The sequence below is a fragment of the Lissotriton vulgaris genome, chromosome 1_1, assembly GCF_964263255.1.
Source record: "Lissotriton vulgaris chromosome 1_1, aLisVul1.2, whole genome shotgun sequence".
Taxonomy (NCBI): Eukaryota; Metazoa; Chordata; class Amphibia; order Caudata; family Salamandridae; genus Lissotriton; species Lissotriton vulgaris.
Window position 1 is genome coordinate 1,566,550,279 of NC_141685.1, and position 144,179 is coordinate 1,566,694,457.

A 144,179-nucleotide genomic window follows, 5' to 3' on the forward strand; every position below is an offset into this window, starting at 1 on the left:
CCCTGGAACTGGTTCTGACCGGCCTATGCGTAGTGAGCACCGGGGTGCCACTCAGCAGTCACCTTCCTGAAAAGCCCTGCCTACCCAGGATACACAAAACCATGTCTGGGACGGTGCTAGCACCGCCCCTGACAGGAAACCCTTTGTCCAGGCTCCCCTCGCTGGAAGGACTCCCAGCTGCAGGGGGTCAGACTCGTGTCTGTGGTGGCAGCATCCATTTTGTGGAGCTGAGGCTTTAGTTAACTTTAACCGGGGTTCACAGTTACATACATGTCGTGTCCCTCTAGAAGGGTGGAATGCTAACCCCGTCGCCAGAATTGGCGAGGGGTTAGTATTCCAATTCGTATGACACCTTACTGGACATGTTTTGATAAAGCAATACCAAAGTTAGCATTTAACCGCGAGGATTATAATGCACTTAAGAGTATATGGTATGCGATATCATGGAACAGCTATTAGGACTTGGTTCCGCAAGCTGTAGACAGGCTCAGCTCATGCCAGAGCACCATCTCACACGATTCCAAGCACTCTGCCTTCAGGATTGTCAAGGCCTGCCATAGGAGTGACTGATAGGAATCTGTGTGTCCAAGGAGCAAGGATGGTTTATGCTTGCCATACTTAATCCATTATTAAAGGACGACCCATTATATAAATAGTGAGGGAATGAACACAGAAGTGATTTTACAAACAGTGGGCCACGTGGAAGTGGCAGGTATGTCCCTGTGGTATTCTTAAACTCTCCTCCAGTGACATCACTAGTACAGTGCTTAATGGCTGGCATGTTTCAGTGATATGGAAGTCTCTGACCTCATTCCACATCTCCTATTAGATACATTTAAACCTACAATTTACACCTGCCATGAAAAAGGTTATCTATGAAGCATGGAGAGTGCAGTGTCAGTCCGTAATGTGTAGCAGTGGTGGAGCACACACACACAAATGCACACTTTTTTTCCACACATGCGTATACATAACTCAAACCCAACACACACATGCACCCAACCATTCACAGCATGCATGCACACACACACACACACACACACACACACACACACACACATATGCTCATACATGTACCCAACATTTAAAAAAAGAGAACGTTACCAGGCCGAGGAGACAATTTGGGTGTCGAGAGATAAGCCTATGTTGTGTCATATACACTTTGGGTAATAAACGGACGGAATGAAGATCCTGCCACCTTCTCTTAGTCTCTGATCTTGTCAAAGATCAGAGACTGAGAAGAAGACATTCCTTACCTTGTCACAGAGTGAAATATGGTCAGTGAGTGTCGCTGACCTCAGCCCACTCTGTGATGAACTTAACTCATGGACACTTGGCCCTGGGCAGTTGATGGCTTAAACCTGAAGCAACTGAGAAGCGGGGGGAGGGGGGACAAGGAGCTGGATATAGGTCCAGTGGTGCGTGCTCCCGAATAGTAGTTGTCACTAAGGAGAGTCACTGTTCCTGAGAGAAGAATTAGAAGAAGGGGGAGTCATTTTGGAAAAGTGGAATGGAGTTGGAGAGACTTTTACTTGATGCCCTCCCCTAAGCTGATGAGAGGTCGGGTAGGTACAAGATTGTGGCGGCGGTGTGGGACAGGCCGGTGCCCCTACTGATGTGTGTGTGAGGGGCTCCTTCAGCATTTCTTGCAGGGTGGCCTCCTCCTGTTTTGTTACGCCACTGGTCACATGGATGATTAAACAAGGAAATATTCACTTCCTAAAAGTGTTATTTTGCAAAAACACAATACAAAAATCATCTTTACTAAACGAGGCATTTTGTAAATGCAGTTCAGGCATACCAAACTCCAGTTTTCTATCACCTTCCCCTGGCAAGCTACATTTGTAAAAGTGTTACAAAGCAGCTTCCATGCTAACCTATAGAAAAGATTGCCTTTCAACAGTGTAAGTGTAAAGCACAATATTTCACCATCAGGACATGTAGCAAACACCACTACATATCCTACCTTTCCCTCACACTGCACCCTGCCCACAGGGGTACCTTGGGCCTACCTTAGGGGTGTCATATGTGATAAAAGGGAAGGTTAGGGCCTTGCAAGTGGGCATAATTGCCAGGTCGACATGGCAGTAGAAACTGTGCGCAGACACTACAGTGGCAGGTCTGAGAACCCTTTAAAAGGCAGCTGGTGTGGGTGGTACAATCAGTGCTGCAGGCCCACTAGCAGCATTTGCTTTACATGCCCTGAGCACACACAGTGCACTGTACTAGGGACTAAAGAGTTAACCCCTTGACCGCGGCCGGAATTTCCTTGCGGTGCGGGGAAATTCCAAGCGTGCGCAGATCGGACGATGCACACACCCACCGTGACGTCGGACGGCCAGGGGCTATCCAACGCAGGCAATGGGTTAATCAAATAAGCCAATCATGGAATCACCAATACGTAAACACAATATACAGTAGGAGCACTTGAACTTTAGTACTGATTAGCAGTATTGAAGTGTGCAGAAACAATAAACCAGAAAAAACAAGATCCAGAGTAACACAAAAACCAGGAGGTCAGAAGCAAAAAGACAGGAGAAACATGGCAAAAGATGCCAGTCACTCTGGTCTATAACAATTCACTCTTGCTCAAGGAGACTGAAGACTCATCCTACAACTCATTCAAATATCTTATATCCAAGGTAGGCAGTCAACCATGCCAACTTTCTTGTATGTGCCGTCAACTACCACCTACCTAAGAAATCCCATGTATCCTTCCATTCTGATCTCCTTGATCTTGCCCAGCATACTCCCATTATGATGTGATCTGACCATCAGAACAGACAAACCATCAGATACAAAACATTATTGACAACATGGATTCCCTCAGCTTCATCCATTTGGTCAATGAGCCACTTAGGGGGAGGCAAGCCTACACCTACTGTTCTTCACGATACCTGAGCTCATGCAGTTTCCCTGGTCTGATCACTGTCTAATCAAATTCTACATTTATTGTAAGCTTGAGGCAATCTAAGACCACATACAACATTGTTCATCCCATCTTACCTGAAACCTGAACAAAATATAACCTTAAACCTTCACCCATCTCCTCCTTGAATTACCTGAGCCTCATCTAGAATCGCCATGCGGACATCTGGAATCACCTGAAATCTAAATTAACCAAGGTTCTGGATAATATGGCTCCTATCTCCTCCCACAAATTAATCTCCTGATAACTTTCGCCAACTAAAACGAAAAATGAGTGAGATGGAAAGATGTTTGTAAGGAAGTGCCCTCTTTTTACATTGTTCCCCCCACTTTTTGCTACACTGCTGATGTACTTTGACTGAGTGTGCCCCAGGTTCCTGCCAAACAGGTACCCAGGGCCTATGTTCTTTACCTAACCTGCATTAAAAAACAAAACCCAATTGGCACTCTTTGGCTACAGGTCAGTTCCTTGTAAATGGTACCAAGGGCACTGTGGCCAGGGATGGCCGCTAAGAGCTGCAGCACTTATTGTGCCACCTGTAGAGGCCCTGTACTTTTACACACACACACACACACACTGCCTTTGCAGGCTGCGTGATTCAGTGAAGAACAAAGTGAAGAGTTGACATAGCACACATCCTTGTGTCCCATGCCTGCAACCCACTGCCCTGGTATAGCTGGGTGTACTATACCAGTGGTGAGTGTACAGGTGCATGAGCCCTGTAACCCCACAGTGTCCAAGTCAATTCTTAGACATTATAAGTGCAGTAATCCCTTTAAGAGTATATGGTGCTGGGAGTTTGTCATTACGAACTCCAAAGCATCGTATTGGCTTTACTGAAAACTGGGAAGTTTTGTACCAAACTTCTCAGCACATTAAACCTATACTGATGCTAGTGTGGCATTTAATGAAAAATGCACTCAGAGGGCATCTCAGAGATGCCCCCTGAAAAACGACCTAACACTAGTGTCCAGGCTGAGTGACTGCTCGCCACCTTCCACCACCAGACATGTTTCTGGACCCCTGGGTCAAGAGCCTGCTGCTCTCAGGATGAGTAGGGTTCACGAAGGAGAAGCTTCAAAGGCTTGCCACAGTTGTGAGCTATACCAGCCCTTTGATGCTTCCAGCAACTAGCTCCCACCGGTTCTGACCCCCACTTTGGCCCGGAGAATCTGAGGAAAAAACTAGCGAGGAAGGGAGGTGTGCCCACCTTTTCCAACCCCACCCCTCAGGTGGGGGAGGTGAGGTGAAGCATAACTCTTAGTCCCGGCCATCTTGAAGATGGTGGGACCCAGCCAACTAGAGTGAGGCATACGCCTCCCTCCCACTGGAGGGTGGCATAAAAGGGGGTGTACTCACCACAAGAAGGGGACCCATTGGTCCCAACCTCTACTTACCTGCAACACTCCTAAATTTAGTGTTTAGGAGCAACCTTAAACCTTGCCTCCTCAGAAAAGAACCAACCAGAAGAAAAGAAGAAGGACCGAAGACGCTGTGCTAGAACTAAGAAGAGGAGGACGCCTGCTGTCTTGCACCCAGCCCTACCGGCCTGTCCGCACCTCGAACCTGCTCCAGCGAAATCCCAGTGTGTCCTGCAGCCAGCAGCCTCAAGAACCCGAAGGACCTGCTCTGCCTTCCAAACCAAAGACTGTCTCGTGAGCACCGGATTTGCTCACCAACAGACTCAGACTCCAGCCAAAACCGTGAGTCTGCACCTAACTTCCATGGCCCGAGTTTGAGTGGCCCAACACCACAAGGCGGTCTCCCTGGCAATCCTAACCTGAGATCTGGTAATCTCTGACCTGCCTCGAATCTCCAAGCAAAGCCTTTGTCTCTTTCTGGAGGATCCCCCCGACTGCGGTTGGAGCTAGTAAGAAAACCAGATGCCTAAAGACACCCCTGTCGGCGGTGTCCCAGCATCCCCAGACATCCAAACTTACCTCTCCAACCTGTGGTCACCTCCAGAAGATCTTCTTCCCCGAGCCTGCAGTCTTTTTTGCAACCGGAGAATCCCCATTGAAATCAACAGGGCACCCGACGCCAGACCAGCACTTACACCCAGCTGCCCCTGCGCCGCTGCAGATGTACTTTGAGTGCTAACTCAGATCCTCCTTTGCCCTGAGCCCAACACCAGGAGCTTTGCTCCCACATCCCTGTGACCTGCTCGTGAGTAGCCACCAATCAGAGGCCCACTATCCCCCATTGGATAACATTGAGCCTCAGCAATCTGCACACAGCCGCCCTAGTGCCACTGAGGGTGTTTCAAGAGTGCATCCTTGACCCTGGGGGAACCCTGGTTCTAACCCTAGAATGTCAACTCCCACAACCAGGTACTTACTTGTTAACCGATAACCACATTTTTCCCATAGGAATACATTGACTGCTTTTCCTTGAAAATTGTGGAGTTGGTTTTGTACGAGAACTTGAAAAACTGCAAATAACTAAAAACTGCTTTACTTATCTTTTCTCTAGGAAATGTCCCAGTGTGATATCTAGGCATATCACACCGAGTAGAAAAAGTAATCCATAAAGTAATCTGTAAAATAATCAAAAGTAATCTGACAGTAACTTCCACTGTATTGAAACGATTTACAAACCTGTAACAAAGATATTTTCATTCAGCTTGCTTGTATTGTTCAATCTGCCTTGAAAAGTATCATTTACACTAACCTGTACCAGGCTTGCTTGGTTCTAGAAAATAAATACAACAACAAAATATTTTTTATACAAACAAATTGGTCTGAGTTTATTCTTTGAGTGTGTGATATCATTTGCTGACTGAGTGTGTACAACAAATGTTTAACACTACACTCTGATAAAGCCTAACTGCTCGACCACACTACTACAAATAGAGAGTAAGGTGCTATCTACTTTTACCTCTGCCTACCTTTGGGGTTCCACTGGACTCTGTGCACATTATACCTCATTTTGGTATAGTATATGCAGAGCCAGCTTCCTACAATTTTGGCTTAAAACAGAATTACTTTTTGATTGTATAGCCTGCCATGCTCATTCTAAAGGCTACAAAAATTAGCATGTGCTAGAACAAAGGAGGATTACTCTCAATCAAGCCCTGATGATTCATCCAAACCGTCCAGAGAACTGTCAGCATCTGTACGGCAGTGACAAGTGCGGGTCTCTGTGGGACAGAAAATGTCTTAATGCTTTTAGCATCTAGGGAGAACCTGAGACTCTCATCTTCACCCCTTGGGTCCAGGATTTGTTTATTGGTATTCAGGCAGGTAGAAATGAACAAACTACAGTAGCAGGAAAAAAACGTGGAGGCAGGCGAGCCAGAGCTGGCAAAACGGGTGCAGGAAAGCTGCTTCATGTTTGGAGGAGGATGCCTGTACCGTGAGGGACTGCAAGTCCCAGGGAGCCTGCTGTTGATTGCCCACACCTGAGCCTGACAGCAGGACACTATTTCACTGCTCGCTGCTCCCGCTTCGCGAGCCCATTTGAGCCCGTTAGAGACCAGACGAAGCCGGGACCACTCTCTGAGCTCGATATCATCGCAAGGATACCGGACTAACTGTGCTGCTTACCGCGTTGCCAGAGGTAAAGGATTACAAAGCTCTTCGTGTTCCGTTTGGTTGCCTCCCCGGGGACTCGCTGGTGTGAGCGAGAGCTGCTGTCTGCTGCTCTGACCGTCGCTCCCAGCTTGAGTCTCCAGGGTTGAGGCAAGGGCGTCATCAAGAACTACATCTAGCCCGGGGGACTGCGAGGACCAGCAACCCCTGCCTGGAGCAGCTGCTGCCTCTTCCCCCAGGCGACACGCCCACGGACACGCCCACCGGCGAAATCAGTATTTTACTTCGTGACACCCGCTTCGCGGGCGCCACTCACTTGACTGTTGCTCTCATTGTGCATTTCCAGGATACCGGACTAACTGTGCTGCTTACCGCGTTGCCAGAGGTAAAGGATTACAAAGCTCTTCGTGTTCCGTTTGGTTGCCTCCCCGGGGACTCGCTGGTGTGAGCGAGAGCTGCTGTCTGCTGCTCTGACCGTCGCTCCCAGCTTGAGTCTCCAGGGTTGAGGCAAGGGCGTCATCAAGAACTACATCTAGCCCGGGGGACTGCGAGGACCAGCAACCCCTGCCTGGAGCAGCTGCTGCCTCTTCCCCCAGGCGACACGCCCACGGACACGCCCACCGGCGAAATCAGTATTTTACTTCGTGACACCCGCTTCGCGGGCGCCACTCACTTGACTGTTGCTCTCATTGTGCATTTCCAGGATACCGGACTAACTGTGCTGCTTACCGCGTTGCCAGAGGTAAAGGATTACAAAGCTCTTCGTGTTCCGTTTGGTTGCCTCCCCGGGGACTCGCTGGTGTGAGCGAGAGCTGCTGTCTGCTGCTCTGACCGTCGCTCCCAGCTTGAGTCTCCAGGGTTGAGGCAAGGGCGTCATCAAGAACTACATCTAGCCCGGGGGACTGCGAGGACCAGCAACCCCTGCCTGGAGCAGCTGCTGCCTCTTCCCCCAGGCGACACGCCCACGGACACGCCCACTGGCTACGCGCATAAAGCAACTTGTAGACTCACGCGACGCGGGACGCGCGCGGGACCAAGCGCGGGACTAAGCCCGGACAAAGGGCGGGCCGTCTGTGGCCGTCCGGGGACGACCAAGGACGGGACGGGTCACCCCTCTTACATCGACTTCAGGAGATCGAGCCCACCTGTTTACTTGACCATAATACTCCTCAATGATGGCTCTGAAAAAATTGCGCTCAAGAACAATTTACATGAAACGCATGGGTACCGATGCAGCCATTAGAAAATCTGTCGATAAATCTATGAAACCTGGCCAAATTTCTAACACACCTGCAATAACCAAATACTTTTCTACTCTTTCCGAGAAAATCCACTCATCTCCTCGAATATCGGTAGAAGAAAATAAACATATTTCTATTACTATTGAAAGTGAACGCCAGTCAGAATTATTTGCTGCACTAAGCAATCATAATCCAGAATCATCCAATCCAGAGATAAATCAGCCAAATAATCCGCCCTCGGAAGAGTATTCTCAACTGATTCTAGAGATGTCGCAAATAACACCAATTAGACAACAGGAGAACAAATCAGCTAATGAGGCCTCCGTGAATATCATTACGAAGACCGAAGAACAGAAATTAACGTCTCCATTAAGAAATAACCAACCATTCACTAGTTCCCCAGATAAATCACCTAAACTGTTCTCTAATCAATCCAATCTTACAAATCTTTATTTTCCTAACACAACCCTTCCAGCTGCCTTTCCACCCCTGTCCAAAGTGCTCTTCTCCCTTCAAGACATTCTGGAATCAGTTCTCACACATCTCGGCCAAATCTTAGCCAACTCAGATGACACATTGGACGTCCAAATAGGTATTCTCAAACATCTGGTGGAAGAAAAAAAGAAAAAAGAGTCACCCAAAGCCTCATCCGAAGAATTAGAAACGGTCAACCAGGTACCATCTGAAGCTGGTTGTAAAAAAAGTTCAAGATCTCAAAAAATGCAAAGTGTAAGTACGCAAACATCTGATGCGAAAATAAAGGAGAGTGAATTTAAGAAATTGCAATCTAAGGAAAACCCACCCATAATCTTCTCTCTGAAAAAGCTTTTCAGTGAAGAAAAGGAATACACTACTGAAAATAGTCTCAAAAATTATCCCATTTTTTCCAACAAAGAAACTGAGATTGGTTATGGTATGGAATCCATCGAAAATAACATACATTTGTCGAAGGATAGCAAAGAAAATGAAACCAAACAGACAGGAAAAATTGAAAAAATCACTGAAGTGAAAGAAAATATGGGCAAGAAAAAGCGAGGACGTCCCCTGAGAAGAATCCATAAGAAAAAAGGGAACAAACTCAAATTTCAAAAACATACTTATGCTAATTTGGAGATCACTCCACCGACTAAAATAACTACGCCGGCGAAGCCTTTGAACCCTAATGCAGATGAATATTGCCAGTCAATAGTAAGAAAACCATTAGAGCAAAATATCGTCAATCCAAAAAATCTACAAGAAAATATAACTAGGCAGTGGGACAGAACACTATCAAATCACTTAACTATCGAGGAACTCTTTCCAACTGATAATATCCCGCTCAATCGAGGAAGAATAGTCCAGCTATTGCAAGAAATTCCTTCCTTGATCTCTCTGACAAGTAGAGAAATAGACCTAGTACGCTTTCCAAAAATAGAAAATTCTCAATTCGCACAAGTGTCATTCTTCTCTCCAGTTCTCCCAGGTCTAATCATGAGAGAAAAAGAAATTCTACAAAAACACGGATATGATGTAATCTCAATTTCTGACATCAAAACCAATTTGCAAAATTCCGTAGTAACTAAACAACATCTTACTGATAAAATACCTCACATAGAAAGGGATGAACGTACATCAAACAACATGAGGAAAGACAAATTAAAAATACAAGTAAGGCAAGGCGAAAGGTCGGTGTGGTCAAGGAACATTAATCCAATAGAAGATGAAGATTACCAACAATCTTGGACGTGGTTACCAGAAGTATTAAACGGCAACAAAATGGACAATTTACATCAACGTCAGGTTTAACAAAGGTCTGAAAATATCGCTATGGAATATGGCCGGGAAAACTCACAATAAAATGAAAGGTGTAACAAAAGATAATCCAGACATTCTAGCGTTGCAGGAAACATGGTCAACCACCTCCTTTACGCAAAAAGGGTATTACGTCTACGAAAACCCAGCAAAAAAATCTAAAAGGGGTCACGCGAAAGGAGGTATGGCAATCCTACTGAAAGAAGACTATTGCTGGTCACAAGAAAGTATTGATACATATTCGCAAAACCTACAATGTATCAAAATTCAACTCAGATTACAGCCTACTGACACTTATAAGAAAATATTACTTTTCAACATCTATGCTCCACCAAGTAAAAAACATGACTCTTTATTCGATCATCTATTAGAAACCATATCCAACATCCTCGAAGATCAACATCATCTACCATATATTTTGATGGGTGACCTAAACGCCAAAATATCAAATAGCGAGATAAAGAAATGGTCAACGTTATTTAAGGAGGAATCACTGGAAATAGCACTCCCGCAACTTCCAAAAGGAGTGAAGTCGGATAAAAGAGGAAGCCTGTTACTATCGTTCCTCCCAACTATAAATGGGATAATCCTAAATGGAAATATTAATGGAGACAAGCCAGCTTCATTCACAAGACAAGGAAATGGAGTCTCCTCCATCTTAGACTACTTTATATGTGGGAATGAGCTAAGAGAACAAATTTCTGACTTGTCTGTCAAATTTAATGATGAAAGTGATCATGCCATTCTCTGCTTAACAACACTCTGGATGCCACCAATCTCTTACCAGACCGACCCAATATTCAGTAATCCCATAATAGAAGTAAATCCAGTCCAGCGTCGGATTTATTGGGAGGTGGAAAACTTGGACTATGTGAAAGTATTAATCACACAATCCCAATTGTTAACCAATATTTACTCTGAAGATCCTATCAAAAACTATGAAATTGTACTAAATGAACTCAAAAATGCAATACAAAGCAAATTAAAACAGGACAGACCTGCACAAAGAAAGTGCGTCAGCAAGCACAAAAACTGCAATCAGCCAACGGTAAAAATGCTAAACAGGATGATTCGGGTTCAGTATTTGTGTAAAACACCATTATATAAAGCTGAAATAAACAAATTAAAGAACCAAATCCGTAGGCAACGTGCTAGACAGGAAAGGTTGATACAGGACCGTAACTGGATGGACATTCAAATTGCAGCAAGTCAATGCAACCAACGAAAATATTAGTCCTTGATAGCTAAGATGACGGGAACTAAAAAGAAGCTCGAAGCAATCCCCGTCTCAGAAGAAGACTGGGACACATTTTTAAATGATCTGTATAAATCCAACATGAAGGGTAGGGCGAGAAAGGCATTTGAACAGAAAAAGGTAAACAATGATATAAAACTCTCCAGGGCCTCGGCAGAGTCAATTGCCTTGAACATCAAAAAGGCACGAAGTACGGGTGCATCCGGTCCTGACCAGATCCCGATAAAGGTTTATCAAGCTGACCATAAAGCTTGGGGTCAGATGTTAGCGCCACTATTTAATTACATATTCGACTCTGGGAACATTCCAAACTCGTGGAAAGGCAGCACAATAATTCCTATTTATAAAAAAGGAAAAAGGACTATTGCTGGCAATTATAGACAAATTGCCTTAATGGATTCTGGCGGAAAGATCTTTGCGGCTGAAATTCTTGACCGGTTAAAACTTTGGGCTTTTTCAACTGGACTAATTCCCATGTTTCAAGCCGGGTTCCGATCGAACCATTCGGTTACGGATAATATAGCTATCTTTCAATTTCTACTAGATAAATACGTAACCGGGAAATCGCAAACAATATATGCTGCCTTCATCGACTACTCAACAGCGTTCGACAGGGTCGATAGGCCGACATTATGGTCGAAACTGAGAAAAATGGGTATCTCAGAGCCTTTATTGCAACTAATCGTGAACCTACATAGCAATACCTGGTGCCGTGTCCAAATGGGGGGCGAGAGGGGCATGTCAAAAATAATACATACATCTAATGGCTTAAAGCAAGGGTGTCTGTTGGCCCCGATTTTATTCTCTCTTTACCTGAGCGACCTGCCGTCGCACCTACAACAAGGGCAAAGCACCCCACCGAAAATGGCATCTCATCCGATACATTGTTTACTTTATGCGGACGATATTGTCTTGTTTGATCTGACACCCTTTGGTCTCCAAAATCTCTTGGACACTTTATACAATTACTCGAAAGATCATTTTCTAACTCCAAATATAAATAAAACTAAAGTAGTTGCATTTACAAAAAAGAATAAAGAAGTGAGGTTCCAATGGAAACTGGGAAGCGAGATCTTGGAACAGACAAAGGAATATACTTATCTTGGAAGAATCTTTTCGCATAATTTGAGTAACAAGAAGCAAATCACCCACCTAAAAAGGAAATGTGACCTACACGCAGGTGCAATATCTCGCCTGTATAGTAAGACTGGAAGTAGGCATTTCTCAGCACTGATAAAAATTTATAGAGCCAAAATATCTCCGGTTCTATCTTACGCCTCAGAACATATTCCCCTAAAACAATGGAGTTATATGGATACAAATGAAGGGAAAACACTAAAAAAGCTATTGAAAGTTTCTAACTCTACACCTGTACAGGCCCTAAGGCTTGAATGTACGATCACCAGTGCATTTGCAATATCAATAGCAAGCCTCATAAGGTGGGCCTATAACCTTCTGCATTCTAATGCGGGTACCCTACGACATCTGCTAAAAATTGAGATCTTTAGAGAGGATGCCATCAACTCTACTTTTGTGAAAAACTTGGGAGAGGCGTTCTGTTTAGCAAAAATTAGTGCAGAAATGTTATCCTCTTGGACACCCGCTCAACTCAAACTATTTTTAAAAACATTTTCCCCAAAATTAAGTTATGAGTTAGATCATTTACATTGTACCAAACTATCTATGTACAAACTTTATGCCGACTCCCAAGAATATAAGTTAAAATTGCCATATTTGGAATACACTCTTACCCATGGCGTAAGGCGTACGATCATGATGCTACGTCTGGGTATTCTCCCTTTGTTATCTTTTACCTCCACCTGGAAACCAAACAGTTCCTCTCAATGTAACTTATGTTTGGGGGGTAAACAGAACTTAGAACACATGCTCTTTGTATGTCCAAATAAAGTTGTTGTTACTGCTAGGGTAACATGCTTAGAACCAATATATCGGTCCTGCAGGATCACGAAAGCAAGGGATTTCATCTCTATGTGTGCTAATCCACCTAACGAATATGTTTGTAATAAGATTTATAAATTTTTTAAAATAACATTGAAAATGTATTAAATTGTATGTTAATGTAATATGTATTTTCCTTTTTAATGATTTTGTGGTCCTCGAAAGAGTACCGAAACAAAATAAAAAACTTTGAACTTTGAACTTTGGGTGCAGGAAAGCTTCCAGAGTGACAAAAAAGCAGCCTAAACAGGAACCACATTATCAATGAAGGATACAATGTTGAGACATACCAGATCCATACTTCAGTCTTGCTTATTTAGGCAGAAGTCACATACTACTCCGGAATGTGTTATCACCGTATTCAATTGGGCTTTCCATATCTAAAAGAAAATAAAAAATGACTTTGCTACCCCTACCCAACAGATATACTGGCCTGGACTGATTTAGGTTTGAACCACAGTCTCAGAGGAGGCACAATACAAACATTGAGGCATGCAGCACCTGAAACATTTACGGCAACGCCAATACTCAGCAGGTCTTTCTCCCTTCAACACACAGCCGGAACTTCTCTGAGGACATCTACTAGGAAAAAATGTGGTCAGAGGAACTACTTAAAACAAGTGGTGAGTGCACAGAACCTGTTGCCTCCACTTTAGAAAGGACCTAGTCTAGTAGGATAAAGATGATGGAACTACTTCACCACTGGGTTGTAGGTCGGGCCCCCTGGTCCCACAGTACAGTCGCTCTTTCAGCTTCTACTGTGCCCTCGGTGAGTGGTTAGAGACGGGACAGGGGAGCTCCAGGTTACGACTCTCTGTTGGTAACACTGCCTACAGAAAAAAACATGATTCCCATATTCTCCCAACTTACTATTGCAGTGTCTAGAAGGGTTACCCCATGGGGTGACTGACTGGGTCTGGCGGAATGGGTGGCCTATGGTATCACCCGGGTGGGAGACTCGTATCAAACGAATGAGATGCTCCCATTTGAGAACTTACAATTGGAGCACGACCAGTTGGTTGGGGGCACTTCCTGCTGCATGGAGCTGTGACGGCAGCGACCAGGGAGCACTGGAGGGGTGGGGCGGCTGAGCCTCCCACGCACCAAGGCTGTCATACTATATGCACCACAAATGGCACATACAAAGCAGTGACATGTTTTTACAGGGCACTCCTGTCAGACATGCGAACACCCTTGACAGATCTTCCGGAAAGGTGGGAGGGAGGTTTGGGGACCTTGATTCCGGAAGGGGGTTGGGTAAAAAGCCTGGCCCAGGTCCCTAAAGTATCCAGGAATGCCTGTTTTAAATTGATAAGTTTCTACTTCCTCCAAAGGGCATATCTCACACCTGGAAGAGTGAAGAGGTTCTACCAAACAGCTGGGGCTGCATGCCCTAGATGTGTGTTTGGGGGGCGGGGGGGGGGGGGGGGGGAGTGAAATGTTTCATGTAGTTTGGGAGCGCCCTTTCCTTTTTCAGCTTTTGGGAGGAAGTGGTGGCTTGAGTTAACAATGTCACTCACCGGAGCATCCCTTGTTTCCCAGGTCCCTCTTTGGTAGGTTTATTGCCAAGCATAAAGTTACATGTGGATTTGCTGACTTGGCTTTGATTCCTGCAAAATCACAATGAACCCGAAAGCCGCAGGGGCCCGTAGAGTACTTAAATGGTGTGGGGATATTCCTAAATGGGCAAGACTTGAAAGTGGGGTTCTGCTCCGAGAAGCAAAACAGGGATGTGTCTCCTTTGAGGTGGTGCAAGCTTGGGATGCTCTGGTTGACTGTTTATGTGACTTGGACCTGAGGAAACCAATAGGATCAACGGGGAAGCACGTCTGATGGGAGACTTGGGTACATAACAGCCAGGCGGTCACCCTGGACTGTGGAGGTGGGCAGATGAATTCCCTTTGGGCCCAGAGGAGTCATAAAATACTGGGTGGTGGTGATCCCTCCCGCTCTTAGTCTTGGGACGGTCAACAAAACTGATATGGTTAGAGGCATAGCACTGCTGGAGAAGTTTGTGTATTGATTGCTTAGATGAGAGGGTGGCTTAACGGAGGGTGGAGAGAGAATCCCTAGGGTAACAATCTGAGACAATAGGTGGGAGGAGTGTGGGGGGGATGAACAGACCTGAGTATGGGTAAGTTGGTGACCGGCTACTTTTTTTTTATTGAATATACCCATCTACGCAGCTATAGAGGTGCGGATCCTGTCTGAGGACAAGACACAGTAACTTTACTGATGTGAAGTGATTGTCATGTTTGTAGTGCAATAACAATAGAAACTTTTTATTAAACAAAAAATGAACAAAATTAGCTGGTTCTCATGATCTTTCAAAAGGTAGCTAACCTTCCCAGTCAACCAGATACTGACGTTTATTTCTATAGTAAACGAAGAAACTCAACAGCTGCTATCAGGGCCACCCCTGCACTCAAATTCTGTTAAATCTCTAAACACAATTGATCCATCAGCAGGTAATCAATAGAATGTTTAGCTCAGCCTACATCAGAGTAACAGTGTTCAGATGGTTTGAGTCTTTCCTACGTAATAGTTTGGACCAGGTCAAACCCAGTCTGTTCATCTCTCGAATACCCAACCTCAAATGTGGCATCCACCAGGGCTCTGCCTTATCACTAAATCAAATCAACATTTAAAGAGACCCCCTCAATGTCATCTTAGACTCATAAAGGATAGGTTTTCACATGTACACAGATGCCACACTGATGAACCTAGCAATAGCCAGAACCTGAATCACTGTCTTACATGCAGAAATACTGCCTCTGCCTCAAAGGCGATAAAGCAGAAATCCATCTCCTGTACCACATCATCCCTACCCCTTACCATTTACCTGGCTTGAGGATAATTCTTTCCACCTATCCCGAAAGAGAACACTAGAAGCCAAGGAGGTTTCCAAAATGGCTTTCTCCTGAACCTTGCTAACAAAGCGGAATCTACCATTGCTCCACTGCTGTAACATAATCTTTCTAAAGCCTGCAGTAGTCATTCTCGTCCTTCAATACTACCACACCAGGTAACAAGTGGTCCTACCTAAAGCAATTCTATCGAAACTCCAAAGAGTTAAAATCTAAACACCCGCCTGGTGTTCAATCTGAAAACAACAGGATCATAACATTCATGCACTGTGATTACTTCATTGCCTTCCAGTAAAGTTAGGGCGTCACTCAAAACTGTATGCTTAGTACATATGCCGCGTCACAGATAATCAACACCCTGACTGACTTGATATAAAAGAATTGGTGGCCGAGTCTTCCAAGTTCTCAGCTCCTCTCCATTGAAAGCTCTACTTCTGTATCTGAGACTTCAAAACTGCTTTGACAAAATGCACACATCCTTGAGGACTTGCCTTGTCTTTGCAGCATTTGGATAATTCATTCCTCTCTGAGATATTTCTTGACTGCTGGGGACAGAATCCTATGCAAAAACAACAATTGATGGACAGAATTCAGAACAATGTCATACATTCACCCCAGTACAGAGATCTGGGCCTAAATCCATCGTTTTTTTGTACTCCACACCACCCCAGTTCAGACATGGCCATATGCAAATCAGCCTTGACCCTGTGCCTCATGGGAACAGTCCAGCCCGAACTGCCACGCCATGTTTTTCCTGGACCGGAATCAAGCATCCTAGGACCGGTTTCTGGCTATCAGCCGTCTTCAGCCAGGATAGCTTGATTCCAGTGGTGTGGAGAGCATGGGACTCACGTCTGAGCATACCCAACCCACTCAGGGTGACAAATGCAAAAACAATTGATGGACAGAATGCAGAACAATGTCATACATTCACCCCAGTACAGAGATCTGGGCCTAAATCCATCGCTTTTGCACTCCACACCACCCTAGTTCAGACATGGCCATATGCAGAATCCTAGGCAGGCCAGATGCCTAAGACCAGCGTCCTCTTTCTCTTGACTGGAAGAACTCTGTTCTTTTAATGCTTTGTCATTTGGGATACATTTAATGATGGCCTCTGCAGTAAGCTGAATCATTATCTGAAGGACTACCCAGCAAAGCCAAACTGCCCATTCCACGAAGTTGGTGTTTCCCCAGTAGGTTGGAGGCTAGAGGGCTAGTTTCAGAGCTCGGTGGGTTGTCATGACTCAACCATACTTCTATTCTTCCATTTTAGGTGCAGCCTTCTGCAGTGAGGAGCAGGGGTCAACTTTTTTGCCTGGGCTGATTTTTTTCTTCCAGTCTGTCTCTGCTATCTGGCTCAACATTATAAGGTTCTGCAAAGTACTATCATACTACCCGACAATCGTTGTGTGTACCCACACTCTAAAGTGCACGGAGGCCCTGTAAAATGGCCGCTGGCACTTTACACAAACAAATGTAAATGGTAAAATTAATTGTAGTTAGGAATTGCATTGGTCTCAGTTTAATACGCTATAGGCATACAGGAGAATGCTACAATTGCACCCTTTTGCCTTTTGGGGATGCTGTACATTAACAGCTGCAGACCAGAAACCATCAAGGAAACTTGCTCAAAACCCCAATAAGACTACTTCCTACAGATCATTCTAGTATTGGACACACTGGAAAATCTACATTTGTTTTCAAGGACTACAAGTCGCAGAATGCACTTAACATCTTCACAAAAACCTGGCAAACTCTGAGCAATAGCACACGTCTTAAGATTCTTCAACACTCTTTTACCGGCCTTATGAGGAAATAGGCATACAAATACCTGTGACTTGTTTTGACTAGCACAGTTATGCGACTGTCCCAGGGCTTACAGGACGCCCTCAATGCCTAGACATCCTTATTCCTGCATTGTTCGATAAACCTCAGTGTGCTGGAACTCTTGTTGCCGGTTTGGTGCACCATTCCCAACTTGCTTCCATCAAAGACTGCGCCATGTTCCTGTCCAACTTGCTGCAGATTTGTCACAGTATGTGTGTCCTGCCTCGCTCCTTCTGCGGCTTTACCTTGATATACTGCTCGTGCGAGCTTGCTACAGTCGTAGGCTCCTTGTTTTTGACTTGCTCTCTTCTGTCTCCCATTCTGCCCTTTTGTCTTGCGCATCCCATGCTTGTGCTCCTGTTTCTTCTGTCTTACCTGTGATGCACACCTTGTATCTGTATCCCTTTAGGCTTTTAAGTTATATATACTATTTTGCCCCCACTTGCGTGTGTTTTTAGGAATCCAGGGGGCACACTCTGCCATATCCGTTGTCTTGTCTTTCATTTAGTCTAAAGTGCCTTGACAATGTGATGTTACTCTTTTTTTTAGGACTCTCCATCGTGTTTCCACCTGGACCCATTGGGTTCTCTCGTGTATAGAAAGATGATCATTGTTTGTGCCCTGGAGTCCAGATACAGAATAGCTTCCGCTGCCCTCTTTCCACAGGGCTCGTGGAGTGATATATATTTACGACATTGAGTTGTATTGTGTGAGAATTTTTGAGTCCTACCTGCATACGCCCCTAATGGTGACCGCGTGTGTTTCCCCAGTCATTGGTTCCTTTTTGTGCTTGTACTCTTTGGGTCTGCCTTGCCTTCCCTGTCTTGCTCCCTTTCTGCACCGGTTTCTTTGACACATCGTTACCAGCTCCTCTCCATCTGTACAATCATCCCTTGCTCTTCAGTCCAACATCGTGTGTCCTTATGGGGTTCCTTCCCACTGAACCCCAGAGCAGAAACACCCCACACAGTGCATTCCAGGAGCCTGAACTAAATCGCAAATTCATCCTGGTCTGAGGGCTGCTTGTGCTGCTCCTGCAAATGTGGCGTAGAGCGGAGCCTTGTCTCTGCTCTGACGTACTTCAAAAATAATACGCAAACAGTCCATAGCATTACATTACAAATTATTATCCTTATATAATACACTGTAAACATAAGTCTGGGTTTAGTACTAGGAGTAAGGATATTTTAAGTCTTGCAGGCTAGAGGGCTTTTACTCAGCACTGCCCATCAGAACAAGTTATAGGAGCTGCAATACTGCTGGCTGCCACGGAAGACCATGCCAATGGTCCCTGCCATCTGTCAACTGCTCTTATGTGGCCTCAGGTGGTATTTTGGCATTGTAGAATATAGATAGGTAGGTAACTAATGCCCTGGTATCCTGTACCCTAGGGTGCTGGGCAATGACATTCCTAGGTAGGCGCTGCCGTTATTGAGACAATGGGCTCTTTAAAAATGTGCAAGAACTGAAAGCAAGTTCGCACATATAGACACAGGACCAAGACATACGTATTTTAAGACTGCAGAAGGCCTCCAGGGTTGGTCGAAAGAAAAACAAATTATGGACTCGGAAGCAGTAAAACTGGAAGCACAAACTGTAACTTCACCAGCATGAGAAGCAGACATTAAGGACCAATATAAACTTGGATGGGATTAGTCAATGGCGGCGAGGGTCGGCGACAGCGTTCTTGCAGTCTTACCATGCTCAGAATGCATACAGTATTCGACAGAAACAGGTCAGGAGATGAGTGAGAGTATAAAGGAACCTGGTCGGAAATGAATTTGCACTTAATACCACATTTGTCAGAACTTTGATTCCTGAATACAGGCAGCCTGGGGTGGAGGCTCCTGCGACCCCTGGCGACACAAAGTTTGCAAGAGACCTGCAGGTCACAGTTTAAAGGTTAGATTTGAGTGATATGTGAAAAACTTCAAATTCTGGACTGTGGATTATGTTTGTATGATATTGTGTCATGTAAGTTGTTGATATCCCTCTGCAAAAAAATCACATCCACAGCATTATCAAGGAAAGTATACAATTACTATTGCTAACGCCACGTCTACTCACTAAGACTTACCTTGCGAAGTAGAGGTTAGGTTGATGTGATATTTTTTCTCATATGATAGAACACATGCAATATAATGGGTACAATGCAATACAATTGATTATCTATGAGACTATGCCTTTTATGCAATCATATTTTGTAAATGTGTATTCTTTATTTTAACATCCTTATCTCTTAAAGAAAATGCGTCGTCCCAAGTAAGTTAGAAATCCATTTTCAATGCTATTGAGCTTATTTTGCCAAGAGATGCTCATGGATAAATTGATATTCCCAATGGTATTAAAAACCTTGTACAGCATAAAGAAAATAAAAGTAGGTGTTTTTTTTACCGGCCAGTAAACATATATTTAAAACAGAAAGAGATTTAATTTTGCCACTGTTGTGTGCATACAACACTGAGAATTGTTATGCACCTGTACATGAAGCAAGAGCTGGAAACCCAAGGAAGGCTGCAATGTGTATGGAACAAAGCAATTACGACTTTCCAATTCATAGTTCAGATTCACTATCATCTATATTTTGAGGCTCTTTCTTAATGGCAATCACTGATTCAACTGTCACCAGGCTCGCAACGCAATGGAGCACAGACGCCAGCAGCTGGTATTTACAGCAGACAGACTCCAAGCCTTTCTGATTCACAAGCACTGGCTTGCTCAAACGCACGGCATTGATTGTCGCAGTGTAGGTTTGCAGAAATTGTGCATTTCCTTTGGGGATCCGGTGAAGGCTTCTTGGAATACCTAACAGTGCGTTTGCAAATAATGTGGTGACCTGTGCAAGCTCGGAATGTTTGCTTTGTGCTGCATATTGATTTAGGTAATAATGTAATAGGATCTCAAATGTTCCTCCAACTGGCATGACTGACCCGGCTGGTATGAATGACTCATGAGCTCTGTAACACCCACTGTAACAGGCATCACTTTGCAAAGACTTTGCTTGACATTGGGTTGATTCCCGGCAGGCCCTGTTGCTGCTCAACTGTTGAGTAAGGTGCAATGTGATATTGTCTTCTTCTGAGTTTTCTCCTTGCCCAATATTTCCCTGCATACCCTGTTCAGCCTGGAATTCAGTGCATGGGTTGCCGGCACAGTTGTTGCTGGAGCCTGTGTGCAGCGCTTTGGGAAGTGTTTCCTTGCTTTCAGATTCAACATTCAAAGTAACTTTCTCTCTGGATATGTTTTGCAAATTTGTTCCATTTTCAACATGATCAACATCCTTCCCTGTAGAAGAGTCTATGTATTGTCTTTCTTTCTGTTTGTTGTGGCATTTCAGCTGCATGTCAAAATGAGAGAAAACATCTCCATGTCTGAAGCATTGGTCACTTGTCTGCTTTTCCTCATCTGGATCTTCGTTACAGATGGCATCAAGCTCTTTGAACAGCTGCCGTACCACCTTAACTGCTCCATGGACAGCTGAGACATGTTGCTCGGTGAGGCCCTTCACTGGTCCACAGAGGACCACACAGTGTGGCTCAAAGGCACCAGTGCTGACCACACCCAGATGCACATACCTGCGGGAGCCGAGAAGAATTGGACGACAGAATGATGCTTTGAGTGTTTCCGTGACCTCGCCTTCTGACCTCTCCCAGGAGGTTTTGTATTCAGGAGATACCCCGGTGACTCTACAGAGGAGAGAGATTTCTTCTGCTGAAAGGCAGTCTACAAGCGAGATCCCATATACTCTGCAATAGTAAAGAGCGGTTTCCGACTGCTTGACACTGGACAAAATAAGGTTCACACCATTATTCTGAAGATGTTTAATGAAACCTTCTGTTCTTTTGGTCAGCCCGTCCTTAAAGCGAAGAAACTGTGCTCCAGAGTTGACTGCCAAGTCAAAACCGGTGGTGGAAAGGCCAGGCTGGACCGGTTCTGTTACAACGAGTCCCCTAAGGTCTCCCTCCGCTTGGCAGAACACGGAAAAGTCTCTGTGGAGCACGATCCCAGAAAGAACCCTTGACCTTGCCACAGGAAGGCCAAAAACAGGGGTGTGAAGTTCAAAGAAGAACTCATCCAATAATCTCACCGCGTCTTCCATGTCATGGCCACTGGCAACACACTTGATGAAAAAGTCAGTAGCCATTTCGGTAATGAATTTCTGATTAATTGTTCCAATTTTTCCAGAGAAGTAGGCTCCCAAAGTTAACGTCAGAGAATCTTTGGACAATTCAGCTTTTTTGGTGGATGGGGAAAACACAGACAGGAACTGCTTACGGAGGTGGCGCCCAATGATCTTCTCCAGCACATCAATCTGAAACCTTAGCAGGGAGCGACATATTTTTTTGAGGGTATGGCTGTGTTTTCGATGCTTTGTCCCTTTTACTGTTGGCCCACAAAACAGTCCACCTTCATTTTTATGAACAAGGCTTTCGAGTCCTCTCATTACATCGCAGAGCAGTAGGATGAATGACTTGCTGCCGTCTCCAGTTGCACTACAGTGCTTCAAAGCACACCCCACTATCATTCTGCAAGGAGAAGAAAAACAACAAAACTGAGAAAATAACCTGTAAAAGTGTTTCTTATCACACTATACGAGTTCACAATTAGTTAAAAGACAGTTTGTCAGAGGTGAACATGCCTTTTTAAGCTGCTCTTTCAGCTTGCAAATATGAGATTTGTATTGCACGTTTGGCTATTGTTATTAAACACATTGCAGATCTTTCATAACCCATAATTTACATGAATGATATCACACCTGCTAACTATTATCATTCATTTACAGGATTTATGATCCCAACAAAAGTGAAGCCCAGAAAAAAGGTTCCCCATTTCCTGCTGATCAGCGTTTTCTCCCTATACAAAATAATACTATCGAATAATTTACCTTTGTTCATTTGAATTTCCTAAACTAAAAAACATGCTTTCTATTTGTTAATTATTCAAAGAGAAATTATCGATCCCATTCGCCAGCAGACAAAAATGCTTCTTAACAGCAACAGGCTTCAAAGGTTAATGGTGATTGCTGGAGGCAAGGCGGTGATAATGTAACAACTAAGCTCATTTGATAAGAAACTATACTTAAATTAAAGGGGCAGAAGGGGTCCCTGTTCCGGCAGCAGATGTTTAGTTTGCATAATGAAAGCGGTGAATAGTGGAGACTGAAATATCAACTTTTGTAGCCTGTGGAAGATCCAGGAATTGAAACAGGCGGTCGGGATTCTCTGTGGAGATGAGATTTTTGGACCTTGCGAGACACAATGTCGATGGAAAGACTTACAAAACACTTGAACAAAGAGATAGGCAATTTCTGGATTGTGTTTTACTATCCGCTATTGTACACAGATTGAGATAATAGGGATCTGTGGTAAATTGCCCCCAGGTTGAGGGCCTTACATCTCTTTCAGTACAGTGACTTTCAATGGTGTCTTGCTCTATGGTGAATTTTTCTGTGCTATTTTCATAATGAATGTCTTTGTAGGATAAAGAAATAATGGAGTTCATGTCAGAGTGTTTGGGGATGTGAGTGTGATTTGTTGGGGACAGTTTGGGGGTAATTTGAGAGGGGGGGTTGGGAAAGGGACCACATTGTTCTAACAGCATCAGTTGGTTTGTAACTGTTCCTCAGAATTTATTAAATGGATGTTTTTAAAAAGACTGCTTCATCCAAGTCCATCGACTGGCTAACTTAACAATGTTTAAGAATCTTACTGCAACCAGTGAATGTTCGACTAGAGCAGCCAGTAACATGTAAATGTTTGGCAAACAATATCTTGTTATGGTCATAACAAACATAACTTGACCATGTAATATAAGGGATTACATGACTGGCCCATACCATACTGTACATTACAAGGATAAAGCAAGTCACCAACGGATTCAGTGATCATACAAAGTTCCTTTACAATACTATAGAACTTATAGGTGGCTTGCAATATCCAATTAACATATGACGGAGGGTATTTTATTCTTTGAATATCATGGTCACACCATTGCCCTTCACGCATAAAGCCTAAATCCTTGGCCAGTTACCCTTTCATATGGGATAAGTGTTTGCTTGACTCATATGTTGAACTTTGCAGGGCATTCTAGGCAAGAAAAGAGGCCGGGATCAGAACAAGCCACACCACCCTAATTCCACAGGGTCTCTAGGTTGCACAAATGCTTTGGGGTGGACTTGGGGTCTCCTACCCCCACACACCAGAAAAGCCCTTGGGGACATCAACTACCACTCACCCTCGTCCCAGGAGACGCAGCTGGCGACTGCAGCCCAAGGGGGCGGGACTCCATCGCACTAAAAGCACCTCTGTTATCCCGCCAGGTGGGACACATCAGTGAGCAGTCTTGGGGTCTCCTACCCCCACGGACCATAACAGCCCTTGAGGACTTCATCCCCCACTCACCCACACGCCAGGAGATGCAGTCCAAGGGGGGTGGCGCCTCCATCACACGAAAAGTGCCTCTTCCATCCTGCGACGCCGTCCCACCCCTCTTTCATCTGCAATGCAGCTGTAAGTATGGGAAAGCGTAAATCTACAAATACTATTGGCCCGGCTGACTCAAAGGTTGCTCGTAAGTGTCCATCCATTATTTAATTTTTCACCTCAGAAGTTGAGGTCATAAACGGGGAATTCCATAATGTGGAAGAAGAACTGGACCTAGGAACTGACACTCACACAGCGAGTCTACTGCAAGGCTCTAGACCATTAAGTGGAAGTTACTCTTAAATCACGAGAAGAAAAGTAGGGGTTGACAACTTCTGGGAACTCAGCGGTAATGGAGGCTCAACCATCCGCTGATGCACAGCTCCGATCCAGGTCCCACCACCCAGGAGAAAAGGAAACGATGACGTGGAGAAAAAGCCTAAAAAGGGTGTAGTGAAACTTGCCAAATATTCAGATCATAAACTGGCCTCGTAATCCTTTGCCCCTCTGTCTGACTCTACCCGGGGGGCATTGGGTCTTCCCCTTCTCTTGTGAGAACTGTTAAGTTATTGTTGAAGCCCTTGCACCAGAACGTATAGAATAATGTGTTTAATGTAATTAAATATGCGAGGGGGAGTGTTCTGGAGAAATTAGTGATGCTAGAGGTTGCAGTAAGTTTGTTGAGTCAACCATTGACTGAGCAATTGAGTAGCATAAGCATTTATCAAACGCCCCACAAGAGGCAGATCATCTACATAAGGCGCTTGGTACCACTATTCCCCCTCCCCAAATAAATCTGTATGGAACTTGTAAATCTTATAGCAATACTGAGAGGCCAGGTGATACCAAAGAACCCTTGTTTGATGCAACACAGCACCCATGTAGGAGCAGGGTGGAAAACATTTCTAAGTAGGGTTCTCAGACTGCTGGCCAAACCTTGTCTAAAATGCTGCAGCCATCCCCCGCAGAAAGAGAAAGGAATTTGGGAGTATTAGGCACAGTCTGCGTACTAAAGCCATTCCCCAAGACAAGTGATAGTACATTGTAATTTCATTGGGTGTAGGTTTGACATATGGGAATACTACAGACATGGTTCATGGTAAGTGAGAGTAAACTGGAATTTCTTCAAAGACGTTTTAACTGTACAAGTTAAAAGGCTCATCCACTCCTATATTCAGTAACGTGCAGGCTATGCTTGAAGGGGACAATATAGGTGGAAGGTGGTACTTGTTGAGAGGAAAGGGGGGGACAAGATTGAGGCATTGAGAAAGATGGAGTGCCAATGCTATTCTCCACCAAGGCAGCATTCATGGACCAATATCAGAGAAGATTAGGGACGTGTCAATGTTTTTATCTTTTTGATAATAAAGGAATATAGTGAATCTCATTGCTGAATTTCCCTAATATTCCCAAACATTGCCTGGAGCAAGCACAAATGTGTGCATTTCCCCACCCTTCAATGGCTACCATGACATCAAGTCTTAAAAAGTTTAAAGGAGGTCAATTTACAAATGTGCACCTTTTTTTACTACCCAATTTGCAAAGGGGCCACTTTAATTTTGGGGCCAGGGCCCGTTTTCCATCTCAGTGAAAACTTTGGGTAACAGACATCTTGCCTGCTTAACTTTTCAGTAACAGGTGGCTCGTAAAGGAGTTTGAAGCCTGATACTTAAGAGGAATATCACATTAAGTCGAATTTTTAGAGGGGGATGCAGGTTTGCAAAGAGGGTGACCCCATTAAAGCCTATGGAGGCATGTTGCTGTACGAGGGGTGAATATGATTGAAAAGACGGTGACACCTTCCAAATGCGGGGGAATATATGGGTATAGCAACCTCAGAAACCAAACTGTCATGAATCTCTAGACCAGCGGTTCCGAAACTTTTAATAACTTGAATACATTTTAGAACGATAAACCTAGTTTAATGGACATGAGTGAGGGCGATTTTTTAATGTAACAAGCATTGTGTGGTAGCGCATTGTGATTTACAGAAAGTACATCTTCCATTGAAGTGGCCTCTAACTCTGCACAGACGTACAGTTTACTGAGAAAACTATTTTGCACACAAATATGTGTGATAATCAGGGCTCAGTAAATATTTATTATTTATGCATCACCAAGTAAAGTGTCTTTGTTTCCATCAAACTTCAGAAATACAAAAATATGTGCATAATGTTTGCTTTTATAACTGCTGAATGCATACAGTTCATTTACAAGTATTTACATTTTTATGTGTGTTGCACACAAAACAACAGCCGCTCCTTTCACATTCCCTGTACTTCGCAAAATTGTCAAGTAAGTCACTTTAAAAACTCCTCTCACTGTGCAGTCAGTGAAAGAAAAGTAAACACCAACCCCACATCAATTTGTCAGAAGGCATAGCCAGACTGTTGACCTATATATTTGAAACAGGACAAATTAAAAAAGTTAAGCTAAATTTAATGGCATCTTTGTTTATTGCTTGGATTCTCCCGACTAACCAAAAATCTGCTAACAAACCAACCCAATTTGGCAAAAGCTGCTTAAACTGAATTCTTGGGGACACGCCCTCCATTAGAGCAAAGACTAGGCAAAAGCCATACGGTGAATGAACTGAAACAAGTATCCACATGATTCTTTTCATGCTCTTCCTCACATATATAGCTGCCATTTTACAGACGAGTGCTGCTGAAGAGATCTGGGGTTTGAGACTCTCATCATAAATCTATGCTTCACCTGAGCCCACACAAGGCTTTCTCTCATGCTCTGATGCAGTTTATTTACCTGGCTACTGGGTGGTCAAGCAGCAGAGACTCCAAAATCGTTTTTCCATCTCTGGTAATGAGGAGTTCGCCGGTGGCTTTGATGAAAAGCACCTGACCGCCATCAGGACCGAAGCATCGACAGACAATGCTTTCCAGTGACTCAGCAATCTGTAGAACGGTGCTCAGGTCCAAAAGAACTGCGTCACACGGCATCTGTCTTCACAAAGGCTGAAAAAACACAAATGCCTCACCCTTTTAACTCGGACATCACTGGTCAGCTAAACAGACATGCAAAATAATGATGATGAATTCACAGTGGTATTGTATTGTATTGTAATTGCATTTATATAGCGCTTACTACCCTTGACGAGGCGTCAAAGTGCTTTTTCATCGAGTAGCACTCTACTCCAAAAGCCATAAAGGATTAGTGGCGAAATTTGTATAGTGAAATATGAAATTAATTTGAGCGGTGGATATGTTTGTCTGTTATTTGGATTGAGAAGGATAGTGGAGGGATAGAGGTGGGAAAAGGTTTGCATTTATATAGCGCTTGCCACCCCTGATGAGGCGTCAAAGCGCTTCTAGGCGAGCAGCACGCTACTCCAGAACCAAAAAGCATTAGTGGTGAGTTAATCTGGGGGAATATGGAATGCAACTTGCCCCCTCCAAAATACATGTTTGTAACAGAAAAATCCTGAATAATATGGGTATCACCCTTTTCAAAACAAGATATATCGTCCTTTTGGCTCCTGTATGGTCAGTGACAGGGTTTTCTCTAGCTTCAGTGAGTTACAGAGACTGGGCAGCTAAAGCATACCAGCTGTGCACGCTACCCTCCCTCACAGAACATGGCAGCCGCGAAAGCTATCCTCAATCACAGAACAGGTACTGCATGGCATGAGCAGGGCAGGCTCCCTTCCAAGACAAACCAGTCAGAATAGATGCAGCAAGGCATCAGCAGTGGAAGCAGTCTTCTCTCTCAGAAAAGGCACAGCACAGATCTGCAGTGCACAAACACAAACAATTCCAGTGCATGCATCAGCATGCAAGCTCTCCTTCTTCAAAGAGCAGGCACAGCAGTTACATTAACGGCACAAGCTTTCCTCCCTCTCAGAACAGGCAGAACCAACCAAAACCAGTGCAATAACTGACAGAAAAGCTGCAGCAGAACAGTGGCCACAGCAGTTTTCCTCAAGCACAAAATAGGACTGACAGGAGCAGAGCAAGCTTCCCTGTCCTAGCGGCACAAGTACATGTGGGGAAAAGCAGCACCAGCTTCCCTCAGTTACTGTGGCGTAATTCTGCTTGTCAATGGATCAGTGGGTGGATGGATGAAAATGGAAAGGTGAAGGAATGCATGGACAGGTCACCAAACGCACGAGTGGAGAATGCAATTAGCAGATTGATGAATGAGCGAGTAAATGGACGAGTGGGTGGATGGATGAGTGAATGAAAGGGTGTATGGATGAGTGAGTGAATGAAAGGCTGGATGGGTGGTGAATATTTGGGGGTGGGTAGAGAACAGGTGCAAGGGTGCCTTAATGGGAGGAGGCAGCAAGGCCTTTCTGGGACTGTTGTGCAAGTGGCATTCTGGCAGGCACGGAACATAGAAATAGGGCGGCTTAATTTAGGTGTGAGGTTAGGTAAGTGTAAGGACAGAGTGCAGTGTAGGGTGACCACCTCACTTCAAGCCATTACAGGCCCTTTCTCGAGTCCTGCATTCTTCACCTAATAATCACTCACTTGAGTGAGTCCAAGTTAAATGGAAACAAAACAATATAACACCCAGAAAGCATTAGGCTATCAGACTAAAGTCCTGGACTGCAAAAAGTATCCTTAAATAGATAGAGGGAGGCGGTCGCCCGAAGGGAGACGCTGCCCTCTCTGCCTTTCTTGCGACGCACCTGTTAGTATTTCAGACTGTCTTTTAATTAGACGGATTTTTCCCCTCGGTTTATGGGTACTGGCTGGTAGTCTGTTGTCTAAATTAAGAACATGTTCAGGCGGCATTCAGACCTGCTAACACACACGGCGGCACCCAGTGTCACAAAGTATCTTCACACTGTCTCCCAGTGAGAAGCCCATATAATATGGTGCTTTAAAAGGTGGGCTGGAAACCCCTGCACGGAGCAGGTTTCCAGCTGGTGTTCAGAGCCTCTGCACAGCCGACGTTCATGGCGGGGTGTGAAACCCCCCCTAACATAGGCGGCCGTCTGAGAAGATTTTGTTTTTTGGAGGGGTGGGGGGGGGGGGGGGGGGGTTAAGGTAGAAGAGCCTCAGAAGGTGGGCTCAGCACAAAGTCAAGGCCCCATTCCCCTTTTCTCACACTTAGAAAAATATTCAGAATGAAGGTCGGAGCAGTTAGTTGTCGTAATAGAAGTTGTTTGTAATGTAGCCCGGGTAGATTCAATCTTGAAATTAGGCAATGATTTGATTACTCATTATCTTTGCCAGTTTCTAAATTCTTCACTTTATTCTTCCACTGTTCCAAATCTTTTGATGTTGGCTAGTGTTAAACTATTGTTTAGGAAACCTGGCTCAGACATCTCAGAATTGTCAAACTTTAGACAATCTCCCTCTTACTTCTAGACATTAAATATTGTAAAAAAGCAAATGTCAACATATTTGTGAATGATTTCATTATTGGGCGAGTCCCAGTGGAGATTTCGTCCTATGTACAGCACTGAACCCGCTCTCTTACCGATCTCGTGAGGTTAGACCGTGGTAGATCAGCAGCGCTGGTCCGCATGGCTCTCTCCTCCGTGTTTGATATTGTTTCCCATCAGATACTGCTGGATCAGCATTGAAGAGAAGGCTCCGCCCTTAGATGGACAGCAGTCCCCTACAAGACAGTCATTCTCAATTGTACATCTCCTGCCAGCAACTACATTCTGGTGACCCTCATGGCTCCTCTCTGTGCCCCCACCCTGTTCAATGTGTACATCAAGCCATTAACAAAGCGGGTTCAACCTTTGGCTTAAAAATAGTATCATATACTGATGACACTAAGTTTATTGTCCCCAAAGAACAGAATTTCAAACTATTCCTAGAAAAATTCAGGACATGTCTTTCATCAGTTGTATCTTGAATGCAAGAAAGTTGTCTTAAGCCACATGGTGATAAGACCGAAATTATTTTAATTTGGCACACTTAATTCCATCTGGTCTTCAGCATGATGGCTTAAAGAATTAGGCAATTTTCTGACACCAGTCATAATAATTATAGATAAGCAAAAAGAACAGATGATGGACGGAATGCTCAACAACGCAAACATTCACCCCCAGTCACAGATCTGATTCCGGTTCAAGGAGGACCTGGCCTGGCAGTTTGGTCTGGACTGATCTCATCGGGAGAAGGGTCAAGACGGATTTGCATGTGGCTTGATCAAAACTGGGGGAACCACACCACTGGAGTCAAGCTATCCTGGCTGATGACGGTTGATAGCCAGAAACCGGTCCTAGGATGCTTGATTCCGGTCCAGGGAAAACATGGCTTGGCAGTTCGGGCTGGACTGTTCCCATGAGGCACAGGGTCAAGGCTGATATGCATATGGCCATGTCTGAACTGGGTTGGTGTGGTGAGCAAAAAAAAGATGGATATAGGCCCAGATCTCTGTACTGGGGTGAATGTTTGACATTGTAAAGCATTCTGTCCATCAACTGTTGTTTTTGCATTTGTCACCCCGAGTGGGACGGGTATGCTCAGACGTGAGTCCTGTGCTCTCCACACCACTGGAGTCAAGCTATCCTGGCTGATAGCCAGAAACCGTTCCTAGGATGCTTGATATCGGTCCAGGGAAGATATGGCTTGGCAGTTCGGGCTGGACTGTTCCCATGAGGCACAGGGTCAAGGCTGATTTGCTTATGGCCATGTTTGAACTGGGTTGGTGTGGTGAGCAAAAAAACGATGGATTTAGGCCCAGATCTCTGTACTGGGGTGAATGTATGACATTGTTCTGCATTCTGTCCATCAACTGTTGTTTTTGCATTTGATTATTTCTAGGCATGACTATGGGACTATCTATACTGGAGACACTGTAAATATCCTTTCCAGTGAATGTAGACCGTACAGAAAGCTGCAGCCAGACTTATCCTACATGACCCAAATAACAATCTAATGCCTCATCATCCAGAGACCTTATTGGCTGCCAGTCCATAAAAGAATAGCATTATTACTCACTTTGTCTGCTTTATCCAATAAAGGCCCTAGCGCTTCACCTGTCTATACAATCCCAAAAGACATCTCAAATTATGTAAAGACAAACTACTGGCTTTTCCGCTGTTCAAGAGATCCAGGCTTGGGGGATTTTCCTTCTCCCATTTAGTCGCAAGACAGTGGAACGTCCTCCCTCAAGGACTGCTTCAGGCCCCTACAGAATCTGCCTTTAAAAACTGCTGAAATGTGGTTATTTAAATTCAACTATCTCTGCCTGTTGGCACCTCAGCTGGAACATATAGCACGTTGATGGCCTAGATTTAGTATTTGTTGCACTCTATAAATCTGCATTAATCCATTCATTTGGTGGCCTCAGGGGTTTTGGAGGCCTGAGTACCAATCGACCATAGGCTCTGGGGACAGACAAGGAGGGAGGAATGGCGCCCATGGTGCGGGCCGGTTTACTGGCCTGGAGATATGCAAGGCAAACTTTGAGGGCCAGTTGGTGGGGAGAGAGCAGCAGATGAGCATAGTTATGCGGTGATGATAATGTTGAATCCAGTAGAAGTCCCTACTCTAGAATGGTGCTTCCCCACATGGCCCATTTAATTCGAGGCGCTTAAGGCCAAGCAGGGCAGCTGATGTAAGGTGTAAGGACAGCCCTGATTTTGTGCGGGGTGGTGAAAAGAGCAGCTTGGTACGAAAAGGGGCAACAGGCAGGACATAATGCACATCTCTAGTCTTTTTAAAAAAAATGTATTTCCAGGCAGCAATAATTACAAATTCTTTATATACGACATACCAATAGTAACAAACTTGATGCACATCTCTAGTCAATGGTGTGCAGAGTACTGCGAGTAGGAGAAAAATAATTAATGCAGTTATAGGTGTCTCAGGTAACAATGAGGAGACAGAGGAGGGAGCCGCTGTGGTGAAGGGTACACTGCACTCTGTCAGAGGTAAGGGTGCAACACAGCTCACATGATTAGTGCGGTTCTCAGCATTTGGGGGAAGCAGCAGATGGAGGAAGCTCTGAATGAAATGTTGGGGAGGGAAAAAGAGGTTGCTGGTTCACAGAATGAGGAACAAATGAGGATTTACGCTCTTGGGGAGATGAAACAAATTGGTGGGGAAGAGGATGGGAATAGGTTGGAATTGCTTTAATGGAAGTAGAGTAGATCAGGCAGGTACTTGATTAAAATAATTTATGAAGAGGGTCAGGAGGTACCTGATTTATATGCTGAATGGGAGTATCAGAGATCTAAGAAGTGTAAGGTAGCAGTAGGAGATTGGTACCTTTTTCACTTAATGGATAGATGAATAAGGCCAGATGGGTAAGGAGGAGCTATGGAAGGAAGATGGGTGTGGGTGGAAGAAAAGCATGGTTTAGAAGGGGGTTTAGTATTTAGGTCTTGAGAAACCCTTGGGGGTATAGGGCACGCATAACCTCAAGAATTGGGAATCATGGGGGAGAAGGAATACAACTCTGGCAGGTGAGCATGGATATGTAGCCACTGACTGGCACTAGTAGACCTAACTGAGGATAAGGCCCATGTGGCCTGTCTGACACTAGACATCAAGACAACGTATGTGCTTTTCTCAGACAGTGGTGTGAATGATAGGGCAGTCCCAGCTAGGGGTAGAGATCGTTTGAGGGAGACAGTGGTGCAGGATAGTTGACAGACAAAGTGAAGGGTTGCATCAATGACTGGGACCTAGAGGAGGAAGAGAGTTGTGAAGAGCCATGGAGAAGTGTGTCTCAATGGTTAGAGCGGCAGACCCAGATGCAGAGGTCTGGCCAGGGACCAGGGTTCAATTCCCCGCTTCGGCGGGTTTTGGGCTCAAAATTCCACAGACCTGATAATTCTCGCCTCGGTGCCTATTCCAATCATGGAGTCCCACTCTGCAACTCTGGGCAATAGCTTGCTTAATCTCCACAACGGCCCCCACAATGCTAAGGATGCCTGGCTAACACCTTGGGGGTGCCCAGGAGTGGACGCCTCACAGGGAAAGCCATGATGGGTTCCACAGCGGTATTCGTACAAGCGCCTTGAGACCCTTGCGGGTGAGTAGTGCGCTATACAAGTATCAATTTACATTTACATTTAGTGGTCTGGAAATAATTCCAGGACAATTAAGTGAAGACAGGTACTTACAGGACTTGGCTGGCTACTGGGAAAACTCAATGGAGCAGTGTGGTGGCTTGCAGGATGACAGTAGAAGGAGGATCCAAGTGAAGCTATTGAAAGTGACAACAAAGATGAACCACAGGAGCAACAAGCCCAGTGACGACCAAGCGCTAGAGAGGGTCCCCAGTGATGACCAGGCGCTCTAGTGGATTTAACTGTTGAGATCAGGAAAAAAGGATTAATGATTTCTGTGGGAGGCTTACACAAGTGAGTAATGAGAAGCGAGGGAAGTTTGTAAAGGTGGACGAGGCAGCTATGGGTGCAAAAAGTGGTAAGCCACCAGCCAAAGGTGAAGAGGTGGACAGAAGTGTGGGTACAGAGGAAAAGAAGAATATGGTGGGGGACAAGTTTAAGCTATGGGGGAGGAGAGCAGGACATGCTTAAAACAAATATAGGGAAACTATACAAATGAAAGGGGCAAAAGAAAAAGGGGGAATAGAAAGACAAATGAGGCAGAGGTGACTGGGGATGTGAAGAAAAGGGTACCTTATATGGGCATCATTAAACAATATGGGACCATTTGATGACATCAACGAAGGAACTGATTTGGAAACAGAGAATGTGGATGTCTTAAAACGGGTAGTGTACACAGGGAGTTTCAGTGAAGGAGGGGTGTAATGGCAGAGTTTTTGGCTTTGTTTAGCAGTGATATAGATCATTAATCTTGCTCGCATCTAGTATAGGTATTCATAGCCTGTGTTGGCCCTTTTAAGCCCTTTTTTCCAGATCTAGAAGAGGATAGCTGCTTAATATGCCTTTATTCTTGACTTTCACCTGTCTATTGCCTATTGGCTTTGACATATTAGATGGTTTATGTAGGTATTCTGACAGAGCTAAGGAGCATTTCACCCCTTTCAGGCCTACAGGCCTAGAGCTAGAGGGACTCCATCTTGATGAAGCTGAGAGGCTTTTCAGGGCAAAGGCAAAGTTTATAGTTAAGGCTGTTGTTCGCTTGGAGAGAACCGGTTCAGGCTGGCCCTTATCGAAGGAATGTATTTTTCTCCACTCCGAAGACACAACTTCAGGCTGGCCAGCTGGGAACGTGTCCTTGGTACGGGGAGGTACAAGAATTTGGTGGGCGGCAGGTTACTGCCCGTAGCTTTCCATGAAAGGACAAGCTTCCATATTAGTGAGCTACAGGAGAGGAGGAGTGTTCAGTTCAGTTCAGTTCAGTTTGGTGTTCAGTTCAGTTTGGAGGTCAGTCCAGCATGGTGTGCAGTTCAGCGTAGTGCTCAGAACAGCTTGGAGCACAGAACAGCTGGGAGCTCAGTTCAGCTTGGAGCTCAGAACAGCTTGCAGAGAGAGAGAGGATGTCTGCTGGAGCTGCAGAATAGAGTGCAGTTCTTAAATGGAGAAAGAAGGCAGACGATTGCTGAAGATGAGGAGAGAGAAAGCAGTGCAGAGAGCATCGAAGAAGGCTGTCAGCTGGAGCAACTGAACCAGAGGCGTGGTGATGTGGTGAAGGAGGGAGAGACAGAGAGAGCCCTAATCCCACCAGAGGCAGAGAGAGAGCCCTAATCCCACCAGAGGCAGAGAGAGAAATCTTCCTTCTAATAGGTGAGGTAGTCTGAATTAGTTACACTTACACTTTATGTCTAATCTTTTCCCTTTCAGCGGAGTGTTCCTGTTATGTTTAATCCTTCTCTTTCAAGCGGTGTGTTCTACCTATAGTCTTTGTCAGTTCTGTGTAAATGTTTATATTGTACTAATAATAAATGACCCCATTAATTAGTGAATTAGTGTGCATGAGTTCTTTTATGATAAAGTTATCCTGGCTTCAAGCCAGTTGCTGTTGAGCCACTGATGGATCAAAAAGGGGGGTAGGAGCGCTTAAATCAAGAAATAACTCAGTCACATAGTGTGTATATCTTTATCCCCATACAGTGAGGGTAATCACTCCTGGTAAGTATTACTGTTTGAACAGATGCTACCCCTGATCAGGTAAGTAATAGTGAGGGAGAGAGGAGACTTGCAACCAAGGGACTAAGTTAGTACACCATCCCATAATATTATTGTAGTAGCAGACCCTTAGTGAAGAGACTTCCCAATATATATATATATATGTATAGGTGTTCATAGGAATGTGGTCGTCGTTGATATGCGGCGTTAATGAGAGCACTGGGGAGGATTACCAGTGTGTATACCCACTGGATTGTGGCTTGAATAAGTGAGAACACTAGGAGGTCGAACTAGTGTGTAGTTTCGCAGGATTGCGAACAGTTTGGAAAAGGGAGCATTGGGTTCTGCAGGCCCATGTGTAGACGCACCGGATTGTGTGTCATATCTGCCCTAGGGTAGAACGGTCTGGGTCAGGGTGGCCGCGAGACCAACTGATGTGAATAAGTGTAGTGTAGGGTATGGATATCCCTAGTAATCAGTGAGTATTCTTAGTATCCCTATAGATTTAGTGGTGTTCTTAATAATATGAGCTTGTATATTGCGAGTTCTCCATCCTCAGGTAGGTACCAGGTGCCTGGATAGGTGGTCCTGAGGAGGGAAGGTGAGTACGTTCTGGCTGGGTTGGAGGGGCCCCTGGGGGCTGATCCCACCTACTCAGAAAATCCAGCCATTACAAGGGGTCAAACGAGGAAGAACTAGAATTAACAAGGAGATCAAGGGTACCAGTTACCCTTGAGAATTGGACATCATCCTTTTTGATATAGGGCAGCACCTACTGCAAACGCCTTTTGGAACATTTCAATGTTTGGTAGAGAATGTAGAGATGAAGAGGGGTGAACTGGATTACAAGGTCTGGTTACAATGGATGGCTCCAACACCTGCAATACATACGTCAGTGGATTGCCAGGTCTCCTAGGTGCCCAGCGCAACTTACTAAGGAAGGATACTGAAGGGAACAGGGTCCGTTTTGGCAGGTTAGGGCCAGGGCAGAAGAGCAAAGAGGAAGGGAAAGACAATTCCAAGGGAACATGAGAAAAGGCTCTTACATTAGTTGATGTGGAATGGTTGTGCATATGGCTAGCCAGGTACCTTGACCTAAGAGCAGCAGACGTCTTGGAATGTGGGTTCAAGGTTGTTTTTAGGGTAGGGTATGGAAGATAAGAATAAAATACTCCAATTAGCTTGCTGGGCATTGGGTAAACCTATAAAAACTGGATAAAAGTCCCTCTTTACATAAAGCAGAACTGGGAAGGAAATTAAATGGGTGACAAGGCAATTTGAGTATTGGCCTTCAGATATTTTTCACCTTAGAAATAGTTTAATAGAACATAGAGAGGGAGTTCATGCTTAATCTTTCATTGTCAGAGGGCCATTCAGTTAATTACTTCATTCCAGAAGAGGCAGAATCAGTGTATTATGCCTTAGTTATGCCACTATTTCACTAGTCAAGATGCGTGGACGGTATGCCTGAAATGGCAAAAAGTGGCATCTAAACAGCTTTTACGCTTCTACGTGCGAATCTAGATGATTTCTTCTTTGAAGGCGGCTGCAACTGATGGCTTTATGTTAGTTGGCAAGGCATAACTTATGGGTGATTTACTTATTTTCTACATCAGACTTTCATTGCACCAACAGCTATGAATACAGTGACACATTATCTGGATGAGTTAATCTTTGGACACCAAAAGATCTGGGTGCTTGTGGTCAGGCACTAAGGGGTTCTCAAGCATTGATGGGGGTGATTGGAATTGCTGTGTCTTTGGAATAGGCAGAATACCAAAGCATTTCATTGATATTTCTGTGAATCGAATTCAGAGAAGATGGAGGTATGGCTATCAAGGGGAAAGGTGGAAGTCCTCATTCGTTTAACTGGTTAATTGGTAGCCATGAAGAAGTCAAGGTTCTCATCAGCCATTTGAACTTTGTGAATGGGTGGTAAGAACACGCTGTGCTTTGTTGTTGTCTTGAATTTACAGTGGCTGGTGCAGTTTTATCACATAACATAGTTAGATTGAGGGCAGGAGTTCAGGCAGATCCAAAAGTCCGGGCAGAAGATTTGAGAACATTCAATGGCTTTCCCACGTGGACCCTGGAGGAAGAGTTGGTAATCCAAATTTTCTGATACCCTGTAGGTGCTGGGGTTTGATCTTTTTTGGGGACGGCAGGTGGTAGGCGAAGCAAGGACCAGAGAAGTGTTAAAGTTAAAAGGAGGGGAGGAGTATTACCTTTCTAGCATCCTTGATGTTGGCCATAGTTTTGTGTGACAAGCTGTGAAAATGCAGCAACGGTAGCACTGGTTAACTGAGGAAAACCGAAGGATGAGAAAGTTTGGGTATGTTGTGTAAGATTGTTTTAGGGTAGGTGTTTAGGTTAGGCCACATCATGTCCCAATAACTGATAACAATATTGTAGATGTTTGGTCTCATTCTCATTTGTAAGGATTCTATGGTCTAGTATTGGGATAAGACAAAGTGAAGACTGCAATGTTTAATGAACCTAGAGAGAAGGGATAGTGAGGGCATTTCCTTTACTTCTGGGTTACTTGGCAGTATCGGTTAAGGATTGCTATATGCAGACATGGACTAAACGTATTGCCAGTGGGATTAAAAAGGAGTAGTGCTTTTGTAGGGAGGTCAGGCAAAGATTGGGAAGATGTGAGCAAAATGATCAAATTCAAGGCTTTGTGTATATCCCACGAAGCAGTGCACAGAAGCGGTCCAGCGTACTTTCAAGAGATCTCTAATAGGCATGTACTTACCCAAATTCTCAGATCGAGCTTGGCAAGGCTTGTCTCAGTTCGGAAAATAACAAAGGCAAGATGGGGAGGGAGAAGTTTATCCGTTTTAGATTGCAAACTCTGGAACTCTATGCCTCTGGAACCGAGATCTGAATCAAATCACTGCTGTTTTAGAAAGTCTCTAAAGACATTACTTTTTACCAACAGAATTGCCTGTTATTAATCAATATATGGGTACGGTCTTGTTCTTAGTAACTGTTAGCGCCAAAAATGCCTCGGCAATGGTGTGCTCTATAAATATTTTACTTACATTACTTATATGGTTCACGTGCACCTTATTGATAGCAGCCTATTTTTAGCGAATATCATAGGCATTTAACAAGGATACCTCTTAACAAGAAATGCTTTTGGGAACATGCATCCTCAGCTTAAGAATGGAGAGAAAGGATACTCGAAAGTAGGTCAGGGGTAGAAGGAAAAGGTTTTTGAAGGCTAGTGATGGGTGAAATATTGGGAGGGTTAGGTTTTGTGAAATATGTATTTTCCAAGAGCAGAGGAATGGTTATTTAAGCTGTGCCTGTGGCAGTTGTTTTGGGGGCTTTCTGCTTTCAGAGTTGTTAGAGCCTAAGAGTGTGTTTGGGCAATGAGTGGCGGTTAGGCTTAGAGATGAAACATGGGTGAGGATATGGCTAAGGTGGTCAAAGAAGATTCAGGTTGGGCAGAGCAAGATTATATATTTAAACGAGTCAAGTAGGGGACATTTTCCCAGTTATGGCATGGAAAGGGTTTTTGCGTTTGAGGCGAGTTTCCTGGGGCTTTCTTTGTGCATGGCAATTGTTCAGCATGATTGGGTTTTCAGTTGCTAACAGTCTTTTGGAAGGCTGGGTTTTTACGGCTGCCAAAAAAGCAATTCATTTAGGACTGGGGAGATATTATTCTGTGTCTTCATACAAATTTCGATGTGCACCTTTCCATTATTGAAGGGTGTGTCCCAGGTCCTATAGATGGGAACCTCTGGGTTTGGATTATCGGATACTTCTTTGTAAAGTGGGAAGCCACGCGGGAACCATGAAGGCGCATTGCCAAGCACCTGGGACAAGATAGAAGGCAGTGTGTGGTCCACTGGTAGGTGAAGGGTGTGTAAGTTAAGGACAATTGCATCCGTCTTTGGCAGAGCTGTGTAAAGTGCGAGACTGCGTGACTGTATCCATCTGAGAGAATGACCCGATTAAGCTTTAAGGTAACATTCTTGAGGAAGCAAACAAAAAAGATTAGAGGACAATACAAAGTTGTTGGCTGAGACACAATCACCTGGACACTGCTGGGGCAAAGGAGGATTTGAACAAGAGCTATTGAGACACCAGAGAGAAAGAACACAGCCTGAAGGAAGCCAAATAGAGTAATGCATGAACAGCATAAAGAACACTCTGGATTCAGAACAATTATCAGAGGACAATTACACCTTGTTCATGGTGGCTAGGGTTCCTCTTCCTTGGGGGTGGAGTACTGTAAAGCGCTGTGAAGGAAATGAGAAATGTAAGGGGCGGGAATATGGTGGGGGGAGTAAGGTTACAATGAGCTGACCTATAGGAAAGTAGAGGACATTTAGGGAGTGAATGGACAGGCAGAGAACTAAACGTGAGTGATAGTTATTGGCAGGAGGTGCAAGGCATTGTGACTGACTTAGGTTGGGATTCTATGCTGTAAGGCGCTTGCCAGGGTTTTGTTATTGTGGCCAGCCTGGTTTATTAAGGCAGCCTTTCGCCCTGAGACTAGTCTGTTGTGATTGGTGCAGCCTCGCCTGAGGTATGAGGGGTAAAATATACGTGCTTACGATTTGGTGGGGATTTCTGTGATGTTGAATGTATTAAATTTGCATGTCTGAGGAGAGATTAAATGGTCAGATTATAGGTATAGGCGTGGACAAGAATATTTGAATATACGTGTCTACTGATAATGAAAATGTGTATAAGTGGATGTTGGCTGGACATATGTTTAATACCATTGGTGTCACGTTTGCAGCAAATCTTCTGGGAGGTGTGTGTACTCACTGAAGCCCAAAGCCAATAACATTAAACAAGCTAAACCTACCTCTGTTGGCAGGGGAAAAAGGGAAAGAATGCACAGGCAGTAGGAATACAGCACATACCGATAATTAAACATGATATTTTTAATGCGTAAGGAATTCGGATAGTGTGCCCTTGAATGTTCTGTTATGCTATGCAAAACACTCCCCACCCCCCAAAAAATAACATTACGATACCCTTCACACAACCACTGCTGGCTTAAGAGGTAAGATTGTAAGGAAAAACACAGAACAGAAAATTAAGGCAGCCACCATATAATGCTTATTTTCCTTCCTACCCTAATGTGGGTGCTGTATTGTCAGGGTGAACAGAGCAGCACTACCGCCGATTGTTGACTATGCACATTCAGCATGAAGTGAATGTAGCACGACACTCCTAGAATTGATCTCGGGCTCATGGTTGCAGTAGTTCGGCTTCTGCAGCCCTCCAACCGGGATCCAGGATGCTCCTCTTCCTTGGCATACACCTACTGGCACAGGTGAGCACTTCCACTTTCCAGGCCCGCTCTCACACGACTGGGAAATGTAGGATATCATGGAGGAGATGAGGCTGAGGCAAGTGCAAAGGCACTTGGGACAGCTGTCTGCTGGCATGACCACCGAGGAGTACATGCAGGAATCCATCCACAGGCAAGGCATAGCTAACTCAAGGACATGGCTACTGGAAGCTGGTGGTCAAGATAATGACCAACCTCTGGCAGTGGTTAAGTTGATGGTCTACCTGCAGATTCTTATCTTAATAGGGGAGTGATATGTCACCCAGAGCATGAGATTCAGAGGGAGGCTGGGGCTCTCATTTTGCACTTTCCTATTTTGCTCCCTCTATTTTGGATTTATGTTTTCAGATTGTTGAGTTTTTTGAGATTTTTGTGATTAAGATAAGCAAAAGAACAACCCGATTTTCAGCTAAACTATTTTAGTAATCCATTTTGTCATCTTTATTTTGGTTGATCAGGGGCAGGTGGGGCGGGGGGAGCAGGGGGAATATCTCACAACTCTATACCCATTCGATGAAAATATAAAAAGTGCTTTTTATCACCATAATCTGTTTTTAGGTGTTGCTGAGCCAATGCGCTTGCGCATTGTCCGGCAAGAATTATGTAGGGGCTCCAGGAAAGCCTGCCAGAGGGCTTTGGAATGCGGATTATGGCCAGTGCATGTGCGCCGGGCGCGCGCTCGCCATTTGCTCCCCTGCCCCCCCATCAGACTTGAAAGGAAGCCGCTCGCACACCACCATTTGTCTGAGCCTCGGCTTCAGACTTCAAAGGAAGCCGCTCCCCCGCTCCATCAGACTTCAAAGGAATGCACTCCCGAACTTGCTGGCTTCGCTCTCGTGAGCCTTTATTTACTTGTTTCCTATTTATACTCAATCCCTTCTAAGTTCTTCCTACTCTGTCTTCACTTCCCCCGCTCTCTCTTGCTTCCTTTCCCCACCTTTCCTCCTAACATTCCATGTTGTGCTGTTTATGTTATGTTGTTATATTATACGTTATGTAATTTTGTGACACACTTGTATGTAATGTTGATTTGTGCAGCGCTGCCAGTATTTCGGCTCCTACACAATGTTTGCTCCTGTTCCCTCTCTCACCTTCCGCTCAATCACCCCTCTCTCTTTTCCATATGTCCTCTGCCTACTTTTTCTAACTTCTCCGTTCTCTCCCTTTCACTTTTATTTTCAGTCCGTCACTCCTTTCATCTCCTCTCCTCTAGCCTCATTCTTTCCTCCTTATTCATTTATTTTCGTCTTCCTCATCCCACTTTTCTGCTCTTCGACTCTCCTTTCTCACTTAATCTTGCAGTTCCTCCCCGTTCATTTCCTCGGCGCTCTCATGCCGCAGTCCTTCTTTGCGGTTGTTCATTGCATTGACTACCCACTTAGCCTCTCCTTGCTTTCTCTCATCTGTTACTCCACTGCTTGTCTGCTGTCTTTCATTCTATTTCCAGCTGTTTTGTCTGTCCCTGTCCTCGGTCTTTTGTGGCGCCCGCATGTTCACTCCTTTCTCTCTCCTCGTAATGTTACCTCTCTCTGATTTTTTTTCTCCTCTGCGATCCCTCAGTTCTTCCCTGCTGTCTCCTCCCCCTGTCTTCACAGGTATGTCTCTCCCATCTTCTCCGTCCACCCCTTCTGTCTCCTACAGGGCTGCCCTCTCCCAGCTCTGGGTCCTTAGCTGCGCTGCGTTCCTTCTCTGCAGTCTTTCTTCTCTTTACCGCTTACCTTGCCTCTCCTCCCCCTCTTTCCAGTGTGCTCCACTCTGTCTTTCCTTCTCTCTCCTACGGATCTGTTCTCTCCCAGCTCTCTGTTCTTCGAGGTGATTTTACTACCTCCATGTTGTCTTCCTGTTTCTCTCTCCTTTATATTGTCTTTCCCTGCTCTCTTTCCTCTGTTGTGCTCTGCACCTCCTATGTTGTCTTTCCATCTCTTTATCCTCGTAAGCCTTCTTCAGTGCTGTCCTGCCCTTTTTTAGGTTTCACCTAAAGAGAGCATGCGCTGTCATTACTTACCTTTATTTACCATTGGTAGACTCCCACGTCATTCTTGCTTCTTTGCTTACCATTCGTCAGCTGCTCCTCCTGGCACCCTCACATCCCCTAACCCTCCCTCACACACTAACTCTCACACCCACTCACCCTCACACCCCCTCACCCTCACACACCCTCTCACCCTCACACATCCTCTCACCCTCACACATCCTCTCACACACCCTTTCACCCTCACACACCCTTTCACCCTCACACACCTCTTCACCCTCACCAACCCTCACCCTCACACCCCCACACCCTCCCACATCACACCCCCACACCCTCCCACATCACACCCCCTCACCCTCACTCCCACTAACACCCCCTCACCCTCACACCCCCTCACACACCCTCACCCTCACACCCTCACATCTCCTCACCCTCACATCCCCTCACCCTCACACCCCTCACCCTCCCTCACACCCTAACCCTCACACCCCCTCAACCACACTCCCCCTCACCCTCACTCACCCCCTCACCCACCCTTTCACCCTCTCACCCTCACACACCCTTTCACCCTCACACCCTCAACCTCACACACACCCTCACCCACCCTCACCCTCACACCCCCTCACCCCCACAACCTCGCACCCCTCACCCTCACACATCCCCTAACCCTCACACCCCCTCACCCTCCCACACACCCTCACCATCCCTTTCACCCTCACACACCTTTTCACCCTCACACACCCGTTCACCCTCACCCACCCTTTCACCCTCACACACCTTTTCACCCTCACACACCTTTTCACCCTCACACACCCGTTCACCCTCACCCACCCTTTCACCCTCACGCACCCTCACCCTCACACACCCTCATCCTCACACACCCTCACCCCCCCACAACCTCGCACCCTCACACATCCCTCACACCCCCTCACCCTCACACCCCCTTACCCTCACACCCCCTCACCCTCACACCCCCTCACCCTCACCCTCACACCCCCTCACCCCTCACACACCCTCACCCCCTCACACCCCCTCACCCTCACACACACCCTCACCCTCACACCCCTCACACACCCTCACTCGCCCTCACACACTCACCCTCCCACACCCTCACTCACCCTCACATCCCCTCACCCTCCCTCATACCCTAACCCTCACACCCCCTCACCCTCACACACCCTCACCCTCACACCCCCTCACCCTCAAACCCTCACACACCCCCTCACACCCCCACAACCTCGCACCCCTCACCCTCACACATCCCCTCACACCCACTCACCCTCACACACCCTCACCCTCATACCCCCTCACTCACCCTTACACACCCTCACTCACCCTCACCCTCCCACCCTCACACCCCCTCACTCACCCTCACACCCCCTCACCCCCCTCACACACCCTCACCCCATCACACACCCTCAGCCCATCACACACCCTCACCCTCACACCCCCTCACCCTCACACCCCCTCACCCTCACACACCCTCACCCTCACACACCCTCACCCTCACACCCCCTCACCCTCACACACCCTCACCCACACACACCCTCACCCACACACCCCACACAACAAAACATAGCATAGCATAACAAAGCAGAATTACAAAACAAAGCATAGCTTAACATAACAAAGCATAGCAAAACAAAACATGGCATAGTATAACAAAACATAGCATAACAAAAGACAACCTAACATAGCAGAACAAAACATAGCATAACATAACATAACAAAACATAACATAACATAAAACAAAGCATAGCATAACAAAACATAGCATAACAAAAGACAACCTAACATAGCAGAACAAAACATAGCATAACATAACATAACAAAACATAACATAAAACAAAGCATAGCATAACAAAACATAGCAAAACACAACAAAACATAGCATAGCATAACAAAACACAACAAAACAAAGCATATATAACAAAACATAGCATTGCAAAGCATAGCATAGCAAAACACAACATAGCATAGCATAACAAAACAAAGCTTAGCATAACAAAACATAGCTTAATAAAACATAGCATAGCATAACAAAACATAGCATAACATAACAAAACATAGCATAACAAAACATAGCATAGCCAAAAAAAGCATAGCATAATAAAACACAACAAAACGTAGCATAGCATAACAAAACATAGCATAAAAAAGCATAGCATAGCAAAACACAACAAAACATAGCATAGCATAACAAAACACAACATAGCATAACAAAACAAAGCATAGGATCGCAAAACTAAACATAGCATAAGAAAACAAAGCATAGGATAGCAAAACGAAACATAGCATAGCATAACAAAACATAGCATACCAAAACACAACACATAGCATAACAAAACATAGCAAAACACAACAAAACATAGCATAGCTTAACAAAACATAGCATAGCAAAACAAAACATATAATAGCATAGCAAAAAAGAGCATACCAAACAACAATGCATAGCATAACAAAACATAGCATAACAAAACATAGCATAGCAAAACAAAGCATAGCATAATAAAACACAACAAAACATAGCATGGCTTAACAAAACACAACAAAACATAGCATAGCAAAACAAAACATATAATAGCATAGCAAACATAGCATACCAAACAACAATGCATAGCATAACAAAACATAGCATAGCAAAACAAAGCATAGCATAATAAAACACAACAAAACATAGCATAACAAAACGTAGCATAGCATAACAAAGCATAGCATATTTATTTATTTATTTATAGTCTTGTATCGCGCTTGAATCAGCCCCGAAGGGGTATCTCCGCGCGTGGCTTCTGAATGAGTAATGCAAAACTATAAGTCGGAAAGGGCAAAGGGGAGGCTAAATTAGTCCTGTGTAAATAAGTAGGTCTTTAGTTTCTTCCTAAAGTTCAGAAGGTGAGGAATTTGTCTTAGCTGGGGAGGGAGTGAGTTCCACAGCATTGGATAACAAAACATAGCATAGCATAACAAAACACAGCATAGCATAATAAATTCAAGCATAGGATAGCAAAACATAGCATAGCATAACAAAACAAAACATAGGATAGCAAAACATAGCATAGCATACAGCATCACTCCGCACCACCACAGCATCACTCAGGGGCACCACAACATCACTATGCGCTACCACAGCATCACTGAACGCCCCAGCATCACTCGTTCGCCATCACAACATCAATCAGCGCTACCACAGCATCAATCTGTGCAACCACTCAACAACACCTGGTTCAAATATGTTCTCTCAATGTGTCAAGCTTTATTACAAATGTAACAAAAAGATGTTAATATTTCACTTCTGTTCTTGGATTTTCGTCATAATAAAATACACTGAACATAATCTTCACAAAAGTTATTTACAAAACTTTAAGCTATTGCCATTATAAATTACAATAACTTTTATTTAAGCATTAATTATTGAAAAAAAAATTAAAAGCCATTGTTATTTGTAATATCAATACATGTAAGTCATGTAAATACAACACATATTGCATTACAAATGCTATAGATGTCACATTTGCGAAAGTTATAACTATTGGCATTGTAAATGGCAAAGCTATTAATTTCGCTATTTTCAAAAACAAAACAAATAAAAATATTGTCATTTACAATACCAATAGCTCAAACTTTCCTAATGCGAGACCTATTGCATTGCAAATGCTTGATATTATTTTGATATTCCCCCAGTCTCTGAAACACTGCTGCCACATTCATGCCTCCCTGGAGTTTCCTTGGGTTCCTGAACAGCATCATCGCAGCCCTCGCTCGTTAAACATCCTGGAGCTTCTTGGCTTTCAAGGTTACACCATGTTCTTTTCTTCAAGAACGGCAAAAGGCAGAAAACTGCTGTGCCACAGTGCTAGACTGCTGAAGTATTCGGGCTCAACGCCAGGGAAATCCAAGATGCAGTTTACAACAAACCACACAGTGCTTCAAGTGCTAACAGTGCAGTACTTTAGGTACAGAGGTATCAGGTGCTAATAGGTATTAATGGGCACTAACACAGCACTATTCGTACATATAGCTTCTTCCTTGGTGTAGCTTCAACAATCTGCTGCATCATGCAACTAGACGGCAAGTTGCATCGCACAGAAGAGGAACGCTGCCCAACCATATTCTGAGAAAATTAGCAGAAAGCACCCCACTGATGCAGTAGAAGAAAAGAACCTAGTACAGACACTTGAACGACAGGCAGGGGAAGGTGAAATGATCAAATTATGCATGCACATTGGACTCACTCATCTAACCTTAAGGACCTTTCGCTCTTGTCAGCTGTAATGTGTTGCAACCACAATCATGGATCCAGATACATTTAAAACTTCGAGAAGGGAGATTATTTTACTTCCTGCAAGCATGGGGTGCCTGCGGGCGAGCTGCACTGCTAGATGGTGGAAGCCTCTGCTTGCTCCACTGTTCGAGCACTCACTCCAACTGCACGGTCAACCTCACTCCGAAGAGCGCTCTCTGAATAACCCTTGAAGGAACAAGTCTCTGAACTGTTGGGTGTGTGGAATTGGAGATGTTATTCTCTGCAGGAAAAACTATCTAGCTATCAATGTTTACAGTGGCAGTGAAGTTATGTGACAATTGAAAACAGAAGATCGAAGACACAACCTAGAGTGACAAGTAGAGGTGCCCTCAGACCCTGCAGAGGTGGGTTAGAACTGCCATTCTTCTTTATAAGACGTTGTGACTACTTTGTTGTATCACTGGAGTTGTGTGTAGGCCTGAGATGAAATCTAACCTTACTGATTGAGACTGAAGGAACCAATGAAGACACACTGAAATAGAGGACTCTTCACCCCACTAAGACATACCTTGACTAAACTGTGTGCGAAGGCCCAGACCACATTAAATGAGAAAACATGGTTTTCCAAAAATGTAGGTGTACCAGGCCTTCTGACAATAAGCAGATACCCGAATTTGTTAAAGCAATGTTATAATCATCAACCCATCAGAGTCTTCAGCTATCATATTCTGTATTCTTACTGATGCACGCAAACTGTTTAACAAAGCAAAACGCGGTCATAGGTCTTTATGAAAGGAATATGCTCTTGCCAGACTTATTCTTTCAAACATATTTTTATTGCCATTTAGGTCATCAACAATGTTACATATTCTTTCTGTTGTTTTTACTTTGGTATATCATAAAAGAAAAATAATTATATATAGAGATATCAATACTTTTCATACAGAGCTTATACCTGCTCTTCTCTCACTTAAAGTTTATGACGTATTATAATATCTACTGGTGTCGCCTGTCTATATCTCCAGGGTAGCAGCCATGCATTCTACAACTTATGTTTTGCGTAGGATTGCCTTAGCATATTTAACCAACCCAATATTTGGGAATGTACTCTGGAGTGCTGTCTGTTTGTTTATTATATTTAAGATTAACCAAATAACTAAAAAGTTTGGGAAACTTGCAAGGGGCCCGTCACTGCTATAATTCCTGCTTTCAGTCAGAGATATCTGAATACGGGGGGCCAGGAAGGCTTGGGGTTACCTCTATGATTCCCTGTTGAATTTATGTTTAGTTCACTACATCTGTAAATGCATTTTAATACATGTGGGAGAGAGGGGAATTGCCAATAAGAATGGATTTTGGTCTTGTTTCTTTAGTCCTTGCCACATCTCTCTCTCACAAGTCTGGAGGCTATTCGCTTTCTGCCTATAACAACCCTAACTGGTGGTCATGTACACTGATTATTCTTTAAGTCACATCTGCGTCTCTGTCTTGTGGTTGGTTCTCATTTGCCATCTCATCAACGTCTTCCTGGGCCCGTGTTGGGTGTTCCCAACTGGACAACACTTCCCACCATTATTCCGCTACGGGATGACGTTTTGGGGTTCTGGACTCTTCCCGGATCAAAACTCTGCCCTCTGCCTCCGCCCAATGAGTGACATCCCTTCTCCAGAGTCCCACCAAGTGCCCAGTGGAAAACTTCCAGGACCTCATTTTAGCTAATATCAAGTCCATAAATCTGTTGCCCACTTTTCTTTTAGGTGGCTTGGGAAAAAGTCCCAATAAGCATACTTCTAATGTAGAATCAAATGGGCGCCCCACGCCGGGTTTATCATTAATAAGACCTCGTCCCAGAACGGGCGCAGTCCGGCACAAACCCAGGTCATGTGTATAAAGTCTGCATCACTATGATTGTATCTTGGGCATGCACGTGATTCCCCCCATATTTCACCTGGATCCAATGTGGGGTAATGTATGTCATGTGCACATAACTGTACTGAATATATTTTAGCCTAGTGTTACTGGAGATCCCTTTGTGAGAGGACAGAGTTCTGCGCCATTCCGAATCAGTTAGTTCCTTGCTCAGGACCATCTCCCAACGTCTCCATAGTTTCTGTAAGGTAGTAAGGGATGCATTAAACGATTTCACTTGAAGGCCGGCTGTACCTAGTGTAAGTAGTGAATGTAGTACCGCATGTGTCTCAGGTTCTTCCCGGCCCGTCCCCACAGTGACCCAAAGTTGCGGACCAGGGCTTCATACTGTAAGAACTGACCCAGTGGAAGGGCGTGTCCTTCAACTAGATCCTCAAATGGTGTTAAGGCCGTCTCTAGGTAGCAGTTTCTCACATCTCCACACCCACCTCCAGCCATGTCACTACTTGATCAGTAGTAAATACTGTCTGGGGGTTACCATGGGGTAGACCGACCAATGGGAGTGTCGGTATTTATTGTGGTTTCCTAGTTGTTTTAATCATTGTAATACTGATCTATGTGGGATAAAAATGTTCGGAAAGAGTTTTTTAGCCAATAACAAGGAGGATTGTGTTTCCGCCACCATCATGAAAGTCTCCTCTGGATTCACCCCTTCCAACTAGTGTGCTAGTCATTGCATCTGGGCAGTCAGATCTAGAATTCAAAGTTTGGCACCCCCAGTCCACCCTCTATCATGGGGCGCTGCAACGTCTTTAGCGAGACCCTCCGTAGTGCCTCCCCCCAGATTAAGTTCTGCAGCAGGGAATCCAGTTGTCTCAACCAACCCATTGGAAAAGAAATCGGAAGTTTAATGAAACAAGCATTTGCAATGCAATAGGTCTCGTATTAGGAAAGTTTGAGCTATTGGTATTGTAAATGACACATTTTTTATTTATGTTTTGTTTTTGAAAATAGCGAAATTAATAGCTTTGTCATTTACAATGCCAATAGTTATAACTTTCGCAAATGTGACATCTATAGCATTTGTAATGCAATATGTGTTGTATACACATGCTTACTGTGTTATATATACAGAGAGACATCACTGACCATACAGGGGCAATATAGAGATTCTCCAGGGCCCAAAGTTAGGTGACCTGACCCTGAAGTGGATCAAGAGGCAGTCAGCGTGGACAGTGGTACAGATGCAAGGGGCGTGTTTCAGACTGGCATTTTAGATCGCATGAGCAAAAGGCATGTAGCTGTGCAGTGAAAATAGTTTAGAGTAATAAAACAAAATCCCTGCAATCAATACTGGTCCAAGAGTATAGAAAGTTAACTGCTTTCAACACAAATACCGATCTTCTGACATTTACAGGAAGCAGGGCTAAATTTCAAATGACATTAAAGGTACATCATTAGCCAAATTCAGGCCTCTTTGTGTAAACCCTTGATTTCAAGAGCTGAAAGGAGTCCCATTTGCCTGCCAGTCTGTTTTGACTACATTAAAACTCCTCCCCCTAAAGGTGTTTTTTCTTGTTGTTTTTTTTTTAAGTAGGCAGGTCTGCTATTTTGGTAACGGGCTCGCATTTTGAAACGAATATGCTTCAAGAAAGTACAAAAGGAGAAAATCCCATTTCTGAAATAACTACGGAACTTATGACATCAGATACATAGAAGCAACTACAGAAGAAAGGGGGCTCGGTGCTTACTAATGTGAATGTTAGAGGTGGCATATTCCTTCTTTGTGAGCTACCAGATGTTGTAGTTGTTCCTTAAGGTGTTTGGCCGATGAGCATTGTCTCATGTTGGGTTGATGAAGAGAGATCACATAATGTAAAACGGATCCTAAGTGTTATATTGTAAACTATCACCAAAAGTAAATTACAGTGACCATGATATCTCTGTATGCCTGAATATGCCGTATTTGCTACCCTGTTTTGTGAAGTATTTGTTGTAAAGACATGTTGACTACAGTTCGCGTGAATAAATAAATTCCACCCGTCTGCAAACATGGCTAGCCGGACGGATCAGCAAGTCGAACGGTTGCTTCGGAAACATGCTGTCATCTGCAGGTCACGATTCACGAATTCGAATCTCGCAAAGCCTTTTCAATCTGCCCTCCTTCCCCAGTCTGTAACTTGACTTTTTAAATTGAGCAGTAGTCTTACTATTCACAGAGCTTAGAAACAGAAAGTGTGGTTTGAAGCGCGGTGTTAAATGAAGTTATTATAAATAACAAATGCAAGGTAAAAACAAACATAAACGTAGATTAAATAATATACACACACAAGCAAACCCCGTCGCAGAATGCAGCAAATGCTGTTTATTGGCAGGGGAGGGGGATTCAAGTAACTTTGAAGCGGTTTCCTCCTGCGCAGCTCGGCCTCCAGCACTGCAGCAGTTACACGCCAGTTGCCCTCCCCGTGCCCCGCTGACTGAAATAGCAGTAACATTTGACTCACCAGGCTTCAAAGAGACAAGGATCTGCGGTGTTTTCTTTTATCTCATTGCAGGCGTTGACGGCAGCCGGGATGTGTTAAGCAGACGCTTGACATGTCTGTCAGAGGGGCTGCCAGGCCACCTCCTGTGCGGGGAGCCGCCTGTCTGTCATGGCTCTCGGCGGGGGCCGGGGTGAGGGCTCGCGGTATCCGTCTACATCCCAGGGCCGGCCTGCCAGTCCGCGGCTGACAGCACAGGCAGATGATGCCATCAGGGCGCCCAGCTCTGATGTACCACTGGGGGGCCCATGTCACTCTTCGGGGAAGCCAGCTAAAGCCATTGTAGGCCTGCACAGCCTGTGTTTCACTTAACATCCGCTAACGTTTTGGTGTTAGAGGATGCAAAGTGATAGGGACATTGCAGGCGGGGAGTTTTGCAGTGTGAAGCTCCTGGCTGACTCTATGGCCCGACAGATCCTCCAATGATCTGTCACAAACTGACATCACCGATTGCAAAGCTGCTCATTTCTATATTTCATTTCCGATTGATGAAGGTAGCGCTTTCATGCCCTTCAGCTCGGGGAAGCACTTGCCCTCTTATGTTCTCAGTTTAAGCTACCGGCAATTTCAAGCTGTTTCAAAGCACCGTTCTTCGAATTTGCATATAATAAAAGAGTGAGTATCGAGCAGAACTTCAGTGGGGAAGTCGACATGCGCAAAAGAAGGCTATTACAAATCCCACAGCCGAGATCCAGTCAAAAGTGTATGTTTCACCTGATCGATGCAATTTGAACATCTGCGGAACGTGCCTTGAAGGAGCGGCTTGGCTCCGTGCTGAGATGCTAATGTATAGAACAAGTTACAAAAGCAAACGTTAAGTTACATGTTTGTAGAAGCGAGGCACGGCCTGCGGCCGGCCGTGAATAAGTGAAGGCAGGGGGCGGGGGAGCTGAAGCCTTCGATGTGGCAAATGCTGCTGGCAGGGGGAAGCCTTGGGGAAATGCGAGGCAGGGCCTGCGGCCGTGAATAAGTGATGGCGGGGGGCGGGGCAGCTGAAGCCTTTGATGTTGCAAATGCTGCTGGCAGGGGGAAGCCTGTGGGGAAATGCAAGCTTGTGCATGAGGAGCTTGTGGTCACGTGATTTCACGTGAACTGTTGAAAATCCTCATCGTAAAAAGTCAGCTTTGTGGATGGACGGCAAAAGGTCTCTCTACGAGACCTAAAAATATAAAAAGCGCAGTAACATGACCATTGTGGTCAGGGAAATCCTGGCCATAAGGGGCAAACATAGCAAGCGCCAGAAGGGAACACATGCCTTAAGGGATAGGAGAGCTCTATCTGGATTTCCTTCCTTGAGATCTTTCAAAGAATGGAAGATATGGATCCCTAAGTATTTACAGGTATTAGGTGTCCAGTTAAGATATACTAGGAAGTCCTGCCACAGGAAACAGATAGGTCTTATCTTTGTTGACCCGTAGGCCAGACAGATGCTCAAATCACTTTAAGAGAGCCATCGCTGTATTGGAGCCACTCACAGCATCTCCCAAGTATATCAAGAGATCATCTACATATAGGGATATAATGTGGTTTCGCCCATGTACCCTTCATCCAAGCCCTTTACTCCCTTGTCTAAATAGGGCAGCCAAAGGTCCAATAGCCAGGGCAAATAAAAAAGGGGACAGGGGGTAACCCTGCCAAGTACCCCAAAAGATCTCATATTGGGTGGATGCCGTTTCTCAGAGTCTTAACCCGTGAGGTGGGGTAGTCGTACAGTATTTTAACCCATTTGACCCAGCCCTCTCCAACGCCCACGCACGCCATCACAGCGAATAGATACTCCCATCCGACAGAATCGAAGGCTTTTTCTAGGTCAATGGACAAAATAGCCGCTCGTGGAAGGGCTCGGCCTTAGGGGGATATAAAACGGAGTACAGTCTGCGCAAATTAAATGATGTGTTCTGGGATGGGATAAACTCGTTTTGGTCTTTGTGAATTACGGCAGACATATACGGGAGTAAGCGCAGTGCCAGGACCTTGCTAAGAATCTTAAAATCCATGTTACGCATGGAAAGGGGCCTATAGTCCCAGACTCGGGCACCCAAGGTTGTGGTCTTAGGGAGTGGGATCACAAGTGTGTCCAGCATGGATGAAGTAAGATGGCTGAGCTTCAAGGATTCCAGGATTCCACATATAAGGTCACCAAACTAGGCGCCAGTCTAGGTAAATACATTGCATAAAGTTCCGTAGGTAGTGCATCCGGTCCCGGTGACTTGCCTGTGGCCATGCCCTTGATAGCTCCCCATATCTCCTGCAATTTCACCGGGCCTCCCAATGTCTCCTGTGCTTGTCTATCCAATACCTGAAGCTGCAAGGAGGACAACAAACCCACCATCACCTGTGGCTCAGCTGGTGATGAAGCAGTATACAGAGCTTCATAATACACCCGGAATAAAGAATTGAACTCCCCGGGGTCATGAACCGATGCCCCAGTCCCGGACGTGAGTACTCGGAGCCCCACAAATTTTGGTTCTGATTTACCAGGCTACCAAACGCCCTGGTTTCCCCTCCTTCTCCTGCACTTTGGTGAGATACCTCCTGTAAGCATGGCATCTCAACCGTTCCAGAATCTCGTTATATAGGGAACGCACTTCTCGTGGGGTTGTCAGGAAAGCAGCATCCACACCTAGGGTGTTATCTAGTCTTCACAATGTTTTCTCCAAATCCTCCAGTTCCCCTCCAGATAGCCCTCTTGCAGCAGGGTTATCTGTATACGTCGTTGTCTCAAAAACCTATGCACAGTGTGCCTCTTCACCTTCGAGCCCATCCTGCTTATGTTCCATGTCAAAAATGTCAATGTACTACATGTGGATGCAATGGTAAAACATATTCAGTCAGATAATGCCCACCTCCACCCCCCTCGCCCCATTCCCAAGCAGTGCATACATTGCCACCCTTGCTAAAATAATAAACCAATCCATGAATAGAACACCCATTTAAAACAACGCCCTGATTCCACAGCAGCCTGGCAACAGTCATCCGCCCAAATAGTGGGTAAAACATCAGTCTCCATAATAGGAACCACACCCTGCCAGGGTATGATCCTAGTAGTGGGGGGAAGCTTGGCCATTGAAGCAGCAAACTCTCATTCAGACCGTGCTGGCCCAGCCTGATCAAAAGCATCGACAAATCACCACACAAGGTTTCCAAATCACCTTGCAGCCCGGGGAGAGAGACTAATGTAGCTTTGTGAACTATGTTCTGTCAAATGATGTTGTACGCTGTCCCTGGGGTCACTGTTGGGAGAATGACACTGTTGCTATGGGAGGAGTTTGAGCCCCTTGTCCCCTTCCTTGAGTTGGAGCCGGCCTCCGATGCAACTCCTGCTGACTGCATAATCTTGGCCATGACCTGAAACGTCCCCGCCCTCTCCTTCTCAGTTTGTGAAGGGCTTGGCTTATGCAGTGGGCCCATCTTGATCTCTTCTGCGGTCTTGGGGCACTCCCAAAGATTCTACCCCAGGGAGCAGTCTCCCCGACTTATAGGCCTCCAGCCACTCCTCATGCCAACTTGAGATCCTCGCAAAAATTAGTCTTCCCATCCTACACTATATGCAGGTGGGCAGGGAACATCCAGGAGTACTGCAGGTCTTCCTCCCGCAAGGCCTTCTTGACCTCGTGAAATGAGGCTTGCCGCAGTTGAGTTTTGATAGCGTAGTCGGGGAATATAGAAACATTACAATTGACTACTACGGGCCTTTGATCCTAGCCTTTTGAAGCAGTACATCCCTGTCCCTGTAATGTAGAAGCCGGGCTACAACCGGCCGCGGGGGGCGACACGGGCGGCGTGCGTGCCGGCCTGCTCCATGGTCTCTCAAGGGTGTAGACGGAAGACAGCCCCTCCGGTGTGATACCTGAGCGTAGCCATGGTTCAAGGAAGGCCACCATATCTCCACCTTCTGTACCTTCGGGAAGGCCCACCACTCTGATGTTGTTTCTCCGATTACAGCTTTCTGCATCCTTAGCCCTATGCTACAAAGTGCAGACCCTATCAGTGAGCTCAGCAACCTGGAGAGTTAGTGTCTGCTGTGCAGTGTGGAGGTCTGCAACCAAGGACTCTGCCATTTCGACCCTCTCTGTCAGCTTCTGGTGTTACGCCCGTAGCAGTCCCAGCCCCATCAACACAGTGCTAATATCTTTATGTAGTATCGCTTTAGTATCAGCGATAGCGTCTAATATTTTAGTTAACTGCAGTTGCACTGGGTCTACCCCGGGTGGTTGTTCAGTTTCCCCTTAGTTTGGATCTGCTGTGCCGTCGTCTTGATCTAGCGTCCACCTATCGCTTTTGCTTTGACCATGCCCATCTTGGCTAATGAGAAAGGCTAGTTGGGGCGGCCGAGGTACTTCTACTGTGTATCGTCTCGGAGGGGGCAATTTCAGGACTAGGGGTCAGGAGTACATAGGTAGTCTTAGAGTCACCATTGCAGACTTGGAACTCAGCAATACTGTGGGCAAGTCGATCCCCCAGTCATCGACTAGGGACACGGTCTTTGCCGTTGTCTTCCCGGGAAGAGGCAGTGCCAGGAGGCAACTCCTACAGGGCCACCGCGCAGGACAAGAAAATTCTCCTGGGGCCCAACACTGGCGGTGTCTCTGTCCCAGGTAAGCCAGTTCTGCGCCAAAGTCTATTGCTGGGGGGGCAGGGGAAGGCACTCGTTGTTGAACGAGTGGTTCCAAATATTTGCCACGTGGGGTGTTGCAGAAGGTGGTCAGGCCTCAGTCTGTCGGAGGTTATACAGGATTTCGGTCGGACTGGCATGGAGCAGCTCGCTCACGCGACCGCCATTGCGAGCAGCCAAACCCTCTTGCCAGACTCTTTAATAATGATCTAGCTATCAGTCCTCACAAAGATGGCAATGTCAACAATCTTGTATTTTCAGCAATCTGCAAAAAAGGCTAGACTGTACTCATGATTCATTAAAACCTCTACTTTTACGATAGTAGGAACAGATCTGATTTTTGTTGTAGTCCCTGTGCCTTATCGATAAAAAAGTAAGGCAATATTTAATGGGTAGTTGCTAAATCCAATGCCCACCTAGCTATCCTGATACAACATGTAGATGGAAGGGCCCTTCCAGTTACATGAAATAAAATGCTGCAAGTTGTCATTGTAATATTCTTTTACCAAACATATATGAGTAAATTAGTGAAGAATCAAGTCTCAATGAGCACATTTATTCCAAATGTAATTGATGGTTCAAACAGTTGTGTGAGTACATTCGGTTATGAATTTGTTTTTTTTATACTACTGGGCAGTCAATGCATGTTTTGTCCAATAAACTTTGACTTTCTCAGGTTAGTTTGGTATTGGTTTGCAGACAGTTATGTTTTTCAATTGAGGTATTGATTTACAAAAGACTGTAGTGCTTGGATTGTACTCCTCCGGGTATTTAGATACAATGTTATTTCTTTGTCCTTTTCCTGTGTTTATGGTTATACTCTAGTGAGTTTAAGTAAAGAGGACTCTGAACCCCACCCTACCATCCTCCACAAATACCTCAAACTGAAAAATAAATACCTCGCTTCCTGCCACTTCACATAACTGTCCTCAGAAAATAACCTTCCCCGTCCAAATTCAAAACAATCAATCATTGGCACGGCACATAGGTCCGCCCTTTTTGCATAGCTGCAAGTCCATCCAGATTTTACTATACATCTCTCTCGAGTCAAAAGCAACAGTATAAAGAGTCTATCACAAAGCTACAGTACCTCCAGTCATTACTAGATGTTGCTCTCAAGACCAATCCAACTGCTTCAAGCCTTCACAAAGCTGCAGTAGCTCATGCTGTTACCAGATGTCCCTCTTTAGTGAGATGCAAAACTGCGGGGATGTGGTTCCAACCTAAATATGTGCAGACATGATTTTGCTACTTTAGTGAATTCTGCTAGTTTTCTATAGGACAATTAAATATGCCAAGGCTGGTTTATCATTACATGTCAATATTGCGACTTCAATAAATGTATTTATTTCTATGGAACACTTTTGATGACATCCTAATGTAAATAGTTACTAGCAGTCACTGGTAAATTAAAGAGCCAGGCACCTTATTCTTTGCAAACTGTTTTTTAACTGGCAATATACTTACTACTATACTTATACTTACTACTATAACAAAGAAGATTTATGACTGAATTGTGCTGGTCCATTGCCATATTTATTTATTTGAAAAGTTTTATATTGCGCTGGCTAGACCCGGAGGTATCAGAGCACTTTACATGGGGTAGGACATTGCATAGAACATTGTTACATAGTTACATCAAATTACAGTTACAGTTGCAGTTACCTGTGTATGCTTTGGAGAGAAATGTGAGCATACATATTAATATAGGAAATTAGCATGTACATATGCTGTGGTAGGAAAAAGTAAAATGTTAATCTCAGGTGAGCAAACGAGTAGATGAAGAAATTGGATAAAAACTGCTTTTTTCATATATATGTATTTTTTTACTATAATTTATTTTTGCGGTAGACAAGACTTTCGCAAAACTGCAATACCTCAATATGTTATGAGATGCCTCTTTAAAGTCACGTACAAAAGCCTGAAATGTGTTTCAGAAATCAGCAACATTTAAAGTGGTTACTAGGCGCCCTTCTTGAGTCAGATCCAAATGCTCGAATTCTTCACCCACCTCAAGTCATTAAAGATGTCGCTTTCGAGTCAGATACAACTGCTTTGCATGTCCTTCAGACAATTGACGGCCGCGAAACTTATTTACATATACACTTTTGCTATAAGTGTGCTAGTTTGCTACAGGATAAACCGGAGCTGGCTTATGATGAGTCAATTTTGCAAATTTAATAAGGGTCTTAATTACCAATGAAGACTTGTGATGACATCTTAGTATACATAGATACTAGCAGTCACTGGTTGTCCTTAGCAAACTGTCATTTGAGTGGCCCTATGCATGTGTGCCGATACTCACAGTTTTTCATATTAAATACCACATCCCTATGCTGTGGTAGGAAGAATCAAAATGTCAATTTTATGGAAGCAAAGCAATAGTTAAAAATATTTGTTGAAAAATTCTATTAATTTTGGCACCTTTGACAAATGTGCTTGAAACATTCCCACAAAATTAAATTTGCATCCACATCAGCTCCTTCCTGAAAGTTTCGCAGCGATGCGTCAAGGGGTAGTCCCAAAAAAGAGGCTCTCAAATATGTATTTCTCATGCGCTGGTGCCGCAGCGTCAGGTGTTGATTGCCGAACATCGTTGGAGCTGAGCTTTTGCTATCCTCCCTGGGCAGAATTGCGAACTGTGAGGAATCTGCTAATAGTTGTGGAGAGGAGCGGGAATCAGCGCGAGTCTGACGCGCGTACAACATCGCCAGGACTTCATCTCCCAGGAGTCACCCTGAGCACACACCTGCAGCGGGGCTCGAGCACTGCCCCCCTGCTGACGCTCTAAATCACCTCGCCGCACCCGCTTCGCGGGTGCCGCAGCGTCAGGTGTTGTTTGCCGAACATCGTTGGAGTGGAGCTTTTGCTATCCTCCCTGGGCAGAATTGCGAACTGTGAGGAATCTGCTAATAGTTGTGGAGAGGAGCGGGAATCAGCGCGAGTCTGATGCGCGTACAACATCGCCAGGACTTCATCTCCCAGGAGTCACCCTGAGCACACACCTGCACCGGGCTCGAGCACCGCCCCCCTTGCTGACGGTATATTCGTGTGTCATTACCTGCTGCGCGGGAGCGCGCGGGAGCGTCCCGGGAGAAGCCCGGGACAAGGGCGGGCCGTCTTTGGCCGTCAGGGGCTGCAGGAGGCTGGGCTGAGACACCCCCCTGTCATCTGCTACTCCCGGCTGTAAGGGTTGGACTTTGCCAGGTATAGTGTGTTGCTATACCCCCATTGTTACTAACAATGTCCACAAGCTCGGGGAAAATCCTGAGGGGGAGAGGCGGGGCCTAGTACCATTATAGGAACTATGGACCAGTTCATCACACGGGTAGCTGCAGTTATTGAGAAAGAGATTGTAATGACAGAGCGCCGCCTTTCTCAAGAACAACTTCCACCAAAGCGCTCTTCTCTGGGCCCATTAGCCCAGGTCAAGTCACAGTATGCAGCTCTGGTCCCCTCTACCCCACCCCCCCTACATCTGACCAGTTACGAATTGCTTCTTTGAGGGACAGTATTGATAGGCTGGAGAACCTGGTAGCGCAACCCATCCCCGCTCCAGTAGTTGGTAGTGGATTAGACTTGTGTTCCCAGGAAGCTCCAGCACCCACACCACGCCCGGCATCCTCTCCTAGTGGTTCTGGTTCTCCATTGGCCATACCGGTGATGGAAACCAAGAACGGCCTTCGCGCCAAAAGGAAAAGGATTGCTAGTCCGCGTAAAGGTAGCTTCTTCAAATTATATAAGAGATCGAAGAAGCTTGGAGGTAGGGGTACAGGAAATACAATGGTGGAGGGTATATTGGAGGACAATAACGATACTGCAAAAAGGGGCAACCATCCCGGTCCTAAAGTCAACGAAGTATGTGTAGCCCCCCCTCCTAATTGCGAACTAGGTGCCAGCCATGACCAGATAACACTGGGGCAAATTGAAAACATGATGAACACATTACTGTCTCCGATAGTTGATAGAATAAGGGGGCTAGGGGAAAGGGTGGACAGGTTTGAACAGACAACCCTAGATAACTTCTTCTCGCTGAAATCCCTTATGAAATTGCATTCTAGGATGAGGGAGGATGGTCAGGGAGGGGTAGCTGGTAACTGGGTGACCCCGGACCCTCCGCAGTCAACTCCTGCCACAACAACACCCACAGTAAACACAGTAATTCTACAGGCGTCTGAAAATGCTCCTGCCGTTTGTGTTGTGGGGAGCCCAGTGAGCACTACCCTGACTGCCCATGCACCCACGAGTATCCCCAAACCTTCAGTAGCCCAGGGGACGAAGCCTAGTAAAACTAAGCCGACGGGAGTGAAGGGCCCCGGCAATAACACGAATACAACAAAGGGGAAGGGTTCTGGTAAGGTTTCTGGTCGGGTATGTCCCATCCCATCTTCTAGTAGTATACCTGGGGTCCCAACTTCCACTAGTACATCTGGGACCACCAAACCGGAAGGCTCTGTGCTAAAAATCACCCCAAAGTGCCCCCCGGTTAATCTGCCCCCTGACTGTCATCCTTATGTTGCCATCCTTACAAATGTTCCAATTTTGAAGGGTGGGCAATACGAATCCCACCAAACACTTAAAAATAAAACCCTACACTGGTTAAAAAACAACAGACCACTTCCCAGGGGTGTTGACGGGCTGATCCTGGGAGTATGAAGAGTAGGGTGGGTGGGGTATGGCAAAAAGCAAATTGAAGGGGATTGTGTGATAGTTAACTTCCAAGACAGTAGAGTGGCACAAGTTATTTGCAACCACAGGGATACAAATGGTGGTCCCAGTATTAGCATAGTAGACCTGACCTATTTCTATCCAAGGCCTGCTGCAATCTCCATTTGCCCATATCCTGATAGAGGATGGAGTAGTGGTCCATCTCACCATGGTAAACAAGTGGGCCCTCAGTTCCATCCCTGTGCTATATGGCCTGGTTTGGAATGGAGGCCTTCTGGATATTGAACCAACATTCACAATGGGGAGGCTACCCGGGTACAGAGTATGGGCAAAGTTGGCGCAGCCCCAAAAGTACCAGCAGTGGGTAACATCTTGGTCGACAGCCCAATGCCGCCTATTACTTTACTTGGATATAACGCGTCCCATGGGAGACCAAGCAGGGGCAGCAAAATAGGAAGCCAGGATCAGATGGAGGGTAGAGTTGGCACCGTATCCCGCGGCGAGAAAGCTGTGGCGGATCCAGTCTTAAGGATTTGCAGCTGGAACGTCACGGGTATTAACAGGAAGTTGGGCCTGCCGGATTGGAATACCCTCGTGGAGGGTTATTCCATCTGTATTTTTCAGGAGACCTGGTGCAGGGAGCCTTGTCACAAGGTGGGTTATTCAACCCACTTTGTCACAGCTGTTCCCCCGGTGGCAGGGAAGGGACGCCCTTCGGGTGGTCTCCTTATCTGGGTTGAGACTTCCCTAGAGTGCAAGGTGGAGGAGCATCCTAATTCTCCCGATCTCCTCAACATCACCCTAAGGGACTCTAGGGGTGTCCTGCTTTTGGACCTCTTTAACATCTACGCTAGAGGAACTAAGGGTGGTACACAATCAGCCACAATTGCTCTTCTAGAGGATCTCCTTAGGCGGCGCGCCCCTGGGTCCCATATCGTGGTGGCGGGTGACCTTAACTGCACGTTTGAGCCCCTTGACTCGGACGATGTATTAGGCACAGAAGAGGAGGACTCAAGGCGGGGGATTCCTGCTCTGACCTTGCCCCCCATTAAGAGGTGGACTCAAGTGGCTTTACAGATTAATTCCCTCAATATGGAATTTGACTTGAGGGCAGTCAATGAGAGGTCTAAATCAGATTTGAAAGGGGCCCATACCTACAACAGGCCAAATGACACATCAAGAATAGACTACATCCTGTTTGATGTACGTTTATGGGGTGACCTGAGGGATATGGAGATTATTCCGACTATTGAGAGTGATCACAATCTCCTCTCGCTTGTTCTTTCTCCCCTGTGGCTTAAGGGAAGAAGGAAATCCCCCCCCCCATATGGCCCCCAATCCCCAGGCAGTCGACATCTCTAACTGTGGTCGACGGTTGAAGTGGGCTAAATTTACACTATCCCCAGAGAAAGTTGCAGTCGTAGGGTGTCTTCTGCTTGCAGCTTCAAACAAACTAGACCTGTCCTCCCAAGTCTCTAAAGAGGTCTCGTTGACTTTCTGCAATCTAACTAGAGAACTAAGTAATTTATTTACTCTTCCTGGTGGGCGCATGGGAGCTAATAATAGGGAGCGACCACCTATCAAACAGGGCTGGTACACAAAGAAATGTAGGACTATGAAAAAAGCTTTGGTGGGTGCAGTTAAATCTAAATCCCAAGTAGCTACCAGGCTTGCAAGAAAGGATTATTACCAAACATTGAAGGCAGCAAAGAAGGAGTGGGAGGAAAAGTTCTGGGCGGACCTCTTGGCAGCCAGTATAGGAAGGGATGCTAGGGGTTTCTGGAACATGGTCAGGAATAGGGATAGGCCGGTAGCCACGTTGGTCACATGTAACATTCCAGCCCTGAGTTGGTACAACCACTTTGAGGCCTTGTATTCCCTACCTGGCGGGGGCAACAGCGACATTCCATCCACGGTGGTCGAAGTAATGGTTGACCTCTCCGATGCCTTTACCGCTAGGGAGGTCGAAACTGTAATAAAGACCCTGGTCCCACTAAAAGCTGCAGGACCAGATGGGATCCCGGGCGACCTGATACGAGCCTTCCCCAAGGAATGGGGTAAGTTGATCGCCTCCCTACTGAACGCAATCTTGGAGGGAGGTCCTGTACCAGATTCCTGGAAAGGGGCGGAGGTTGTCCCGATTTTCAAAAAGGGATGTCGGGACTGCCCTGCCAACTACAGGCCCATAAGCCTCATAGACTCCTCCCAGAAGGTGGCAGGGAAGGCGATCCTGGGGAGGCTTCTCCAATGGGTAGATGATAATAAGATCTTGTCAGACTTTCAGGCGGGTTTCCGGTCGGGAACTGGAACTATCGAACAGGCCTTTAGACTAATGCTCCTGCACTGGAAGGTGGTGGTGCTGGGCAAGGGCAGTCTTTATCTGGCCTTTATAGACCTGAAGACTGCCTTTGACCTGGTACCTAGGGAGGAATTGTGGAGGGTCCTGCAAAACATGGGGTTGCCCCCCAACTTACTGATGCTCCTAACCAAACTACATTCAGGGAATTACGCACAGGTGCGGTGGGGCATAGGGGGAAAAAGACAGATAGGATCCCGGTGTGCAGGGGAGTCCGCCAGGGATGTGTGCTAGCCCCCACCCTGTTCTCCTTGTATGTGAATGGGGTGGTGGTGTATCTACAACAAGAACTGGCCGATGCACCCTCCCTGGCGGGCATCTGAATTCCTACTCTGCTTTTTGCGGACGACACCCTCCTCATTTCTAAGACCCCCCAAGGCCTGCAAAAGCTTCTCGACCGCTTTCAGGAGTTCTGTTCCCTGAGGGGATTGGTGATCAATATCGATAAAACCAAATATTTGGTCATGAATCCCCCCAGGAAACCAGGGCGTCCACCGGTGCTGAATAACTGTCCACTGGAGAAAGTGGCAGAGTTTGACTACCTGGAAATCCGGCTTAGTGACTCCATGAGCTGGTCCCCGCACATTAACAAAATGTTACTTAGCCATAAAAGAGTGGGTGGCGTGTTACTTAGGGAACACTGTTCTTCCTCTAAACATTGAATGGCCCCTGTTATTGACATATATAAAGCTAGAGGGGTCACCGCTGCACTATATGGGGCTAAGCTGTGGGGTACTTATAATCTGGAGATACTAGCCAAAGTGGAGAGCAAATTTTTGAAAGATCTAATGGCTCTCCCTTTGAGCACACCCACAGTCCCTGGGTTACTAGACTTGGGATGTAGACCGATTGAAGATCAGGCATGATTACGGCCCCTGTTGTTATGGGCTCGTTTGTGGAGGGTCCCAGAACTCGCCTCATATGCTGAGGGCCTGTCCGAGGTGATGGCTATGGGGGGTTGGCATTAGATAAAGTTGTTGAGGGATATCAAAAGTCTTTTGGGGGAGTTGGGATTGGGCGAAGCATGGGTTACTCGCTCCGCCCCTCCCAAAGCCACCTTAAAGAAATTGTACTGGGATTGGGTCTCCTCTAAACTTATTAGCAACCCACGCCACTGTAACTCCACCGCAGCTTTCTTACGAATTAAAGACGTGGTGGCTTACGAACCCTATCTTGACTTGATTTCAATTCGCATTTGATAGGGCTCTGTACTTCAGGCTTAGGGTGGGTACTCTACCAGTGGGCTATTTGACATCGAGATGGAAATCTACCTCCCAGCACTTCCCCTATCGTGCCCTATGTTCCAAGAGGGTGGAGACGGTTGCCCATATCTTTTTTGAATGTCCAGATTACTGCAACCCAAGAAAGCGCTGGCTTAAACCTGTCTGCAGATCATTTGGCACCCGCCAATACTCAGTGGCCCTTCGCATCTTACTTACAAATACCACCCCCCTAGTAGTATGTGGCGTTTCAACATTTTTAAAATGGTCTTGGTTGATCCGATTAAATAGGCTTTCTGTATCCATTTAATTCCTTTTTAACCCCTTCGATGCTCATGACGAGCTCAGCTCGTCATGAGGCACAGTGGAGCTGTGCTGATGACGAGCTGAGCTCGTCATGAATAATGGGCTTTCAAAGCCTCTCAGCACAGGAGGGGAAAACCATTAGCAGCCAAGGTGTTAACTGGACATACTAAAATCAATCCTTTTTAATTGTATATATTCCAATGTTTTATTGTCTTTTTTAGCTCAAGGATGTATACCTATATATATTTGTTGTATATCTTTTTTAATTTCTATTGTATGTACTGCTTTTAAGATATTTATCAACCATATCAACCATTAAATTTGGCAAAAAGTCAGAACTTTACTCAGAAAATATGCTTTTTGTGATTTTGTAGATTCGTTCAGTTTTAAAATTAGTTTTTAAAGAGGTGCTCAAATGGGCTTGAATGTATTAAAAAGTTAGTTATACCTGGATAGTTTGTCCCACTCGAGTCCCATGGTACCTTACGTTTAAAAAAAAGGGCCCTCTGATTAGGTGAGGAAGTTTTTTCTTTGGTCGGCCATTTCACTACCGCAGGACCAATCCTGCAGTACTAAACGATCTGATTGGCTGGCTGTAACCCTAAGAAAATTGTTAAGGATGTGATTGCAAGACCCAGGGACTTAGTCCCTGTGTCCTGAAAAGGATTTAAAAAAATAGGCATAAAGGGGTAAGACAGGGACAGGACACTTGCAAGGGGGACTCAGAGTGACCCCAGGGGCCAAAATGTTTTTAAAAACAAATCATGACGCAGGTACTTTGGTACCCACAGGTTCCAGTGCGGCCCTCCTTTGAAGTACCATTGTACACCTGCAGAAGCCGCTACATAAGCTTCACCCCCATGGTACAGAGGTACCATGCAAGGTACCTCTGGGGAAATTTGCATGGGACCATGGGAGGGAAACCTGACTGCTGGTACCACGGTCCCTATCGAAAAAGTACACATTTTAAAAAATGCACTTAAGTCCATGCACAGCAACGGGGTTAGCTGCCCTGTGCGAGGTTGGCCGAAGGTTGGTTGTCTGTGGCATCTTGGCTGACAGGCTTGGTAGGAACCCAGACCCTGCAGCAACCAACAACTGCACACAGACTTTGGCAATGTGCAGTGGAAGTCAGCCACCCACCGGTGTTGAGCTGATTAGGCCCTGGGCACCCTTCACTGCTCACACCTGAAGACCATGAGCAGCAGGGAGCTGATCCACCGCTGAGCACAGCTGAATGCCGAGCACAGTGGGGGAGTTGGCTGGATATGAAATGAAACATTATAGTGACGTTATTGCTAGGTATGGTAATAAGATATTTCCTTATGTTAAAAAACAGACACATACTAAAAAAATAATACATTTCAAGTGACAATTTAGTTAGATATGGTAAAAAGATCTTAGATTATGTTGAAAAACCCTAGAAAGATATTGAAAAAAGCAAAGATTAAAGTGACATTGTAGTTAGGTGTTGAAATAAGATAAAAACTAACATTTAAAGAAACAAAACCACTGAAATTCCCCAGTTGTCTGACTAGCTATAACTTGCACCCCTCCGATGCAGTACTAATGCCCTCACGTCACACCATTCAGGACACATTAAATGCCATCATTAATGGCATCACTCGTAACATCTCAAATGACATAATTGAAGAAATCACTCATTAGATCACTGATAACACCATAGCCCTACACAGCATAGTTAATGAGTGTACATGCGTTGTCCATAACACATAATTATTGTAAGCCTTTGATGCAAGTATAATTGAACATGTTGAAAATTATATGGTGCACAGCTGACAAATCGCTAAAGTTTGGGTTACAAGTATTACACCATGTTAAGCAAGAAAAAGGCTAAGAGCATCAGAAGTGGGTTGCAGTGGTATGTTTCAAAGCATGTTGAGACTTAAAGCCAAAGTCTTTTGCAAAAAAGAATATGTGAGAAGGCTAAAGCTTCTGTCGACAAAAGATTACACACCTGTGGATATCTGGGCAAGTGCTGATGTTAATTAGCTGTAATACAATGGTATAAACAAATTCTAGGGAGCAAGGACCTCTATAAGGTGAGTCAATGTTTATTTCCAGAACTCCACAAAAGATTTAGCAGCAGATTACTGAATAATGTAGAATGTTCGAGTGTCCAAGTTAGAGGTGGTTTATCTGACACTCGTGTGGTTATGACTCTAGCGTTGTATGCCACTGTGTCCATCGCCAAAATGTGAAACGTGTATTTTACTAAACCAAATAACAGAAGGTTGACAGAGGTGTCCCTTCAGTAGCAAACATATATTAATCAACCCCTTTACTTAAAATTGCAGGTCATTTGAATTTTTTAGGAGAGTCATCTCATTAAGACGAACAGAAAATTGTCCACATGTGTAGCACGTTGAATTACTTCAAGTCCAAGACCCTATAGGATGGGGTCACAAGGAGTCTAGGATTTCAAAAACTAAGTAATTTGAGATGTCATGAGTGATGTAACATGTGAGATCATTAGAATAAAAGGCAGGGGCCCAAGGCTAAGTAAATTATAACTGGTGAATTACAATGTTTTAATGACATTAGTTATTATCTTGCTTCAAAACCTAACTATAATGTCACTTTAACCTTGATTTTTTTCAGTGATTTATTTAAATATATAGTGTTTATTAAAAGTGCCTTGAGTCACATGCCAAAGACCGAATTTTTTTTCATGAAGTTGCAGTAACTCAAGTAGTGATTTGGTGTCCCTCTTGAGTCAGATGCAAGTGTTCAAATGACTTTCACAAAGCAGAGGAGGCGTGGCTTCAACATATACATTTGCATACATATTTGCTACTTTTCTTTTTAGAAATCATTGCAAAATACAAATGCCTCCAAATCTCTAACATTTGTAGATTTAATTTTTAGGTATATGTATACATGTGCATCAAAAAATGCAGGCATTCAAATTGAAGGTATCCAGTGGCAGAAGTGGATTGCCCTATATTGTGTACTACGGTGGGAAGGAGCATAATGTGAGTGACAATTGAAGGATCACAATGAATAAAAGCATCCTATATGTAGGTATTTTTGTTGGAAATCATGAGGCTGGCAACACTGTTAAAGCTTTCTTTATGCCAGCACTTAAAAAAAGAAGAGAAAAAAAGACTACATTGTCTCCTGTTACACCCATCATGCTCGGCTTAACCTCACAAGCCCCCACAAACTGTGCAACCTCTCTCCTAAGCACACGCAACTAAACAACCACAGACATATCATATAAATCAGGGGTCTCCAAACCGGTCCTGGAGGGCCGGATCCATGCCAGATTTTTAAAATTACTACGTGTATCTCAATGGGGATATCCAAAAAATCTGGCATGGATCCGGCCCTCCAGGACCGGTTTGGAGACCCCTGATATAAATAATGGTTCCTCGGTCAAGGGCCTTCTCAATTCCACATAAAAGACTGGTTGGGAAGAGAATATGCTATGATGCATTAACATACGTGGTTGGCACTATACAAATAGAAATAAGATAAGTCATGATCCATGAAATGCTTAGCCCGATCACCGCCTTCCATGCACTCAGAAATATCACAGATATTGCTCCCTATAATTCCCACTCCTAAATCAGCAAATATCCCAATGGTGTTCTCTCCGTCTTCAACTCGTACAAAAAATGTCATCTATAAGCTTAGGAAGCAATCAACATTTAGGGGCACATTCACAAGTCCCAGAAAGGAACAGAGTGAGAAGACTGTCAGGACCAGTCTAGCTTGATGAGAACATTTGTTCTAATCTGGGTCTTGGTCAAACTGGATATGATCAAAAAGTGGATCCTGCCAATGCTGAGTAGGAGGCAACAGTCGGGAAAGAGGAGGGTTGTCATGATAAGAGGAGCTGGAAAATAAAAAGGGCTTGGGTTGGATAATGTTGGTTTGTGAAGAAAGATGAGAAGCCAAGGGCTCCTCCCAATGAATGGGGCATGGTCTTAGGCAACAGATATGAAGCCTTATCAGGGCTTAATGACTGCGATTGACTGGGTAGAAGTTCTAAAGATTTTACAACTCTTACTGGTGATCAAGCTGGCAGGGAAATGGAAACCCAGTCAAATACTGAATTAATTGATGTTTTGATTAATGCAAGTAATATACAGGGTGACCTTGGTGCCATGAATAATGTTTACAATTTTAATGAATGCTCTGACCATGTTGATAATAATGAGAAAAATGAGTTAAATGAAAATTTATCTCCTGAATTGGCTGTAATTGGGAAAAATATAAGTGAATATGATCTCACCCAGCAACAGTGGGAGGGCCAACCTAGTAGTATTAAATCTACCAATGACAATGCCACTGCCCAGCATACCTTAGTGTCCTGGAATGTTGCAGGGTTAAAAAATAAGATACCATCACAGGACTTGCTAACTTTCCTGGATACAAAGGACATAATCCTTCTTCAGGAGACTTGGCAGTTAGACCCAGATCCAATTCAAGGATATTTACATTTTTTCATTCCAGCCACTCCGAGTTTAAGGGGAAGGGATAAAGGTGGTTTGGTGACATGGATTAAACAGAACAACGATCATTCAGTTCTTCAAATAGGCACCAATAGTTCCGACATATTGTTGGTCAAGCTACAGCGACCGTCCAGTAAGGATCTTTTTATCTTTAACATCTACTCTAGGGGACTACCAGGTGGTAAACCTACTGAGGCGGTTGATCAGTTGGATTCCGTATTGAAACAACATTGTTTAAATGCTGACATTATCATTGGTGGCGATTTTAATTGTTGTTTTGAACCACTAGATAACCAGGACGTAGACCTCACGACTGAAGAGGACTACATCTGGGAAATCCCTCAGCTCTTCTTGATACCCATTAAAAAATGGTCTGAGGCTGCCTTACAGTTAAAAGTCCTATGTGTCGAGTTTGGGTTGCGGGCCACTAATGGAAGAACAGGGTCAGACAAACAGGGCGCCCCCACCTTCTCTAATGGAACTACACATAGTCGTATTGATTACATCTTGACCAACAAAGAGAATTGGGCTAATGTTCTTGACATGTGGATTGAGTCAAGGGCGGAAAGTGACCATGACCCATTAATTTTAACTTTTAAACTGTTTGATCTGGTGACAAAAGAGGAACAGAGGGAAAATGTCCAAATAAACCTCTCAAATGATCAAAGACACATTAGATGGTCAACTTGTGCAGCCAACGAGGAAAGTATAATAGCCTTGAGGGATTTAACAACCCAGGCCATCAGAGAAGTTCAGGGTATAACCGATAAGGATACTCCGATATTTGAAATTAGTAGGATCCATGATGAATTTTTTAATAAATTAAAACTATTTTTTGTTAAAAAAGCTAAGAAGAAGCAGCGTAGGCCAACCAAAAAGGAGGATCAGTGGTATGATAAAACCTGTAGGGTTGCCTATAGGTCCCTGTCAGACGCTGTAAAAACTAAAGATAAAAACAAGATAAGGGAGGCACGAACTATGTACAAAATAGTGCAAACTAGTGCAAAAAGGGATTGGGAGGAAGGCTACTGGAGGGATCTCCTTGCAGCTAGTAGGGAAAGATCTATGACGCCCTTTTGGAACATTGTCAAATGGGGAAGGGGGGCCATAAGAGGAGAACCCACGAATCATGTGTTACCAGAAGCATGGGTATCCCACTATGCTACCCAGTTTGCTGTTAAAGATGGTGGTGAAGAGGAGTGTGTGGCCCTAGTAGATACTTCAACGAGCCACTTACTCTTCTCTAAAGATGATGTCTTAAAAACACTGAATAATATACCTAAAGCCAGAGCACCGAACCTAGACTTTATCCCCGCAGACTTGTTTATGCACGACAAGGACCTATGGGCCACCTATATCCAGCTGTTAGCCAATGCTATTGCAAAGGGCTCGCCTATTCCTGAGACCTGGAAAGGAGCCGAGATCATCCCCATCTATAAAAAGGGGGCATGCTCGGATCCAGGCAATTATAGGCCTATTAGCCTGATCGCATGTATACAGAAAGTATTGGCAAGATTACTATTACAGCGAATACATGGGTGGATAGATGACCAGGATATATTGTCACCCCTGCAGGCTGGCTTTCGTAGCCATACTAGTACCATTGACCAAGTTTTTAGATTTGTTTTATTATATTGGCGCGTAGTTTTACTAGGGGGTGGGATGCTTTTTGCGGCTTTTGTTGATTTAAAATCAGCCTTTGATTTAGTTCCCCGCCACAAGCTGTGGAATATTCTACAAGACCAGGGTATCCCAAAAGAAATTCTGTCCTTATTGATCAGAATGCATGAAAATAACTTTGCACAAGTACGGTGGAATCAGCAAGGTAGTGTCACTGAGAAATTCCCCATTGCGAGGGGAGTACGCCAAGGATGCGTACTCGCACCAACGCTTTTCTCGCTATACATCAACAGGGTGATCAGGTACTTTGAACATCAGCCCACAGATGCCCCAAAGTTGGCAGGAAGACTGATCCCCCTGTTGATGTTTGCGGATGACACCCTGCTGATATCAAAGACCCAGCAGGGACTCCAGAGGGCCATTGGGGTTTTTGAATCGTTTTGCACAGACCATGGACTTGTTATTAATACAAGCAAAACAAAATTTATGGTTATGCACAAACGGAGACACATTAGAGGTAGAGTTACTATGGGCGGGGTCCAGCTTGAACAGACCCAGGTCTTTAAGTACCTCGGTATCAATTTGTCCTATAATCTAGACTGGAAACAGCACACTAATGAGCTAGCCACAAAACATGCTCAATTGACAGGTGCCCTCACTAAGGAGCTTTTTTCATCTCATTCTAAACCAATTAGACCTGTCCTAAAAATCTACAATGCTAAGGTTGGAGCAGCAGTTCTTTATGGAGCTGAACTCTGGGGGTCCAGTAACCTTACTAAGTTGACGGTAGCACAGAACAAATTTCTCCGCAACATTACTGGCTTACCTATGTCAACCCCATTGATACCTTTAAATTATGATTTGGGATTCTATAGTTTTGTGGATTTGGCCAGGTATAGAACAGTGGCCTACTGGAGAAGGTTATTGGTAACCCCAGAACTCTCCCAATATGCCCAAGGCTTCCTAGAGGTGAGAACCCTGGATACTGGCTGTAAGATAGTCTGGATGAGAGAGGTTAAACTCTTATATAGGGCACTTGGGTTATCTCAACTGTGGGATGATCCTCTAAATAATGTATTTCCACCTAAAAAGACACTCCTTGAGCTTTATTGGTGCTGCTAGAGATTAAGTGTTTTAGGAATCATATTGATCGTTCCTTTACTTACGATTACTTAGAGCTCAAGCATACTCCGGCCCTAGAATTCTATTGGGACTGGATCACGGTCCCAGGGGACCGGAAGAGGTACCATCAGCTGAGGGTGGGGACACTACCTCTAAATGCCCTAACAGCGAAATGGAATAAGGTACAAACCTCAAGGTGCCCCTTCTGTCCGGATCATAATGAAAACATTGGACATGTGTTGTTTGCCTAGATGTTCATGGCTAAAACCAATTTGCATCCAGTTAGGCTTAAGAACAGCAAACGAGGCTGTTAGGATTTTAAGAACAGATACCTCTCAGCCCGTTGTTATAGCCATGGCAAAATTTCTCCACTGGATGTGGATAATTCGGGCACGCAAAATGAGTCTGGAGTAACTGTAGGATTGTTACTGTCTGCCGTTATTGTTTGTGTTTATTTGAATTGGCAATCTGTATTAATTAATGACTAACTATGTACGCTGTATAAGTAATTGTTATTTTTGTATCTTGGTACTAATGAATTTAGCTTTTTAAACTCTTTTTAAAAGAAATTGTTTTTCTTTTTTTAACAGATATTTTAAGATTATGTAAAAATGTAAATAGGATGAGATAGGGAGACTTTTAATCATGCTTTTTATTGTACCAAATCATTGTGGATCCTGTACCTCTGTGGGGTTGGGGGGAGGGGGTGGGACTAAAAACAACAAATTTTTTTTCTTTGTAAAATGTCTTTTATGATTGAAATATATCGAATAAAGACTAATTAAAGTAAAGTGAGAAGCCAGGTGCAAACTGTTAGTTAGTGAAGTGTTCCTTTGATGTATTCCACACATTTACTTAGAATTGTAGAAATCTTTGTGACCTGCAATGCTAGAACGACATAATCCATCCCAAGAAAGACAAAAAAAACACAAGACTCTTGAATGCTTCAATTCCAGCCTAGATTTGTGGACCCATGCCATGATCAGGTTATCACGAAGACTGATGAAATATATGTGTTTAAGGCGGAGTAAAGTAAAGGTGGCTGTATGGTGATCGTACTCTCACCAAAAATGACTTGAAGATACATACTGGGGAACAAGTTATTATACTAAGAAGTGTGTACGAGGGTGATGTTTGCCGGGCCTCAAGATGGCCGCTGCATAGGCGAGCTCCCGAAGCTGTCATTATTATCCTTCAAAATCTGCTGACATTGCCAGAGGCATGAAACAACTGTGGGCGGCACTGGATTGAGTGCACCTAATACTATTTAAATAGACTTTCAGAGCTGCCAACGACCTAACCTGGGTGTCCCTATGAATGCTGACGAGCTGGGCGGCCTGTGCGGCCTACCTGTACAGCGGTGCCGGTGACGCGGGTCGCGTGGCCTGGATGGGCCGGCAACCATGGGACTATAACCTGCTTGGTGAGGACCCCTGGCGGCGACCGGTGGCTGGGCGGCCTCTCAGGCCCTGTGGGGGAAGAGGAGGAGCGAGTGAAGAGAAAGGCCCACCTCGACCCGGACTGCCTGCTGGCGTCGGGGCCTGGAGAGTTAAGGCTGAGCTTGCAGCCTGTGCTTCCTTCCAGTACCGTGGGGGGCTGTCTGCTGGGCCGAAGTGTTGCTGGGAGGCACGTCCTCCTTTGCGGATATGCGGGAGGAGCATATTGGTGAGCGACGACCGAATCTGGGAGGCATTTTGGCGTCACCGCCCGTAAAAGATTTGGCAGAGAGCCACCCGCCAACCTGCTAGAGTCAGTGGGTGTGGAGTTAGTGCTGGGCCCTAGATGACTGCTGTGGAGGGTGCGACATAGGGAGGAGGACCTGCCTCCCCCTGCTGCAATACACAGAGGTGCTGCATCCCTTTGACGTGGTTCACAGGTTTCTTGGAGGATGATCAGACCGGCAGCCCTGGGGCACCATAACAGGTACTTCTTGGATCTTGGATTAGGTGCTGATGGACAGCCCTCGGGCATGGCCTATTGTTTTGTGGATTTAACAGCTTGGAAGAGTGAGACCCGAGCTCAGAGAAGACGGTGCTGCGGACTCTGGACCGTACTGGACTGTACAGACACAATTGTGGGACACTATCCGAATTAAGTGTGCGTGCGCATTTGACAACCTCAATGGAAAAGCCTGATAAAAGTCTAACCAAGCTGCATTTTGAACAGAGCAAGTCTACAAGGGCGCATGAGGAAGATACATCGCCACCAGAACAAGATGCAGGCACCCCGGAGCCTGATCTTGGGGGAGACCGGTGACAAATCTTGCAAACAATGCAGCAGAGACTAGCTACTATTGATGGCAAAATTGCCCCCTTTTCTTAAATCATGGATCGAATGTCTGAACGAATTGAAAAACATGCAGAGAGGCTAGATATGATTGAAAGAAGAGTGTCTGAAGCGGAGGATCAGCAGGCCGAATCTGGAAGCTTGCCCAAGAAGGAACAATCTTAGCATAGTGGGCCTGGCCGAGTTCCCTGCTACGGGGAACATAGAGACTTCCGTGGAGAACATACTTATTATTCTGCTGGGTATTGACGTCTTCTCAATCGAATTCATAGCAGAGCGTGTGCATCGCAGGCTGATCCCGCAGCCAGCAACTAGATGTGCTGTCTCGCCCAATATTAGCATGACTGCTTAACTACAGAGACAGGGATGCAGCTTTGCTGTGCGCCAGGGAGCTCCAAACACTCCGCTATGAGAGATCTGAACTTTCACTCTTCACAGACATCACGTCACGGGTGCAAGAAGCGAGGAGACAGTTTGTACCGGTGAAACGGAAACTTCAAGAGGTCAACATGGACTAAGCAATACTGTATCCAGTGCGACTACGAGTAATGGTTGAGGGAAAGCCTAGTATTTTCAACAACCCCAAAAGCTTGCAGCAACTAAGGTTAATAGGCGTGTACTGGAACACAAAGCAGATGACCAGACTTCCACCAGCGAACTTGATCAGTAGGACTAATGGATTTGCTTACTGTTTTGCCACTGAACTATTACTGTTTTAGATACTTGATTCACTGCGAGCATTGTGTACTTCGGGTGTAACGGTCTGTTGAGGAATAGGTGCCTGTACTGCTGTATGATCCTGCTAATTGGAGTGGAGAGGGACGGAAGGGAGGGGGGGGTCACTGAGCTAACTACTCACTCGATGCACATCTTAATTTATGCTGTGGTGTGCATGATGGGTATGCTGTGATACAGTTCTCTATGTTCATCTGGTGTCCAATATTACTAGGTCCCCGGGGGTAAGTTACATGCTAATTACGCACAATTTATACTAGGGTGCAATGACATATTTGTTTGACAGCATACTTGCAACATTTGGCCATGAAGTGGCGTTCAGGTAATGTCAGTCTCATGTGTGACCCATACTTTTTTGTGTGGGTTATATTGTTTGGGTCTTGCACCACTACTCTTTAACCTATACCTCGCAGACCTACCGGAATGGTTGTGCCAATCCAGAGCTTTTCCCCCAGGAATCGGTCAAAGTAAAATCCAAATCCTGCAATACGCAGACGATACCATTCTTTTAGATCAAACTCAGGTGGGCCTCCAAAGACTGCTCAATTCTCTGGCTCAGTACTGTAACAACAATATGCTTGAGATAAACGTTAGTAAAAACCAATTTGACCAAATATCCTCTGGAACTCTCTCTTTACTTAAACAGTCATTCTTGTATAGAAATTAATTTCTGGACTCAACCATTTGATTAAGCTTGAATTTTAAGCCCCGCTAAGTGATATTTCTTTGGTTTTTCTGTTTTCCCTTCCCATTTCCCTTCCCATCAATCCGGCAGCCTATTTTAACAGATTTGAATTCTTTTTTACCCAAACAGTAATTTTTTGTATGTGCATATTGCAATGATTTTAAATAATTGTGCAATAAAATCGTTTAATGTTTTACTGTTACTGTTTGGCTTGGGGGGGGGGGGGACTATGAGGGTGGGTTACAATATAATGTGTCAAACATTGGGGACACGGTAAGGGAGGGGAAGGAGGGACTGTTACATTCATCGTTGTTTTTAAAATGCAGTCCTAGGAGGATATGGAGGGTACTGCTGATAAACGCCGTTGATTTATTTGTGAGTGGGGTGGGAGATAAGAGGTGAGAAAGACACTACAGAATTACCATCTGCATGTGGAGCCAGCTGAGCTTTTTAACTTGGAATGTCAGAGGGCTGAACGACAATCGAAAGACACGAAAGGTTGTATTGTACCTGCAGTGTCACCAAATAGACATAGCTATTTTATAGGAAACACACTTGGCACCCAATACCGGGATGCTTTCCCAACGTAGTATGAGGGACGCGTGCATAGCTGCGGGGGGTACTTCTCATGCACAAGGGTGTTCTGGTGTGGGCACGTCGGGGGTCCAGCATTCAACTGTAAGAAGTCTATGCAGACTTTGGGGGGAGATATGTAATGGTTTGTTGCCGTAAAGGACATTCTGATGCGCTTCTAATAGGCATTTATGGCCCCAACTACAGTGTCCTGCAATTCTATTACTCCCTATACAGTAAGATAGTGAGTTATGGCAACAAAACACAGCTATGGAAGGGGATTTTAATTTTGTGCAGTCCCCAGAATTGGATCGGTCTAGAGGCCCATATAGGGGAGCCATCAGCCTCTGCCCGCTCTATAGCTGCAATCACTGAGGACAGTTTATTGGTGGATGCCCGGCGTTCACGCTCTCCACAGGGTAGGGTATACACTTATTAATCCTCTGTTAACGACATTCATACCAAATTTGACTTCTGACTGGTTTCCAGTAGCTTATTGCCCTTTATAGGCCAATGTGAGCATTTGCCTCGCACATACTCCAATCATTCACCAGTGAAATTGACTTTGAAAGTTGGGGATATGCAACCAAGACATTTCACCTGGCGCTTCTTGCAATATTCACTGTTGGACAAAGTGTTCCGAGAGGAACTGGAGCAGGCGATAGATGACTACTTTTGCATTATTCTGGGGAGTGTGTCCTGTATGGCCACTATCTGGAAGGCCGTTAAAGCTTATATTCGTGGGATTACCATTTCAAAGCAGGCTACTGTGCTCAGATCCATTAGAGACCAATTGTAGAAGCTGGAGGAAGAATTAGCTGTGCTGGAGAACACTTCTCATGTGGGGACTGAGCCCCAGGTGTTAGCACAGATTAGGGTTAAGTTGGACGAATACAACAAACTGGCTCAAAATTAGATGACACACTTAGGGAAATACGCTACTGCATATGGATACCCAGTGTCACATTGGCGGCCCTAGTCCATCCTAACAGGGAAGAAAATGAAGTGCCACTGGTACATGATGAAAAAGGGGAGCCGGTTCGTGGAGTAAAGTTAGTGGTAGAACATTTTTGTATCTACTACGATGAGTTGTTCACCTCACGAATTGCACATAATGATGAGGCTGTGTCGGACTACCTATCGTATATTGCTATGAAGGAACTCTTCAGCATCATCAAGGAGTTCGCCCATCCCACCAGCGAGTATACCGACATCCCTCCCTCACAAGACCTCTGCGACAAACTCAGCATCTTTTTCCACCACAAAATCAAGAGCATCTACGACAACTTCGACGAAGACAACCAACACACTGAACCCTCACCAACCACCCCCGACATCCGGAAACCAGCGATTGATGACTGGACAGCCCTCACCACCGAAGACACACTGAAGACAATGAAGTCAATCCACTCAGGGGCCCCCACGGACCCCTGCCCCCACCACATCTTCAACAGAGCCGCCAACACCATCGCACCCATGCTCTGCCACACCATCAACCGCTCCCTGGCGACCGCCTCGTTCCCCGACGACTGGAAACACGCCGAGGTCAACCCCCTCCTGAAGAAACCCTCGGTGGACCCCACCGACCTCATAAACTACAGACCCATCTCCCTGCTCCCGTTCCCAGCGAAAGTCATCGAGAAAGCCATCAACAGCCAACTCGCCACATTCATTGAAGAACACAACATCCTCGACTCCTCCCAATCCGGCTTCAGAAAAAACCACAGTACGGAAACTGCCCTCCTCGCCGCAACAGACGACATCCGCACCTTACTGGACAAAGGAGAAACAGTAGCCCTCATCCTCCTCGACCTATCAGCGGCGTTCGACACAGTCTCCCACCGCACCCTAATACGCATACTCTATGATGCAGGAATCCAGGACAAGGCCCTCGACTGGATCTGCTCCTTCCTCTCCGGCAGGACGCAGCGGGTCAGACTCCCCCCTTTCCTCTCGAACCCCACACCTACCACCTGCGGAGTCCCCCAGGGCTCCTCCCTCAGCCCGACGCTCTTCAACGTCTACATGGCTCCATTTGCCCCCATCGTCAGAACCTCCGGACTCAACATCGTGTCCTACGCAGACGACACCCAGCTCATCCTCTCCCTATCCAACGAGCCCAACACGCCAGACGCAACTTTCGAGAAGGCATGGAAGCCGTCGCCAAATGCTGCCTACAACTTAACACCAACAAAACAGAAGTACTCATCATGGGCCCAAACCCCGACGCCTGGAGCGACACCTGGTGGCCCACCGCCCTCGGAAACCCGCCAACCCCCACAGACCATGCACGCAACCTGGGAATCATCCTGGACTCCGAGCTCAAATTGGACCGCCAGATCAAGTCTGTCTCATCTTCCTGCTTCCACACCCTCCGCCTCCTTCGTAAGACCTTCAAATGGATCCCCCTCGAACACCGAAAGACAGTCACTCACCCCCTGGTCACCAGCAGACTCGACTACGGCAACGCACTCTACGCCGGAATAAACAAAAACCTCATCCGCAAGCTACAGAACATCCAGAACGCCGCCGCAAGGCTGGTCCTCAACCTGCCAAAACACTGCCACATCTCCCAGCACCTGCGCACACTCCACTGGCTCCCCGTCGAGGCGAGAATCACCTTCAAAATGCTCACCCACGCACACAAGGCCCTCCACGGCACCGGACCAGCATACCTGAACAGCCGACTCAAATTCCACGCACCCCAAAGAACCGTGCGATCAGCCCAGCTTTCCTACCCCGTGGTCCCTCGTACCAGAAAGACCAGATTGGGAGGCCGCTCCTTCTCCTTCCTCGCGGCCAAAGCATGGAACGCCCTTCCGCTCCACCTCATAAAGACAACATCGATCCCCATCTTCGCAAGAAACCTCAAAACCTGGCTCTTCGACAGACCCCCTCCTTGATGGAATGGAACCTGGAACCTGCACCCCCCCCCCCCCCCCCTCACCCCTAGCACCTTGAGACCCTCACGGGTGAGTAGTCGCGCTTTAACAAACTCCTGATTGATTGGTTTTTCTGTCTCACATATAAGACGATGTCTATAAAGGAAACAAGATCTATGCTTGAGCATTATATAATTCTATGAGGTTGGATTTGTATACCTCAGGGTACTCTGCTTCTCTACCTGTGTAGTAGCATATATTGTTAAATTTGGGTTTTATTACGGTTGACCAGAAGAGTGAGCACTGCTTAGACATTTAGGACTAACAGTGTGCAGGCGACAACCGTTTTGTTGTATTTACACCGATTCCATACTACTGACCTCATGCGTGTTACAAGATATATCCTGTGGGAAAAACAAATGCTTTCCGTTGGGAGAAGATAGGGCAGTACTACAGGTATTATGTGTGCTTAACATACACTTCAAGGGTGATTTCTTTACAGAGGGGTTGAATCGTACCTGGGAACAAATCCAATCAAAAACTCCTGATAGAACACTACTCACCACATACCACTATGACCGGGCACAGCAATCATTACGTACACTACTGGGGGACTAGATATCTGAACCACATGAGATGGTCTTATTGACGTACCTATTGCAGACTCAATTCCCCCGCCGGGGGATTTCGACATTACATAAGCTCATGAGAGTAAGTGGAGACCCAATGCTCTCAAAGCTACGGCAGGAGTGGCAGGACGACCTTGGCATAGAAATTACAGAGAAACAGTGGACATATTGCTGTTCTGTAACATAAACCATTTCGCAGAATGGGTGGTACCGCTTGGTACACTTTAAATACCTTAACCGAGTATACTACACCCTTGTGTGACTACTTACATATGGGCTAAGAGATGATGATTGCTGCTTGAGATGTGGAGTCGAGGGGGCTGGCTTTGCGCACCTGGCTTGGTTCTGTCCTGGGGTTTGTCTTTTTTGGACTGCAGTGTTTGAAGTGTTGCAAGATATTGTGGAGGTACTGCTGCCAGAGACAACACTGGTAGCTTTACTGGGATATGTTTGTGATTTGTCAAAGACATTTCAATGGCTGGTGGTGGTGGGCCTTTAATTGGCGAGGCGGAGAATCGCTATGCAATGAATGGAGGGCCCTTTGCCAACGATGTCGGAACAGCACACCAACATGTCCTAATGCAACACAAAGTCAGACACCTATAATGCTCTCATGCCGATATGCAATAGACCACGGAATATATGGGGCCGTATCAAGTGTACTAGATTTGCATGTCAGTTGTTGGTTATGAATGCGTTGATGTAGAATACAATGGGAGAGCAAGGGAAGGGAGGGGTGCGTCCATATCCCCTGTGTAATGTATATTAAACAATGATGGAGGAACCCAAACTATGTGTGGTACTATCACTGGTAGGAAGTTTGGGACCCACTGGGTTTGATAAAAGACCCCTCACACACCAACCTGGTTGGTGTCATGCTTCATCATTGGGTTCTCAACCGGGTAGCCGAATGCCCCCCCGGTTGTGCTACGCCGCCTGATTACAACGGAGCTGGTGTGGTGCAGAAATGTGATGTGGTGTGAATTAAAAATATCTCTGAGAATCCGGGATGACGGGAGACAAGACCAAATTCCAAACGGGTCTGCTCTGAGACATAAGGTTTTCAGAGGAGCGAACTCCTCCCGAGCCCCGAATCGGCCACCCACAATCAACCATAGTGTAATTTTTTTCATACGTGCCCGTAAGTACGGCGACACGCAGTCCACACACCTTAGCGTGTGTGTAGGTACTCATTTTACTGTTTTCATTTTTCACGTAGCACCACATCTTTTGCCACCCACTTATTTTCACGGTCCTGAAGAAAGCCCCTCCTACATACCCCTGCGGGCTGAAACGTAGACCCACCACATAGCCAACTACAAGATAATTAATTATTTTTTAGTTGCATCACACATACCTTTTAACCATATCCTGAGCCGCCAATAATAAATACGAAGAGGCAAGGATTCTCAGAGATATTTTTAATTCACACCACATCACATTCATGATGGGTTCGCCCATCATTGTTTAATAAGAATGCGTTGACCTTTATGGGAGAGACAGGGGTGGACTAGTTTAAATGGTTGAGTGGGAGCTGCTCATTAAGAGGATCTACGTGATGCTGTACATGTTCAATAAGAAAGTTTGTAAACATGGACGGTGTGAGGATCGGTGTGAGAATCGGACAGGATAGATTGGTATACTACTGGCATGGTATGTTGCAATAATTATGACAGTCGGAGTAGCTCAACTACTGTACTTTTTCCCCTTCATGCTCCACCTGGAAGAACATGTACTTGCTCTCCTTACGGATTTTCTAGCTACTTACCCTATGCTATAACTGGATTTATGTGGCTGCCTTATTGTTTGTATATATACAAAATAAATAAAGTGTTTTTAAAAAAAAGAAGAAATTTGTCAGATTTCAAACATTATTGTAATAATTGTTTTAAGCATAGAAAGGAGTGAAGTGAATAAGAAATAGGCTACATTCATTTTTTATTTACCACATGCTTTACTTTTTCTGGTCTGTGTCATCGAGAATATTAAATTGCCTGTTTGGTTTGGTGGCCTCCTGCATGAGTTCGTACAACTGCCCAAGCTGCTCTTCTGTGAGGTCCTCAAGTTTCTGCTCTGGGAGACTATTTCCAAAGACCACATTTGCCACTGGATTGCTCAACCTCTCTTTGGCTTGTTGGGCCAACAAGGACGCGTAGGACTCCCATTCCTTCATGAACCGCTTGGCTTCAGTAGGGTTTACAGTTTTATGCCTTCTAAATTCATCCTTTACATACTGATCTCCTAAAGTTTTTAGGTCCAGGGGGAGTGCCCTGTGCAGCATCAGGATCCTCTTGTACAGTGACCTCACCTGGAGCACGTGCAACACTGGAGTAGACATATCACACAGCTGGAACTGGCAGAGGCACTTCTGTGTTCCTCAAAGTCAGAGACTGTACTGCAATCCACAGTCAAGTGAGTTGAAAGCTTCAGAGCTGGCTGTACAGCGCTAACTGCATTCGGTAATTACTGCAATAGATCAATGTTTGCATTTAAAACTTTGCATTACTGTGCCAGGAAACATCATCCCTATGTACATATTTGTAATTAAATGGCAAGTTGATGTGGTATGGATATGTAAAGAAATAACACAAGTTTCAAAGTCTTAAAAAGAACAAGTTACTTACCTTCGGTAACGCTTTTTCATGTGGATACAGTATCTGCCTGTGGATTCCTCACTTTGTGAATATCCCCTGCACAGCAGCCATTCGGAAATTTTTTGTAGCTCTCAAGGCCGGTGAGGTCATGGACGACGTCACAGAGGGTACGACTCCGCTCGCGACCCAGCTGACGTCACTGGATCCATAATAGGGCCTCATCGGCGTGATGATGTCAGTTCCGCCCCTTTTTCCGTGCCCCTGAGGCACACGGACGGACCGACGTAAACAAGTATAGTATACAAAATACACAGTATTTGAACCAACACACATAGTGTGAAAACAATTCCAAAGGTAAAAAACAATTAAACATTTCCACTGTAAAATACAACATAAATACTTACAGGTATAGAAGAGTGAACAACGGGGAGGCGGGTGGGCATGTGAGGAATCCACAGGCAGATACTGTATCCACCAGAAAAATCTTTACCGAAGGTAAGTAATTTGTTCTTCTGATGGACACATCTGCCAGTGGATTCCTCACCTTGTGAATAGAATCCCACAGCAGTCCCCACTCCCGGAGGAGGGTGTCCACTCCTCTATACCAGAAAATCTTGGAGGACACAACACGCAAAGTGGCCGTCCCTCCTCACTTCGGAATCTAAGCAGTAATGCTTCGCAAAAGCGTGGAGGGAGGCCCAATTTGCCACTCTGCAAATGTCCTCTACAGGTACACCCCTAGACAAAGCTGATGTTGAAGACTTTGCCCTAGTAGAGTGAGCTCTTATACCCTCTAGAGGTTCCTTACCAGCCAGGGCGTAGCAGATCTTAATGCACAAGATAATCCATCTTAAAAGTGTGCGCTTGAGCATCGCTCTTCCTTTCTTACAGCCAGCAAATCCCACAAAGAGCTGGTCATCCACACAATAGTCTTTAGTTCTATCGAAATAAAAGCTCACCGCCCTCTTAGGGTTCAGACGGTGAAGCCGCTCCTCCTCCTTGGAAGGGGGAGGATACAAGGTAGGAAGGATAATGGACTGCCCCAGACGGAAAGGAGTTACCACCTTAGAAAACCAGCCCTGGTCCGAAGTACCATTTTTTCAGTCAAGAATGGGGGTTTTGAACTAAGAGCTTGAAGCTCACTTACCCTCCTTGCCGAGGTAATTGCTACAAGAAAAACAGTCTTAAAAGACAATAGCCTCATGGGACACTTGTGCAATGGTTCAAAAGGCGAACCCATCAAGTAGGTTAAGACAAGATTTAAATCCCATTGAGGCACAATAAAAGGAGTAGGAGGGAATTTGTTGGTAAGTCCCTTAATGAAACGCAACACCACAGGTGACTTAAAAAAAGATGGCTGGTCCGGCAAACAAAGGAATGCTGACAATGCCAAAAGATAACCTTTTACCACAGCCACAGCAAAACCCTGCTGGGCCAGAGATAAAGAAAACTGAAGAATGTTGGATAAACAAGCCTTTAAAGGGTCAATAGACTTTTCCCCACACCAATGGACAAATTTAGACCACCTATAGGAATAGATAGATTTGGTGGAGAGACGTCTGGCGGACATAATAACGTCCACCACATCAGGAGGAAGGGGAAAAGAATTCAGATTGCCCCGTTCAATCTCAAGGCATGAAGGTGTAAGCTCTGGAGGTGGGGGTGTAGAACCTGCCCCGGCGACTGCGAGAGGTCATCTGCCCTGAGAGGGAGACGGAGCAGAGGGCACGAGGAGAGGTGGAGAAGATCTGCGTGCTACACCCTTCTTGGCCAATCCGGGGAGATCAATATGACTTGGGCCCGGTCCTGTCGAATCTTCCTCAGAACCCATTGAATCAAGGATATGGGAGGAACTGCGTAAAGGAGTTGTGAATTCCAACTCAACTGAAACGCGCCCCCCAAAGCTCCCTGCATCGGATACTGGAGACTGCAGAATGATGGGCAGTGAGCGTTCTCATGAGTGGCAAACAGGTCCACCCGAGGAGTTCCCCACATCCGAAAGACGTGACGAACAACCTCCGGATGAAGCCTCCACTCGTGGTCGACCGAGAACTGCCGACTGAGATTGTCTGCACGCACGTTCAGAACTCTGGCCAGATGATTTGCAATTAGACAAATCTGATGGTCCTGAACCCAGGACCAGAGACGCAGAGCCTCTCTGCAGAGACACTGCGACCCAACTCCTTCCTGCTTGTTTACATACCACATCGCGGTAGTGTTGTCAGTTAGGACTTGAATCGACTGACCGCGAAGGGAAGGGAGGAAAGCCTTGAGCGCCAAACGAATGGCCCGTTACTCTAAGAGGTTGATGTGAAGCAACCTTTCCTCTGGAGACCAAAGACCCTTGATCTCCAGATCCCCCTGAGCTATGTTGTGCCTTGTTCATGCATTCTTCATGTGGGATAGCGAGTATTCTAGGCGTCACCATTTAGAGTGTTGGTGACTGATCGTTCCTCATTCTATTACTAGCGGTTGCTGAGGCAGGATGTTGATTACTTAACTCCTGTAACTTATACTTAAATAAAGAACTTGGAACCTACCTGAAGTCTCCTAAGAATCACTTACCTCAACATTTTGGCGACGATCCTATTTCCTCTCATCTCGTCCACCTGTTCATCTTCACAGCGTATTGACAACGCTTCGAGGGACTACTCTTAGAGTGCTCTTCGAGTGGGAGCGGCGGCGCTTTCCAAGGAAACCTCTCTCTGTTGGGGTTTATTAACTTTCAAAAGGTACTGTTTGCTTGTGTCCTTATTTTTCGCTGGCATCCACACACTGCCCGTAAGTCGCGAGACGCTCTGGATGCGCGCGCAGGCAGTAAGACGCGTTTCCATGGTTTTTGTGTGTTGCTTCATTACACGTCGTTACATCATCACTCATGACGTGTGGCGGCCATTTTAGAGATTTCAGAGGGAGTTTTGCCAACCAGCGAATACAAGCTTTTCAATCACGGTTGAGGCTGCATTTTGCCAATCACGTTTTTACCGTTGGCGATTACAGTTCTTCTGTGCAAGTGACAATACTTCTTATCTATCACATTTTATATACAAACTATCTAACCAACTTTGTTTTGGTTGTTCTTGGAAATATTATAGACATCGCTTTTCTCAGCCAACCATTAAAATTTTACGAGTGTTCCTGCCTCAGCCTAATTCCGTGAAGTGTCTTTAAAACTGTTTATCTATGGCAACAACAGCCAATCATACCATCTCTCCTCCACCTGCATTTCTTATTGAAGGAGAGATTCCGTCCATTGAGTGGGAGGAATGGTTAGGTTTTGTTGAAAACTATTTAGAGGCCATTGACGGCCTTAGATTTCCCGCTTCAAGGAAAAAAAGCTATTCTATTAAATTCGCTGGGTAAAGCAGGACAACATGTTTTTAAATTCTTACCTGAACTTCTGGGTGCGGATGGTCAACCTGTAGACAATCCGAAAAATATTTTGGAAAACAAGCGAATATAGTAATGCAGAGACACAAATTTTACATGGTACCACAGAAAGGAAAAGAGACTGTAGATCAAATGGTTGCTCGTTTGAGAGAACTCTTTGAAGTGTGATTTTGGTGCTATGGCTGACCAGCTCATCAGAGACCAACTGATTGTCCAGTGCAAATATAAAAGAATGCAGCAAAAACTTTGAGCAGCCAAGAATCCAACGCTGATGGAAGCCATCACCATTGCCAAGGTGGGAGAAGAGTCTGACAAGTGTATGGAAGAAATGCGTCTTCTTGAGCTTAAGAAGCCCAACTCCTGTAACTTCTACTTAAATAAACAACTTGGAACCTACCTGAAGTCTCCTGAGAATCACTTACCTCAACAAGCACCCCACCCTAGAGTGGATGCATCCGTTATCACTGTGGCAACCGATGGAGGCAGGAGGAAGGGCTTTCCTTGAGACAGATTGCCCTCCACGCTCCACCAAGACAGATCCGCTACAGCTTCTCTGGAGATCCTCACTGACTCCCTGAGATCTTCGTTGTGCTGATACCACTGCCTGCAGAGGCACCACTGGGGTGCCCTCATGTGCCAGTGTGCATGGTTGACCAGCAGAATGCAGGAAGCAAACAGACCGAGCAGACGAAGGACCTTCAGGACTGGAACAACCGCTCCGTAGAAAAACAAAGGAATCATTTCCTGAATGTCGAGAATCCTTTGAGGAGGAGGGAATGTCCGACACACAGTAGTGTCCAGTACTGCCCCTATGAACAGGTTGCGCTGTGAGGGCACCAGGTGAGACTTGGGTACATTTATTGAATAACCCAATTTGTACAACGGCTGTGTTGTCACCTGCAAATGATGAAACACCTTCTCTGGAATCCCCAATCTTCTGAGATGGGCTGCCACCACTGCCATCACCTTGGTGAAGACTCGAGGTGCAGTAGTAAGTCCAAATGGGAGAACCGCAAACTGATAGTGCTGCGAGCCCACCGTGAAACGTAGATACTTCCTGTGCGACTTCAGGATAGGAATGTGAAAGTACGCATCCTGCAAGTCGATCGGACCATCCAGTCTTCAACACCCGCTCCGTCCACAGACACGCCATCGAACTCTGGAACCTCCTCGACACCACAGCCCCGGACGTTGCCTTCATCACGGAGACCTGGATGAACGCCTCCTCAGCGCCCGACATCGCCATCGCCATCCCAGAAGGATACAAGATCACCCGGAAGGACCGCAACGCCAACCAGGTGGGAGGAGGCATCGCCATCATCCACAAGAACACCATCCGCATCACGACCAGCACCGACAACACCCCACCCTCCGCCGAACACCTGCACTTCCAGATCCACACCGACCCGAAGACCACCCTCAGAGGCACCCTGATCTACCGACCTCCTGGACCACGCACTCAATTCAGCGAGGACATCGCCGACTTCGTCAGCCCGCACGCCCTCCCCTCCGCTGACTACATCCTCCTGGGGGACTTCAACTTCCACCTGGAGAACAACAACGACTGCAACACCAGCACCCTGCTCGACAACCTCGCCAACCTTGGACTCAAGCAGCTGGTGTCCACCCCCACACACCTCGCCGGACACACACTCGACGCCATCTTCTCATCCAGCAAAGACATCGCCTTCAGCCACGCCACAGAACTCCACTGGACAGATCACAGATGCATCCACTTCACCTTCAGAAGAACGACGACCCACCACCACCAGCAACAGGTTGCCCGAAGAAGCTGGAACAAGATCACAGCCGACCAGCTCGCCGCCTCCCTGAGCCAGCACCCTCCGGCCAGCTCAGCGAACCCCAGCCAGGCCGCCGACAACCTCACGAAGTGGATCAGCAACTGCTCGGACGAACTCGCCCCACTGAGGACCCCGCCCAGCAGACCCGGCAGTAAGAGAGCCCCATGATTCACCGACGAACTCAAGAGCTCCAAGAAGAACTGCCGAGCCCTCGAGAAAGCCTGGAGAAGGGAACCCACGCCGGACAACAGGACCACCCTCAAGCTCGCCACCCGGAAACACCACCCACTGATCCGCATCGCCAAGAAAACGGCCTTCAAAAACCGACTAGACAACAACGCACACAACTGCAAGGAACTCTTCAACATCGTGAAAGAGCTCTCCAACCCCAACGCCGGAAACAACAACATCACCCCTTCGCAAGACCTCTGCAACTCCCTCGCTTCCTACTTCCACAACAAGATCGCGGACATACACGACAGCTTCAACACTCAACCGACGCACGCCACGACCGCTGGACCTCCACCCACCACCACCCTCCGCGCCTGGACCCCGGTCAACACCGAAGACACCGTCCACACGATGAACTCCGTCCACTCCGGATCTCCAACCGACCCCTGCCCTCACCACGTCTTCCACAAAGCCGACGCTGTCATCGCACCCCACCTGCGGGACATCATCAACACCTCATTCGACACCGCCACCTTCCCCGAGAGCTGGAAGCACGCCGAACTCAGCGCTCTACTGAAGAAACCTACAGCAGACCCCACCGAACTCAAGAATTACCGCCCCATCTCGCTACTCCCGTTTCCAGCCAAAGTCATCGAGAAGACCGTCAACAAACAGCTGGCCACCTTCCTCGAGACGAATGGATCCCTCGACCCATCGCAGTCCGGATTCCGTGCCAACCACAGCACCGAGACCGCCCTCATCGCCGCCACCGACGACATCCGAGCCCTGATGGACAACGGGGAAACAGCGGCCCTCATCCTCCTAGACCTCTCCGCAGCTTTCGACACGGTCTGCCACCGCACCCTAGTGCAGCGCCTCAGCAACGTCGGAATCCAGGAGAAGGCGCTGGAATGGATCGTCTCCTTTCTCGACGGAAGAACACAAAGAGTCCGCCTACCACCATACAAGTCAGAGGCCACCAAAGTCATCTGCGGTGTCCCTCAAGGATCCTCACTGAGCCCGACTCTCTTCAACGTCTACATGAGCCCCCTCGCGGCCATCGCACGCCAACACAACCTCAACATAATCTCCTACGCCGACGACACCCAGCTGATCCTCTCCCTGACCAACGACCCCGCCGCCGCCAGAGCCAACCTGCACGAAGGGATGAGAGAGGTAGCCGAGTGGATGACGACGAGCCGCCTGAAGCTGAACACAGATAAGACGGAGGTCCTCATCCTGGGCTCCTCGCCCTCCGCCTGGGACGACTCCTGGTGGCCCCCCGCCCTGGGCACCGCACCCAAACCGACGGACCACGCACGCAACCTGGGTTTCATCTTGGACTCCTCCCTCTCCATGACCAGGTAAGTCAACGCCGTCTCCTCGTCGTGCTTCAACATCCTGCGCATGCTTCGGAAGATCTTCTGGTGGATCCCCACAGAGACCAGGAAGACCGTCACCCAGGCCCTCGTCACCAGCCGACTGGACTACGGCAACGCACTCTACGCCGGAACCACCGCCAAGATCCAGAAGAGACTCCAGCGCATCCAGAACGCCTCAGCCAGACTCATCCTCGACATCCCACGACACAGCCACATCTCCGGACACCTAAGAGACCTGCACTGGCTCCCGGTCAACAAGAGAATCACCTTCCGCCTCCTTACCCACGCACACAAAGCTCTCCACGACCAAGGCCCGAGCTACCTCAACAACCGAATCAACTTCTACGCTCCCAAACGCCACCTCCGATCCGCCAGCCACGCCCTCGCCGCCGTCCCACGCATCCGCAGAGCCACTACAGGAGGAAGGTCCTTCTCCTACCTGGCCGCCAAGACCTGGAACTCCCTCCCGGCCGACCTGCGCCTGACCCAAGACCACCTCTCCTTCAGGAAGAAGCTCAAGACCTGGCTGTTCGAGCAGTAGCGGAACCCCCCCCCCCCCCCTAAGCGCCTCGAGACCCTACGGGTAGGTAGTGCGCTCTATAAATGTCTTTGATTGATTGATTGATTGTCCTCTTGCTGCAGCGCCTGAAGAACCTGCGCAAGGGTGAGCATCTTGAACTTCTCTTGTTTCAGAAATAGATTAAAGATCCTGAGATCCAGGATTGGACGTAACCTGCCATCCTTCTTGGGAATCAGGAAATATTGGGAGTAGCATCCCTGACCCCTTTTCTGCTCGGGAACCACCTCTATCGCACCTTTCTTTAATAAAGTTAGGACTTCCTCCTGCAGGAGAAGGAGATGTTCTTCTGAGCAAGCCCCTTGGCAAGAAGGGTAATTTGGAAAGAATTCCCGAAAGGGAAGAGCATACCCATTCCCTACAAGATTGAGAACCCAAAGGTCTGTAGTGACAGATTCCCAATCTTGCAGAAAATGAGTAAGCCGACCCCCTACAGGACCAACATGATCCGGAATGGGGTATCTAGGGCAGCTTTGCTGCGGTGATAGGAGGGGAGGTAGAGGAAGAGGAGGAGGAGGGTTGTCAGCCTCGGGGACGACCTCTACATTTTCCTCTATACTATTTGCATAGAGTATTCTGTTGTTGTTGCTGCTGCTGACGAGGCTGGCCATATGAACGAAAGGACGACTTCCCAAATCCTCTGTATTTTCAGAAAGAGCCTCTAGGTTTGGCTTGCAAGCAAGAGATTTAGCTATTGCCTTGCTATCTTTACATCTCTCTAAGGCAGCGTCCGCTTTCTTACCAAAGAGTCCTGAACCATCAAATGGTAGGTCCAACAGAGTAGCCTGAACATCTGTTGAAAAATCCGTAGACTTCAACCAAGCCCTCCTTCTAGTAGCTACTGAAGAACCCATGATCCTTGCCACAGAGACAGCTGTGTCTAGTCCACTCTGAATGACTTGACGTGCAGCAGCCTGGGTATCGTGTAAAACCTCCTCAAAATTCTTCCTGTCTTCCTCAGACAGCTTAGGCAGAAACTGTTTAGATGAGTCCATCAAAGCATGGATGTATCTGCCCATCAAACATGTAGCATTCGTTGATTTCAATTCCAGAGGAGAATACCTTCTTGTCAGAATGATCAAGCCTCTTTGATTCCTTGTCAGCTGGAACTTGAGGGAATGCTTCCGAAGATCTCTTTGAGCATGCAGCCTAAACTACTAAGCTCTCTGGAGAAGGATGGGCAGATAAAAACTCTGGGTCACCAGGCCACCTTATATCTTCTTGCTATAGACCTGGAAACTGGAGGAGCAGAATGAGGTTTTCGCCAAACCTCCAGTACAGGCTCAAGAATTGCTTCATTGAAAAGCAATAGAGGCTCAACAACTGAGGAAGGTGAATGGAGAACCTCCGTTAATAAATTTGACTTAAACTCAATAGTAGGGAGTTGAATGTCCAATAATTCAGCTGCCTTTCTAACAACCACATGATACGGTGCTACATCTTTTGAAGGAGCATCAGAATCAGGAGAAAACTCCCACTCAGGAGAAATGTCCAGGCCGCTGGCCTCTCTCAATTCAGCAAAGCACTCATCTGAATCATGCAGTTCACCTTCTTCCATTTCCTCACGATACCTTTCCTCTTCTAAGACCCTCTGGGCTTCTCTCCTGGTTCTTATGCGCAGCACAGGCGTCGATGGATCCACAATCGGATTAGGAGCCGGCGTCGTGCACAGATCTGATGGCGCCGCTTGCGCCGAACAGAAGGCGCCGGTGAAGATGGCCCCGGAACCGGGAAACTCCAAGACGGCGCCGTCGGAAGGAACAGCATGAAAGGGGCCTGGGCATAGGCTTGAGTTACCCCCAAATTGAAAGCTAATGGGACCTGCAGGTGCACCAGAGGGGTACATAGCCCTGTGAAAGACTCCATACATGGCATTAAGGTAATGCAATGGATCTTGTCCTGGAGCTGAAAATGCAGGGTAAGCTCCCGGGACCGACTCCTAAGCAGGTGTTCCTGAATTCGGGCCAGCCGGCGCCGATGTCGGAACTCCTTCTGGAGTTACCTGCTCTTCTGGCACAGGATGTTCTTGTTCTGGAGCCAGAGAATGGACCGAATCCAATGACGGAGCCGGCGTCGGTGAACGACGCGGAGAGGCTTCGGGCGAAGCCAACTTTTCTGGCGAAGCCGGAATTGATAACGAAGGAGACACATAATCTTTTCTGTGACGTCGAGGCGAGGTAGATCTCGGCGCCGCTTCTTTCCCAGATCGATGTCTCGAAGAGTGCTTCTTTTTCTTATGTTTCTTCGGCTTCGAGTGACCCGACGTCGACTTCGAGCCCGACCTCCACTCGGAACGAGACCTCAACCTCCTCCTACCTCTCTTCTTTTCCTTCCTCCTTTTGGCCATAAAAAGCTTCGACTCGGTCTCTTTCAACGCCTTTGGATTCATCTTCCTGCAGCATGGACATCCATCAACGTCATGGTCTGAAGACAAGCACCAAACACCAAACACAATCTTCGTGCGGGTCAGTGATGAACATCTGTTTACTGCACTCCCTGCAGGGCTTAAAAGCAGATTTCCTCGCAGACATCTACGAAGGAAACAAGAGAAACACGCAAAACAGCTAGATATACAAAGTAACTACGGTGAGTCCCAAAAAACCATTGCCGTCGACGGCGTGGAAAAAAGGGAACTGATGTCATCACGACGACGAGGCCCAATTATGGATCCAGCGACATCAGCGAGGTCGCGAGCAGAGTCGTACCCTCGGTGTCGTCGTCCATGACCTCGCCAGCGTGGAGAGCTACAAAAAATTTCTGAATGGCTGCTGCGCAGAGGAATCCACAGGCAGATGTATCCATCAGAAATTACTATTTTTGTCTTAGAGTACAAGTTACTTACCTTCAGTAACGTAATATATGGCAGACACACGGTCTGGCCGCAAATTCCTTAACTTTTGAATTCTCCCAAGGCGCCAGTCTGGATCCGTATTTTTTTTTGCAGTACCTCTCGGCGCCGTGGGATGGTGTCGTACAGCTCCAGGATGACGTCAATTCCGGTCATGATGTCAGTAAAGCCATAAGTCCCCTACGGCGCGCGGACAACAGTTTCTTCTGTGAAAAATTCCGCACCAGAAAACAGAGCTACTCTATTTTATTTATTACAAGATTTATAATGCGCATGGCTGCCTCAGCAGCGAGGCTTCCCAGCGCAACCAGAAGCCTAATTAGAGCAGGAGAACATAGCAAGCAAGGGATATCATAGAGTGGGGAACAGCCAGGTCTTCAGGGACTTGCAAAATGGCAAAAGATTGGGAATGGCACGAATGCATACTGGAAGAGAATTCCACAGTTTGGCCGCCAAGAGGCCAAATGACCGACCCCCAGCCCTTGCTTTCCTAACTCGAGGGACACAGACCCGGCCTTGATTAGTTGATCGTAAGGCTCTGCTAGGCAGATAAGGCTTCAAAAGGCCCAATAACCCCACTGGGGCTTGAAACCTCAAGATTGTATGCGCAATACAGAGCACCTTGAACTGGATGCGAGCTTCAATTGGCAGCCAATGCAGCTTCACAAGAACTTGGGCCACAGAGTGCGATTTAGGGAGGGCCACCAACATGCGTGCGGCTGCGTTCTGGACCCTCTGCCAGCGTTTGATGCTAGCTTTGTTAGCATCAAGATGTAAGGCATTGCCATAATCTAGCCTCGCCAGGATGGAAGCCTGCAAGATGGTCTGACGTACTCCGGGCGGGAAGAAACCAAGCAAGGGTCTCAAACCTCTCAGAAGCCCAAAACAGACAGCAGCTACGGCTTTTGTCTGCTTATCGAATGTTAGACCGGTATCGAACCAGACACCCAAGTTCTTCACAGTCTCCTTCGGTACCGGTGCAGGCTTTAAATGGTCGGGCCACCATTTCTCTGACCAGAGTCCCTGGTCCTTCCCATACAACAAGATCTCGGACTTGCTGGCATTTAATTGTAGAAAATTGCTGTGGAAACAGTGTGCCCAAAGACTATCAAAATCTTTTAAAACACCAATTAAGAACATGAAGTGGTATGCCAATACCATCCAAAAGGTTTAAGGTAAAAAACCCACATTAATCAACGATGCTTAGGTTACGTGAAACCCTGCACCAGGGCTGGACTGGTAACCACAACCGGCCCTAGCAAAGTGCTCGGCCAGCCCCCCTCCCCACTCGGGGGGTTTGGAGGTGCTGCGGAGCTCTTTGCCGGGGCCAGTTTTCGGCCCTGTAACAAAAACGGCCCCCAGGGGCCCAAAACCGGCCCGACCCTTGCGGCTCACAAGGGGATTGCCCGGTGCCCGCTATGGCCAGTCCGGCCCTGCCCTGCACGCTGAAGCAGAACCATACTTAAAAAGGGGAATAGCATCCACTCTACAGACCACTCACCAATGGAAGTGAGAGGTATGGCCATCCCAGTATAAAACCCATGAAACAACTACAAAATATTTGTTAAGTCACCATTACGTGAGTTAGTGACCACTGACATACAAACCAGTATTGATACAGGGTATAACCCCTTGTCTCATAGGTCTTTCGCGGGGAGGATGGGCAGGGCGTTAAGGAATCTGTGGCTAAACTGTGTCTCTGCCAGATATTACGCTACGTAAGGAAAGCAACATGTACATCTGATAGAGACATCTAGCAGAAGATTCTTTAACTTTTGAATTAAATACCATAGCTATACCCACCAGAGGGTCTGCATATGAATCCTACAACAGTTCTAAAGAGAACCAGCTGGTCAAAACCAACAACCGACTAAATGTACGTAGGAATAGTGGGAAAAGAGCCTGGCTCTTATCAGTACCTATGATCACTATCCCAGAATATATAAGTAATAAACCAACCTATAGGCCCAAAAAGATTTATTCCCGAGGGAAAGGGGGAAACCCCTAAAATAACCATCTGACAGGTACCAGATGCTATTATCTCCCCGCGCACCCACCCTCCCCCCCCTACTCTTCCCCAGGGGGAAAGAGAGCTTGTGGACCGAAAGGTTCAAGAACACGACAAAAGCCTTGTAATCAGCATTCTTCACATCAATAAAGAAATATCAGCAAAGAACCATTTTGGTAAAATCCATAAAGAAGGACTTCCAGGGCCCCATTTTACTAAGATAAATAAACTAAATACAAAACTGTAGGCATAATCGGTACACCATGAAAGGAGAACAATAATACTTCCCTGATATTAAGAACATTTGCTACAACAAAATGACCACCCAAAGGTCACATCATACATTGTAAAGATGTTAATAAAAAATGACACCAGACAGCTTTGAATCTAGTATAGGTTTATTTAAATATGCCAATGTATAAAATCGCCACATAGATAGATATATATATATATATATATATATATATATATATATATCTCTCTCTCTCTCTCTCTCTCTCTCTCTCTCTCTCTCTCTCTCTCAGGTAGTATCCACCAGAGATTCCGAGTGGCCGGACAACTCTTGAAATTTAGCTAGCCAATAACTCCTGCCAGACCGCAAAGATCTACAAAGCTTGTCCCGGCATGGCCTTCAGAGCCATGGCCCAGCCGTCTGAACATGACCTCGAGTCATGGACACTTTGAGGCACCAAAGGTAAACGAGTAAAGAAGTAACCACATCTCACACTAAAAACATTTTTCTGTTTTCTTCCTCTCTTTTTTTGTTTTTTAAACCAAACATATGCAACACATGCACACAGCCATATATACAATGTAGACATAATGGTGAAACAGTACTGAAAAAACTGGTAAAAAAACTGTATAATATTATTGAAAAAGGTACCGCACCTAACAACAAACCACCTTAGGTGACAATTACCAAAAGTATCATAACCACCATAACCACAGGTAACATGGCATTAAGATAATCCCTCCTGTAAAGCTGAACCCTTGCCAGCAGCAGGCAAATGCAATCTTACTTGTGATCCAAAACAAAATGTGATTGTTAGTCAACCGGTATGTATGTACGTACATACATACATACATTTATTTTACACTTCTTCAAGAAGCAACAGCCATGATTTCTCCTGGACTGTTAAGTACCAAAAAGAACATTAGATACTTGCCTCAAAAAAACATTAATATCTAACCTTAGACAGAAACACATATGCAAGAACATTGTAGGAAAATAATAATAAGACCTTCTTATCCTAGAAGATCTCATATTATGTAGCGCACAACTGAAAACAGTCAAAACCGTTTCAAACACTGCCTCTAAGATAGTCTTAGGTATTGAGCTTACATCGCTGTGTTCCAAGATTGAACAAAGGAATTACCTATGCCCTCCAAGAGAGGAGGGAGGCACAAACCTCTGTATTCCAAAAAATACAATTGGGGTGTTCAAAAATCTAAACACTCATAATACATATGCAGTCCGTTCAAAAAGAGAAAATTAACTGCACTAAATACCCTCGTTAAGAAAAACCAGACGAGAGTGAAAGGTACCACTGAAGAAACATAATGGCTAGTAGCCCACCATAATGGCCCCTAAAGGGCATATAATATAGTCCAAGAAAGACCATACTTACACAAAAAACAAAGCTGTATACCATGAAAGGTATGAACTCTTGAGACTAAGCTCCTCATCAGAGTAAAATAAAAGAGGAAAATGGCTATGCTGCTGCAAGCACCACCCGGAGAAAATGGTCAAATCCGGAGGCAAACACTCTCAGTATGAAAGAAGTAGTGCTTAATACTGCAACACCACAAAGCACAACAGCGGAGGCAGTAAATAAACCTTTACCCAACTTAAAGATCCAGGACTGTGGCTGTATAAAAAGGGAAGGAAAATACCTGAAAAGGCCACACTACAAGCGACCAGCCATGAGGCGTTGTACCGCTGAATCCGCACGGCTGTCAAACAAACACCATCAAAGTCATACTGACCCTAACAGACTCGAGGAACCTAACTCCCGCAACAAAGCGTGTCAGCAAAGAGCAGCAAAATGAGCTATGGCTGCACCAATAGAATCTGTGGTGTAAAAATGCTGTAGACCGAGTCAACTCAGCCAAAAAGGAAGGAAGCCCGCAGAACAGGGTACCCCTATTCACGCAAAATGAACAGACAATGAGGATACAGGCTAAGTGTCTGACCCTCACCGACTCGCCCAAAACCTGCATTGGGCTGCATCCGCTTGGGCTCGAAAAAGATTAACGCCATCAAATGGCATGTCAATCAAGACAGACTGGACAGCTTCTGAATACAAAGATGCCCGGAGCAATGCGTGCCAGCGCAATGCCACAGCAAACGCCATGGCCCACCCAATGGAGTCAGTGTAATCCATTCCACACTTGATGAGCAGTCTGGCTGCCTGGCAACCATCTGAAATAAACTGATGCAACTCGCCCCTGTTAGCCTCGGGGAACAAGGGTAAAGGATGGTCCAAAGACTCACATAATGTATGGAGAAAACGTCTGAGGACGCACACCATACTAGTAGAGAGTAAGGCCACACTATTAGGTAAAAATCTGCTTCCCGCAAGAATCCTGTTCCCTGGACTCTTTATCAAGGGGGAATGAGGGAGGTTATCTATCTCAGGGGACGTCGTAATGGCCTGGACCACAAAGCTGTGGTTGGTTGGCTGTCAAACAAGGCAAGAGGAGCCACTAGGGGCAGGACTGTATGCGTGGGCAATAATGCGGTCCACTGGCACACCTGACTCAGGCTTTGTCCATGCTCCCAATAAAATGTCAGTAAGGGCCTCACAAAAAGGGAGCACAAGCTCAACACCCGACCGGCTGGGATGAAGGACCTCAATAAGAGGGTATGTAGCCTTTTCCACAGTAGGCAGAGTGAGATGCAAGACATCAGCCACTTCCTCAAAACCTATGCCAAAGAGGAGCTGGCTTCCGAGGCACGGCCAGGAGGTGACAAAAGGGAGGAAGCAGGGGACAAATCTAGCCCGCTCGCTTCAACCAGCACTGCAATACAGCGTTCCAACCCAGAAGGGGCCACTGGCTGCTCCAAGGGGGTCATCTCCTCACAACTTTCCCCTAAAAGGCTTTATGGATCCTTTGCAGAAATGACCGGTGCATCAAGCGTGCCAATGTCCACCTGGGAAGGAGGAGAGACATCAGCCTGTATCTGTGCAGATATCTGGAGTCGCAGCAAAACTGCCTCTACAGTGCACCCGACTCCAGCTTGGAGCATACGAGCTTCGCAATGACAGGCACCGTAATGGCAACCGACATCACGCCGGAGCCGACCAACGTGGTGCCGGAGTCGACCGATGCCATCGGTGGCACTGAAGGACCGTGCACCGGCACCTTAGAGTCCGCAGCTGGAAATGATGCCAAGGGTGAACCTGCCAGCAATGATGCAGTTATGGGCCCAATACCTCCTTGGGGCCTGCAGGCGCTCGGGAAACGAGGGCCGAAAGACCAGATTGAAATCTTCTGCATCTGCTTCCAGGCCGCCCTTGCTCCAGGGAAAACCAGGAGGCTCAGGAGTGATCCTAGTGCAGGAGTCACAGCACTAGGGCGAGAGACACCTTTTCGATCCACATCGCGAGTCAGAGCCGCCATAGAGGGCCGGGCCTTTGACCTCTTGCGACTCCACTTACTGTGAGATGTCGACGGAGACTGGGAACGTTGCTGTTGACCACTGGGTGAAGAGAAGCGCTCCATGGAACGACCTCTGGCATGTGAGAAAGACCAACAACTTGAGCTGGAAGTGCCTGGTTAGAGAAAAAATAACTTGTATGCCTGTTCTCACCCATTAACATGCATCATTGTAATGTAAACGTTAACGTCAGACTCTCACACCCCTTAATATATCCAGATGAATGTAATGTATCCTCCTCCAGTAAATAGCGCACAGTTCACAGAACCTGCCTGGTAGGCTTACATCTCTTCTGGGAACTCAAAAATGACACAGCTATGATAAGCCTGAAACAGTTTGTAGATGCAAGCGTCTACGCTTAACTTAACCTCTTCTCCACCCAAATGAAGAATATCTGCCAGGCCCGACGACACTTGACACTGACTGGTGTTAGTTACCACAAGCTCATTACCTTCTCAATGTGTCATGAGGCACGATACACAAGGGCCACCTAAAGAAAGAGGCTATTTTTGCCTCAGGAATTTCCGCAAAATTGATACAGAAGTTCTGAGCACTGCAATCTACTAACATACAAATCTCCCTAACCTGACTGAAGATTTATCTGCCAGAGTCTCACATCACAATGAGCCACTGACAGCAATGCCCCATATAGAAATGAGGACGCATACAAAACGTTCATGCCAATGGAACTCTGAAGAGCTAAACATCTGAACAGCTAAACTTCAAATAATCTACATTCCCTCAGACAGGAATGATCGGTCAAACACAACATATACAAGGCCGAAAGAACACACAACATTTAGTCTCTAACTAGATCAAGAATATGTTTAACCTACTCCAAGATATTATGGCACGGCCAGCTGAAATCTCCAAATTTACTGAGATTTGCAGCAAACTAGCCAACTTTCCCAACAAGTGCCAGGACACTGATTGGACTGGGTTTCCTGTCACCATAACATATTTTAAAATACTGCACGTTTCCCATGGCCCACCAGTGGGAGAGTGGCTCCAAGAGCTTGGCAGGTGTGGTATCATGGAGACCGGTATACCCAGTGAGAGGTTGCCTCTACAAAAATGCCAAGATTTGGGACCCATGGCCATCTCACTTCGATCTATGCATATGAGTCACATATGTACAATACTCAGCATGTGTATTGTAACAGAAATGTTTACTTGATTATCTGTGCGCCAGAGATGCATTAGCAGCACCTTATTTAACATTGTATGAGATATAAAAAAGGGAACAATCCCCAACATCAGAGATACTATTGAAAATTAACATAAGATAGCGTTGCATACTGAAATGAAACAAAAACCCAAAGCCTTATGATATTCTTTACTATCCAGACAGTCCCTTTCTAAATGAAGTCGTAACCAATGCTAAGACTTTTATGACCCCGCTGTTACCCCTTTAGCAAAAATAAAATGTACTGTGGATGAACATCATCAACCTACCCGTAAAACAAAGTACAGCTCAGGATTACTCAGAGAGGTCATGTGGAGTCCCTTTAAAAAAAAATCCAGAAGCAGCACTTCTGACCCAAGTAACAACTGACCCACCACCAGTCTCTCAGCTTTAGCCAATCTCCTCGAAAATAGGGACAATTGAAAAAAACGTCTGTCAGAAAAAATACTAGTCAGTGACTAATGCATGGCAATGGCACAGAAAACACCACACTGAAAAATCTGGATGTTTCTTCAAAGTCCTAGACAGCAGAGTCAGGTTTCCTCATTCCGCAGCATTTTCCTCAATATGAAGGGCAACAGATTGGGGTTTGAGGAATCCAATGGTTCTTTCTACTCTTGTTGCAACAACTGGAACATGAAACCCATATAGGCTATTGCTGCTCTTCTCCATACCTGGCAATAAGGTGTGCCTCAGGAATCCATACTTGCTCCCTTTTGTTCAATCTGTTTGAGGTCATCAGAGCAGCTGGGACACTGCCTTGCATGAAGGACCTTTTGGGTGAAGATGATGGGGCTCCAGGACGGCCCAAGGAAAGTCACTGCACTGTAGGGTGTTTGGAAGCATCGTACGAATTTAGGTGAGTTTTGAATGGTATATGAACAGAAATCCTGAAACCAACGTTTATTGACATAAAAGGATGCTGCAGGCCAGAAAAAAATCTTGCTGTGCGTACACAAAAAAGCTGATGGCAGCGGGATGCTACTGTCACTCCATTGAAGACAACAGATTGCGTCGGTGAGCCCGCTTAGATCAAGTATGAGATTGAGCACTGGCGTGAATCCAACTATATAGAACTGGACAGGAGGATTGGATAGATGTCAGGAGATTGTATTTTGTATCACACCAGGGGCCTTCTTTATGAAGGCCTTGCGCCGCTGGTGCGTCACTTTTAACATGGGAAAAAGTGACGCACCGGTGGCGCAAGGCCTTCATAAATAAGGCCCCAGGAGCGCCCAATTCTGCTCTCTACTCCATTGTTGCTCAAGATATGTAGCACTAAGAAAGTTTCGGGTCATGCCTGTCTCCCAGCACTCAAGGCCTTAAGAATCGCAGCCTCACAACAGAACTCCGCAGACTCATTCTCCCAACAGAGAATTCCAGCATTGCCACCTGGGAATTAAGCAGAGCGGCTCCCTTTGGAATTCGTATTACAGGGCTTTATCGAGGCCCAGAACACACCAGGACATTGACTGTCTGCAGCAGATCAACGCTTTTCTCTCCTTTTAAGTCAACAACCAGTTGTATAGGTTACAGGTCTGGAACAAGTCCTCTCCAGCACGCGAATCTAGGTAGAAGGCTGGGGCTGATTTTAGGTATGGTTGCCACCTATCTTACCAGAGTTTAAAAATGCAGCAACGGGCGGGTAAAAATAGGCCTGGTGGCCATCTTATTTTCAAGAATTTCCTTAATCAAACTAACACAGTTAAACAGGTTCTTATGACCTGTTTTCATCTAACCAGCATCCTTGTATTTTTTCATCATTACTGGTTTTTGCCATGATGTGTTTATGTTTATGTTTTTGTATTTATTTTTGTATAGCGCATAAGTCACCGTTCGGTCTCAGAGCGCTTGCTGAATCTAAAAGTTTGAGAGACGGGGGGCAGTGAACAGAATTAAAATAGCCAGGTTTTAAGATTCTTACGGAATGTTTTGTGGTTAGGGTCAGTTCTCATGGATAATGGTAAGGAATTCCAGGTGGTGGGGCCTATTTTGGAGAAACTTCTGTCCCCATTTCTGACAGTCCTGACCTTTGGGACTTTTAAAAGGTGTTTATTGGATGAACGTAAAGTCCTTCCCGGGAAATAGCCCTGGAGCTTTCTCCGAAGGTACTTTGGTCCCAGTCCATTGATGGACTTGTGCACTAGGCAGGAGATCTTAAATTTGATGCGCTTTCTTATTGGGAGCCAATGAAGAGTCCTTGGGCACGGAGCTGAAGGGGTGCGGGGGAAAGCCCTTCTTAGCAAAAAATGTTTTTCTCCAGGTTTGTTTTTCTCCATCCTTATGGCTTCGGCGCAACTGTTTTTATCAAGTTGTCTGCCATCACCCACACTTCCTAATGCGCATAGTTGCCCCCGCTCTTCAATATTTTGTTTTTTACTTTAGGGTGCTTTCCCCAACCTCTTTGACCGTTTCCCTTATTTCGTTCACTCCACTCTAACCATCCTATCACCTTCTCTCTTTTTTTTTTTTTAGACGACTGGTGAATTTCCTTTCCTTTTCCTCTTTCGATCGGCCTTCCACTAGGTTACCCATGATCCTCTCACTCAGAAAACTCCTTTCTATTCTCTTCAGGTTTTTACCCAAATGTTCTTGCCAGTTTTATTCTTTTAGCTATTCTAACATTTTTTAAATAAATACAGCTGCCCCAAGAGTTATAGTTTTTCACATTTCAGCCCTTCTATGAAATGGAGTTTCGCAACTTCCTATGAGTGCATGTTGTAGAAAGAGAACTATATTTGGTGGCCTCATTATTTACCGAATGCTGCGACTCCTGAGTCAGATGTGTCTCTTGTAGAAAAACCGTGCCAGTATCATAATTTCTTAAGAATGCATTTACATTCTTAGTCTTTCTAGCGTTGCTAAGTCCCCTGACATTCCATGCCATAAGTCGCACCATGAGCACTTTAGCCTCACACACCATGTGAGAATATTCCAGGGTGTAGGCTTTCATGGTGGCCTTTTCAGGGAAGTGTCAACCGACCCATGGCCATCTAGTAGTAATCTCTTAGTCAGAATCCCTGTGTGGTAAACTCTCCATTTCCCACCCTCCGGGTACCAACACAGATAACCCAAATTGTCAGTGAATTTATCGGCGAGGCAAAGAAGAGCAAAAAGATGGACGCAAATTAGAGAGTTCTGGCTGCCTTCACAACATCCATAAGCTATCCTGATATCACTGGGGCCGAGCCGGAGCTCCTGAGCCCAGCTATGCAGCCCCCAAAGAGCGTGGGGTCAAGAAGGATGACTCTTGTACCCTATGGAGAAGCAAGGTGCAACACAAACAACCGCAATCGGACCGATCCAAGATGGCAACTGGCATGGGAGAAGCCAATGCCTGAACTGAAGGAGGAGAGATTCCCTTGAGGCGCTTCAATCCCGGGAGCCCTGCGGGCCTCAAGAATTTACCAGCGACTGCTAGCTTCAAGGTACTGACTGGGGACTGGCGGTGGGACTAAGGGAAGCCTGAAGCTCCCTGCACTGCTAGCAGGCCAGAGCATCAACCCAGTCTGATGTTATTGCTGCCCTACAAAAGCCTCAGACAAGGCTGAGGTTTATTGAAAGAGGTGCCCAGGTGGGAGAACAGCTGTGTGGGCACCCTGGGTGAGCCTTCGCCCCTGGAGACTTATATGAGCCACGCTTGGGCAAGGGACTGCACAGGGACCTCGGAAATCACATGTGGATGGTGCCCTCCACTCCATTTTCTTCCACCCCCAGTAACACACTGGGGTTGAAGTTGGCCCCTTCCCCGGCCACAGCCACACAACACATGGAGAGGCCCAACCGGAGGATCAGGCAACACCTGAGAGGATCTTGTGACTGTCGCCCCACATGGGTCTTACCAGATCGACCAAAGACCATGGAGGTGGCCCTCAGCCGGGTCCAGACAGCTCTCCTCCTCAAGTACTTGACAAAGAGGGGCAAGGGATCGCACGAACGAAAGGCAGACCCTCGATGAACTGGATTGTATTCTGGAAGCCATTAGTATCACCAGGGTAATTTTCTAAGGCAAAATAGACAGTGTCGTGATTGACATGAACATTCTCTGCGATGATCACCGCAAACTCCCAGTCAAGGTGAAGGTTAACGAGACTGCCCTGCAGTGTGTGCCTGCTGGTGGATGAGTTGAGATCGAAGGTCATGGCCCTTATACAAAAGATAGACCTACTAGATAAAGGGGCAGAGAACGTGGAGTGCCATAGTAGAAGCAACAATGTACGTATATTAGGTCTCCCTGAAGTAGTTGAAGGCAATGACATAGTGGACTACCTCGAAAAGTGGATGCGAGATACAGTTGCCCCCCAGGGGCTCGCTCAGTTCTCATCCTAGAAATGCTGGGCTGTGTACCAGCAAAACATTCGCCCCCGGGGGCTCTGGTGCACCTTTCGGTGACCAGATTACTCAACTATAGGTACGGGGACACTCTGCTGCAAAAGGAACGGACTGCAGGCCCCCTAGAAGTAGAAAACAGTCTGGTGGCCTTTTCCCCCAGACTAAACTCTGGCTGTCCAGCTTTGGTGAGCCTCGTCCACAGAAGCAAAGAGGGAACTCAGGAAACTTGGTCTCCAATACATGCTTTTATTCCTAACACGGCTTGAGCTCATCATGGACAATCACTCGCTCTTCTTTGACTACCCTGTGGATATGTGGGACTGGACTGAGCAACAACAGAATGGACTGGATGGCATAGAGAGTCAACACTTGCCCTGACAGCAGAGGCACAGGCGCTGCCATAAAGTTCAATCTGAGGGAGGTTGTCCATCTAAGCGATAGATGGCTCTGGGAGTGGCAGTTTTTGAGGCGGTGAGTCAAGTGGGCCGCCCCCAATGCCTGGCATCAAGGGATCGTATGTGGGACTCATCTTGTGGTGGCAGGGACTCAGATTTGGCTTTAAGGAGTCCTACACAAGGCATGCACTTGACTCCAGGCACAGCAGATGATATTTGACTTCTGTCATTCTGATGTTTGACATTGCCGCTAGGGGTCTAAGGAACAGATGGAAAGCTTGTGACACTGGTCCAAGAAGAATTGGAAGAGTTGAGGACTGTATAGCTGGCTAGAAACCCAGGATGGTGAGTGTAAGGTGGCTACAGCATATATTGATGCATGGAAGCCCACAGCCACCTACCAGTCTTCCTTGAGTGTTTTTGCCGTTTGAGCAGAATTGCCACCATATGGATGATTATTTGAGATTTAGCTACCAGACCGTAGTCAGTGCACCCTGGGAAGTGGGAGTTGTGGATGGATTTACCAAGTTAAAGGGGCAAAGCACATTCAGGACGCTACATCATAGGCAAACATTCATACATGCAGAGTGGCCATGAATGGAGCTTAACAGGTCTGTGACATCCACTGCACCTCATATGCCAGGCTGGCCTACAGTACTCCGGAGTCTTTCCTGGCTATCAAATGACGCTGCTGTTACCTATTTATACCATTATTGGGTAGTGTGTTAGAGGCTTGAATTCTGCCACAAAAAGCACAGGGTATACTCATATTTGAAACGAATGAGGAGGACTTTGCCCTACTCCGGGAAACACACTTGATGAGGAATGAGATCACCAGCCTACAGCAGAGACGGAAGGGACAGGTCTTTGCTATAACTTATTCCTCGTTTTGCCTGTGGAACATTGATTTGGATTCGAGAGAGGGTTACTTTTAGGTGCACTTTACAGGTGATAGACAAAGGAGGCAGGTACACTACCATACAGGGGGTACTTGATGGGCACTAATAGAGCTTTGAAGTATATATGTCCTCAACGTAAACCAAATACCATTCCTGGATTCCTTAAGGCCACTTTTGAATGACTCTGCTTTGATGGCCAGAATACTAGGCAACTTTAACTGTGTGGCGGATATCTCAATAGAGTGTTCTACCCCCACCCTCCCCAATACTAGACTCTGCGGCACGTAGCGTAGCCAGCTTCTTCAGGGAATCTGGGTAGAACGGGGCCTTTAAGATCTCTGGAGACACAGAAACAGGTTTGCGAGGGAATATTCATGTTATTCTCCGGAAAATGATTTACACACTTGACTGGACAAATTGTTGGCTTCCCCATCTGTATTGGGAATGGCTACACAGATAGAAAATTAAGCTTGTACACCCCTAGACCCAAACCCACTACTGATGTGATTGGGATGGGGAAGGAGATTGTCTCCGATTCCCACAGGACACTACGCCCTGAATTACTACAGGGTAACATATTCAGGGTCTCCTTAAGGGATACTATTAAAAAGTACTTCCAACACTGCAGTTCTACCGCACATGTATACATAGAATGGAAGACATTCAAGGTTGTAGTCAGAGGCCTGGATAAACAAGTCAGAGTCCACATGGCCCTAGAGACAGACCTCACCCAGCTGGAAAGTACCATACGAGAACTAGAAACATGCACAGGCTGATCAGTCTCAGTGCCAAGACCTCTCAAAAGAAACAAGGATGGTACACAAAAGTAGTAAAATGACTGGGACTAATTACATGAAAATAATACATGGCCCAAACTCACTCCAAAGGGGGGGTCGGGGAGATTCTTAGCATAACTGGTCAACCCGGAGCACCACAAGGAGCAGTGCGAGCACGGAGAGATAGCAATGGCACCCTGAAACATTCATAGATATCCACAATATATTTGTACATCGTTACAGGGAGATATATAGCAGATTGCGGCATGCAATGGCTACATTACCCACAATCCAAAAATATTTTAATTAATCATTAGAGCAACAGATTACGGAGCAGGAGATCAGAGGGACCATCATGAATTAGGAATGGGAAAGACCCCTGGATTGGAAGGCCTTCCAGCGGCGTTCTTCCAAACAAACTCACCTCTTATCACCCCCCCGCCCCCCCCATATGACAGAGTTGTACAAGGTGGCATAGGTAGAAGGTATCCTGCCCCTAATTGTTCGAAAGGCTCTATTAATAGCCCTCCCTAAACCTCATAAAAACCTGGAGGATACCTCTTCCTATTATCACCTTTTGATGTGAAATCTGGACTATAAAATACTTAGTAAAATATTAGCCAGCTGCTTGCAATCCCACCTACAACAGCTGATCCACGAGGATCAAAACTGGTTCATCCCACAGCAAAACATCTCCCTATACTTTAGACATCTGTTCTGTGACCCACTAGAGAGTTTCACAGAGGCTGAAGTTATTTCAATAGATTCATGAAATGCCTTCTATGCTATTCAGTGCTGCTACATACATGTGGTGATGCATCGTATGAACCTAAAGTCTGAGTGGGACAGATTGATAGCACTATTAAATACTGGGCCGCAAGCAAGAGTTAAGACCGGACAAAATATTTCAGAACCCTTTTAGAATAAGACTGGCACTAGACAGGGGTGTCCGATATCCCCCTGGTTGTCTCCACGGGCCATCAAAACCTTTGCAAGTATCATCAGGAAGGGAGGCTGAGGATGGGGTGTGCCTGCACGAAAGGGAGCATAAGATTTTACTATATGCTTCAATTTCTGCAGGACTTGGGAATGGGGGAACTCGGAGTGTCCAAATACTGCGGCTGCTTGGGGAATCTACAGGAATAAACACAAACTCGACGTCAAGGACACAGTGATCCGACGAGCGTTCAGAGCCATAGCATTACCTGGGACCCCTGAATGTTTCAATACCTAGGGGACAAAATGTTATCACCAGGACAAAGATAGTAGAGAAGGTAATCTCCATGGAGTACTGCAGTCCTTCAAAAGCGCATGCTGAAGCTCCCCATTATAGAGAAAATAGTGCTTACGAAAATGATCACCTTATCTAGGGTACTCTACTTATTTCTGAACCTCCTGTTTTAGATTCCTATGTCCTGGTTCCACACCCTAGATACACTGATTCGCGTTTATTATGGGATGGAGTAGGTATCGCGTTTCCTTACTTAATATGCAGTCTATTCGTTCCTGCAAATGGTAAATCCAAAATTGGGAACAACGGTTCAGTCACGGCTGAGTGATGCAGAATTCTGCATAGGAAATCTGCTCAGCTCAACTTGAAATGGGGACCCTTCTCGTGCTCTAGGTAGCACCGTATTTCGATCTTGATAATTTAGAATATAATATTTGCCAACATTTCTTGGGGGAGCTTCTGGCACAGCGTATGATGCTAATGTGTGGTCATACCTTTCTCTAATAAATATTATAGCTAGACTTGGTCTACTTAGGAGCTCTTCCATATATACCAGTGTTCTTTGGTTCTAAAACACTCATAACGTGAATAATGGTTTGTCCTGGACTTGACCCTAATTACATCAAGGATTGTATCCATGTTAGGAGTTTTTCACTCCACATATTTATATAATCCTCTTTGTCTGATATGCGACTGCATGCGATGTCATGTCCATACAGCTCTTGGGGTGGAAAAGTCCTCTGCATGGTAAGAAACATGCACCCTTACCCCAAATTCCCCCCTGTACTATTGTCTGGATCCCAAATACTGATTTTTTTGCTGTAGGCGAACATGACTCATGGGTGTGCTCCATGACATAAGCCTGTCTCACGGATTGCGGTCTTGTTGGACCGGGAGGCGGGCACAAAGCACTACTCTAATAGTGGTGGAAGGTTACCGCCTTCATCAGGTGTTATGAAAAAGAGACCAACCTGGCTGTAGATTTTTTAACCGCTATTTATTTAGGTGGACCAAAGCTTAGACTGTTCGGCTCTTAAGTTTTAAGTGTCATCATCACATATTTTTTATCATGTTTGACACATTTGTGTAACCATTTGGCACGTCAGAGTTAAATACACATTCAATACAAAACAACTCTGATACATATAAAGTGCTTCAAAACAAAAACATTGTGATGTAAAAATACTTGACAATAATGAATAATACACACCATTATTACACATTATTAGGTCTCGTTCGAGACCTATTGCTGTGAAGTCGGGCCTCAAGGGACTTAGGTCTGGGTACGAGCGCAGATTGCACATCATGGCCGCGCACGCCCAGCCCCCCCCCCCCTCCCCCCAGCCGTGCACATCTTTCTCCACATTCACAGCCTCTCACAATCACGCGCGCGCGCACACACACGCAGGCACACACACACACTGCATACACACACGCCCACGCACGCACACACACAGGCACACACACACACACACACACATTCCGCACCACTTACTGGGCTCTTAGGTTGTTGGCTCCTTCATTCCGTCGCATCACCGGATTTCTCTCCTCCTGCTGTCTCCCGAGAACGCCAGCACTCCCGGGATCCCTGCTTTCTTCTGGGCTCTCCGCTACCCACACCCCTCTGCCTCTAAGGTGCCCGCTACGGACAAGCTACATCACCGCGAGCCTGGCTCAGAGGCGGGGCATCTCCCGGAACCTCGCAGGTTCAAAATAACTTTCCTACCTTTCAAAGCAGAGCCCGCCTCTCTCGCCTGCGCTCGTAATATACGTGCGCGTGCTTGCTGCTGTGCGTTGAATTGGAAGGAGGTTTCCAGAAGAGTTCTTTCGAGGGGGTGGAGACATTTGGCAGCGAAGCTGTAGCTTTAAACTGGTTTTTTTATAGGTTTGCTAAACGATTTTTCATAATAAATGTTTGCGAAAATAAATTAATAAAGCACATGCTCGCCAAGGCCAGACCTATTGGTCTTTTCGATGCTTGATTGTATTGAAGTCCACTGTGCAATGAATCACCTCCTAAAAGTGACTTGCCAGAGCAGAAAATTTCAGGAGAAAGCTCAAAAGTTAGTGCTCGTTTTCATTGTTTAAACAGCAGCTGCAATTATGCTTCGGGAAATGTCTTTCTTGTCACCTGCTGCTTTTGGCAGTAGGTACTGTGACGTCACAATACAGCTATACTGTAATAGCGTATTGACATACAATAGTGATACCATTTTCGTTTTACGGATCAGAAGTGATGTCACAACACTAAATTACAGACAGTTATTACACAGTGATTGCAAGCTTCCATGTGTTATTGCTACATTGTATTTATTAATCCAGTTTATCTGTCACACAGCGCTTCGAAGCAGGTGTAATAAGGCATATACAGCACGATACCAAAACATTTAAACATGATGCTTGGCAAAAGACCCTGCTCTGAATATAGCTTTCCTAAATAGACCGCAACTGACAAGCAGGAAAGACACATAGTGCTGCGATGCGCCTCTTCACCCAACTGTCAGTCGTGGCTTTTTATCAGTGAAGTCCAGCGCCAAAGGCGTGTGTGCGCATCAGTAAAAGCATTCTTAGCAAGAAAAGTAAAAGAGCCCCTCGGTTAGCTTAAAGAAAAAGCTGCATGCGAAAGATAAGAATGACGGGCGGAATCTTTAAAAAAAGAAAAAAAAACACAAATATCTATTTCTCCGGCTCTCAAAAGCAAATAATTCCTGTTATTTTGTATATCTATTGAAAATGTGCACGTGTTGTGTATATTGTTTTATTGTCATGTGGACAGTTTTAATCAATAGAATTAATTAGTCCGAAAAGAGAAAAACACCACACTCCTGTGACTTTCGATGTGGTAGAAAATGTTCCTGCCTGGCCCTTACCTTGTGGGTCCCGTTGCACTGGAGCAGGACTGTAGCGCTAGCCTCACTGGTGGCGGAGGGGCTTCCAGGCGCACTGGGCGCCTCCCCGGCTTCTCGTTCACCCACCATAACAGGTGACACTCCGGCTGGTCTGTGCGGTGCACTGCTGCTGTTTAACGGCTAGCTCGGGTCAGCCGCGGACAGGCACGTGGAGGAGGCGGAGTCACACAGACCCCACTGCTGCTCACACACTCTGAAACGAGTATTTCTCTGTGACAAGTCTTTCCCACGCCAGAGGAGGCACGCCCCGCAAGATGCGTGGCGTAGTTTTATTTCATGCGTTCACTTCTATCATGTCGACATCGAACCTCTCGACTTTGGAGAGGTGAGAAGCGTAAAATAAATATACAGTAGTGAAAGTGTTAACGCATCTTGCAAGTTCGTGAAACTCACTGTTGCAGGCTCACTGTCATCTGAAGATTTATGGGGCTAAGGGTAAACATATTTTGGGCCCCCTATTCAGAACAGTTTTGAGTCTTATTAGCCATTTTCTGCCAAACAATACTGAACCATACTTACAATTTTCAGAAACTCCAAACAGACAAAAACGCTTCTTGGCTGGGGTCTTAAAATCCTTCTGTGATACTGGATAAAGAGACAGAGGTCGCGGTAGGCACAAAGAGGGGCAGATGTTGAGATGGAGAAATATAGGTAATATAGAGAGACACATCACTTTCCCAGGGGGGGTCTTGAAAAGTGGCCCACTTTACCCATCCCTGATAACGTCTCTGGCACTTTCATCTTCATCACAAGTGAACCCTTCCTGAATCCAACATCTCAGATCGTCCTCGGTCCCATCCTTCCACTGAACCATCCTGTGCTGAAGATGCTCTGGTTCGCAGATGACACATTTGATGGACGAAATGCAGACCAAATCAGAACATTCACCCCCAATCAAGAGATCTGGGTTAAATCCATCATTCTTTTGCCCACCATGCCACCGCAGTTCAGACCTGGCCATATGCAAATCCGTCTTGACCCTGTGCCTAATGAGAACAGTCCAGCCCGAACTGCCAAGACAGGTCCTCCCTGGACCGGAAACAAGCATCCTAGGACGGGTTTCGGGGTTTCACCCCTCATCAGCCAGGATAGCTTGAATCCAGTGGCACAGTGAGCCCGGACCCATGTCTGGGCATACCCGAAGCACTTAGGGCGAGAAAGCAAAAGAGAGGCCCAGGTCTGAATAATGTCATCCATCTAATGCCCAATGGGAGGACAAGTTGCACTCTCTGTGCAGGAAACAATATATAGAACACTTGCACCTTTGGTGTCTCCTCGTCATGCACAGTTGGAATGGCAACTATACGGATGGTAACCTTTAGCCCGGATCTACCAGCTTAAAATATCTCCTAAGCCAGGAGGAAAGCCTCAGAAACAGGGGACACACACCTGTGGATTGACTCACCCCATATTGTGGGTCAGCACAACTGCTGTTGTGTGACACAAACCTGCATTGGGATGCTGGGAGACCCAACCAAGGGATTCTTTAACACTATTAGTGCGGCGCATTTTCCTGCTGTGCGCTGAACTTTGAAAAATCCTGCGGTTCATGACGAGCTCAGCTCGTCATGAGCGTACGAGAGGTGTACGTCATGACGAGCTGAGCTCGTCATCAGCGTTGAAGGGGTTAAGATTCTCATTACAGTGCTGATAAACTGGGCCGGCTTTAGTGCAGTGCGACTGGTGCAGCTGCACTGGGGGTAAAACCGTGGAGGGGCGCTGACCTCAGGGGGCGCGCTCTGTTTACCACTAACTTATGATTGGAGAGATGAAAGGCACTTTTGGCCGGCGGTAGTGAGAGAATCCAGGAAGGCAGTCGTGGGGTTTGGGTGCATCAAAAATTACTGTGGCACCGGGCGCCACCACCACCAAGGAACACTCCCATCAGCTCTCCTCAACAGGAGTCTTCTCCAAGAGAGACTTGAATTCTGGAACATTCTTTTTCAGGAACACCTCTGAGTCACCTGGCATTCACATTTGCATAATAAATGCTGACAGGCAGGCCTCTCCCAGGCAGACTCTTTCACCTTCCTATTACTATCCTTCTCATCCAGCCTGGGTTTTATACGCTGCCTATGCCATGAAAAACAATGGACTGGGATGCAGTCAGAGCCATCACCAGTGACTGACATTCATTCAAACATTTCTTCCATCATCTTCTTGTTTGTTGCAGTAAACACTTAAAGGTTGGCAGGCATGCCCAGGTATGGGTCCTACGCTCACTATGCCACAGTACTCGAGGTATACCTCATGGACAACACCTAAGAAAGGCGAAACTGGTCAGGTTGCCAGTGCTTTTTAGGTCTCGCCTAGCGAATGCAGCGCATGCACTGCATGGTCTTGGCTACACTATTGTTGTCGGTTTTGCCAGCAAGGGAGACAAACCATGTGCGCGCACGGACAGGCGATGTGCACGCGCATAGCGTCTTCTCTCTGCCTCACACGCTCCCACTGCGCGCTCATACGCTCCCATCGCCCGCTTGTTACTTATTCTTGTGAAAATTCTTTTTTTTTTCCTTTTTGTTATTTTTTGCAAACATAATTGACACCTTTAGTCTGCTATGTTTTAACTTGTTATCACTTTTTCACTTTTAATATCTATTACATATATTTGGAAAATAAAAAAACATTGCAGGCTTACAAAGCCAGACCTATTAGTTCTCTCGGTGTTTGTTTTTACTTTACTTAACTTTTGTGTAAACAGCCATCCTTCAAATTTGCAGTTCTCTGGGCACAGGGACATTTGTGATTTGCTGGAGGTCACGGATTCTCAAAGGCACCGGGAGCTTTCGCTTGTGACATTTGACTTAAATCAAGGATGTTATCCGTGGTTTGCCCCACCACGCAGACATGAGTGAGCCTCGCAGAATTAATCGGGCCACGTGCGTCTGGGCCTGCGAGTGCTGATGCATCCGGAAAGTGGCTTGTGAGAACCAGGGTTCGCTTGCCCTCAACAAGGGGTTGCTTTGCACTTGAGTGTGTGCGGAATAAGATAAACAAGAGGATGAGAGCGCTTAAAAAGTAATTTAACCAACAATCCCCATTGAGTGTGTAGGAATAATGCACTTCTGGATGGGATGCGTTACACCTGTCCAAGATTTGACATTTGCCATAGAAGTTCAGGGTGATAGATTTAAAACACAGCTGCCCTTTGATTTTCAAATAATGTTTTCCTACCCCCTCCAGTGGGATGTTCCACTCTATTACCTCGGTGAGTTCACTTAGGGATTTTCAGACCTTTCCTGGCTGTGTTTTATTTTGAATTATGAGAGAATTAGCCTTTAGGTCCACGGAAAATGCTGCCAAAAGAAAGAAGGCTTTGAAAATGCTACAATGAGAAACATTAAACTTTAGCCATCTATAGATTAAATATTCCAGTCTCCGGTACTTTTTTAAAACACATGATTTTGGGTACACCATATAGTAATCTGTAATTGGGTTCTTTCAAAATGTCTCATATTCGACCCCGGAAGTCAGTGTGACTGCAGCCTTTCTTTTGAGGATAAAGCATGCTCCGGATGTGGATGAAAGTGTTTCATGTTAGAGCCTAGGCAAGGGCACTGCTTAAAGCAACATAACCTCCTGCACTAAAAAAAAGAGTTTTTCAGGCCTTTTTTCTCCAATGGACACTAAGATATGTCTTTCCAATTCTTAGATGCAGCTGATGTTCAACAGACAGTGACAAAAAGTGAAAGAATCATTAAATATGCATTTTCAAGGCAATAGGTCCGCCATTTGCGAGAGTTTAAGATATTAGTATTGTAAATAGCAATGCATTTTATTTATGTTTCAAACCCCAAAACATAAATAAAAGGCATTGTCATTTACAATGCCAATAGCTTAAACTTGTGTGAATGCGAGACCTATTGCATTGCAAATGCTTGTTTGTGTAAAGCGATTGCGGCCACAATCTATACTAATATAATAAAGAGAGAGCCCAAACCTTTGAGGCGGGTAATCTCAGGAACCACAGCACAACACCCAATACAGCGTTGGAAAGGGCAGTTGCAGCAGAAGGACATAGGCTATGCAGACGCCCACCATATACATTTAAAAGGTAAACAAACCGTGCCAGCAAAGTAGTCCCTTGTGGGCGTGTCTGCGTTGTGCTGGGGGCGTGACAAACATGACAAACGCTGGGGGCGTATAGTACGTTCTGCCCTTCATGCCATGTCTCATATCGTGTGCTGTGGGCGTGTGCTGGGGGCGTGGGCGGGATTACAGAAAAAAAAGCGAGCGTTGTGCCCAATATTTCATTGTTTTTTCTTTCCAGGTTCTGTACATTCCAGCTCCGGGTGTCCACCCTGCTCCCTTTAAATACCCCTGCACCCCATAATCATAACCCACCCTTACTCCTTAAAATACCCCAACACCTTTAAACACTAACCAATCTTAACCCTATAAATATACCCTGTACCCCCAAACCTATCCCTAAACCCTAAAAATACCCCTGTACCCCAAAACTCAAACCTAGCCCTGAACCCTATAAATACCCACGTAACCCAAAACCCAAACCTAGCCCTGAACCCTTAAAATACCCCTGTACCCCAAAACCCAAACCTACCCCTGAACCCTAAAATACCTGTGTAACCCAAACCTAGCCCTGAACCTTAAAAATACCCCTGTACCCCAAAACCCAAACCTAACCCTGAACCCTAAAAATACCCCTGTACTCCAAAACCCATACCTATCCCTAAACCCTAAAACTACCCCTGTACCCCATAACCCAAAACTATATCTGAACCCTTAAAATACCCAAACACCCCAAAACATATACCTCAGTACCCGAAAACATAGACCCCTATACCCACACTTACCTAATCCAAACATTAAAAAAAAACATGCTTTTACCATTCATGAATTTACAACGAATTTCGTTGTAAATGTATGCGTGGTAAAAGCATATAAAATGTAATGCCATGCGTTATAATGGCATTGCGGAGTCATGGTACTTTCGTAATGAAAGTATGCGGAGTGATGGTATGCGGAAAGAAAGTTGCGGAATAATGGGTGTTTACCCTCCCCCAGTAAGTACATTGGTGGCACGGCGGCCCACATCACCACCGGTTTGAAAAATGCACAGGTCTCGCTCATTGATGGCCATCACCGACATACACTTTTAGACACACCTCCCACCACAAGTTCTAGAATTGCGAACTTTAGAGCTGGGGAGCTACGTTCGAAACTCGGTATCAGCTCAACATCCTGTGATTCCAGGCAAATCGCTTTGTTTCCCCGTGCCTACCACAAATGAGTGTGTTCTTCTTTAATGTAAATTGTGCTCATGCCATGTTGTCAAGTTTGCGCTATATAATATTGCAAGGAAAAATAAAGTAGGGAAACTCGAGTTCACACACTACTGAATGCGCACTCTTAAGTGCATCAGCAGTGCACTGTGAATCGGAGCGTTCCACGGCCTGTCACAGATAAGAAATGCTATCAAAACGAAATCCTACAAAACAATATACTACTGGCCGGCAGCAATTCATACCCGGACAACGTCGGGACGGGCTGCTAGTTCAATATAAGAGAAAGGGGAAATCTCTGTTTAGGTAACCCACTGTTGTTTAATTTTAAACCACAGGTTACAATGTGCTTTAGCCCTGATGAAAATCCCGTGATTATGATTCGGGATTGGAAACGCGTCGGCAACTTCCATTCTTTTTCTGCCACAAAGGGTATTCATAAAAAAGACTTTGGTTCTCTGGAGAGGGTTCCCAGAAGCTATTGTACCCCACAGAGCAGTATTTTTCCCAAGTGGCGGCAAATCCCTTAATTGCGCCAGACTATAGGGCTTTTTGGAATTGCCTTGTGTTTATACTAAGATCTTGCTGGTGTTATTTCTGCATAATGTGTATTATTCATGATTGTCCAGTATTTTCACATCACAATGTTTTTGTTTTGAAGCACTTTATATGTATCACAGTTGTTTTGTATTGAAAGTGTATTTAACTCTGACATGTGCCAAATGGTTACACAAATGTGTCAAACATTATAAAAAAAATGTGATGATGACACTTAAAGATTAAGAACAGAACAGTCTAAGCTTTTGTCTGCCTAAATAAATAGAAGTTAAAAAAATTAAAAAATAAATAAAAAAATCGACAGCCAGGTTGTTCTCTTTTTTTATAACTGTATTCATACTTCCATAGCTGGCGTCTTCTTGAACGAAAAGCCCTTCCTTTTTTCCTTCATCAGGTGTTAAGCAGCACAAGCGCAGTGGTGGCAGCATACGGTGTAGTGATCAATCGACGTAAACAGGACCTTTTTACCCTGAGTCACTAGAGTTAGACCTGCAGACTCAATCACCTTTTTAAAAAGTTCCGCTGCTGTGTACTTAACTTACCTTTGGCCTTCATCAGGTAAGTGTGGAGTGATTAAGGGTGCAGGACTACTGACTCTGCATTAATTGTATGTGTGCCTGGGAAGGGTACAGTACAAGGATGGAGCAGTACTATTGCAGTAATGTACGGTTAGTACATGTACTGGGTGAATATATATGCCTGAGAGGCATACTGTACATGTACTGCTGTGCAGTGTGTGCGCAGTGACAGCATGTGCTTGGTGTATGTGTGCTTGCGTGAAGTACAATACATGAAGGGTGAAATGCTGTGCAGCGTGTACATAGTGTGTTGGCAGAGTGTTTGCTTATAAAGAGCACACCCTGGTTAAATCATCAGTGCTGAACAGTGCGTGCAGTTTGATTGTGTGTAATGAGTTGGTGTGTACAGGTACGGGTATAATGCATAGAGGAAACAGTCCTGGACCCAAAGTGTTCTGTGAAAGTACACAGAGGGAGTGTGCCTGCAATGGCACAAAGTAAGGAGGCCCCCCGAGTTCCATTTTGGAAATCCCTGGCCTGGGTAATACAGACAGATTTGTGTATTGCTGCATTATGGTGAAGTGGTGGGAACACAATGGAGGGAAGGAAGAGGTTCCCTTTACATCTCAACAGACTGTTCTTTGAGTCAGTGATAGATCTCAAATAAAGGGCCTGGACACATCTCAGGAAGGGAGATGGGGCTGATAAGATTATAAAGAGTAGGACTGGGGGTCTGAAATTAACCCCTCGATGCACATATCACTGTGCCTGACATCCTTGTGTAAACTATGGTCACTCCCATGGGTGTGGACAATCAGCTTCAGAGTGGTGCCTGCTGTGACGGACCTCTTTCATGGAGGGAGATGAAAAGTAGAAGTGCCCACTTCACAAGAAGCAGAACCACAAAATAAAACTTTAAAGACCCAGACCCTAAATCACATTTGGTGTTTGGAAAGGACTAGAAGAAGGGGAGGTTGAGTCCCCAAAATGTGTAATCTGCCAAGGAGCTAGACAGGCTGTGGGAAGAGGGGAAGCTTTGCAAGACTTCTGTCTGTGACCAGAACGGGGGCCAAGGCCTCCTAGTCTCCCTGCTGGGTGAGGGGACATCACACATGGAAACCAAAACCAGCAGTACTGAAGCACCATCGCATGCATGCTTTCAAAGACCAGTGTACCGTAGGAGGAAGAGGAGAGCATTTGAGGGAGCGAGGACCAGTGGAAGGCCCTGCCGAGAGGAATTCCTGAATGAGATGTGAGCAGAGCGGATGTGAGAAGATCGGGGTATTGCCTGTGTGCAGGAACAGTCTGACGACCCCCGTATGCAAGGAAAGGGCTACAGTGATCTCAGTCGTGTGAAGTGCGCCATGCACAAGGCATCTGGCCTTAATCGTCATGCCGCTGTAACCCTGTATCCAAGAAGGGGCCCCTGGTTAACTTAACTGGGCCGGACCGTGTTTATGGCGATCCACTGAAGATTTTGAGCCAGATAGTGAACCACGCGGCAACCCTTTATGCCAGCTTTCCAGGTTGTGGCCCAGACAAGAGGATTATTGCCATGACCAGCAGGTCTAGACCACCAACTGCACTCAACTGCTGCTCCGAAGATTGCGGACACCGCTCAGGATGTCACACCCTAGCAGGAGCTCCAATCAGGAGCTAGGGAATTCCCCTCATCTCCCTTTTTGTTAGGGAAAGAGTAACTTCTCTTTTGTTACAGCTATAAGAAGGGTAAAAGACAGGATTTCTCAGTGCTCACCTGGCAGTCAACACAATATTTTCAATTTCAAAGGTTAAAAGTGGTGCACACAAAGAAGGAATGTTTACCCTTCATTCACATTGAAAGGGGGGTCATGTACAAAACCAAATAAACCCAATTGGCACACACTGTTTACAAGTTATATATAGTTGTTTTCACAATACTATGCTCATCAATTAATGAGTTTTTTAAGATTGTGCATATAAGTTCGTTACTCCAAATCTTGAACTCCACAAGTCATTTATTATGGTTGTTCACACAGCATGTTCTTGCCAGTAGCCAACATGTGTTTTGTCGAATATACAGAATTCATCAGGGCTACAATTGTTAATAAAAAATAACAGTATAGGCATTCCTAGCTTGGCATTATATAGTACATTACAAGGCAACAACCATTGCCACCACCAATCATCGTGAGTTTTCATTAATGCATCCGATCATAGAACACAATGGTATACATATATTTATATATATATGAGCAGGCGTGCAAACGGTTAGACCACCTATTGTTTGTGTCTATCACAGTATAGAGTTTATCAAAGAAAACCTGTCAGAACAACAATATTTTGTTTCTGTTAACATTGAAAACCTAGAATTCAGGAAGGCTGTGAACACATGACTAATTATTTCTTGCTCGCGTCACGTTAGAGAATGATACCTTCATTTTACCCTAACTTACATTTCCAACAATCGATCGCAGCTATAAAATTGGTAATTTCTATTTGGAGAACAACTTTGAAACTCATGATTAATATCCAATGTGTTGGCCCACATACTGACTGAAAATCCTCACCGTACGCATCAATCACAAGCATCACGACAGCCACCAGCAAAGACGGTAAGTATACACATTCCCGACTATGGGCATGACTGAGAATCTGGTGGTGGGTTACTCTCACAAATTTGACAGATTTGCTGTCCACCTAATTACTACTGGTACTTGGCTAATTATTCAAAATCCTCTGCATTCTGTTATAACATGATATTTAGGCCTCTGATTGCTTTATCAGTTGTTTAGGAGTTGTTTAAGCAATTCTAAAATACGTTTGAACTGATTCTGTCTTAGTAGTTGGTTCAGGTTTATATTTACTGGTACAAAAAATACTGGTTTTGCCCAATTTTTTATGTCTCGCCTAGGCAGCGTATGCGCTGTCTCTCCGAGACATCAAGTAATCTATATGTTGGGTAAAACTCCTCCTATTGCCGGGTAATATCTCCTGCAGCTCGCCATTTGTTTAACGTTAGCATATCTCTTGTTAGCTGGGTGTTTACTGGCTCTTGATCTGATACTAACTTCTGTGTAGTCCGGAAGCAGCAGCGCCTAACTACTGTTTTTGGCTTCTTTTGTGGTTGATGTGTGTTTGAGGGGAACTTTCTTTTACGTGTCCTAATCCTTTTCACCCTTGGCCGAGCCCTCTCACTCCTGCAGTGCAGTGTTAGCTTTACACACAGCTGCACATAGTAATTGCTTAGCTGCTTTTAAAGGCCCCACTTTCCCTTAGTCCCAGTTATTTCCTGTAACTGCCTTGGGCGTCCCGCTGGTCATCAGGGCTTGTTTGTTTAATAGCACTGCGCACCCTTAACAATGGTGCCTGCCACGCGTACCCCCGTCTGGCACCATGCTTTTATGCCTCACTCGGTTTCTTCACTAGACCCCCAGTTCCCCCACCAAGGCCTGCACACCGTTCCCCCCTCTTGTGTACATAGCGTCTGCTTGCCACTTGTTATTGAGGGGCGTCTGTTCCTTTTAACCCGGAGCTGGCGGAGGCTTGTGGGTGTCCTTATGGTCACCTCATGCCCCGAGCTCAGCAGACGGTTGTGCGGAGCAGCCTTGGGGCATTTAAAACAGTCAGCCTTACTAGTTTCAGTTTATAAAGGGCGGAGCTTACGGGATGACAAGCCTAGCATGAAAAGGCCCCTGCTGAAGCTTAGGAACAGAGACCCCCATTAGAGAATAGTTTGCGTTTGGTTTCCCAACATCAGAGATCGGCATTAAAAACAGTCATTCCTAATGGCATGTTTCTTACAAACCTGGCATTTTTAATGTGAACTATTTACACTTCATAAACACAAAAAAAGTAGAAGAGAAACTATTGCCAACTTGCCCGTATCAGTATCACTGATTACTATGATAAGTGATTTAATTCAAACATGGCCCATTTTCAGGAGCTGTCTGTTTGACCTCGGAAACGACGATTTCCTAGATTAATGTGGCAGCACTTTTATTTCTAATTTCCTTAATGTTTAGAGTAACATTTGATGTACAACTATGAAAGGTATGCAAATAACTTCCGACATCAGGTTTAAGGGATGATGTGTGATGACCGTTTTAATAATAACTTGTTTTTCATAGCAATTAAAATAATCACCATTAATTAAAAGTTCGGAGAGCCCTTGCCGGAAACCTGATCTGTTCTTGTTCAGTGATGACCACGAGGTTAGTGGCGCTGCGAGCCGGGAAGCAACCGGCCGCTCTGACAGGGTTAGTATTCGATCTATTTCAGTGTAGCTGATTGTATTCAAATGCTTGTGCCAAGAAACCAAGGCTTGAAACAACATTTTTAGAAGAGGCTTTAACAAACATTATATACAGGAAGGCTTCACCTTGCATGACAGGAATGATGCTGCATGCGTACTAGATTTAAGGCGTTAGCCTGCCTATTGACCACGCATTGACCCAGTGGCCTAATGGATTAGGTATCAGTCTCCAGAGCTGGGGATTGTGGGTTCAAGTCCCATCTGGGTCGTTTGTCTCACATGTTTTGGATCATATAAGGAAGATTTACAATACTACAGGCTGTGCTATATATTCCCTTTTGTATTAGCGCTGCTATGCGGAAGAAATATGGATAAAAGCTATATATGAAAGTTATCTTCTTTTATTTGGTGTAAATGTTGGGAAACGCATTTAGAGAATTTTGCATTAACATAAAATAAAGTAACTTTATTTGTAAACGTATTCCAAATGCAGAAAGCAACATGTTTGTGTGTGCGGAGTTAGTAGCCTGGAGTACAGCGACACGGCTTCAAGTTTACATTCAAAGCTGAGCTTCTTCCTTTGTGATTTTTAAGAATATGAAGATTTGCATACAATATAAGCATTATTACTTAAACCAAAACGAAAATGTACATCTGCTTGTCTATGACTGCAAAGCAGTGATTGTTTAGAAACCATCACCTAGTCTACATTTAAATCTCTATCCGGGTATTTAAAAACATTTAATCATTTGTTTACCCTGTAATAGCTGACGTGTACATCGGTGATGTTCAAATAAATATAAACAAGATGAATAATGGACTTTATTAGGATGCCATGTGCCAATAATGTCATTTATATTTTGAAAAATATGTCATAGTGCATGAGGTTTGAGATTATGTGTTTGTTTTATCAAAGCTATAAAGCAGCTCCTGACTGCATATGCATTTTACACAAACATCAATTTAATGTAGTCACACACAAATGTGAAAAAGATGTCAATTTTTTGTTTTTACTTAAAAAAAAAAAGATATTTTACTTTAAAAAAAAAAAGAGGTATTTTCTCCACAATCTAATGTGCAACTGAGCGTATAAATGTCTGAAGAGGGAAAAATGGGTAAACAGACGTGGCGCTTGATAATTACCCTTTTAACTTATTTTATAGAGTAATGCCTGCTTCAAGGACACGGCACTCTTTTTTTTGGTAGGTCTCGCCAACGCAGAGCGCATACGCTGCATAGGAGGGGGACCTCTTTGAATCAATCAGCTTTTTTGTCAAAAAACGTGCACGTTTTACATTGCTTTCAATTGCAACGCGTGCACGTTTGGCGTTTTCTCTTGCGGGAGCGAGCGGTGCCATCTGTTAGCAATTATCGCGCTCGCCCCTGCAAGTGAAACGCGGCACGTCCCTACTCTCGGCCGCACTCCCCCCACCCCTCCACTTGTTTACCGAGCGTCAGTTAACCTGCAGGCTACGACGAGAGTGAGACACATTTGTACTTGTTATAAGTATAACGGAAGCCCTGCTTCCCGCTGGATGCATCGTACAGACTGCAGTTCATTTGGGTAGTGCAATTGGGAACTTCCAGCCAGAAGCAAGCCCTACTGGTGGTGGCTGCAGGGGTCTCATCCACCCTTGCTCATCCCGCCTTCGATGCCCGCGTGCCCTGTTCCCATGCCCTCCCCGCCACCCCTCCAAACTTAGACACAGAGGAAAAGTGAGAATCGGAGATGTGGTGACACACTGTCTGACACTTCACTGCTGACTGTGTGATTTCATGATTCATTTGTCTAAAAATATCCACAAAACGAGGGGAAACACAGAACATTGGAGAGCTTGAATGAAGGATTCCTCCCAGACAGCACGCTCTCGCTCTAATAATGGAAAACAGAAAATCACTTCCTAGAAGTGACTCCCCTACGTTGGCGAGAGACCATAGCTTTCAGTTCCGACAGATCAGCTCAACCTTTCATCCTCCTGGTGTCCTTGCTAATGAAGATTAATAATGCACATTCATAAAGCGCATACAACAGAATGAGTTATGTATAGGCACAGGTAAACTATTAATATCACAGATATCAATGCTCATCTATCGACTTCAGAAGAATGTAGGGGAAAACTTTCGTACCAGACTTGATTACACTTCTGGTTCGCTGGGGTAATTGCACATAATTTAATGTTACACGAGTCATGATAAATTCATAATATGATGCGACCTCAGAAAGAAGCATAATTAAGCGCCATTTGTGGCAAATGTTTAGCGCAACCACATATGAATAACACAAACACTTGTGTTTTGTTGTGCTGGTTTTGTGTGAAATGCTGATGTTCCTTTGAATGTAACTACAAGTCATTTCACATACCTGTTCCAAAATTTCATGTAATTAAACTTGCAAGTTGCATAATGGTATATTAGTGCAACAAATTGAACTCCCCAGTTAAATGTCAATCTATACTTGTTTCGCTATTTTATTTGGAAAATGTCAAACTATTGCCACTAATATTTTGATTTGTTTAACTGTTCTCCGCACTACATGGCATTGTTTTTTGGGTAACCATCTCCTTCCAGGTCATTGTGGTCACTTTCCAGTTCTGGAATTGCATATGGCCAACTAATGCATTCTGGATATTGTGGCCTTCTTTTAATTGGGCTGTCCTAATTAGACTAATACACCTGAAAATAATAATTTGTAGGAGACAAGTTCAAGCCTGAAGGGGGTGTCCATAATGACCCTGAGTTAGATGGCCACCCCATCTTTTTTTTCCACTACTTCTGCAGGAGTTGGGTCTCCATGAAGGATAAGGTTCGATGATTTCCGAGGGCAAGCCCGCTAAATTGAATGGTGGTGACCGGCTTAAAGAGGAGCACGGGTTGACAGGTGGCTGGATCCTTTCGGGCCTATGGGTATAGATGAGTTTAAGTTTGAGTGGCTCCACACGAGGGCGAGTTGTGTGGTATCTGTTGTCATACTGAGATGTCGACGTTTCACAATGCAGGTCTAAGTGATAAAACAGTGCGACAGGCTCGGGAGTCAGAACTCTGACTGACACAGCTCAGCGCCATTACGTCACAGCCTGCTCTGGCTGAAAGGTAAAGTAACGTCCTCGTAGCCCCGTAGGGGCAGAAGAAGGCATTCATGACCGCCAGAATGTCCAGTTTTCTCTGGGCATTGCTAAACATAGCTGTCGTCATCAAAGCTCCGAAGGCTGTGCAGAGGTGAGCTTGAAGTTTAATCATCAACGAGTGCTGGAATGCCAGGGCGGCCCGCATTTCCTTCCCTCTGTATTTTAAAAAACTCGCCTTTGGTGACATACCTGGTGTGCAGTGAATGGGAGGAGGTGCAACAGCACGTGCACTCGCGGGTGGCTAGTGGTTCTTTGATGGAGTGGGGCTGTGGATAGAGGACAGACGGGGGTGGATGGAGGGAGAATAGATGCGGGAGTAGATGAAAAACAAGCATTGGCATAGCCAATAGGTTTCGCCTTTGGGATATTATAAATGTTTAGCCATGAAACAGTTGATGTTGCACCAAGGATATTGTGCTGCATAATTAAATACTTATAAGGTCCCAAAGGCGAGCCCTATTGGCTATGCCATTGCTTGTTTTACTTTAATGGTGAGCACGGCGCCCGCTTAATGGACACTGCACGCTGCAATACTATAGGTCTCGCTTTTGGCAAAGTTTGACCTATTGATATTGTAAATGACAATAAATATTAATATTATAAATGACATTGCCATTTACAATTGCCAATAGCTCAAAATCTCGCAATTGAGAGACCTATTGCATTGTACATGCTTGTTTTTATTGAACAGGGTGTATAAAATATCAACCACTGGACAGGATGCAACCCTATTACCATGCTTGCCCCAACTAAGCAAGGCCACATTATAAAACATATACTGAAATTCTACTCTCAAATGTGTGACACTTCGAATTACTTTCTCCCAAGTAAATCATAGCATTGACATTACCGGACTACCTCCTTGTGAGTTTTCTGCCACCGTATTCAGACACATCACAAAACAATGCACACATGCCTAACGCAAACCAGAACTATTGGTAGTGCTAATACTTGACAGCAGTAGTAGCTCAATGAGTAATCACAATGGTTTTGTTATTAACAACTAGAATTGAAAATGTTTCAAATCTAACAATATTAGACTGTGAACTGAATCTTACTACTGGTGTCTGTGGAAAGGTTAGTGGTCTTCAGGTTGTCTTAATTACTCCTGTTCTTCCTTTCTGACAGTTTTCCTCTGCAGTTTCTCACTTTGTTACCCACTTTCGCCTTTTTTACTCCTCAAGTTTTTCAAATCCTCCATCTGCATACCTCACACGTCATCTACGTCCTCTTCACCACTGCCTTTTCACTCTCCCTGCATGTACTTCGTTGTGTCACTCTCTTAGCCATGCTCTCTCACAAACAAACTCTCTCTCTTGACCTGTAAATACAGCATTTTCATTCCCTTAATTTGGTGGTCAGTATTTCAACAGCTGTATGTCAGTTTCACAAAAAAATATACTTATAATTGGTACCCGTATTACTCTGCCGAGAGTCAAGGCATTGGATGAGTATGTAGTCAAAACAGCTTTGACCCACCAACAGGCACTGTGAGAAACCTTCCCTGACTTCAGCTTCAAATCCAGAGCTCTCAAATGTGTCCGGTAATGCAACTGGCCAATACTCTGAATATAGCCAAACACCTAGAACTGACTCTGGTCACAGTATCCACTATTCAAAAATTACATGTTGCATGTAAACAGAACAGAAACAACATCTGTAAAAATCATATACCCTCAGGGAAAGCAAGATAAAGTAAAACGTGAACTAGACTGGGGCTGCATCACTGACACGGATTGCCTTAAAGGAAGGGTTTACCATTGTTCTGTGTGCTCTGTCGAGACACCAATTGTTTGATAAGCGTGTGATCTGAACACCTTCATGAGCCACCAACAGTTACTGTAAGAAGTTTTCACTGCCTTCATCCTCAACTCCAGAGCTCTCCATAGTGCTCTCTCGCTACACAGTAATCACAAGTCGCATGAAAAGAATCTACATACACCTCTGGTGAAGCATGTACTTAGGGAAGGCAAAATGTGGTGAAATGTAAAACAGAACAGCATCTCTCACAAGAATCGCCTGGTTTAAGTATAGAGAAATCGACATGGCTAACAGGCCCATCTACAGACTGGCTGCACCGACCGGGAAGCTGCTCTGTGACTTATTTGTCAGACCTAGAATCTTAGAATGGTGGTCTGGGCAGAGAACTGTGCGCCTCAAACGTATTGGGCCTCAAGGCGCAGAGTACTTGGCTGAGCACCGGTCCCGGCAGTATGCACCTTAAAAACATGCTCTCAAGATCTGCATGCTGCTGTCCTTGTGTGCCTCTCCAGTGACACTGAGGTTGCTGATGAGACGTGCCAGCCAAAAATTGAAACAGCCTGTGCCCAGAGTACTTTGCCAACGAAGTCATTGTCACCATTCTATGGGCGCGGCGCACACTGCCTGGTGCATTGCAGAACATTTAAACAAATGAGTACAAGACAAGCTGAAATCAAAGAGCATCGAGCAAGGCTATGAGGCAAATATGAATGTCAATGCATCGTATCGTATTTGGCAGAAAAATTAATTCTATGTCAGGACAGGAGGCTCTGATTATGCTTTCTCATTTATTTAATGAAATGCTCAGCAGCCAATAAAAATAACCAAAAACTACATTTCCCATGAACACTAGGGAATGACCATAGAGACTATAGTATAAAAGGTCCCAACATTAGTCCTTCTTCCTCTTTCTTTGATGCTCCGCAGCCAGTTAAGTGCTTTATCTATATATGCTTACTTTTTGCTGAATGCTTGCTGTGCCATTGTTATTGCTTGCTTGTGTTTTGGCATCTTTCCGTAGCGCGCTGCGTTCACGCCTCATTGGAGCTCTCCCGACTGTTTATTGAATACTTTCGTTTCTATCGTCCGTTCGGCGTCTTTTGCTTCGGAACGTGTGTTCACCTCCGCTTCTCTGTCCGGGCGCTTGCTTGTTGCCTGCGGACCTTTGTGGAGCGGGAGCAGGGGTTTCCGACTCGCACTGAGAGCGCGAGCGCTCTCGAGCCGGGTATTGTGACAGGCGGCGGTCGCGCATGCGCGCTGCTTCATTTCCAGCTTCTGAGAATTTTCCTCAGCGCCGGTTGAGTGACTAGGTCGTTTTCTACGCCCATGCCCACCGCCTGTATCAATTTTAACCCCGTGTGACACTGGAGTCTGGTGAAGGCTTCGGATGAGACTTTGTAGCATGGGCTCTGACTAGAGTGTATTGGATTGCGCAGGCTTTTGCTCCCTCCACCTTTGAATTCCTTTGGAGTCAGGTTTGTGCCTGCTCTTTTATAAGCCTGCTGTTGGGGTTCTCACACTCCCCCTTATCTTGTGTTTTGACACTCCATATTCCTATAGTCATCTTGTGGGCTCTAAATACTACACTTGTGTAGAATGGCAGAATACTATGACGCAGATGATGACTACTATTATGGGGATGAGGATGAAGGCTCTTTGGAGCATAATTTGGTGGAAGAATTGGATAAAGGAGTCCAACAGTCGGTTAATAAAGCACTGGTACGTGCAATTAATCCTCTCAAGCGTCATTTAAATATGTATGCGCAGCAACAAGGATAGCGGCCTACCACTAAATAATCCACAAAGTCACCGGTTAATCCCCATAAATCTGATTTCCAGAGACTGGCTAAGGCCTTGGCGGCTGCGCCTTCCAGAGCTTCTGCACCTCAGGATACCGATTCGGACAATGCTCATTCCTCAACATCTTCAGACCATACTTCACCCCCGCCAAAAAAGCGTGTCTGTAAAGAGCATTTTGTGGACGCTCCAGAACGTCCTCCAGTGCTCAATTTTGAACCAGCGGATATATTACATCCGAATTCATCTTCCTGGTTACCTTCACCTGCTGTTGCCGCCTATATTCAAGCACACATTAGGCAACCCTTTGAGGCTTCGGTTCGTGCTAGACTCCGTTCAGAATGCCCGAGGCCTGACCTCGCTGACCATTTAGCTGAGACGCCGGAGGTCGACCCCATGATGGTCACCTATTTGAAGAAATATGCTAAGGACCCGAAAAAGGGCCTTGACCGGTCTTGGCGGTCTTGTCAAGACAAGACGCTGGACATGCTTGGGCCTCTAACCAAGATTCTGGATCTCAGGTTTCAGGCGAAGGAGGCCTCAGCCCTTGTGGACCCGGACGAGTTGATTGAATGGGCCCAAAGAGCGATCTGCCAATTGGGGAACGCTAATTGTGCTATGTCTGCTGAACGGCGCAGGTCGATTCTTTTGAAATTAGATCCAAAGCTGTCCGAGCTGGCGACTTCGGAGTCTGGTCCTGACGCACAAGGTCTCTTATTTGGACAGCCTTTCTTAAAAGAGCTTACAAAGTTTGTCTCCACCTTCAGTGGAATCGACAAGGCGCAGGCCTCCTTGTGCCGGGCTATGCGTCCGGTTTTTGCCAAGGCCGGACGACATCGGGGACGCTCGTTCGGCCGTGGTTCCACCCACCAGTCCCAGCGAGGTAACACCTCATCGAGGAGGAGCATACGACACCGGATACTCCACCAGGGCCAACTTCTATCCCTCCCGCAAGGGGAAGGGACAGTATGGCAAGGGTCGTTCCGGAGGACAGCAGGGACACTTCCAAGACTCCAACTCTGCAGGTGAGCCTGATTCATGCATGCGATGTGATGTTGGGGGGTCGAATACAATGGTTTCTCAAAAATTGGCGCATGATCTCCAGCGATGCATGGGTGCTAGAAACCGTACAGGGGTTCACGATAGAGTTCTATCACCCTATGCATCAGACCTGTCCTCCCCCTTGTTTACGTTTTTCCCTTCAAGATCAAGCTTGTCTCTCCGAGGAAATCGACCTTCTTCTCCGGAAAGGGGCGATTGTTCGAACCGACCGTCATCCGACGGGGTTTGCCAGTTCAGTCTTTCTGGTCGAGAAGAAAGGAGGCGGGTCTCGCCTGGTTCTCAACCAGAAAGACTTCAACGGAGGGGTAGTCTATCTGCACTTCAAGATGGAGGGCATCCATCTGTTGCGGGATCTTCTGCGCGAAGGGGACTGGATGGTCCGCCTGGATCTCAAGGATGCGTATCTGTCGATACCGATCTACGGACCCCATCGTCGGTTTCTCCAGTTTCAGTGGCAGGGAGTTTGGTACGAATATCAGGTTCTCCCGTTCGGCCTTTCGTCGGTACCATGGTGCTTCACGAAACTACTGAGACCGGTTGTGGAACATCTGCGATCTCGGGGGGTCAGATTGATTATTTATCTGGATGATATTCTCCTTATGGCGGATTATCCACTCAGGCTTCTGCAACATCTGGAGTGGTCCATCGGACTTTTGCAGTCTCTCGGTTTTCTGATCAACATTCCGAAATCAGTTTTGACTCCAACTCAATCTATAGATTTTCTGGGTTTCCAGATAGACTCGGTTGCTTGCCAACTTCTTTTGCCCGGCCAGAAGATTTGTTGCATCAAGAGGGAATTTACATCTGTTATTTCCAGACAGACTGTGTCATTGAGATCATTGGCACGTGTAGTAGGTCTGTTGGCGTCTTCCATTCAGGCGATCTTTCCAGGCCCTCTACATTACAGAGCGATGCAACGGCTAAAAATCCAGCATCTCCGGAAAGGCCTCAGATATTCGGACCAGATTCCTCTTACGGAGGAGGTGAGGTGGGAGATGCAATGGTGGCTAGACCACATGGAGGCCTAGAATGGTCGAGCCCTATTCGGTGCGTCACCGGAACTGGTGATAGAATCCGATGTCAGTCGGTGGGGTTGAGGAGCCCGTTGAGGGTCTGTCTCGACAGGGGGGTCGTTGGTCCCCTCAGGAGTTGTCTCTCCACATAAACTGTCTGGAACTCCTAGCGGGTTCGTTTACGATCAAGTGTTTCTCTCCCCTTCAAACAAGTTGCTGCATTCTTCTCCGGATGGACAACGTGTCCGCAGTCCGCTATGTCAACAAGCTGGGCGGGACTAGGTCCAAGGTGTTGGCGGAGATAGCCAAGGATTTTTGGCATTTTTGCCTGCAGCGGAGGATCACTGTTATTGCGGAGTATCTTCCGGGTCGCAACAATCAAGTTGCGGATTGGCACTCCAGACATCTTCGGGATTTCAGCAACTGGAGGCTTCACCCTCGAGTGTTCCGTGCCATTCTTCGGCGATGGGGCCAGTGTCACATAGACCTGTTTGCCTCTCGCCTCAACGCGCAACTCCCACAGTTTTACAGTTGGAGGCCGGATCCACTAGCCCTGGCCACGGATGCTTTTCTTCAGCAGTGGCCATCGACTCTGTGCTATGCGTTTCCCCCATTCATGATGCTCCCCAGAGTTCTGGCTTACACCAAACGGTTTCGAGCGGATCTGATTCTGATTGCTCCTCTCTGGAGGGCTCAGGCGTGGTTCCCGGTTCTCCTGGAAATGTGTTGCGAGCCACCTCTCCTTCTTCCACAGAAGTGGAATCTTTTACTGGATCCTCTCGGAGGTCCACATCCCCCAATTCTGTCCGGCTCTCTTCAGCTACTGGCGTGGCGGATCTCGGGGATCGCTGGACGATCCCGGGCCTTTCTAGCGACGCTTCCAAATTCATTAGTGAGGCATGGTCTCCCAATACTCACAAACGATATAAAGGTGCTTGGAAGCGGTGGTGTGATTGGTGTGCTCAACGGGAAGTTGATCCCGTTTCAGCGGATATCTGTTTGATCATTAACTTTTTGGCGCCCCTGGCCTCTTCAGGTCTGGCTTATAGGACAGTCAATAGCTTTCGTTCCGCTATTTCAGCGGGCCACATCCAGATTGATGGCAAGCCTGCTGGTGAGCACCCCTTCATTTCCAAATTGCTTAAAGGTATTCGTCTTTCGAAGCCTCCCACTCCTAAGTATGTCTCTTTATGGGATGTTTCCATTGTTCTGCGGTTCTTGGAGGCTTGGCCTTCCAATCTCTTGTTATCCCGTAAACAATTGTCTGCTAAATTGACCATGTTGTTGTGCCTTGTATCTTGTAAACGTGTGTCGGATGTCCGCGCATTAGATCTTGCGGGTCGCAGTTTCACTCCTGAGGGTGTTACTTTTCGTCTTTCTAGGCGGACTAAGTCTAATACTACTTCCATTACGTATCCTTCTTTTCCCGCTCATCCCAACCTTTGTGTTGTACAGTGCCTTAAGGATTATGAGGTGAGTACTGCTTCTTTACGTTCAGACATGCAGGGTCAATTGTTAATTGCCTTACAGAAACCATTTCGCCCTGTCACTCCAGCTACTCTGGTGCGCTGGGTGCGTTGGCTTATGTCCGAGGCGGGCATTGATGTGTCTGTGTTTGGTGCACATTCTGCACGAGGGGCAATGGCTTCTAAAGCCTTTTCCATGGGTGTCATGCTTTTTGACATTATGAAGGCCGCTGATTGGTCTTCTGATTCAGTTTTCAAAACGTTTTATTACAAACCTATTGATAGTGTAGCTTCTGTGGAGGTGGATCAGCTTTGAAAAAGCATAATCAGAGCCTCCTGTCCTGACATAGAATTCAAAATTTGCAAACATACGTGACAAGAATTTTCAATTCTATTAAGGACTAGGAGGCGAGGATTATCCCACCCATTGTACTTCATTTGGATTGTTATGTACTGTACTCTGTTTAAATGCTATTGCAAATCTCTTACTCCTTGTTATCCCCCCCCCCCCCCATTCCCCCCCCCCCCCCCCCCCGGATTGCATTTGACTCTCTTGCATCATTTGGATGTTACGGCTATGTGTCTCTTTCAGGTTCAGATCCGAAGTGATGTTGGTCACCTTCCTCCAGAGTTTCGTTCTTCTCTTAGTTCACGGACCCAGTGTTCCTCTGCGGCCTGCTTCAAGATCCTTTGGATTTCTGCGGCGTGTTTGGAGTTGTTATTGTTGATATACATGGGATTGCATTTTGGGCTGGAACTGTTTCCACAAAGAAAGAGGAAGAAGGACTAATGTTGGAACCTTTTATACTATAGTCTCTATGGTCATTCCCTAGTGTTCATGTGAAATGTAGTTTTTTTTTTTTATTGGCTGCTGAGCATTTCATTAAAGAAATGAGAACGCATAATCCTCGCCTCCTAGTCCTTAATAGAATTGAAAATTCTTGTCACGTATGTTTGCAAATTTTGAATTCCATACAACCCCGCTCGCACCCTTAGGTCGAGTAATCAGCATCTCCTTCGAGTGCCTACGGTAAGAAAGACAAGACAGGGCGGTAAAGCCCTGTCAGTGGTTAGCCCTGCCCTATGGAATAAACTCCCTCTTCTGCTGAGGCAGTGTTCGGACCATTTGACTTTCAGAAAAAGGCTGAAAACTTTCCTGTTCCAGAATTAGTTCACCTTCGAATTCCTGATTAGTACCTACTCTTTTGGATTGATTGCTCCATACTTCTGCTATTGGCGTCTGTGCGCAGAGATACTCCTTCGAGAGTCGATTCAAGCGTGGTATAAACCCATAAATAAATAAATGCATTTTTGTGTAGTAATGCGAGGATACGCACTAAAAAGCATTAGAACCCTGACGTATGGTACTTCACATGGATTAACACAAACATGTTACCACATAGGAAAACCCACACTCTACCATGCATACAAATCAAAGAGAGCAGTTTCTTACCCCACCACTGGAAGTTCGTTAGGGCATAGTCAGTGATGTGAGGTGCTATGCAAATGCTACCATACAATACCTTTATTTGTAGAGTAAAGAGATGACTCTGTGTTACACGGATACAACCATTTCAGCAAGTTACTTTTCTTTTACAAATAACAGTTTTAAGTGTGCTAGTTGAACAGTCTCAACGGAATTGAACCAAGACTAAAACTGCCAGCATGTAAGCACGGCTTAATTGAAAAAATTAGGAATGACAAAATGCAATCTGGTGCCATGGAGGGACTTGGTAACCTCGAAATGCCCAACCTTAACCTCGTACAAGGGCATTTTCACAATGGAGTCTATATAGCCGCAAGGTGACTTATTTAAAACAAACTTTGGCAGTTTGTTGTTTTTAATGAAACAGTACGCTGAGCTGGACAAGAGTAAGAACAACAAATTAAGGAACAAACCAAAAAATCTGATTATTTCTCATACTGATTTTGAATGGATTCTCCTTCTCCTACATCCACCCATTGGTACCTTTAAAGCAGCAATAAAATCATAGTTCGGTTCAAAGAGAAAGCACACAAGCTCAGACACAAATATGCAGCTATCTCACCTCGTGGTTACAAAACATGTTGAATGGGGTATTTGAACAAACACGAAACCGTGTTATAAAAATGGAATAACGAAAAACTATAATGGGAAAACCGCAGAAAAAGGAACACAGTTCTGAGATCAACTGCGTCTGTTTCCATACAGGTGAAGAGATTGATTTCATTAGGTTGAAGAACAGTCGATACACGAATTCCATCGGACACAATACACCACTTAACCGAGATATTACAATGCCCTGTTAATTCACACACTGATCTAATAATAGCACGTTCTTGCTCACAGCCAAGCGTACAAGTCACAACCAAAAAGACTGCTGACCTTGCCTGCGCGAATAGACTATTTACAATGTCTGTTTGCTTCCTCCAGCTTCCGTAACTGTAATAACCACACACAGGGCTGGCTACTCTGCTGACCAATCAACAACGTTTACTCAAACACCAATCAGAAACAGCAGCCAATGGGGCATCGGTTCACATCTCACCTGTTTAGTAGCTTCTGTGGCACTGTAGTTTTCTTCCTGCAGATTGGTCAGTCATCTCTGCTGTTGCTGACTGAGGGACTGATCCGCTTATATTTTGGAGGGGATGTAGATGAGTGTTGATCTCGTTTCAACACACTACCGCTCAGTATTTCAAAAGATTTACAGAGAAGGGAATTTGGGGTGACAAATGGACGCACATTACTTACACCTCTTAAAGTGTACCCGGTATTATTTAATAAGTATCATTTGTCTTTCATATTTATCGTCATCACACACAATTTAGACATGTAATAGAGGTGTAAACAACAGGTGTACAATGTGAATGTAAGTATATTGTTAGACTCGATGCAGAATTATGACTAATCGGCTTTGGAGTTTAATTCTAGCTGCAAAAAGAATTACATTAAAACAGGAAAACAACAAAGTGGAGGCTTCTCTTGCACCATAAATGTGAGGTATACTCTAGATAGCAAGGCCCTTATGAACTACTTTTCCCCCAGTAAAGAGCAGCTCACCCAATTAGCCGCGTAGCACTTTATACTACCTCTTCTTTGCTTCTCCAGCAGAAGATACTGAAAGTAGGAGTATAATGTTGCGCTTATTCATTCTTGCAAGACGCTGAAGTGCTTTATGTACAGCTAGCAAGCTACTCAGCGGGATTCCGCTGTTAAAGATTTAGTTACAGTTTGTCATGCTGTTTTCATGCAGAGTGGTTCATTTTGCAATACACATCTGATGCAAATTTATTGGGCATTCCTGTATATAACACTGAATACTGGGAGCATAGTTCAGCTCCCTTTCCAGAAGCACTGCTGAGTTATGCCTGTTGCAATAAAGTATACCACACTTGGACTGCGTTGTGTTTCTTTTATTCACATTCTATTCAAGTATTTTCGTACTTCTCCACTTTCTTTTGTCACATGGAACCACCATTTTATGTATTTATAATTCTAATGCGGTAGACGTGTCCATCAGGACTTTCATTTTCTAAAGCAGGAATATTTACATAATTCATCCTCGATAGTGTTAAGTCTCCAATGCATTTCAGGCCTGTTTTGTTGCCCTACGTCAGGGATTCACTATAAATGTAAACAGGAGCATTAGACTCTATATGTATGCAACCCACAGGTAAAACAATTTGCAAAACATTCGTTTATACGATAATATTTTAAAGAACTGCATTTTCCCTCTAACTAATCATGATTATAATGAACCCAAGTAAAGTGGCTGTCCCTCCTTCTTATAAAGCATAGATTAAAAAGGAATCGTTAAACTCTTATTACCTTATTTCGAGTTTGTAGGTTATAAGGTACCCCAACATCGTATAGACTCCCCTCTTACCTATCTCACATGTATTCACCTCATTCCTAGGTCTACTGAGCGTCTAATCACTTTCAATTACCTGTTAACCTTATAGCTTCATGGAACGTAACTCCTCCTCTATTGCGAGATAGGTAACAAAACAGGCCCGAAATGCATTGGAGACTTAACACTATCGAGGATGAATTATGTATATATTCCTGCTTTAGAAAATGAAAGTCCTGATGGACACGTCAACCGCATTAAAATTATAAATACATAAAATGGTCGTTCCATGTGACAAAAGAAAGTGGAGAAGAAGTACGAAAGTACTTGAATAGAATGTGAATAAAAGAAACACAACGCAGTCTAAGTGTGGTACACTTTATTGCAACAGGCATAACTCAGCAGTGCTTCTGGAAAGGGAGCTGAACTATGCTCCCAGTATTCAGTGTTGTATAATTACCCCATGTGGTGGAAGGGCGTACCACAAATCCAGGATGCACGCAAGAACCAAATCTAAATTAGCTCATTGGATCTTGAATGGGATTAAAAACGGAGTGCACTCGAATTTCTACCTTTGTGACATTCCTGTAAATAAACCACTTAAAGTTGTATGCTGTGAGTTACACGAGCTGTGCCAGACCATTAGGAACTTGGACACTTTATTGTATTGGCATTTTAAAGCGCTTTCTACCCCTGGCAAGGTGCGAAGGTGCGGAAAGGCGTTGTGGATAGGTAGCACCCTACTACGTGGGCTACTTACAAAATGAGAGGCCTTTATATATATATATATATATATATATATATATATATATATATATATATATATATATATATATATATATATATATATATATATATATATATATACTTACTGTTTGCTTGGTGGAAGAGGTAAAAAATAACCAAAAATTACTAAGTGAACCAGCCATGAGAATGACCAACAAATGAACCCTATGGAATTGTGCTATGAGTTCTCCTGGGAGCGTCTGGTGTGCTGGCTTTTCGGCCTTCTCGTCCGGGCTCCCGACTTTGCGCTTTCCTGGGGTCTTTTTTCTTCCAGGGGTTCTGGGCTTGTTTGGCCTGGCCAGGGTTTCATTGGTCTGTGTTATGTCTATGGGGTGCGGGTTTTGTGTCCTGCCCCCGCTTTCTGGCTTTCCCTTGCTGGTTTTTTGTTTCCAGCGGTGCTGTTGGGTGTCCGGGGTTGCTGGTGCTCCCGGTTCCCATCTCCCTGGCGGGGCCCTGGGCTTCCGATGTGGATTTGTATCCTCGTCTTTCGTACCCTGGTCTTGGGGTCCCGGGTTCTGTTGGCTCAGGTGGCTCCCTGGAGGTCTTGACATGGCTCGGGCTCGTTTCGCCCTGCCCTTCTGTCCTTCTCGCCTTTGTTGTGTTTCTGCCTGTGTCTCTTTCTCCCTGTGCGCTCCTGTTGCTGTCGGTTCTTCATCGTTGGGTCGTACAGGGCCTGTTTGTTGGTTTGCTGGCTGTGTGTCTGCCTGGGTGCTCGCTTCGGCGGCTCGCTTCCTTCTTATGGAACATTCCTGGAACGGGTAGCTTTGTCCCTGTGCGGTCTCGGGTCGTAGCGCTGCATTTCCCTTCCTTCCGTGCATGGGCGGCTCTATGGGCTTTCCACTTTTTGCTGTTGGCCGTTTGGGTTCCCTTGTTGGCTGGGTCTCTTCAGTGTCATTTCCGGCGCCTTTCCTGGGTCCATTTTGCCTTGTGCCTGCCTGGGTTCTCTCCTTGGTGTCGCGATCCCTTCCGGGGGGCGGGGCGGTCCCTTGTGTTGGGCAGTCTTGGTGTGTTTGGTCCGGCTTGCTGCTTTCTGTTCTGGGCCCTTGTTGCTGTTGCTTTTGGCTCTGTGCGGTCTGGTTCCGTGCCTTCTCTGTCCTCCTTCAGCTTTGCTTGGGGCGGATTTTCTGGTGGCACTTCGTGTCTCTTGGGTGAGGGTTTTCCAGTCTTCCCGGTGTCTTTCTGTACCGGGCTGGTTCTTCCTACTCATGGTTGCCTCTCTTGGGTGGTCCTTCCACTCGTTCTGGTCTGTTGTGTTTGCCCTCTTTCGTGGGCGTCCCCTTCTGGTCTGTTGGTTTCTTGTGAGTTTCCATGAAGCCACTTGGCTTTAGTATGTGCTCACTTTGTTAGTCATGTGACGAGGAAGACTAACGAGGAGGTAATGCCCCGGTTACTTACAGGTAATCTTCATTACTTCGAGTATAGTCTTCCTCGCCAGATGAGTTCCCGTCCCTCCCTTCCTGTCTGGTTAGCAGCTTCATGTTTGTGCTTGGTAGTTTCAGGCTGATGGGTTGGGCCGGCCCGCCTCTTATAGAGGTCAAGGGTGTAATGGGTCGGCCATTTTGGGATGGGATGGGAGGCTGACTTTTTGCTTTGGAGGGTTCTGGTGGGGAGCTGAAGCTTATTTTGTTAGTCATGTGAAATGAATGAAATTAAATGAATTTGTACTTGTAAAGCGCACTTATACCCCAACCGGGGTTTCCTGGCGCTGTACGCATACCGCTGTGGAACCCTTCCTGGCTTTTCCCTGTGAAATGTCCACTCCTGGGCACCCCCAAGGTGAAGCCAGGAATCCCAGCGCTGTTGGGGCCGTTGTGGAGATTAGGCAAGCTACTGACCAGAGTTGCAGAGTGGGACCCATGATTAGAATAGGCACCGAGGCTGGAATTATCAGGTCCGAGGAAATTGAGCCCAAGCCCCGCCGAGGCGGGAATTGAACCCTGGTCCCGGGCCAAACCTCTGCATCAGGGTCTGCAGCTCTATCCATTGAGAATATTAAGTAAGTACGATGGGAGACCAATATCTTTCAGGGTAGACCACAGTTGGGTACGATCAATAGGATTGAAAGCTGTTTTTAAGTACACACACACAACGTACAGATGACCTCTGACCACGGTCACTTTCTGCGATATGAGCATGAGAAATCTGAAGACTTGATCAGTTGTGCTGGTGGATGCCCTAAAGCCTGCCTGAAGATCTGACAGGACATTATTAACCTCAATCCAATTTTGGATCCTATTCAGGATGATTTAAAAAAATTTTTTGGGGGAGACATCTATAAGGCTGATTGCCCTATAGTTTTAAGGAGACCCTTTATCCCCTTTTTAGGTTTCGCCTGGCGTCCACTGCGCAGCAGGGTTCGCGCAAGCGAAATCTTATGTTTTAGCAGTACGGGGCTTTGTCCCGCCTCTCTGTTCCATTGGCTAGCTCCATAAATGGAGGCTATCCATCGGAAGAGAGATCTGTCCGTAATTTTCGGAGCAGATTTGTGGGTGTTCCGGGGCATTTTTCTCATCCCGCCCCTTTTAGAACGTCATGCGGGGGTGGGCGGATGTTTTTTTTTTTTTCCTCGTCATGTTTTGGCCATTTTGGACGTGTCTTTTGCCGGGGTGGGCTGCGCGATTTCACTATCCTTGATTTGCTAGCAGGTAAGCAGCATTTTCTACTACATTTTTTTTTATCCCGTTCTCGCCCCCCCATCCCGCTGTCCGTGTGCCCATTCCCGCCCCCTCCCGCTGTCCGTGTGCCCGTTAACCTGCCCCCCTCCCGCTGTCCGTGTGCCCGTTCCCGCCCCCCTCCCGCTGTCCGTGTGCCCGTTCCCGCCCCCCCTCCCGCTGTACTATTGGCGTGGTACATCACTCTGAATGACTAAATATGCTGAATTTTGTGTAGGCGGGATGGGCGCCAAATTATCTTAAGTACAAAATTACAAAATTGTGCACACCAGTGCTTGTGGTGATTTCGGTGCTGCAGTGGCGTGTGGGCAGACAGTGGTGGGGGGAGCAAGCATTGAGGGCTGCCATATGGAGCCGGATGCTGTGCCTGAATTGAGTACTGGGAGGGGGAGGGGTTGCAGGGTTAATCCCAGCGCTGCGGAAAGGCCACCAGCTGGACCCACATGTTCATCCACAATGGCAGTGCGTTTTCAGACCTTGCGGCCCTAGGCACAGGATTGCTTCCCAGGGCAGCTGTCTGCATGAGCGAAAGACGATATAAGCGCGGCCAGGTTTCTACCCTGCAGGCACATGTAGTGCTGGCGGCAGGGGGTCGTGGCACGACGCCTGTGAGCAGCCATAGCCAGCTGTTCTGGGTGGCACCAGGTTATTTATTTAAGAGAGGTCCTGTGACTCACGTCTAAGCGTGCCACACTAAAGGAGGAGGACAGGGATTACATTTAAAAAACGGAAGAATGAGATACTTTCACAATAGGACTATTTGAGTGGGCTTTACAAACAACCCGTTACGATAAATGTAACCTTTCCAGCAGAGACGGGTTGCAAGGCCAAGGTCTGCAAGTGATGATGCGCTGGCGGCCTGGGAGGGACGACAATTATGGACTGTGGGCCAACACAGGGCAGAGCTGAGCTTCAAGGGGAGGCAGCCCGGTCACCTAATTATTAAAGCTGCGCCGTTCCTTCAGGAACTTTAGGATTCTTTCAAAGTATGCTCAAAATTAGGTGAAGGGTAAAATTATGAATTCCCTACCTGGGAGAAAGTGGCTTAAATTCTATCCAATTACTTGCCATGACAACCAGCTAAACACAAAGGGCCGGGAATAGAAGGAGACCGCCGGCTCTGTAATCATCCCTGTACGTCCTTCACATCACGGATATGCGGCCCCTCTCTCTGCGCCTACTTCAGGGCCATAAGCCTACGTGGTAATTACATGCTTTGCAACACTCCACTTAAGTGCATCAATAATATAGTGAGCGCACGTGCTCTCTAAACCTGCACCTGCAAAGACAGAGAAAAGGGAAGGCGAATAATGCCGCCTCGGCGCAAACCACACAGACACCTCAGATGCGTTTTTACAAGCCCCGCCAGCAAGCGCTCCAAAGGGTGTCCTGTGGTCTCGGTTTGTTGTCGTGCGTGGCCCCCCTTCCCTCTGCCAGCAGCTCTCCTCCCCGCAGTTTTTCTCCGTCTCTTCTCCGTCCCGCTCTCGCTTCGCCTTCCTCCCCCTCCCCCCTTCCCTCTGCCGCAGCTCTTCTCCGCCCGGTGCGCAATTTAATTATTAAATAACACGAGCCCGGTATGCTTTTTGCTCACGAGAGACCCTGGCACTGCAGGCCAGTTGATCCAAAGTTGCAGACTTGCAGTAGGTGTCAATTTTCTGTCCAAGCGTCATAGCGACATTCTTTACGGTTTTTTAACTCTTGCTGTGGCTGCAGCACTGGTTATGCGTTGATCATCATGCTTTCTGTTTCATCCTGCTTGAAAGTTTAATCTTGCTCCTTATCTGCGTTTCTGAGTAGGCAGAGGGTTCATGACCTCTCCCAGTATTCCAGTAGGATCTCCAGCCAGCTGTTGCACAAATACTTGATCTCAAAATTGTGCAGCCCAGGATCTCTTTTGAAACCTACTAGTGACTAGTGTGCTTGCTTCCCTGCCCCCTGGCTGTGCAAGCTTCCCTGCTCCCTGGCTGTGCTTGCTTCCCTGCCCCCTGGCTGTGCTTGCTTCCCTGCCCCCTGACTGTGCTTGCTTCCCTGGCTGTGCTTGCTTCCCTGCCCGTGCTTACTTCCCTGCCCCCTGGCTGTGCTTGCTTCCCCGCCCCCTGGCTGTGCTTGCTCCCCGCCCCCTGGTTGCCAGTAGGATCTCCAGCCAGCTGTTGCACAAATACTTGATCTCAAAATTGTGCAGCCCAGGATCTCTTTTGAAACCTACTAGTGACTAGTGTGCTTGCTTCCCTGCCCCCTAGCTGTGCAAGCTTCCCTGCAACCTGCCTGTGCTTGCTTCCCTGCCCCCTGGCTGTGCTTGCTTCCCTGCCCCCTGACTGTGCTTGCTTCCCTGCCCCCTGGCTGTGCTTGCTTCCCTCGCTGTGCCTGCTTCCCTGCCCCCTGGCTGTGCTTGCTTCCCTGCCCTCTCGCTGTGCTTGCTTCCCTGCCCCCTCGCTGTGCTTGCTTCCCTGCCCCCTCGCTGAGCTTGCTTCCCTGCCCCCTCGCTGTGCTTTTTTTCCCTGCCCCCTCGCTGTGCTTGCTTCTCTGCCCCCTCCCTGCGCTTGCTTCCCTGCCCCCTCGCTGCGCTTGCTTCCCTGCCCCCTCGCTGTGCTTGCTCTCCTGGGTTTGTGTGTGGCTCTGAGTGGGTGTGTGTGTGGCTCTGGGTGTGTGTGTGTGTGTGGCTCTGGGTCTGTGTGTGTGGCTCTGGGTGGGTGGGTGTGGCTCTGGGTGTGTGTGTGTGTGGCTCTGGGTGTGTTAATGTGCGGGTCTGGGTGTGTGTGTGTGTGTGTGGCTCTGGGTGTGTGTGTGTGGCTCTGGGTTTGTGTGGCTCTGGGTGTGTGTGTGTGTGTGTTTGTGTGGCTCTAGGTGTGTGTGTGTGTGGCTCTGGGTGTGTGTGTGTGTGTGGCTCTGGGTGTGTGTGTGGGTGTGTGACTTTGGGTGTGGGTGTGTGGCTCTGGGTGTGTGTGGCTGGCTGTGTGTGTGTGTGGTAGTAATTGCTGTCTGCTGAGCTCGTCCAGTAGTGTACAATAGGTCTCACATTTGCGAGAGATTAAGCTATTGGCAATGTAAATGACAATGCCATTTATTTATCTATTTTCAAAACCAACACATAAATAAAAATGTTGTCATTTACAACGCCAATAGCTCTAACTTTTGCAAAGGCGAAACCGTTGCATTGTAAATGCTTGTTTGTATATGGTGATGATTTTGGCGCCTCTCCAGGACGCCAGTATCAACCCACCACTCAAAATGGCATTAAAGACCACTTGTAATACGGGTCCCCATATTTTTGGCTCAGCCCTATACAAATCTCCCGGTAGTTTATCCAGGCCCGGGGCTTTCCCTTTCTGTAGTGATTTTATTTCTGTTATTGTTTCCTCTATAGTAATAGTGATCTCCTCATTTGATGCCAGGTTTGGGGATCTGTTTTGTAGGCCTGGGAAAGAGACCATGCCCTGCCCTGCATATAAATGCTCAAAATACTCTTCCCACGCATGGGCCTTTGTATGGAAATCGTTTGCGGCTTCAAGTCTGGGCGACCCTTTTGACAAAAGATGCCAAAACACTGCTTATTCTTCTGTCTTGATGCCTCCACAAGCAGGCACCAATTTTCAGATTCCCATTCTCTTTTGGCCTTGATTTGGGCGAATTTATAGAGCTTCCTATTATCACTAATATCAGATTGGAATCTTAACTTCACTGCCGCAAGTAGATCATCCCTTGCTTTTTTACAAGCCTCGTTAAACCATAAAGCAGTTCTCCTGGCAGGTTGAGCTTTGCTACACTGTTTAAAAAACAAGCACTATGTACTTATAGTCCATGCTTATGAGAAGCAAGTTTGCCAGTCTCTTTTACTGCTAGCCTTGCTCATTTTAAGCAAGGACTATACATTCAAAGTGCCTGTTTATGCACCGATTGCAGCTTTAAAAAAAAAAATGAATAAAAGGCATTGTCATTTACAATGCCAATAGCTCAAACTTTAATAATGCGAGACCTATTACATTGTAAAGGCTTGTTAGAAACAGTCATTGCTGGGCCACTCTCCCCACACCCCCCAGAAAATGACACTAGTGAGCTAAGAGAAGAGGCAAGTTAATAGTCATATAAAACCTAGATGAGATCTAGATTCTTATTAAGAACAGAGCAACATTACAGTGTACTAAATCAAGTATAAGAGATACTCATACAGCATACATCCTGAACTCAACTATTTAAAAGTGCGCTCACATGTGGGAATAAAGAAAAAAGGAGGCACTGTGTAATATTTGCCTATGATGACACAATTTGGCCAAGCAGGGAAGATAGTATTAATTCCAGGCTATCTTGTTTCAAATTTTTAAACTCAGCCACCAGGTGGATATCTCTGTCTCTCTCGTTTACATCAGATCCAGATGATAAAGAGCATATTTGCTCAATGATTTGTGTGCGGTAGTGAGTGATAATCAACGTGTAAAAGTGAACGTGAGAAGGAGAGCTATATGGGAAGAGGCAAAACACGCACAGCTATATCTGTTAAATACGCTGTCTATACACACTATGTTATGTTCACATACAGAAGTTGAAATGCTTTGGTGGGTACCACTACAGGTTAAATGTCCTTTGTTAATTGTTCTACCCCAAAATATGTTTTATATTCCTGGCTCGATAAGGACCGGGCTGAGAACTATGCAGAGCACTAATATTATCTTGACACTGTAGCACAGATGTACTGTAACATTACAAAATCTACATGCCGCAAATGGTCTCAAAACGTGTTATGGTATGAGTTTCATATGCAACATCTGTTTCCCCCTAACAAATACAGTTATTCTACCTTGCAGAACATCTGAAGTTCATTACTGCCAAATAAAGATGGCTGGCTCAAATGCATCCGGGCCGCAGAGCATTTAAAACATAGGAAAGTGAAGAAGGATATATCACGAGTTGCCAAGTTTTATGTTCGCAAAAGAAACTTGCTAAAGCTCAGGAAATGCTCTCTTATCTTCAGCTGTTGCAGATGTGGTTTCCTCTTTGAGGGGTGGGTTGACGTACCTTTCTTCCTGAAGCATGGATCGATTTACGCTGTCACCGAGTCCCAATTACAAATCCTTTTGGCCAACAATTGCTACTTACATGTGCAAAAAGTGGATTCTCCATTCAGAAAACTCAAGTTCCTGATTCACAAAGCACAAGCCGTGAGCGTGCACATCCTGAAACCGGAAGTTCGGGAGCATCACGCCAGTCGTGGGGTGGGACTTCCCAGTGGTGACACGGGGCTCCCATGCCTAAGGGAGAGCCCCGCGGAGGCTGCAGAAGTCAGGAGTGGCGCCGATGCGTGAGTGGGGCTTAGTTGTACTGGGGGTGGCGGCGGGGGGTGTGTGTCTCTGTATGTGTGTCCTTGTGTGTGAGTGTGTGTGTGTGTGCTTGTGTGTGTGCGCGCTCGTGTGTGTGCGTGTGTGTGTGTCTGTGTGTGTGTGCGCGCTCGTGTGTGCGTGCCTGGGTGTAACGCAAAGCGAAAGCAGGGGGTGGGTACCCAGGGCCGGCTCTAGGCTCATGGTGGCCCTGTGCAGGGAGCGTAGGTGGGGGCCCCGGAAGAGGGGGTCCGGACGGGGCGGAGCTCACTCTGCGTTCCACCGGGGCCCGCGCCTGGCTGTGTCGAACTGAAAGTGCTCGGGTTGGCCCGGTCGCTCCCCTGTTTTTTTTTTATCCAGTAAAATTCAGCCCTTAGTCTCTGTTTCACAGGATCCATGTCAGGGCGTTGCTGGATGCTCTCGATAACCATGAATTTCAATTGAGAAATTTGGTGACCCATGTCTTTCCAAGTATTTCTGTTACTGTTTAGCATAACACATTGTCATTCATACACCGTTTTATCTCTTGATAATTTTTTGGTATCACGTTGTGACAAAGTGTAATGTCTAGTGTTGCATTGTATCATAAGAGTGACTAATTTGGTCCTGTTTGCGCTTAATTTGCAGACCCCTGACGAAGGGTCATGTTGTTGTGGACCCGAAATGCATTGGGTGAATGGAAACAGCTTTGAGAATTAGACCATGACTACATAAGAATGGAATTATGTTTGCCATGAATTTTTGCTTAAAAGTATACAACGTATCAACGACTACAATTTGAATCACATAAATAAAACAGATGAACTTTGAAAAGAACAACTTGGATTAGAAACTTGTTTTCTTTGTAAAAAGAGTGCTCAGCCTCGAGGATAGTGTGTTCTACCCTCAATATTCGTGGACTACTAAAGCGGTTACATATATTAAATACCCTAACTTGAATGTTCCCTTTCAGTGCACACAGTTCAAGTTTCCTCAGAACAGAGATTTAAAATTTTAATTTTACATGCTAGTGTATTTTTTACCCATATCAGAAGACCGCCGGCAGGGTGATCAACTGTTGGCTGCTTTGCTTCGATACTATATGTGGTAAACTCCACCCTGTGCACTTGCCCTACAGCCTAGGTCTCCTGCAGTAGGCATATATGAAAATCATCTACTAGTTTGCACCAATCAGGATCAATTAGCTTGGATTTTATACCTGCCACGTTCCATGATAAGATTTTCATATCTTTGGAATTAGGTGAGGGTACCTGCGCATGACCTGTGTTATTTATTTCTCCCTCAGATTCTCTATGCTGTTGGGAATGTCTATTCTTTCTTATTAGGTCTCTTGGTAAAACAGCATTGTTACTAAGATTTTCGGGGGGTTCCTCGAATTGCATAGCTTGCGGCTCCTCAAGAATTATTGATGGAATAATAGGTGCGGTTAGTAGTCAGTCTTGGGAGTCTAAGTCAGACAGTAATTGATATCTGTTACTAAGTTCCAGAAGGGGAACCTCTCTATGTGTAGCGGTCATCTGTGTGGTAAGCCTGTTAACTGCGATACCCACTCCTCTACAGTCAAGATGTCTATAAAAGAACCCAAGTGGTAGAATTTTGATCCCCGGACCTAACCTCTTGTTTGCGGATTGTGACCCCCTACCAACCGGATGTCCTGCCAAAGATGGGGATCTGCAATTTATAACAATACAGTCTCCATCAATGG

General features: G+C 45.9%; 2 protein-coding genes across 2 annotated transcripts; both read right to left on the bottom strand.

Moving 5' to 3' along the window:
* Positions 1–19,601: 19,601 nt before the first annotated feature.
* BBS10 (Bardet-Biedl syndrome 10) lies at positions 19,602–26,781 on the bottom strand. Its single transcript, XM_086918066.1, has 2 exons — positions 26,588–26,781; positions 19,602–21,928 (listed from the first exon to the last, which is right to left on the bottom strand). Exons 1-2 carry the CDS (start codon positions 26,779–26,781, stop codon positions 19,957–19,959), a joined length of 2,166 nt encoding a protein of 721 aa, XP_086774192.1. The 3' UTR covers positions 19,602–19,956.
* SDHAF3 (succinate dehydrogenase complex assembly factor 3) lies at positions 26,665–81,271 on the bottom strand. The gene is made up of 2 exons (XM_086918069.1): positions 80,880–81,271; positions 26,665–26,796 (listed from the first exon to the last, which is right to left on the bottom strand). Exon 1 carries the CDS (start codon positions 81,269–81,271, stop codon positions 80,888–80,890), a length of 384 nt encoding a protein of 127 aa, XP_086774195.1. The 3' UTR covers positions 26,665–26,796; positions 80,880–80,887.
* Between the last annotated feature and the right edge of the window lie 62,908 nt (positions 81,272–144,179).

Coding starts and splice junctions, on each gene's coding strand:
- SDHAF3 (XM_086918069.1), bottom strand. CDS start 81,271: ATGTCTACTCCAGTGTTGCACGTGCTCCAGGTGAGGTCACTGTACAAG.
- BBS10 (XM_086918066.1), bottom strand. CDS start 26,781: ATGCCGTGTGACGCAGTTCTTTTGGACCTGAGCACCGTTCTACAGATT. Junction 21,929..26,587: donor CTTGACCACCCAGTAGCCAG/GTAAATAAACTG, acceptor TTCTCCTTGCAG/AATGATAGTGGGGTGTGCTT.